At 45.4% G+C, this 144,179-nt stretch overlaps 1 protein-coding gene across 2 annotated transcripts; it reads right to left on the minus strand.

The window, feature by feature from the left end:
- Positions 1-7,437: 7,437 nt before the first annotated feature.
- smarca2 (SWI/SNF related, matrix associated, actin dependent regulator of chromatin, subfamily a, member 2) lies at positions 7,438-93,671 on the minus strand. Of its 2 annotated transcripts, XM_056291303.1 has the most exons (35): positions 93,576-93,671; positions 91,973-92,061; positions 91,431-91,694; positions 90,336-90,465; positions 89,762-90,205; positions 89,239-89,340; positions 83,698-83,950; positions 78,543-78,669; positions 75,649-75,822; positions 73,277-73,450; positions 71,837-72,007; positions 71,077-71,127; positions 70,459-70,589; positions 70,138-70,195; positions 69,717-69,817; positions 68,589-68,736; positions 62,222-62,385; positions 57,962-58,028; positions 57,731-57,841; positions 56,465-56,707; positions 48,167-48,280; positions 47,109-47,213; positions 45,607-45,693; positions 43,638-43,684; positions 40,389-40,555; positions 36,828-36,991; positions 35,941-36,168; positions 35,370-35,447; positions 33,634-33,852; positions 29,290-29,513; positions 19,361-19,466; positions 17,817-17,918; positions 17,353-17,476; positions 14,256-14,392; positions 7,438-10,155 (listed from the first exon to the last, which is right to left on the minus strand). In XM_056291303.1, the coding sequence occupies exons 3-35, from the start codon at positions 91,662-91,664 to the stop codon at positions 10,120-10,122; spliced, it is 4,821 nt and encodes a 1,606-aa protein (XP_056147278.1). In that variant the 5' UTR covers positions 91,665-91,694; positions 91,973-92,061; positions 93,576-93,671; the 3' UTR covers positions 7,438-10,119. The 2 variants fall into 2 exon arrangements, with proteins under 2 accessions (XP_056147278.1, XP_056147358.1); XM_056291383.1 differs by lacking the exon at positions 91,973-92,061 and having other exon boundaries at positions 93,576-93,663.
- Positions 93,672-144,179: the final 50,508 nt, after the last annotated feature.

Genomic DNA, 144,179 nt, shown 5'->3' on the forward strand with positions numbered 1-144,179 from the left:
AGTATCCGGAATCACTGGCTCGCCATCAGATCAATCACAAGTGGCAGAATATGCACACACAAAAAAAAATCTGCACAAGCAGTGCAAAAATCTAACATTAGTACTGTACAGTATCTTGTTATCATGAGCAACATTCATTCTGTAATCACCGTCAATGCAAATGCAATTTTGTATGAGTTTCAGTGAAAATGCAGTTTTTACATTCTGTGCAACGTAATACCAACTCAACAAAACTTACACCGTCAGTAATCTGGAGCCCTTAACATCCTCATCCTCCTCGACCTGAGTGCAGCCTTCGATACTGTGAGCCACAACATCCTGCTCACCAGATTGAAAGATGTTGGTACTGAAGGCACCGTACTCAGCTAGCTCCAGTCCTACCTCTCCAACAGGTCACACTTCATCTCACTTCACAACCACTCCTCTGTTCCATCCACAGTCACACAAGGTGTTCCCCAAGGTTCTGTACTCGGCCCACTCCTTTTCATCACATCCTCCCTCTTGGAGGGATTCTCCGCCAATTCAACTTGGACTTCCACTGTTATGCTGATGACACCCAGATATACCTCAGCATCAAATCCCCTCACAATCCACCCCTCTCTCACATCGACTCCTGTCTGTCTGCAATTAAAGTCTGGATGCAGCAAAACCTTATCAAACTCAACAGTGACAAAACTGAACTCCTCTTCATTGGCTCCAAGTCCACTCTCAGCCAAATCAACAACCTTGCACTCACCATCAATGGCACTACTGTCACCCCTTCCTCCCAGGCACGCAACCTTGGTGTGATCCTTGATTCCACCCTCTCCCTTGAGCCACATATCCGCCAAATGGTCAAACCCTGCTTCTACCACCTTCGTTCGCAACACTACAAAAATAAGATCCTCTCTCACACGCCCTGCTGCTGAGATACCGATCCATGCCTTCATCTCGTCCCGCCTTGATTACTGCAACTCAGTCCTCTATGACATCAGTGCTAGCTCTATCAAGAGACTCGAACTGGTCCAGAACGCATCTGCCCGACTTTTAACTTTCACCAAATCCTGGCACATCACCCCAGCCCTAAATGACCTCCACTGGCTACCCATCTCCCACCGGATCAATTACAAACTCCTGGTTCTTACTTATAAAGCCCTTCACAAACTGGCTCCCCCATACCTCACCAATCTCCTCTCCCCCTACCAACCCTCTCGGTCCCTCAGATCCACCTCAGCCTCCCTTCTCTCTACCCCCAGGTCCAACCTCCATGGCTTTGGTGACCGAGCCTTCTCCAGAGCAGCTCCCAGGTTCTGGAACTCACTTCCCCAAATCATTAGAGACTCGGAATCCCTCCCACTCTTCCAATCCCGTCTCAAGACACACCTTTTCTCAATTGCCTTCTTTTGCCCCCCCCCCCATCCACTCATTCACCCCTGGTCTGGGGACCGAGCGCTCGACCTGCCCCCTCCCTCAACTCCCTCCCCCAGCGCATCGGACACTGCTGCGGGCTGCCCACATTTAGGTCATTGGTCGGGACTCACCTCTTCAGACTTCATCTGAGATTTATGATGTTTGTTTTTCTTTCCCTTTTGTATCTGTCCAAGTGGGAGAGTCCTGCTGGCATCGCGTGTGGCTGCCGCGTCTCCCTCTCGTAGCCCCCCTTCCCATCCACCCCTGTATGTCTGTGTTATGTTTATCTGTCGTCTTGTTTCACCCCGTTTATTGTAAAGCGACTTTGAGTATTAAAAAAGCACTATATAAGATTGATCTATTATTATTATTAATGTAACCGGTTATTTTCTTGCCCGGTACGGGATTCGATACGGCTGTACTGCACCACAAGGCGACGTCACTAACCGCTCGGCTAAAGGGTCAGACCCGTTAGCTAGGGGCTAACGTGTGTTATTAGTAGCTTACATCACTTAAAAGAAGTTTATGAACATCTTTCCAGTGGTTTTAAGCCTCGAAACGTTAGCCCGTTAGTCACCTCGCAGCGGGACAATATAACGTGGAACATGCTAGAAAACGCCTCCATTTCATGTCACTCATGAGAGCGAGAGAGCGCCCACTTAGGTAAAGAAAATGGCGTTCTAGCGTGCAAAGGGAGATTAACGCCGATATCACGTTCATCTCAGACGGGCTTTTAAATGACAAAGGTCATAACAGAAATAACAGCAACAAATAATAATAATCACAAAAATACTCACAGCGCAAGCTCATTACACTGGCTTATCTCACAACTGTATACTGGACCAGAACGTGGCTAATATAGCCGGCTAGCTAGCATTTTCCCTCCAGCCGCACTCACCGGAGAACCGCTCGAACTTTGTCCGGAAGCGGAAGGAAAAAAAATAAAAGGCTTCCGGCGGTTATCACTCGCTAATAACAACAACCAAAAGCAACTCTTTTAATTGTAAGGTGGTCGTTTTCCGTCCGTGTAAAACTCCTCCCTCGTAGCAGCATCTCACAACTGTCACTGAAAACGGGAGACTGCAGCGATCTACCCAGCCACGATAGCGTGACTCAGCTAAAACTCCAGCGCCATCTAGCGGACTGGAGAATTACAACACGTTTGGCTCTACATTTTAGACGTTCCATCCATCCATCTTATCCAAGCCGCTTATCCCAGCCGGGGCCGCGGGGATGCTGGAGCCTATCCCAGCAGCCACTGGGCGGCGGCAGGCGGGGAGACACCCTGGACAGGCCGCCAGGCCATCACACGGGGCTCTTATTTCAGCAGCTCAGATATATTCTGTATTTCAAAATTCAATACCTCTCCCACATCTTCAATCTCCTCACTAGATTTGAGGGTTTTGGTTGGTGTTCAGTATTATTTATGTTGCTAGTCAGCCCACAGTAAATATGTTGTGTTACCGTTCTGATAAATTGGGAAGACATTTTGAATGAAATAGTTTTGACTCAATTTGTCCGCTGAGTTATCAAAATATAATGTGATATAAACATTAGACTACCCAGGTGATACACAGCAAGTTGTATTTTCAGCTATTTCACATTTTCAGTAAGTTGAGAGGTATGTAGAGCAGTGTTTCTCAACCGGGGGTCCGCGGACCCCTAGTGGTCCGTGGTGTAATTGCAAGGGGTCCGTGAAAATAAAATATCTTTAAAAAAAATCCTATGACATTTATAGAAATAGGATTATTTTACTCAAATGTGACTGAGACCTTTATCTACCTAAACTATAAAGGGTAACAGGACTTTTTTCTCTAATTACATCTGTTTCACAAGTGTAATTTATTGTATTTTAATAAGAGATCTCGCTCCCGTTTGTATTGTTAAAAGTTACTGCATAAAAATTCAGTTGTTACATATATCTGAAAGTTACTGAATACATATTCTGTTTTGTTACATATATCTGAAAGTTACTGAATACATATTCTGTTTTGTTACATATATCTGAAAGTTACTGCATAAGAATTCTGTGTTGTTACATATATCTGAAAGTTACTGAATACATATTCTGTTTTGTTACATATATCTGAAAGTTACTGAATACATATTCTGTGTTGTTACATATATCTGAAAGTTACTGAATACATATTCTGTTTTGTTACATATATCTGAAAGTTACTGAATACATATTCTGTGTTGTTACATATATCTGAAACTTACTGAATACATATTCTGTTTTGTTACATATATCTGAAAGTTACTGAATACATATTCTGTTTTGTTACATATATCTGAAAGTTACTGAATACATATTCTGTTTTGTTACATATATCTGAAAGTTACTGAATACATATTCTGTGTTGTTACATATATCTGAAAGTTACTGAATACATATTCTGTTTTGTTACACATATCTGAAAGTTACTGAATACATATTCTGTTTTGTTACATATATCTGAAAGTTACTGAATACATATTCTGTTTTGTTAACTATATCTAAGTTACAACTGAAAGCTCTTATTTTTGCCCCAAAGAGTGAATAAATGCTATAATTTAAAATGCAGTTTCTACTGTTTCTATCAAATTGCAACCCCCTCCCCCAAGATCAGGTGGAGGGGTCCTCAGGTAGATCAAAAATACGCAGGGGGTCCAGGACCCCAAAAAGGTTGAGAACCACTGATGTAGAGTACTGCCATGTACCGCGATATGTTCCGTATCGCATTGTATCGTGATACAGTTGTATCGTGACCATCACGTTACATCTAAAACACGTTACATCTACACATGTTAGATGAGGTCTTGTGGCCTGTGGATGAGAAAAGGGTGATTTGATTCTCAGGCCGTTAAAAGTTTTAATCTTCCTGACAGGTCAGGGGTCAGACGAAACATGTTTGTGTAACCTGGACGTATAATTACTCCATAGACAGCCTGGTCTCAGTCTAATCACATCAACTCCCCAAGAGCATATGAGGAGTGTCTTGTTCAAACAGATCTCCTCTTGGAAACAGGAAGTTGTTTTTCTAACTCCCTGCTCTCTGGTCAGCCTGTTAGTGTTTTGCAAGAAGCCCTGCAGGTAACACAGTGGAGATAGATTAACAATGTTGCTACAATCTCGTTGTTCACCGTGTTGACATATTGAGAATTTATGGACCAGCGTGACAGCATCAGCATAGAAAAATTGTCTGAAACTGAAGCTATTAAACAGGAAGTCAAGTTACACGACGTTGCGCCCTTCCATGCAACACCATTGATACAATAGGTTTCATATTCTAGCTCTATGGTGGAACGTTCGCACAGTGACGTTGGTGAACACTTGGTTACGGTCGGCCATACTGCCATCGGATCCCTTGGTGTGGCTCGGAGCTGGTTGATAGGTGTGTGCTGGGGCAGGGCCTGTGGCGGGACTGGCTGGAAACAAGCACATCAGTGAGGTGGTTTTTCTTTGTAAGCCTTCATTTAAACAGCTTTAAGATTCTTTTAAGACATTTTGTGTTACCTTTTTTTTGTTAAAATAAATTGTTAAAGCCAATTAAAATATAAAAACTTTAAAAAAAGAAGAAGGATGTACCCTGGTTGAAGGATTGTTTAGCAGGCTGGGGGTCCCGGAGTCCATCCAGTTACCAGGGGACACATGTTGAATAAAGGGTTTTCTCCACCATGTGTGAGTGACGGGTGAGTGGAGCGGTTTAACCGCACCCTAGCTGAACAGTTGTCTATCCTAACATCCACCCGTCAGCTTCCCTGGGATATGCACTTCCCCTTGCCCTCATGGCGTGCCGCTCTGCGTTCCAAGTCTCCATTTCATGCACACCGGCCCTCCTCATGTTGGGCAGGTAAATGAGGACCCCTGTGGCGCTGGCCTTTGGACGGGCCCTGGATGTACAGGTGTGTAGGTCTGAGCTACGCCAGGCAGCTTCAGGACCGTTTGGACACCGCACATGCATACGCCAGGAGGCAACACTTTGCAGTTGGGGAGCTAGTTTAGGTCTACACCCCGACCCGGAAGAGGGGCAGGTGTGCTCAACTGGGCAGCCACTGGGTGGGGCCTTGCTTGGTCTTGGAGCAGCTAGGAGATTGTCTATCCGGGCACAGTTGCCTCTACAGGGCTGCAAAGTGGCGCTAAACCATGACCGGCTGGCGCCATACAGGAGCTCTGCAGTGACTCGGGTGATTGGAGGGGAGTGGGGGAACACCGTGTTGCCTGCCGTGACATCTGGGTGGTGGTGGGGGTGAAGCAGCCAGTCGCGATGACACAATAAGTGGGACCCAATCTGCTGCCCGTGTCCAGTTCACCTCCTCGGGGGGCGGGCAACCCTGACAAGAGCCAGGGGAGGACTGACCAGGGGTCAGAACACCTACAGGGCAACCAAGGAGGGGGCAGAGAACGCCTCTGAGGTTTCCAGACTTTGTCCTCAGGGTCCAGGACTTTAGTAAGGGGGTAGTGTAGCGTGGTCAGGTTCACTCGGGGGTGTAAGTGTTAGTTGAGGGAGATGTTTTGCAGCTCCGCGGGGGTGGTCCACTGTTACCGGGTCACGGGCTAGTGGGTCGAGTCTATGGAGAGAGAGACGGCCTGTGAGTCGGGTTTCATGGTGGTGTGTACGGCGTGGCCGTGGCCGACAACAGCCATGAAAAAAGCAACGCTCAGTTGTGTTGTAAGTGTTGAAGTGTGTTTCTTTGACAGCGGGGAGCGCTACAAGGTTGGGGGATACCTGCAGTCAGCTGAGACTGACGGGCACTTGAACGAGTGATGAAACGTGTCGAGATGACCTGACTCACCTGTGCTTTGCTTACCTGGATTATCGAGCATGCATACAGACACATCGTGAATGCTACCGTCTGTACTGCCACCACCATCACCATCATCACCACCATCATCACCATCATCATCATCATCATGAAGGGGCACCTCATGAAGGAAACCTGGCAAACGGAAGCAACTAAAAGGCTTTTCCTTAAATCATGCCATCGAATGGACGGACAAAATGGCGCACAACACTTGGGTACTCACAGCTACAGCTTTTGTTTGCTGTACGCTTTGCTTGCTTGCTCACACACACACACACACACACACACACACACACACACACACACACACAAAGCATTTTCCAAGGAGAAAACGGCGATCGAACGGCGTCTGGCTTTCGAGGTGATTTCCATGAGGTCTGGTCTGTCAGGACTGCTGCTGCATTATCTCCCACAAGCCAAGCACAAGAATATTCTTCAAAGAATAACCTTCAGAACATTCACTCATTCATCTCATCTTCAGCCGCTTCTCCGGGGTCGGGTCACGGTGGCAGCAAGCCAAGTAGGGCACTAAGGAGGTCCCTCCTCTCCCCAGCAACGCCCTCCAGCTCCTCCTGGGGGATCCCAAGGTGTTCCCAGGCCAGACTGGACATGTAGTCCCTCCAGCGAGTTCTGGGTCTACCCCGGGTCTCCTCCCAGTTGGATGTGCCCGGTAAACCTCCAAAGGAAGGCGCCCAGGAGGCATCCTGATCAGATGCCCGAACCACCTCAACTGGCTCCTTTCGACGTGAAGGAGCAGCGGCTCTCCTCCGAGCTCCCTCCGGATGTCCGAGCTCCTCACCCTATCTCTAAGGCTGAGCCCAGACACCCTACGGAGGAAACTCATTTCAGCTGCTTGTATCCACTATCTCACCCTTTTGGTCACTACCCAAAGCTCATGACCATAGGTGAGGGTTGGAAGGAAGACTGACTGGTAAATTGAGAGCTTTGTCTTCCGGCTCAGCTCCCTCTTCACCACAACGGTCCGGTACAACGTCCACATTACTGCTGATGCTGCACCAATCCACCTGTCAGTCTCCCGCTCCATCCTACCCTCACTCGTGAACAAGACCCCGAGATACTTGAACTCCTTCACACTTGAGGCAACAACTGATCCCCAACCCCCAAGCTTCTGAATATTGTGTTGTAAAATACAGAGGTGCAGCGGAGAGCCTCACTGCAAAACAGAGAGAGAGAGAGAGAGAGAGAGAGAGAGAGCGAGAGAGAGAGAGCGAGAGAAAAAAAAGGCAAAGTCTAGTTGTGTGCTCAAATTTGGTGAGATTTTATTTGCCCTGGGCTTCGAGATACAACCACAAAGACATTGTGCAAAGAAAGCAAAGGTTAAGTCACACTTATGGAGAGTTGGCTTGCAAAGACCACACATACCAGACATCTGCATGTGAGAACACGGTATGCTCGCAGACGAGGACATGCTACAAGAAACCCCCCAAAAACAACAAAACAGAAAGCCATGCACCCCAATGAAGAAGAGAAGCTAAAAACTATTCAAAATGTAAAAATAACATAGAAACATTTAAATCCATATGAATAAATCAATGTACTGCATGTTACAGTCTCGTTTCATTTGAAAGGTGTTCAGAACAATAACACTGTTTTCTTTGTACTCCTTGTTGTCTGTTGCTTTATGGCAATCACACCGGCGATGCTCGTAATGGTTGAAATGGTTTGTGTACTTGCTTTACAGGGTCCAGCTGAGAGTTGTCGTCTTTCCCCTCCTTTTTCTCCCCAACTGTATCCGGCCAATTACCCCCACTCTTCCGAGCCGTCCCGGTCTCTGCTCCACCCCCTCTGCTGATCCGGGGAGGGCTGCAGACTACCACATGCCTCCTCCCATACATGTGGAGTCACCAGCCGCTTCTTTTCACCTGACAGTGAGGAGTTTCACCTGGGGGATGTAGCACGTGGGAGGATCACGCTATTCCCCACAGCTCCCCCTCCCCCCTGAACAAGCGCCCCCCCACCGACCAGAGGAGGCGCTAGTGCAGCGACCAGGACACATACCCACATCCGGCTTCCCACCCGCAGACACGGCCAATTGTGTCTGTAGGGACGCCCGACCAAGCCGGAGGTAACACGGGGATTTGAACCGGCGATCCCCATGTTGGTAGGCAACGGAATAGACCGCCACCCTACCCGGACGCCCCATCGGGAGTTGTTGTCTTGAACGTCTGTTTGCTACAACTGCAATGCATGGCGCGCTACCCTGGCAATGCCTTTCACGGGTCAAAACACGATAAAGGAAAAACAAATGAAGCTACATTTACTGCCTGCTCCGTGTCAGGTACATGGCGGGGATGCTCCAATAATACAAGCTGTGTCGTTTTCCCCACGGATGCCCGGGGCTGAATTCATATCATACCCAATAATGAGCCTCAGAAGACCAAACAGGACATCAATCTGAAAAAAAATTTTTTTCCTCTTTCTTTTCTTTCTTTCATTCTTTTTTTTTTTTTTTTTTGCATTAGGAGATGGGAGCAAGTGCTGAATAAGAGCTCCGTTCGGACACACAACATCCTGAAAAGCACGACAAGACATGATGAAATAAAACACAAGCTAGCTGGTGTGCCGTGTGGAAGAGAAAAGCTTAAAACATTGAACAAATGCAGTTTTGAGAAAAAAAGAAAAAACGAAAAGAGGCCTTTCGCCATTAGGGGGCCATACCAAAATAATGTATGCTTCACTGGGCACTGAAAGAGATTTTCTCATTGGCTTTACCCCCCCCCCCCCAAAAAAAGGTTCAGTGATTGGCATCAGTTGGGGTTTTAATATCTGTGTTAAAGGGTTCCAACCGTAATGTTGCCCCGTTTGGGAAGACAGCGAGGTCTTTGGTGCGGTTAGAAGGACTGGGATGGATTGTAAAAGATTGGCAATGCATAGCAGAAAGTTTTCCCATCATCCTTTAGCTGTGTCAGGCCAGCTTGTGTCTGGGCTGCCAAAAATGTGTCCGGGTGACGTCATCACAATGCAGCTCGCATTGCGTCACCCTGTTTTTGGGTTGCTAGCTACCTAGCTACCTAGCTAACCTGTCAGCGATGTCAAAAAACATATAATAGTATAAATACTGGATGTTTCATTTTAATGGAAAATAGATTTATAGAACATCTTTATTGAAAATCTCGCCCACGCTACATAACGTCAGCTAGCTAGTTTGCTAGCTAGTTAACAAGGTGATCAACCAGTAGATGAACTTTCGCTTAAAAGTGTCCTGTTTTGTGCTTTTCGAAAAACATATCCTAGTAGAAACAACCGCAAGTGGAATATAAAAGGTGACCCTGCACATGTACCGTACGGTGTAGCTGAAAGAGCGCACTACTGACCCCGCTTTTGCCTGCCGGGTTACCACTCCATCTACGAACTACAGCGAGAGAGGAGTGTCGGGAACGCCAGCTGTCATGATGTCACCCGGACAGGTTCTGGCCTGACAGCGCCATCCTCCCCAAACTGAATGTAAACTCCGTGTGTAAGTCAGCGGTCCAGTTGCACGGCACATTATTTTGGGACGACCTGCAGGGTTATAACATTTGTTACCAAGTCCACATTTCAATTTCAGAGTTTTACACTTATTTTTTTCTTCTTTTCTTTTTTTTTTTTGAACAAAGTTGCAAGCAAGCCATTACAAACAAAGCCTTAGCTGGTATATTAACTTTTTTTTTCTTTTTTTTTTTTTGGGGACAAAATTTTAAATCTTTTTTTGAGGCACCAAGTTAAAAAATATATTGTAAAATAGATTTTTCCAAACTGGCATATATGCAGATTGATTATTGGTTATTATTGCTGTAGCGTATCCTCTCGTACACTTTAGGCTGGTGGGGGAACACTATACAAGTTGCTGTGAGGACAGCAACACAAAGCAAAAAAAAAAAAAAGTAAATGAAAAGACAACAACAGTGACACATACAGATACAGATGATAATGTCTTTTAGGCCCTCATTCATCATCACTTTTGCTCCTCTCTGACTGATCCTGCAGAGAGAGACAGACAGACAGAGAGAGAGAGAGAGAAAAAGAGAATTACTTTAAGGAAAATGGAGGTAGAAAGAAGTACAGAGAAAGAGAATGGTTAAATAAATGGAGGTTGAAACACAGCTAGAGAGGATGAGAGAGAGAGAAAAAGACGAAAGGCGGGGGGAACAAAAATCTACCATGGGTGTGATGAGGGTTAGAGGCTGGCCAGGGAGCAGACAGGCAAAATATATCACACTCTGAAATAAGCAGGCGGTCCGCAGAGGGAAGGAAGTCCGGAGGTGAAGCCGGCGCCCTTTCTCTAAAAGCTCACCTCCTGCTGGAACTTTCTCTGGGCACCGAGTGCTGTCTGGCCAAACTAAAAAGCAAATGCCAATGCTATCCTCTGACGGCACAGAGCGGGGAGATAGCGGGGAGGGCTGCAGACTACCACATGCCTCCTCCATACATGTGGAGTCACCAGCCGCTTCTTTTCACCTGACAGTGAGGAGTTTCACCAGGGGGACGTAGCGCGTGGGAGGATCATGCTATTCCCCCCGGTTCCTCCTCCCCTCCAAACAAGCGTCCCGACCGACCAGAGGAGGCGCTAGTTCAGTGACCAGGACACATACCCACATCCGGCTTCCCACCCGCAGACACAGCCAATTATGTCTGTAGGGACACCCGACCAAGCCGGAGGTAACACCGGGATTCGAACCGACGATCCCTGTGTTGGTAGACAACGGAATAGACCGCCACGCTACTCGGACGCCAAAGGGGAAGATGACTTTAATGGAGCCTTTGATGAACCAGGAATGCAGGAAGGAGAACTTTCTCCTGAGGCGAAGGTGGAGGGATTTGAAGAGGGGGGGGGGGGGAGCAAGAGCATGAAGGAGAGACGAGAACAACGTCACACTGAGTGCCTCATATGCCCGTCAGCTAAGTCACAGCTGCAGTCTCAGGGGGCTTTAAAGACAAACTAGTTTGGAAAGCCTCTAATCTGACAGGGCAATCTATATATGAATCAGTGAGAGTGAGTGGTTACTTAGCTTATCGCTCCAGAGTAAATTAGACTGGGGGGGGGGCAGACAAGGCATCCAGTGAGATCATTCCATCGTAACAGGTTCCAATTTGAGGAGGGTGATGGGTATTAATTGCCTATCCCAGACTGCATAGCAAGTTAGCAACTAATTGGCTACATTGACTGTAGGCGCTCAGGACCTCACATCACAGGCGCTCAAGACAGCACAGCAATCAGTTCCTGATGAACAGCGTCACAACACATTCGTCTATCACGACTCCCTGGGCTTTGTTTCACACACACAGACGCTGATGGGGTTTCAAAGAGGGGCAGGTTTTGTGACGGATTTTATTTAAAAAAAAAAAAAAAAAAAGCGTCCGGGTGGTGTAGCGGTCTATTTTGTTGCCTACCAACACGGCGATCACTGGTTCGAATCCCAGTGTTACCTCTGATTTGGTGGGGCGTCCCTACAGACACAATTGGCCGTGTCTGCGGGTGGGAAGCCGGATGTGGATATGCGTCCTGGTCGCTGCTCTAGCGCCTCCTCTGGTCGGTCGGGGCACCAGTACACTACGTCCCCCTGGTGAAACTCCTCACTGTCAGGTGAAAAGAAGCGGCTGGAGACTCCGCATATATTGGAGGAGACATGTGGTAGTCTGCAGCCCTTCATGGATCAGCAGAGGGGGTGGAGCAGCGACCGGGACGGCTCAGAAGAGTGGGGTAATTGACCAGGTACAATTGGGGAGAAAAAGGGGGAAATTAAAAACAAAAAACAGAACAGACACACACACATCTAGGGACAATTTAGTACGGCACAGTCACCTGACCTACATGTGTTTGGACTGTGGGGAGAAACAGGAGCCCCTGGAGGAAACCCACAAAGACACGGGGAGAACATGCAAACTCCACACAGAGGACGACCCCCAAGGTTGGACTACCCCGGGGCTCGAACCCAGGACCTTCTTGCTGTGAGACAACTGTACAAACCACTGTGCCACCCATATAACAGTATCAAACAACCGTATTAAAAACACAATGTGAGCTGACACAAGGGCTGAAGCTGTTTAAGTGTAAATGTGCTATACAGCTGTTGTGAAGCTCTAATTCAGGACTTATGAGTTGGGAGTCTGTGTATTATGTCCCAGCAGCACTCCTCTAAAGAGGTAGTAAACTGTTTTTCTTGGTTTTTTTGTTTTTCATTTTTTGAGCTGAGAACATGTTGGTGTGGGTCCGGGATGGTAGAACCAATTGTCCCCACGATAACGTCAACAAAGAACCAGACATCACACGGTCCCTGATTTCTCTTACGTCCGGGGGAAACATACACTATGATGGACCCCCTCTGAATTGCCTACGTCATATGGGGACATCATAGACGGTGAGATCCACGTGACGTAGGTGAGATTCATGTGACGTAGGCGACACATGTGGCATCAAGCGAGTAAGACCAATAAAACATGAGATGAGGTAAGAGGAAACACATCGGCGTTGGCCAACTGAACTTCTGGGAAAAGAAGCTCTGGATTCATACCTTGACTGAAGTACTCCTACTTGCTTGTCTTTCGGACAGGAAAGATGGGGAGTGAGAGGGGGGATGACATGCAACCAAGTTCACCAGCTGGATTTGAACCGGTGATGTTGCAACCGTTTGGTATGTGCTGTAACCATTTGGCTACGGAGACGCCCCCAGAAAAGTGAAGCTAAGAGCTCAGAATCTCCACCTGATGTTTCCCTGTTGCCAGACTATGAAAGCCGTCTCCAAAAGACTGGCTGGCCACTTGTTTCAGCATCGCAGGTACCACTTAATGTGAAGTTGGAATCATCTCATCTCATCTCATCTCATCTCATCTTCAGCTGCTTCTCTGGGGTCGGGTCGCGGTGGCAGCAAGCTAAGTAGGGCACTCCAGACGTCCCTCTCCCCAGCAACGCCCTCCAGCTCCTCCTGGGGGATCCCAAGACGTTCCCAGGCCAGATTGGACATATAGTCCCTCCAGCGAGTTCTGGGTCTACCCCGGGGTCTCCTCCCAGTTGAAAGTGCCCAGAAAACCTCCAAAGGAAGGCACCCAGGAGGCAACCTAATCAGATGCCTGAACACCTCAACTGGCTCCTTTCGACACGAAAGAGTAGCGGCTCTACTCCGAGCTCCCTCCGGATGTCCGAGCTCCTCACCCTATCTCTAAGGCTGAGCCCAGACACCCTACGGAGGAAACTCAAGTTGAAATTATTTCATTTAAATTGACATAACGGGTGGTCCTGGTCCTAGAAAATGTTGTAAAACATCCATTAAACACAAAGCTGTGACGGCAAAAATGTTGATGTAAATATTAATACACTAAGGGCATCCAGGCAGCGTGGCAGTCTATTCGGTTCTCTACCAACACGGGATCGCCGGAATGAATCCCAGTGTTATCTCCGGCTTGGTTCGGCATCCCTACAGACACAATTGGCCGTGTCTGCGGGTGGGAAGCCGGATGTGGGTATGTGTCCTGGTCACTGCATAGTGCCTTCTCTGGTCGGTCGGGGCACCTGTTCGGGGGGGCCTGGGGGGAATAGCGTGATCCTCCCACGCCCAACGTCCCCTTGATGAAACTCAGTCAGGTGAAAAGAAGTGGCTGGTGACTCCACATGTATGGGAGGAGACATGTGGTAGTCTGCAGCCCTCCCCGGATCAGCAGAGGGGGTGGAGCAGGGGGGGGGTAATTGGCCAAGTACAATTGGGGAGAAAAGGGGGGTGACCCCCCCTCCAAAAAAATATACACTAACTGAAAAAGACCACACATAACGGGGTTGGAACTAGTTTGCTTAATTTTACAGGTGAACGGGTGATTTCTATGGATGGAAATTTGGCTGGGGCAGCTGGAGCTTTGATTACAGGAACAACAGAAACTATTTATGATTCAAACCTTTGTTTTTTCCCCTACAGATTAATTTCCCTATGTTTTTGATTGGAAATGAAATTCACCTTAACAAGAACTTCTCTTTAGAATCTGGACAGCGAATTTTGCTCCAAGGTGATGAGCTTACACTCCTGGATCGTAAATCACTGTGACATTCATGTCTTCTGAAACATGTCCTGAGAGAAAGACTTGAAATGACCTACATTCTCCTCCTGCTCCTCCTCGTCGCTGTCGTCGTCGCTGACCACCGGCTTCGCCTTCCCACGGCCCTGCCTCCTCTTGCCTTTGTCGTGGCCACGCTCCTCTTTGTTCAGCTTGATCTTAACCCGCACCGACTTAGCTGTGGGGAACAAAAAGGGAGTTAAACCAGCAATCAGCACCGAGTCCTCATCCTTGTGCGGGTGATGGGGGAAATATAAACTGTGTGGTGAATGATTTAGTGGTTTGTCGATTTGAAAATTTGACAAAAGGGAAACGTGTTGAGTGGCAAAATGTCGCAAAAGTAGACAAAGCAGCCAGCTCTAACACCTAACCTACACTGGACGCATCATTTAAGACACAATGATGGGGCGTCCGGGTAGCGTTAGCAGTCTATTCCATTGCCTACCAACACAGGGATTGCCGGGTTCGAAGCCCCGTGTTACCTCTGACTTGGTCGGGCGTCCCTACAGACACAATTGGCCGTGTCTGCGGGAGGGAAGCCAGATGTGGGTGTGTGTCCTGGTCGCTGCACTAGCGCCTCCTCTGGTCAGTTAGGGGTGCCTGTTCAGGGGGGAGGGAGAACTGGGGGGAATAGCGTGATCCTCCCACAAGCTACGTCCCCCTGGTGAAACTCCTCACTGTCAGGTGAAAAGAAGCGGCTGGTGACTCCACGTGTATGGGAGGAGGCATGTGGTAGTCTGCAGCCCTCCCCGGGTCAGCAGAGGGGGTGGAGCAGTGACTGGGACAGCTTGGAGAGCAGGGTGATTGGCCAAGTACAATTGGGGACAAAAAGGGGGAAAAAAAATAAGGAAAAAAAGGTTTTCACACACAGTCTCAATTTTCAAAATGCTTCCAAAGAATTTATGAACAGAAGGCTGACACATGTAAGTTCATTTATTATTTTACAGACTGGCACTGTAATAGGAGCGCCTGGTGGTGCAGACAGGGCTGTAGGTCTGGGGTGGCCAATCTTATCCAGAAAGGGCTGGTGTGGGTGCAGGCTTTTGATCCAACAACGCAGGTACACACCTGATTCTGTTGAGCAACCAGCAGGGGCGGCTGGCCAGTAGAGGGCGCTGGGGCGCCGCCCCCTTCAAATATCAACAGATGAAAATCTACTTAAACATGCTGAATATAATGTAGTTGTATTCTACAACTACATTATATTATACATAACTATGAACTAAGTATTTTTCAGTCTGTGAGTGTCTGTCAGCAGCATTAAATATTGTATCAAATGGTATTTGGTTGGTTCCTGTCTGAATACATGTACTTCCTGTCTGAATACATGTACTTCCTGTCTGAATACATATACTTCCTGTCTGAATACATATACTTCCTGGGTGAGGGGCGCCGGCCAAACCATACCTTACGTAAGCCCTCAGACTTGTGGCCAGCAGGTGACCTGAGGCTGCTGTCTGATTGGTTTCTTCAGGTTTTCCAGGGGGCACAGTTCTGTGCGCCCCAGACATTCCCACTTTTACTGGCAGTGAATTAGTATTGTTTTAATGTTTTTTGGTCTAATGTGATTGGACAATTATCGTGGCTGTCAATCATGTTCACACCCACCACCACGCCTCGTCTTGACTGTCAATCATCCACCGTCTACAAAGCCTGATAAAATCTATAGGCTACATGGTCCTTCTTAATAACTCGGTGACTATGTGGACATTAATGCAGCTGTCAGGTGTGCTGCACCAAGCTAAATTGCCCCGCCCCCCCCCCCCCCCACACACATTTTTAGCACCAGCCGCCACTGCCAACTAGTAGTGTTTGTTTAGTAGAATCAGGTGTGAAACTGCTTGGTTATGGTTTACCGCCCAACCCCAGTCAAGACTCATTCATCCTCTTTTCAGAAATGAAAGGAAAGCCAGTGCAGAGTAAAGCACATGTATGAACACTGAGACACTGTTTCAGTGGACTTTATAAAGCAACACGCCACGAGTGTCATCAGTCAACCCCAATGACCTTTCATTTCATCTGTTCCTCTACAGAACGAACCCGGCAACGTGAACCACTAGCGCAGCGCAGGTCAGGAGCCCAGTCCTAACAGCTAACCACTGTCATCTGACAGCTGATGTAGTTTAGATGCAAGTAACATTACAGTGACATCATCTGACAGAGTGAAAGGCATTCAGCAACTGCCATTATGTGCCATTACTTTGCCAGGGCAGCTGCAGCTTCCCACCGTGTTCAACATGTACGGGTCAGCGTTTGCACTGACAGTACACATTTTCACGTTAACTTTTTCTAAATACTCTGTGAAATTATCTGAAATTGCGTACACAAAGGTTTTGTGTGCCAATGATAAAACTTAGGACACCCACATATGAAGCTGAAATCACATCTTTGGAGCTTTGAAGAAGAAGTCCTGTTCAGTTCCCTTTATTTTAGTATCAAATACTGATTACAAAGTGGTCAACCCAAAACTCTTTTTCAAAACGGTTTCCAGCTGCAATCTGAAGACTGGAGGATTGTTTTTTGTGGAGGTGTAGCTGACAGAAAATGTACTTTCAAATGGGCCTCGGGCGTCCGCGTAGCGTAGCAGTCTATTCTGTTGCCTACCGACACAGGGATTGCTGGTTCGAACCCCGCGTTACCTCCAGCTTGGTCGGGTGTCTACAGACACAATTTGCTGTGCCTTCAGGTGGGAAGCCGGATGTGGGTATGTGTCCTGGTTGCTGCACTAGCGCCTCCTCTGGTCAGTCAGGGTGCCAGTTCAGGGGGGAGGGGGAGCTGGGGGGAATAGCGTGATCCTCCCACGCGCTACGTCCCCCTGGTGAAACTTCTCACTGTCAGGTGAAAAGAAGCGGCTGGTGACTCCACATGTATGGGAGGAGGCATGTGGTAGTCTGCAGCCCTCCCTGGATCAGCAGAGGGGGTGGAGCAGAGACCGGGACGGCTCAGAAGAGTGGGGTAATTGGCCAAGTACAACGGGAGAAAAAAAAAAAAAAGGGGGGGGGGGAAATCAAAAAAAAAAATTGGCTTCAGTGGGATGATGGCCAAGTGAATTTCAAATACTAGTACCGCTGAATGGGCTGCAGTAGGACTTTGAATGAGATGACAAGGGTGTGTGCGTGTGTGTGAGATGTCAATTACACTCAGCCTCCGACTCTTCATCATCATCATCATCATCACTGTCTTCCTCACTCTCCTCCTCCTTGGCAATCTTCTGCCGGGCACTCTTAAACACAGACTGAAGCACAATGGAGTCCTCGTATATCTGGAAAGGAGACGAGCAGGCTGAGAGAGACACACCACGACACAACAGCCCGAGTCTGACGCACAATACAGCACGCAAACCAGACAGGAGAGCACTTCACAGAGAGAGGAGGATTCAAACAGGATGGAGATGCAGTAAATAGAAATATGTCAAATAGAGGAGGGAGGAGGAGAAAAGTGTCCGGTATGAAGGGGAGAGAAGTGGAAAAGAGCAGGAAGACGGGAGTTTAGAAGAAAATGAAGGTAAAATAAAGCACTGTACTAAAAAGACCTGGAAAACAAAAGCAAAACAGGAAAGAGAGAAAAGTTTACAGAGTCCCGGAGGGGGGTGGGGATCTGACCTGGGAGCCCTCCAAGTTAAAGGTCTGGGCATTGTGACAGAGCAGCATCACATCTTTCTCCAGGTCTCCCACGCTTCTGTACTTATGGTTCCTGACACGTTCCTGTCAGCACAAAACACACCAGCAGCACCAGGCTCAGTCTCATTCTCCTCATAGTCTAACCAACCCCACAGCCTCAAACTGGTATCAAGTTCAGCACCGCAAACAGACTTGTTTCCCTCTGCCATGTCAACATGCTGGTCAGTGTATCCTCAAATTAAGATCTGAGGTCACTTCCACAACGCTCTCACCGTCTAATCTCCAGAAACAACCCATGTGCTCCTGAAACCTTCTGACGTAGTTTTTCTGTCACTGGATAAAAACACAAAAGCTTTTATGGTGCATTAAGACCGTCAGCTGTCATCCCATAATCTACTGTGCACCAGAACTGTCAACGCAGCACATATTATTAATGTGCCACTGTAGAAGAATCAAACGTCTTCTTTCCATCACAGTCTTTACTGCCATCCTGTGCCGAGGGCTGTCACCACCATGACACTTTAGCTGACGATTCATTGTCATACAAATAATTGCAATTAACGATTTGTCTTTTTTTGTGGCTCCCCCCTTTTCCCCCAATTGTACTTGGCAAATTACCCTATTTTCCAAGCCGACCCGGTCGCTGCTCCACCCCCTCTGCCAATCCGGGGAGGGCTGCAGACTACCACATGCCTCCTCCCATACATGTGGAGTCACCAGCCGCTTCTTTTCACCTGACAGTGAGGAGTTTCACCGGGGGGACGTAGCGTGTGGGAGGATCACGCTATTCCCCCCAGTTTCCCCTCCCCCCTGAAAAGGCGCCCCTACCGACCAGAGGAGGCACTAGTGCAGCGACCAGGACACATACCCACATCCGGCTTTCCACCCACAGACACGGCCAATTGTGTCTGTAGGGACACTCTACCAAGCCGGAGGTAACACAGGGATTCGAACTGGCGATCCCCGTGTTGGTAGGCAATGGAATAGACCACCACGCCACCCACACACCCTTAATTGTCTTTTTCTGATCATTGTATGCCAGTATTATAGTATAAGCCTAATCATAGTTTAATAATACACATACACCTTATGAAGAAGAAGAAGAAGAGCCACTTATTGGCACTGAACACTGAACTGAACTGAACATGAATAAATACAAATGTTATTTCTGCTCGCCAAAATGCAGTCGTCGAATATTATAGAATAAGCGTCTCAAGATGAACAGTTTGTTGGTGCTAATTCATCACTCATGTGCCAGAGGCAACACGGTGACGTCATTAAAAGAGCGCCAGTCAAGCAACAAACGGTGGGAAATGAGGTGGAGGTAGTGATGGAAAGATGACACTTCTGTTAGTTTATCCAGCTGGTTTTATACACATGAATGGAAACGATTCTAACGATTATGCAAAATGATCAATGGTCAAATAATCGCAATCAGGCGATAATGTAATAACTGTGACAGCCCCACCTGTGCCCCTGACCAACTTATAACCACATCTGCCACTGGGTCACTGCTGCCAACACACCTTGATCTTCTTGAAGTCCACCGGCTTCCTGATAAGCTCATAATACTCTGGGAGCTCCTTCCTCGATGGCAGCTGGACAAAGACCTCGCTGAGTTGTCTTCCAGACCTGTTGACATCACACACCTTCATCAACATCAAAACTGCTGATATACTGCCAACAACGAAAAGACAAATATCACAGACTGCTGCCACACACTTCAGTTTGGAGACGCACTGTAGGGTGCTCAGGGGATAAAAAGGAAGACTTAAGCTTTCACCTTATGAATATGATGAGTAACAATAATATGGGTTATAATGTGAACTCTCGAGTCTTGTCTGGTTATTTGAATTCCTTAGATATTTTAACCATAAAATATCAACATTTTCAGTTAAGCATACAATTATTTGTGTCTTGCTGGGAAATGACTGGTGACGCTGAATTGGGAGTAAAACTTTCTTGGTCTTGTTCTCATGAATCTGACTTGTATTGCTGTGAAATAATTTGTTTACCTGATCAGTCAGATTGCAGCAATTTAAACCCCCCCCCTTTCTCCCCAATTGTACCCAGCTAATTAATTACCCCACTTTTCCGAGCCGTCCCGGTTGATGCGCCACCCCCTCTGCTGATCCGGGGTTGGCTGCAGACTACCACATGCCTCCTCCAATACATGTGGAGTCACCAGCCGCTTCTTTTCACTTGACAGTGAGGAGTTTCACCGGGGGACGTAGCACCTGGGAGGATCACGCTGTTCCACCCAGTTCCCTCTCCCCTCCGAACAGGCGCCCCCACTGACCAGAGGAGGAGCTAGTGCAGCGACCAGGACACATACCCACATCTGGCTTCCCAATAGCCGACACAGCCAATTGTGTCTGTAGGGACGCCCGACCAAGCCAGAGGTAACACGGGGATTCAAACTGGTGATCCCCATGTTGGTAGGCAACGGAATAGACCACTACGCTACCCAGATGCTCGCAGCAATTTAAACTTAATCAATTTGAGAAATGATAGAGCTAAGAGATTGAGCGGCATAAAAAATAACAAAAACATGTCAGATGACCTTCAAATCTACATACAACATATGAAAAAGCCATGCTGCCGTTTTGTATGCTGTAGAAATATGCAACAGCTAGGTCATTAATTACTTAATTAAGTTCCCTTTATTAATCCCCTTGGTGAAAGCCAGTTACTGCAAATTAACCCATCCTAGCTGTGATCTGTGTAGCTAGGAGCAGTGGGCTGCCGCCTCCATGCTGCACCCGGGGACCGACTCCAGTTCTTTTGCCATTGCCTTGCTCAGGGGCACAGACAGGAGTATAAACCCTAACATGCATGTTTCTATTGATGGTGGGGGAAACCAGAGCACCCGGAGAAAACCCAGCGCAGACATGGGAAGAACATTTAAACTCCACACAGAGGAGGTTGGACTACCACGGGGTTTGAACCCAGGACCTTCTGCTGTGAGGTGACAGCGCTAACCACTGGACCACTGTGCCTCCCAGTATATGATCTTGATATTGTGATATTGATCTTGATATTGATACTGCAGGCATTGGGTTGGTGTTGTCTACAATTTCCTTCAAGCAACTGATGCCCGTCATGTGGAGTTATCCATTTCTCAGATCACTCAGTGTGGACAAGTCCAATTAAACATCGCTTCACTGGCTAAGCTAAGCGTCAAAGCACTTTCAAACGGTAAAACGCTTTGAGTGGCTGTTGCAGCTTGATTGACCAATTGATTGAATTTAGCTTCTGATGCCTAAACAGGACCTGTTGTCAGACTTTCAATTCCACTTTGAATTGCAGGGGTTGCCGTGAAGGCATTAAGTGTTCAGGTGAAAAATTTCATTAATTAAGAAGCCAAAGTCCTCATAAACCGATCAATCTTCAAAGTCAAACGACTTTACGTTAATGAGAGTCTGGCACATTTCAATCTTGTCATGTTCCTCTACGTGAGCCACCACAACCAAGGCACATAACACAACAAAACACTGAAAATGGTTTGAAAATGAAATGGACAGTTATGTTTAATGTGATTAAGCTGCAGCTTTCCTTTGGTGCATTTGCTGTATTTTGGCCTCTTGACAGGTGGTAGGTTTTGATGTCAGGTTAACAGTATTATACACCAAGTAGGAAAAAAAAACAAAAAAAAAAACAGCATACACTTAATTTAAGGGTTCATGTTCAGGGGCAGGTGAAAATTTTCACACAGGTAAACAAAGGAAACAATTAAATGAAGAAAATCTAACACCAAAAATTCATGCCTGTACTAAAAGAACACCGGAGGGTATGCTCCAATTATCAGGGCATCACACCGCTCAGCCTCCCTGGGAAAGTCTACTCTAGGGTGCTGGAAAGGAGGCTCCAACCGACTGTCGAACCTCGAATCCAGGAGGAACAATGTGGATTCCGTCCTGGCCGTGGAACAACGGAACAACTCCTTACCCTTGAGGAAGCACTGAGGGAGGCATGGGAGTTTGACCAGCCAGTGGAGGACAGGAGCCAGTTAAGGTGGTTCGGGCATCTGATTAGGATGTCTCCTGGGTGCATTCCTGTGGAGGTTTTCCAGGCACGTCTAACTGGGAGGAGACCCCGGGGTAGACCCAGAACTCACTGGAGGGACTACATGTCCAATCTGGCCTGGGAACGCCTTGAAATCCCCCAGGAGCTGGAGGGCATTTTTAGAGAAAGGCATGTCTGGAGTGCCCTACTTAGCTTGCTGCCACCACAATCCGACCCCAGAGAAACAGGTGATGATGAGATGAGTCTAAATGAGAACTAGAAAATGTGAAAAGGAGTGGTGCTACAATGGGCTAAATCCTGAAATAGTAAAGCTACAGTGCGTTATATCCACTCCATACTGTTATAACATTGGATGTTTAAAGAACAATTATGGATAAATACGGTTATCTGTTTAAATTTAAGGGCATTTTACACTGATATGAAGTCCACCATACCATAGGGCAAATTAGCATTGCTAAGTAAAAGTTCTTGAGACTGTCAGCGAGTTGGACTGGGATTAATTTTACACTGATTGCAATAATGCAGGAATTTTAACTATTAGCGCCATTGGATCAGGAGGCTTTGAGTGTAATTTTGTTTGGTAAGAAAAGGTGGATGAGTCAGCTTGCTCTAGGCTTATTTTAGGATTTTCTAGTCTGTTAGATAAAGAATATGATTGACAGAATGCCTCTCTCTCTCTCTCTCTCTCTATATATATATATCCAAAATTCACTGGAAAGCCGGTGGTTTCATAAGTGCTCAACAGGGTAAGGAGCAGAGATCGCGTTTTTTTTCCGAAACCATCAACGGTTTCCCAGACCGTAAACCGTTTGTTTAACCACATTAGCAGCTGATGAGTGCGCAAAGCACGAAACAGGCCTGTACTGCAATGTATTAAAACGTCTTTTTCCTGTATCTCTGTTGATATTCTGCTCCTCATTAGTTGAACACTTATTATAATGCCATTGACGGTTTCAGGGGAAAAATGCTATATATTTGTATATATTTATTTGCATCAGCAGCATTCATATTCCTTTCTGCCCTTCTGATTGTCATTGCTTTGTGATAGTGTTTCCATCTTTTTTCTACTATTACTACTTTCGGCTGCTCCCGTTAGGGGGCGCCACAGCGGATCATCCATTTCCATCTCTTCCTGTCCTCTGCATCTTCCTCTGTCACACCAGCCACCTGCATGTCCTCCCTCACCACATCCATAAACCTCCTCTTTGGCCTTCCTCTTCTCCTCTTCCCTGGCAGCTCCATATTCAGCATCCTTCTCCCAGTATACCCAGCATCTCTCCTCCACACATGTCCAAACCATCTCAATCTTGCCTCTTGCTTTGTCTCCAAACCATCCAACCTGAGCGGTCCCTCTAATATAATCGTTCCTTATCCTGTCCTTTGTCGCGCCCAATGAAAATCTTAGCATCTTCAACTCTGCCACCTCCAGCTCCACCTCCTTCTTTTCATCAGTGCCACTGTCTCCAAACCATACAACATAGCTGGTCTCACTACCATCTTGTAAACCTTCCCTTTAACTCTTGCTGGTACCCTTCTGTCACAAATCACTCCTGACACTTCACCATCCACTCCACCCTGCCTACACTCTCTTCTTCACCTCTCTTCTGCACTCCCCGTTACTTTGGACAGTTGACCCCAAGTATTCAAACTCATATGCCTTTGTCACCTCCACTCCTTGCATCCTCGCCATTCCACTGTCTTCCCTCTCATTCACGCATAGGTATTCCGTCTTGCTCCTACTGACTTTCATTCCTCTTCTCTCCAGTGCATACCTCCACCTCTCCAGGCTCTCCTCCACCTGCACCCTACTCTCACTACAGATAGCAATGTCATCTGCAAACATCATAGTCCACAGAGACTCCTGCCTGATCTCGTCCATCACCATTGCGAACAAGAAAGGGCTCAGAGCCGATCCTTGATGTAATCCCACCTCCACCTTGAACCCATCTGTCATTCCTACCACACACCTCACCACTGTCACACTTCCCTCACACATATCCTGCACCACTCCTACATACTTCTGTGCAACTTCCGACTTCCTCATACAATACCACACCTCCTCTCTCGGCACCCTGTCGTATGCTTTCTCTAAAGCCACAAAGACACAATGTAACTCCTTCTGGCCTTCTCTATACTTCTCCATCAACATTCTCAAAGCAAACATCACATCTGTGGTGCTCTTTCGTGGCATGAAACCATACTGCTGCTGCTGATCATCACCTCTCCTCTTAACCTAGCTTCTATTACTCTTTCCCAAATCTTCATGTTGTGGCTGTAATCAACACGTTATAATCAACCACCCAAATTAAAGTTCAGTTTGTGACAGTATGTTTTCACGAATGTACTGTTCATTGACTTCTCAAAGTCTGCAGGTCATAAAGATTACCAGACAGCACACATAATGTCAACCTTCCTCTGCAGTGTTTTTGTAACTTAGTTCATCCTTGGTGGGATTCATCTTTGATTTAGCACTAAACGTTATTCCCTCAGAGGCAGTATGCGGTGCATGGCTAGAAAAGTGAGAATGTATTAACAAGGATCTGATCTATCAAATTAACCTTCGAAACATTTGTTTGTTGCACAGCTGATCGACTGGGTTAACTACTGCCCGTTTCTCCCAGCTAATTTCCCTAATATCAAGGAAAATAGGAAAAGGGAAAATTGGCAGAAACAGGCATTAAGACTTAATTTCTAAATCCTGGAAACAAAAAAGCATGATCACTTGGCTAAAGAATCTTATGGCCACCACCCCGTGGCAATGTAACTGCTCCATTACAGAAAACACCTCATCTAAGGTTGTCATTTTGCTCCAGACTTTCCTCGTGCCAAGAACTCGTATGTTTATTTGCTTCATTTTCAGCTGGTAAGAGCCAAGCTGCACCTCTTTCTGCTGTGTGTTGAGATACGCTGCATCAACTTCAGTCTTCCTTTTGCACATATGGAATTATCTGTTAGGCCAGATGGCGATAAACTCTAGGGGCTCCTTGCTATTTCTTCCTCCCCCGCAAAGACAATGTATGACTCTGAGCCACTTCCTAACAAGCTGAGGCAATAGCTGCTAAGAGGTTAGAGAGGTCGAATTGTGACTGAATTGTCTGTTTGAATTTTTGTGAGAAAGGCGAAAGACGTTTATCCTCACTGCTGTGTTCCATCTACTGTCACTACTTCACATCTGCCTACAAAAACATTGTCAAGGAGATAACAAACAGAATGAGAGTGTGTTTATAATGAAATATTGGATTTTTCTTAACCTGTAGTGTGTACTGTATGACGTCTGAGATTGCCGCTGGAGAGCTGTTCAGCTTGATTCCAAGGCTATTCGATATCAAATGACTTGGATATCGAGCAATCACACCAGTGCAATCAAAGAAGGTTGAACCAGTTCATCTGGATATACTGTTTATTGACAGATACATTTCATCACTCAACTAAGTGACATCTTCAGTCTACTGACTGCAAGTATCCCCACACTTATAAACAATACAATACAATGGCATAACAACCGAAACCATCAGTTTCATATGCAAATATGGGTGTGACAATTAAGTAGAGTTTCAATGGCCATGTGTACTATTCACAGAGGATTGGGGAATAGTTGCAATCACAGCATTTTAAGATGGTGACAGATGTACTCTTAACCTCCCCTCGGTTCAGGGACGGTTGTTCCCTCTTCACATAGATGGCCTCTTTGACTCGCCGTTCAAACCAGCGTTCCTCCCTATCAGGGATGTGCACATCCTCATCCTTGAAGAGTGGGCACTGGCCTATAGATGGTGTAGACTGTGAAGTCCTGGCCTGACGTGTTAGCGCTTCTGTGTTGTACCATCCTCTTGGCCAGTGTCTGTTTAGCTTCCCTGATGTATAAATCACAGCAATCCTCACAACTCTAAAAATCGAAACTCTAGTTAATGGTCACACCCATATTTGCATATGAAACTGGTTGTTGGTTTCGGTCGTTATACCACTGTATTGTACTGTAGTGTTTATAAGGGGTGGGGATACCTGCAGTCAGTTTAGACTGAAGCTGTCACGTCGGGCCCAGACACACCAAACCGACTAGCGGCGACAAAGGCTGACTGTTGCATCGCCTCACGTCGCCTGCCGTCTGAGCCCAAAAGTAGCACTTGAACACACCACCGCAAAGACTACAGCTGACGGCCAACTAGCATGTATGCTCTGCACTGATTCGCTAAGCTGAACAGCCAATCAGAGTAATCTCTCTCACTGACGGGCTCCGCCGATTCAACATGCTGAATCAGCTGAAAAGCTGCCGACAGGGGTCCGACTAGTGCTGATGGTGCAGGACACACCGCAAAAACTAGGGTCACAGACACTCACCAACGGCCCGACATTGGCCGACAGCCAACCGTCGGCCTGGTGTGTCAGGGCCCCTAGATGAGTGATGAAACGTACCTGTCAATAAACGTTGTGTCCGGATGAACTGATTCAAGCTTCTTTGATTTTCTTACCTGGATTACTGAGCATGCATCAAGACACACCAGTGCAATGTCTCTCCGAGCTCTGAGTGTGCCACACGCTTGGAAACACCTCCTAAACCATGCCCAAACCACAAAGGTTAATTGTATGAAGAGAATGTTTTTTCCCCCCAACACCTTTGTTGTAGTTTGTTGTGACGCTGCTCTGGAAGTTGCTATGGCAACACTGCCACGAATGGTGTCTTCTGTGAAAGACGGTGGGTTGAATGGAAATGTGATCATAAAGTGTTATGGAAAAAAACGGAGCGTCCTCTAACAGCCTAAGTGGACTAAACAGTAAAACAACTCAAGTTTTCAAAAACAATCAGGTGTACGTGATAAATCTGAAACTAAAGTGATCTCATTTCCCAGCTTTTGATTGGGAGACGTACCTATACAATTTTCTCTTTATTCTGTTTAGGAACCCAATGGACACAGGCCATTAACTGGCTTCACAAAGTAGATTAAGTTTTATCCGGGTCATGGGAGCGCTCCCTCAGATAGGAATTTTCCACGCATTCTGATTTGACTCTGCGTATTCCTCTCCTCGTTGTGGAGCAGAGCTACTACTTCCCAGGAGCCTCGAGGAGACTTGGAGTGGAAAAACTAAAGTCCATATGAGCTTGGTTAGGAAAACAAGCGCCAGGGCTATGATTGAGATGCTCTGGGACGAGCAGCCATCAATGAGGAGAGGAAAGAATGTGACTTCTGGAAGGGCAGGTAGTGGATTCCTGGAAGAGCTCCACTTTAACAGGCAGCCTGAGCATATCTGAACACTGGGAAGGCAAACGCACATATTCTGCCATGTTCAGCCTTTCAATGATGGCAGGCACGTTTAAGCTCTTGCACAAGGGGGAGAAAGACCTGCATGTTATGACACACAAATACATTCTCTGGGGTGGGGAGTAAGGGTGGAGAGGGATGTTTATCATAATAAAATGTCCTAAAAGACGGCTTCACTTCCTTTTTAATCACCATTTTCCTTCTGGGTCTCACGTCAGCAAACCAGAGAGAGAAAAGAATTCCACTTTCCACTGGGTAGTCCAGGCACGGACCTCAGTTCATTTGGCAGGACATGAATGCATGACAACAGACGAGGACAATCTATTGAAAAATGTCTGAGGCAATAGGTTGCCACTACTCAATACATGACTTTTTTTTCTTTTCTTTTTTTTGTCGTAATCTTTTTTTCCAAACCCTTTCAGACTCCCCACTTGACTTGACTTTGGCCTGAGGAAATAGGTTATGGAACAGGACCAAGACTTACTTCACTAACTGAGAGTATGAAACACTATTTCATGAAAATCCATAACTTTCTTTCCCTATTTTGGTTAATTTTGAAGCATGCATAACATTTCATGCACACAAATCTTCCTTTTACATTTTTCGTAATCCTTCAAAACATTTCTGAACACAGGGAGAATTTAAAGACCGTGTGGCTATATGTTGTGAGAAACCGTTTCTGATTACAGAAATGAATTATGTAAAACTAACAAACAACTCCTTCCTCCCGTTTCAGGAAAGATTCTGAGTACTTTGTTAAGCACAGCAAAATAAATGACTCAGCTTAAGAAAAGTCTTACAAGGGGCATCGGGTAGCATGCCGGTCTGTTCTGTTGCCTACCGACATGGGGATCGCCAGTTCAAATCCCCATGTTACCTCCGGCTTGGTCGGGCGTCCCTACAGACACAATTGGCCGTGTCTGCGAGTGGGAGGCCAGATGTGGGTGTGTGTCCTGGTCGCTACACTAGCACCTCCTCTGGTTGGTCGGGGCACCTGTTTGGGGGGCAACTGGGGGGAATAGCGTGATCCTCCCACGCGCTACGTCCCCCTGGTGAAACTCCTCACTGTCAGGTGAAAAGAAGCGGCTGGTGACTCCACATGTATGGGAGCAGGCATGTGGTAGTCTGCAGCCCTCCCTAGATCAGCAGAGGGGGTGGAGCAGAGACCGGGACGGTTGGGAAGAGTGGGGTAATTGGCCAGATACAATTGGGGAGAAAAAGGGGGAAAAATCCAAAAAAATTAAAGTAAAGACCTACAGTCAAGTGAAGACAAAGTGTTGCTGGTGGGTAGAATTAATGGCATTAATTCTAAACTTCTAGTGTGGCCAAATGGTGAAATGGTGACCTGCTTTAGAATAACTCCCACATGCTTTAAAGAACTGTAAGGACACTTGAATTCACAGATATGTGATCGCACAAATAAAGATTATTTTCTGCATAGTGTGAATCACTGGTTTACCAGGAACTCAGTTGTCCCTCCAAGTTGATAACAGATTCCGGAGAACTGCACGAGGCCCTTCCAATAGAAATCAATATAAAATTCTTCCTGTGTGAGTTACACTGTGTGTTTATCCCTCCATCCATTATCCAAACCGCTTGTCCTGCTCTCACGGGTGCGAGGATGCTGGAGCCTATCCCAGCAGTCATTGGGAGGAAGGTGGGGAGACACCCTGGACAGGCCGCCAGTCCATCACAGGGCCCCCACACTCACTCACACATACACACACACACACTCACTCACACACTCACACACACACACACACACATACACACACACACACACACACACACACACACACACACACACACACACACACACACACACACACACACACACACACACACACCCCCCTTGGGGCAATTTAGCAATGCTGATTCACCTGACCTACATGTCTTTGGAATGTGGGAGGAAACCAGAGCACCAGGAGGAAACCCATGCAGACATGGGGCAAACTTGCACACTCCACACAGAGGACGACCCAGGGCGACCACTAAGGTTGGACTACCCTGGGGCTCGAATCCAAGACCTTCTTGCTGTGAGGGAACCGTGCTAACCACTGCGCCACCGTGTCGCCCACTGTATGTTTAAATAGCACAAAATCATTCAGACTCACCACAGCTATGATATATTTCAACGAAACCATAGTCTCCGGAGAGGTACACCAACTTACCCATCTTTATAGTTGATGACTGTGTCCACAATCGTGTTCATCTGCTTGGTGAGCTTGGGAGGGTTGGGGGAAAGCTTCTCAGCCGGTGGCCGTCCACGTCTCTTCTTGGCCTTTTGTCCGTCATCCTCTCTGCTGGAGGAGCCCTTACCCTGACGCCTCTTGCGTTTGCGCTTCTTCAGACGGATCTCCTCCTCCATCTCCTCCAGATTACCATCCTCAATGGCCTGAAGGAAGACAGGACAGGAGCAGAAAAAGGGTTCACCTGGCAAGTATAACAATTTGTTCATATGCTCAGAGGATCTTAAGGATCATCCAAGAAAACCAAACAGGCAAGGGAGGTAATAGTTTGTTTGGATGAGTGTACCCAATATCATGCACTCCAGATAAAGGCAACGCCATACCATCAAAGGTTCTGAATCACCGCAATCACGAGAGGTTCTTGATCATATAGTCATAACTGCAAAAAAAAAAATTAAGCGGGTAGCTCCAGTAGTATGCAAGATTAGCTGCAGACAGATGCACGTGCGAGTGCACACACACACACACCAGGGGCTCGCAGTACTGGTTAATCGCGTGATGCTAGATCTTGTGAGCACTCTGGAGGCAGCTCCAGTTGGTTCTTTTATTTGTCCTCACATCGTTAATAACTGAATGTGTGTTTGCTTTATTGATGTATTTCACTGTGCATATTTTCTTTCCCAACTGTTGTTGTGATGAAATACACATGCAACAATTGTGAGCTGTGGACAGATTTCTCAAGGATGGCTCAAACATCATGTCTGACATAGACTAGGCTACTACAATTACGTGGCTAAACAAATTAATGCTTTTAAAAGTAGATGCAAGCAAATATGACTAATTTCATTTTCGAGTCGGCCAGGCTTACTAATGATGACCAGATTTCACTGAATTTACCAAAGAATTTTTTTTTTAAAAACAGCCATTATATCTAAGCACAGTAATAACACTTAGTTGAAAAAAAAAACACTTTGTTGACTGAACTTTCTACCTTGGGCTACTGTTGGTAACAATAGCGTTAAAATGTCATCGGTATCATCCATACATCACTATTGCATAAGTTCAGACTAAGTGTTGTATGGCAGCACAAATTCACATGTGCAGCGGCCTCATCCAGTACAGTCGATGCAGTGTCTTTGTCCATGTCTGCGTCTAAAATTTTGTCTTCATTTGTTGGCTGGGACAGCTGGTGCTGGATCAGCTGCAAGAGCTTGGTCTGCTGCACTGTGGACCCAGGGACCGCAGCCTTGCCCGGAGCTCCCAAGGAGGAAACACTGAGGGCAGTCTGACAGGACACGGAAGCGGGGCAGGCTAAGCTAACTGCTAGCCCATGCAGAGCAGCAGTTCCGGTAACACCGAGGGCAGCCTGATGACGGCCTCACCTGGCGTTGACTGTGGTGTTTTTGATGTCGTCGTGTGGAGTGTGGGGAGGTGTGTCAAGGGTGTCTGGCTGGTACAGCTGGCGCTGGATTGGCTGGGAGGGCTTGGTCTGCTTCGTCCGGTTGCCACAGGTACCACGGCCCCTGCCTGGAGCTGCACCCAAGGAGGAAACATGGGGGGCGGTCTGACGGGACATGTAATCGGGGCAGGCTAGGCTAACTGCTAGCCCATGCAGACCGGCGGACAGTCATCCTGGCGTTTGGTCCCTTGGACAGTGATTTTGTTTTTTTTTTGGTTTGGATATGTGTGTTAGTTTGAATATGTGTGTTCCTGTGGTTCTTGAATGTGTTTTTGTCGGTATGCTGTACTGCTGTGGGCTGGGGGAAATGCCATTTTGTTCCACTTCGTGTGCGCAAGTACATGAGGTGAAACGCCAAATAAAGTGTTCCTGAAGTGTTATCTTCATAGCATAAATTTTACGCTTTGCTCTATGTGCTGAGACCAACCCCATCATAGTTGCATAGTCTTTTAATTGATGTAAGACAGACACCCCCCTCACCCACGTGCACACACACACACACACACACACACACACACACACACACACACACACACACACACACACACACACACACACTACTGGAGAACTTGAGTTTTTCAGGAGAGGGGTACTCGAGTTGTGAAATTATGCACTCGTGAAACCGCCAACACACATGCACGACTAAACACATAATCCCCTCCAGGCTAGCCCACCTGGTGGCCATAACAATGCAAAGCATGAGTAAATGAATTACTGTGGTAGAAATACTCGCACAGCTGCAGCAAGGCAAGTAAGGACATTCCTCAACTCAAAACTGATTGCCTAACTTATCGTTTCATCTAATTAATTTCCTGAACTCAGTCACAGTCTCTATTGGGAAAGCAAGCCTGAGCTAAATTCTCTAATCTGAATTTTGAGATCTGGCGGTTTGCTGTGTTCCTTTCTCCCAGCACCAGACGAAAAACACTGGGGGGGATGGTCAACATGCAGGAGGCGATCGATTCATTAACAGCAATAAATATTTGGTCCTCAGTGGACAGGTTTCAGTGCAAACCATGCTCGACACTATGCAGGATGTGTATGATGCTGAAGTGCAGGACTCCACTACACTGGTTCATAAACTGATATTCTACGGCACTCACAAGGACGCCAGCAAGCGAAGGTGGCAACAGTCGGTGATACCGGTGTAAAATGGTGTAAAAAGATGAACGCAACATGGGTTCTAAAAGCTGTACCACTGTAACAAGCCTACACCGGTGTATAGCGAGCCTTTCAGCGGGCAGGGAGAGAACCCTATGAACATCACGTCCCACTGGGTGGTGTGATTTGATCTCAAAATAACATGTAACGCCCCTGAAAACTTGATTTCAAATACTTAGAGTGAGGAGCTGATTAAAGAGCCCATATCATGTTCTTTTTTTCCCCCCCTCTTTTTCCTCCCAAAATGTACCCGTCCTATTACCCCACTGTTACGAGCTGACCTGGCTGCTGCTCCACCCCCTCTGCTGATCCGGGGAGGGCTGCAGACTACCACATGCCTCCTCCGTTACATGTGGAGCCACCAGCCGCTTCTTTTCACCCAACAGTGAGGAGTTTCACCAGGGGGAATAGCGCGTGGGAGGATCACGCTATTCCCCCCAGTTCCTCCTCCCCCCCGAACAGGCGTCCTGACCGAACAGAGGAGGTGCTAGTGCAGCAACCAGGACACATACCCACATCCGGCTTCCCACCCACAGACATGGCCAATTGTGTCTGTAGGAATGGCCGGCCAAGCCAGAGGTAACACAGGGATTCAAACTGGCGATCCCCATGTTGGTAGGCAACAGAATAGACTGGTACGCTACCCGGACGCCCTCATATTATGCTATTTGTGTTTCTCCCTTCCCTTTAGTGTGTTACATAGCTGGCAGGTGCATGTAAAATGTCTGCAGAGTTACAAAGCCCAAACTCCGTGCCAAAGGGAGTCATTCTCTCTTACGGAAAACACCGCTCCTGACCTGCCTGAAACGCCGCCTTTGTAATCCAGCTTTTTCTCTCATTAATTATCTACGTCATTATGGAACATAATTTCATAATGCCTGCCTACCATCTAGTTTGGCCCGTGCTAAAACAAAGCTAGGTAGACCGGAGGCGGGAAGCCTCAAACAAAACTTGGTAGAGCAGAAGCCGGTGTCATGCAAAGGTATGTATCCCGATAGGAAATGTACCCCTGGCCGTTCTGAGGGTCGTACCTTCAAAAATGGGGGTTGTTTCAACCCTGGTACCATTTGGTTCAGCAGAAAAGCTGAACAATTTTGATGTATAACATGTGTATTGTCGGTTTAAACATGTGGGAACGAAGACACCCATAGAGTGCTTGTAGAGCAAGCTATTTCTGTGGGGATCTGCTAGCAAATGACTATTTCTGTGTTCAATTCCACAATTTGAACAAACATACGTGTGTTATGCATGCGTATGTTTGTAAACCAAAACAGCCGGTTTCAGGCTGAGGGAGCATGCGGTGCTGCACACAGCCTGTACAGCTGCAACTGGCTGCTGTTTGACTATAAAAACATTCAAATGTTTGTAAATAGACCACGAAAATGAATAAATTACTGGGAAATAGCATAATATGAGCTCTTTAAGAGGAAAAGGTTAACAGGGGCTTTAAAACAGTGCTTGAACTTTTGATGATAGGTTATTAAATGGCTCCAAAGTGCCAGGCCTAGTTATGTTTTTGGACCTGCATAAAGAACATAGCATGTCAGAGCAGCTTAGTTACTCCGTGTGTCCTTTTGCAGCAACTAATTAAGCGTGACTTTACTGGAGCTGTGAGTCTGACTTAAACGCTCCTTTAACCCATCAGGTCGCTTGGTATAAAACTACCTTTTGCTTCATAAGGACTAAAGAATACAGACGGACTTTACCCTGAGCCACTGCTTCTCAGTCAGAGTGTCGCTGTAATCCACATCACGGCGGCAGCGTGAGCCACGACCAAACATCTTCTCCTCTTCCTCCTCGTAGGTGAGACGCTCCACCTCTGCGTCATCCTTGATGATCCAAGACGGCAGCTCATCTTCCTCCATGAGACGTGGCTTCCGCTTCGGGTTCCTAGCGTCCTCACGGCGGCGGTCCATGTCCATACGCTAGAGACAAGAGGCAGTAGAGGAAACAGGTCATGCCGTTGGTGGCTATGTGGCTCTGAAACAGCAATACCTGAAGATGAGTTCTCCGCTGTTATTTGGAGTATAACTTTCATACAGCATCTATCTTGTGGATATTATAGATTTTATGTATATCCATCCATCTATTCATTATCTGAACCGCTTATTCTACATGTCTTTTGACTGTGGGAGGAAACTGGAGCACCCGGAGGAAACCCATGCAGACACGGGGAGAACATGCAAACTCCACACAGGGGACGACCTGGGACGACCCCCAAGGTTGGACTACCTTGGGGGTCGAACCCAGGAACTTCTTGCTGTAAGGCAACCGCGCTAACCACTGCACCATCGTGCCGCCTTCTAGATTTTATATAACAGCTACAAATGCGTGCCGGCTGAAAGGTTTTTCTTAGGATAGATGACCTTAATAGAATTAAACAAAGAAAACAAGGCAGATGTCTGCCAGGATTCCTGGTTACCAGAAAGTAACCAGAACTTAAAGTTCATCAGGCTGTTTTGTTTTTATAACAACCTTGATTAGCCTGTATTGCTTTTCATTTAAAGCGGAAAATGCCCTATTAAATGTATGCCCTATCATGCACGTAAGGCAAGGACAAATAAAAACAGTTTAAGTCTATTCTGGGGAAAAGGACAGCTAATTAAATTATTTGCAGGCCCTATAAAGACCTTCTGTTAGTTTACGCCACATCTTCAGCTGCTTATCCCAGTATGTATTTTGTCAAGAAATACATCCGTCTGTACAAGTCTCTCCCTGCTTTAAGTAGTTGAGTGTACTGACCGACTGTCTGCACTTCACCTTCTATTTGCTTATAGCAGAACTATTTTTTATGTAGTTTGCTGTAGGCTCAAGGTATGATCTGTGGTATACTAGTACCTACTCCTATATGATACAATTGACAGAAGGACTTCTCATGCTAAGCATTTATCAGTTTTTTCCCACTTTTTCTCCCCAATTGTACCCGGCCAGTTACCCCACTCTTCTGAGCCGTCCCGGTCTCTGCTCCACCCCCTCTGCTGATCCGGGGAGGGCTGCAGACTACCACATGCCTCCTCCCATACATGTGGAGTCACCAGCCGCTTCTTTTCACCTGACAGTGAGGAGTTTCAACAGGGGGACGTAGCGTGTGGGAGGATCACGCTATTCCCTCCAGCTCCCCCTCCCCCCTGAACTGGCGCCCTGACTGACCAGAGGAGGCGCTAGTGCAGCAACCAGGACATATACCCACATCTGGCGTCCCACCTGAAGGCACAGCAAATTGTGTCTGTAGGGACACCTGACCAAGCCGGAGGTAACACGGGGATTTGAACTGGCAACCCCCGTGTTGGTAGGCAACGGAATAGACCGCCACACCACTCGGATGCCCTATATTCTTTTTATTTATGTGTTAGACGAGCAACTTCAACAGTTTCAATCACTGGGATGTGAAATTAATTGACATTCCTGTCCTTATCAAAAAACAAAAACACAATCCTCTCACCATGAAGAGTTCAAATTCATCCTCAATACGAGCAATCATCTGGTTCAGGGTTTCATCATCAGGCACCTCATCTTCCTCCTAGACACACACATTGGGGGTAATAAAAAGATCAAAATCAAAAGACGGTGTTCTGTTCCACCCTATTAATATTCACAACACCACACTGAATGCTGTACCGCACTGAGCATTATCCTCTACATCTGAGTCGTCACACTGAATCCCAACAACTGCAGCTCAGTACAGCTCTGCTAGGTTGGCACAGAGATTTTATCATACACCAATTACATCACATTACAAGCACTCTAACGGTGTGACCAGAGGTTAGTTATTCCACTGGTCCTATCTACAGAATGTCGAAAGTAATTTACGAAGTCAAAATCTAAAATTAATTAAAACTGACAAGAGAAGCCTACTCATCGATTCACACACACATACACAAACACGAATCACACTGATAAGGATAACATCACTGTCTATTGATTTTACCTGGAAAAAGCTGCATATTTTACTAACAAAACTGAGATTAATAATCAATCAAAAATAAAAGCTATCATTCATACTGGAGCCCCACCTCGTTCTGCTCCTCGTGCTCCAGGATGGCCTGGAGGAAGGCTCGGCGCTCGTGGCTGGAGGACTTCTGGTCAAACATGCCCGCCTGGATGACCTTCTGGTCCACGTTGAGTTTGTACTTGGCCGCAGCCAGGATCTTCTCCTCCACACTGTTGACAGTGCAGAGACGGAGCACGCGCACCTCGTTCTGCTGGCCTATGCGATGGGCGCGGTCTTGGGCCTGCAGGTCCTGATATCAGCCAGCGAATGATTAGCAAGGGGGAAAAAATGAGAGAGAATTAGCTCTTATACCTCAAAATAACACTGTGCGCATTACACAAAATACCACTTAGACTGAGTGCAGACAGAAGTTCAGACAAGAAGACTGTCATCCTCGGTTAAAAAAACAAAAACAAACAAACGAGGAAAACTAGCTGGCGTTCCACCGCAGTGATGCATTATTGGATACCTACAGGGGTTTCACACTGTCCTGTTCCATTTCATAGTGTGGTCTTACAACCTGACTGAGGCTCTGTTTGTGTTGCAATATGTTATTGCTTTAGGATGTGTTGAGGCTGTATTGATTAGCATGTTAAAGTTTTTCACATGCTTGGTCTGAGAGCTCAGCGCCTGTCCTGGTGGAGGTTCTACACGTTATTTGTCAAACTTCTATCTTGAAGGCTCTATCAACTGGCTTGGTGGCTGGATAGCTCAGTGTGGTTTATGAAGTCTGATTAATTCAGCTCAGGTATATCGTATGTCCATCATGATGGACTTAGTGGGGGTGCCATTATGTGACCCCAAGACACATTTAATCTCTCGGTGGGAGTTTCTAACATGGAAATGAACCTGCTGCTGCTCTTGAGGAGAATCCCAGGGTTTAAGACACTTGCAGACCGACTGACCAACCTGGTGAGGGTTCCAGTCACTGTCAAAGATGATAACAGTGTCAGCAGCCTGCAGGTTGAGGCCCAGGCCGCCGGCTCTGGTGCTCAGCAGGAAGATGAAATACTGAGAGCCCTTCTCATTGAACTTCTTCAACAGTGCTGCCCGGTCCTCAGACTTGGTGGTCCCTAAAACAGCGAGAGAGATCATTTGAACTGTTCTTGAACATGAATCAATCGCTAAGGTGACCAATTTAACCCTCTGAGGTATGCCTGGCATTGTTTTGTTGTACTACATTTCCAAAAATAGTAATCCAGACATTGGCTCCGACTCCAGAATGAGGAGATATTGAAGGGGGGGCTCTTATTAGAGAAATATATGTCCTAATAAAGACAGATGCCTAATTATGGCAGTTATCCTTAATAACTATGTAGGTAAAAATGGGTTTCCAACAGCAGCGCAACTACCCATTTGTTGTTGGGATATGCAACATCAACGTTTCCCCCCCAGTCGAATTTCAGTATTGTCAGAACAGGCCGGGGTAAGTTATGTACATAATGCAAACAAAACTACACGCAACAGCCAATAAGATTATTCATAACGATATAAATAGAGCTTCTGTTGAATAGTGGTTAAATATTCATCGCACTCGACATACCACTTATATCATTCTCATTAATCTCACTGGCTGTTGCATGTAGTTATGACTACACCTGAAATGCTTAGTGTAACTGTTTAGTTGCACAAACATTATGCAACTTGCAACTCATAAATGCAACCAAGTTGTGTGAAAAGTTTTCATGTGTAACGTCGGCCTGAGACCACAGGGTGTCACAAAGCTTTGCACTTTAGAATCTTTTACGACAACATTTTAACTCTCATCACTGACAGTCACTGGACCGCAGCCGTAACAGATAAGTAGCCTGTCTTGTCTGTATGATCAGTGTAGACCTGGCTGTAACTTCCAAAATATTACTAAAACACAGCACGTACCTATTTTACATGACAAAACAAAGACAACTGACAACAAAGACACATTTTCGTGTGTTCACAGAAAGTTGAATCGGTTCATCTGGACACAATATACCGACAGAAATGTTTCATCACCATCTAATGCCCCTTTTCCACTGCATGGTACTGGCTCAACTCGACTACTCTGTTCGACTCTACTTGCTTTACTTTTTGGGATGTGGTTTTCCACTGCAGAGAGTACCCCCTCATGGTGAAGCCCCGCTGGTCATTTGTGGGCATGTTGACTAGTTTTTCCTCCCTCGTCTACCAGCGCCCCACATGAGTGTTTTATTTTCAAAAAAATCAACAAGACCAACTCTAAATGCGTGCTTCACATGAACAATATTAGTGTAACTAAGAGATTCACTGACAACAAATAATGTTTTACATGGATGGATTATCAGCTATAATACAAGCTTCATAAGACTCACTTTGGCATTTCCTGGTTATAAACAGAGCTGTTCAATTTCTCTCTGACCAGTCAGTGGTCAGATTTTATTTATATTTAAATAAATATAAATACATTTTATTTATATTTTTGTTTATATTTATTTTTATTTACATTTAAATATTTTTATTTATAAGATTTTATTTAAATAAATATAAATATACATATTTATATTTTATTTATTTATTTATAGTGGTATTTTCATGTCACCTTTTAGTCTCGGCTAAACTCGCTTGGAACCTCGATGGCGGTGGTACCAAAAAAAAAAAGTACTTGGTACTATCCCTAACATTTGCCCAATAGAAAACTAAAAAAAAAGCGAGCAGAGTTGAGTTGGGTCAAGCTGGTATGATGCAGTGGAAAAGGGGCATAAGATGAGTGATGAAACGTTTCTTTCAATAAACGTTGTGTCCAGATAAACTGATTCAACCTTCTGTGATCTTCTTACCTGGATTACTGAGCATGCATAAAGCCATTTTCATAGCTTGTATATGTATATTTTTTACCACTGCCCCCCCCTTTGCACTGCATATGTTGCATCTCCCCTCTTTCTGCGCCTCCGGCGGTCAAGCATCGTATGCAGGTGAATAGCTGAGACTGTTTTGGTTCATTGTGTTTCTCAAGATGTTGTGTGGGCAGTGGCTCTGCAGCAGTAGTGTGTGTACGACGCTTAGTGGTTGTTTTTGCTGAAGTGTGGATAGCGATGGCTATCAGAGACCTCACCGCTGATATATTTTCATTCTTTTGACAAACCTAGACTTAAACTGAATATAAGAAGTCTGACTATTTTAAGAGGCCAAGAACATTCGGTGAGGTTCCTTCTGGGAATTTTAAGAATGCCATGGTTTCAGATAGAGACTCCCACACTAATTTACTTTCCAGCCCCTAACCTCGAATCAGAAGACCACTATGTTATCTGGGTAAGCCATAATTTTAATTCTTAACTGCTGAAGAGATCCAGTTTGTGAAGGGCTGAGTTGGCAGTCTCAAGGCAACAGTATCAGCTGTTTTAGATTGCTGCCTGATTAATGATGTAAAGATTATTGTAAAGCAGGTCCTCTCGATGCCAGGGGCTTGTAATGCTGTGGAAATTGGTTCTTTCTATTTCCTGGACACAGAAAACTGAATATATCTGACTGAATTCTGTGATTCTGAGTCTTGTACTCTTTACTATATGGCTGGGGGTTTGAAGTTAATCTTGTGCAACACAAGTAAGTTCCTAATTGTTAATAGCTGTGGAAGCTAAATGTCTAATATGCAGGGTAGCACACATGTTAAGGGTCTTATTATAATTAGACCCATAATTATGGCTGGCATCTGAGACGATAGATTTATCAACCCTTTATTTCAACATCTGAACAATGTTCCTTCCTCGAAGCTCTTATTTTCACCTTGGAATCTCATAGAAAAGAAAAGAAAAAACAAAACAAAAACGGGGACATAAGGGAGCATTTTGATGCCTGCCCTTTACACAAGCCGGTAAGGAGCAGAAAATTCAACATTGTAATAGCTGCCTGCAGCCGCTAAACATTATCTTTATTGAGCGCCCAATCTACTGATTTGGGGCCATTTTTAATCTCTGACACCGCACACAGGGCTCAGATATGCTGAGTAGTTAATATTTCCCAGATTTGGAGACAAATCCTGTCATTACAACCACAGATTCTCCTTTTTTAAGAGACTTGGTTCATTTAGCCTTTAATCTTTAAGGATAATCACTAGGAAGCATGGTGGCCAAGTGGTTAGAACCATTGTCTCAAAGCAAGAAGGTCCTGGGTTCGAACCCCAGGCCGTCCCAGGTACTTTCTGTGTGGAGTTTGCATGTTCTCCCCGTGTCTGTGTTGCATGTTCTCCCCGTGTCCTCTGGGTGCTCCGGTTTCCTCCCACCATCAAAGATATGTGTGTTAGGGTTAATACGCCTGTCTGTGCCCCTGACCGAGGCATGGTTAAAAGAACTGGAGTTGGCCCCCAGGTGCTGCATAGTGGCCACCCACTGCTGCTAGCAACACGGCTAGGACGGTTAATTGCAGAGGATGAATTTGCCTAAGGGGATTAATAAAAGAACATATCTTACTTGCCAAATCTAATTTAGATTCATTCAAAATGTGCTGAACATGTGTACCCACCATCCAGACGCAGATAGAGAAAGTTGCGGTAGGCAAAGTAGTCTTCCATGATGGTCATCAGAGAGGTCATCTGGCAGAAAAGGAGGACTCTGTGGTTGGTGGCTAGTAGCTTGGGCAGGATGCGATCTAGCAGCTCAAATTTCCCAGAGGCCCGATAGAGCTCATGCCTGTTGGGAGGTGATGAAATGTAACATGAATCATATGTAAGATCAATACTGATGATGATTTCAGTTGCCCTTGTGACTCTTATTACAACACAAGAACAGACAAGACATACAGACAACAAGGCAACATGTTGGTCAAGCTGACACACCTTTAACTTTAAAATAAAATGTTTTGCAAGTTTTTAAAAGACAGACAAGAAAATGATAAATCATAAATTGCAAATAAAATGATTTGCAATTTTTCAAAGGAAAGACAAGGGGGCGTCCGAGTGGCGTGGCAGTCTATTCCGTTGCCTACCAACACAGGGATCGCCGGTTCGAATCCCCGTGTTACCTCCGGCTTGGTCGGGCGTCCCTACAGACACAATTGGCCGTGTCTGTGGATGGGAACCCGGATGTAGGTAGGTGTCCTGGTCACTGTACTAGCGCCTCCTCTGGTTGGTCAGGGCGCCTATTCAGGGGGGGGACTGGGGGGAATGGCGTGAGCCTCCCATGCACTACGTCCCCCCATGCGCTACGTCCCCCTGGTGAAACTCCTCACAGTCAGGTGAAAAGAAGTGGCTGGTGACTCCACATGTATGGGAGGAGGCATGTGGTAGTCTGCAGCCCTCCCCGGATCAGCAGAGGGGGTGGAGCAGAGACCAGGATGGCTCAGAAGAGTGGGGTAATTGGCCAAGTACAATTGGGGAGAAAAAGGGGGAAAATTCCAAAAGAAGGTGTGATTTACTAAAGCATCAGCATACTGGAGAACATGTGTGTTGCACTGAGGCAAATATGCACATAAGGTTTACCGTAAAATTTGCACTAAGCACTCATGTGCGTACACGTGTGCAATGTTGGGTTTATTGCAAAAAATACAAGAAATGCAAAATGAATCAGGAAACCAAATAGAGGAGTAAAAACAGCAAAAACACAAGGCCAAAACAGGGCAAATAAAAACTATGTATTTACTGTGTAAACAAGTTAGTGAGGTTTTGTGCAGCATAACAGCTACAGCTTCGTTGTGCGATGAATGGACAGTTGCAGTATGTGTTCAACAACCATGTACGTGTTTGCTGAGTTAGAGAATGAGACATTTTGCAAATAAGTATAAAATATACTTCCCTATTTGAATAATAAGCATTGGTGTGACATGAGGGTCCGCAAATTCAGTCAACACGCTGCTGAGATTTTGGAGGTGTGTACTTCGGTGTCTGTGGTTTTTGCATACCAGGGTTGTCCAAAAACCCTTATCTACACCACTTTTTTTTTTATTTTGTTTTTCAAAATAGTACTCTATGGAAAGCTGACTTGCCAATAAGAGGCTGTTGTCAGACTACCCCGGCGGAACCAGTAAGCTAACCCCAATGTTTTCTAAGTTTTCTGCTATATTTTTAAGGTGTTCTTCACGAGCTGAAGAGTGACAGAACTGAGGGATGCTACTGGGGACGATGCTCTATAGCCTAGGGGGTGGGACCAGGCCACCATGTGTCACCATACATCATTTGCCTTTCAGGCGTGAATAGAAGTGTCTTTACCCAGACTCAAGGGGGCGTTATATCCCATACAATGTGTTGTACCGAGTGAATCGACTGAAAGGGAACACCCCAGTTACAAGTGTCATTTTAACGTGATTTCAAAGACCTGATCATCCAGACAGGATTTAGTGAGATCACATTACCGCACACCCACATCTGGGATTCATTCATTCATCATCAGCCACTTCTCCGGGGTTGAGTCGCAGTGGCAGCAACCCAAGTAGGGCACTCCAGACGTCCCTCTCCCCAGCAACGCCCTCCAGCTCCTCCTGGGGATCCCAAGGTGTTCCCAGGCCAGATTGGACATGTAGTCCCTCCAGCGAGTTCTGGGTCTACCCCGGGGTCTCCTCCCAGTTAGCTGTGCCTGGTAAACCTCCAAAGGAAGACGTCCAGGAGGCATCCTAATCAGATGCCTGAACCATCTCAACTGGCTCCTTTTGATGTGAAGCAGCAGCGGCTCTACTCCGAGCTCCCTCCGGATGTCCGAGCTCCTCACCCTATCTCTATGGCTGAGCCCAGACACCCTACGGAGGAAACTCATTTCAGCCGTTTGTATCCGTGATCTCACCCTTTTGGTCACTACCCAAAGCTCATGACCATAGGTGAGGGTTGGAACAAAGACTGACTGGTAAAATGAGAACTTTGCCTTCCGGCTCAGCTCCCTCTTCACCACAATGGTCCAGTACAACATCTGCATTACTGCTGACGCTGCAGTAATGCAGATGTTGTCGCTCCATCTTACCCTCACTCGTGAACAAGACCCCGAGATACTTGAACTCCTTCACTTGAGGCAACAACTCATCCCCAACCCGGAGGGAGCAATCCACCATTTTCCGGTAGAGAACCACAATCTCAAATTTGGAGGTGCTGACTCTCATCCCGGCCATTTCACACTCAGCTGCAAACCGCCCCAGTGCGCACTGGAGGTCACGTTCTGATGAAGCCAACAAAACTTCATCATCTGCGAAGAGCAGTGATGCAATTCTGAGGTTCCCAAAATGGACAATCTCCTCACCTTGGCTGCGCCTTGAGATCCTGTCCATGAATATCACAAACAGAATCGGAGACAAGGGACAACCTTGGCGGAGTCCGACACCCACCGAAAACGTGTTTGACTTTGTGCCGAGAATGCGGACAGAGCTCTCACTTTGGTTATACCACAAGGACCGGATGGCATGAAGATCCAAAATCACATCACGGAAACATGCAATTCAGCTACCTGTGTACGCCAAGCATTTTGCTAGGCCGAAAAACTACAGAAAACTGTGAAACCCACCCACTGTATCTGGGCATTTACACATCTGGTTCACAAGGCCTGTATATTTTATCTCTGCTATGACTCATCTGTTTTAATTCCCTCTGAAACATGTCGTGTTATACAAGTGTATGAAACTTTTCTGAAGTTTGACAGAATGATTGAAGATTTTGTAACTGAGTTTTGGGCATCCAGACTTGCCATTTGCATCGCAATTTGTTCAGAATGGACACTATAAAATATTACACAGTGACTAATAAAAATACTACAATACACTTGAACACTGACTTCTAACACTTGTAGTTTTACTTACCCATTAATGATGCCATTTGGATAGCCCAAGTGCTCAGCAAAAGATTCCTACAAAAGGGAAAAGATTGGCTGTTGGCCTTTAGGCAGTTGAGGACAAAGCATATGAAGTGCTTTTTAAACTATCAGTGAAAAACTAAGTTCCTAAGGCCAAGCAGTAGGTGGCTTTTACAGAATACGATTTTGCAGTAGAAAATTCGGTGTCCTTCAGAAAATATAAAAACCTTGAGATGACCAACAAAAAATTTGCATCCATCAGTCGGCCATTTGTAGTTCTACCAGTCGACAGCTCATTTATGAGTTTTACATGACATTATGGATGGGAATTGGAAAATGACTCATCCTGCACGGTTTGTTCACACTGTGTAATAACATAATTGCTTTTCAGACCTCAGTTTCATTTTGGATTTTTTCCATCTATTAGTGGCAGGGTAACATGAGTGTCATCCAGACCACTACACTTTCTAGTTGTTATTCTTTATACAAAGCACCACAGCATATGAAATGGAAGTGGGTCTAAAGCTGCATGGAATATGTTGTCATTTGTGTTTCAGGACTGAAAAACAATATTTTCCATAACTTTCGAGACTTCTTAGAACAAAGTCCAAAATAATTTTCCATACTTTTACAAACTTTCAACACCTTGGTATGAGCTGGGCTACTGCACCCTTTGCTTTACTGAATTACACTATTGGTTTTCAGATATTAAGTGCCAAAAACCTTCAAAATAAAAGAGATTTGCAGTGAAAGTTGTACTTTCCATGACTCCTCCATCACTCCTGGCCACCCTTGAGTGATCGATCTACTTTTATACTAGTTAATGGTTATTCTACAGGCGGGTTTCCATTGCAGTTTTGCACAAAACAGAACCCTTTTTTTTATATCTCTTGATTTTGCCCCCTTTTTCTCCCCTATCCGGCCAACTCTTCCGAGCCGTTTCGGTCGCTGCTCCACCCCCTCTGCTGATCCAAGGAGGGCTGCAGACTAGCACATCTCCTCCGATATACGTGGAGTCACCAGCCGCTTCTTTTCACCTGACAGTGAGGAGTTTCACCAGGGGGACATAGTGCGTGGGAGGATCATGCTACTCCCCCCAGTTCCCCCTCCCCCCCCGAACAGGCGCCCCGACCGACCAGAGGAGGCGCAAGTGCAGCGACCAGGACACATACCCACATCCGGCTTCCCACTCGCAGACATGGCCAATTCTGTCTGTAGGAACGCCCGAGCAAGCCGGAGGTAACACAGGGATTCGAACTGCTGATCCCCATGTTGGTAGGCAACGGAATAGACTGCCACACCACCCGGACACCATAAAAGTGTAGGTTTAAGACAATGATTGAAAATTATGTATTCTAGTGTCACAGAAAGGTGAATCAGTTCATCTGGACACAACGTTGGAGAGAAACTTTTCATCACTCATCTAATACCCCTTTCACATTGGTCAAAAAACCCGCAAAAAACCCGCTAATGTCCGCCTTTGGTCAATGTAAAAAGGCGGATGTTAGCAGGTTTTTTTGGCCAGTATAAGTGACCACTTTAGTCTCCAAGGAGTCTCAATAAACATTGTGTCCGGATGAACTGATGCAACTTCTGTGATTTCCGATTAATGAGCATGCATAAAGACATGTACTCTGGTGGGTACCCAGCTCTATAATAAAGAAAGAAACACTATGTAGATCACACCAATGACCCTGATTTAAGGCAGCGTTTCCCAAGCCATTCCTCAAGGAACACCTATCCTGCAGATTTTCATTGTACCCTGCATAGGTAGCCCTGCTTGTACTTACTCAACCAATCATCTCACAGCACTTAATTATGCAAGGTGTGCAACATCTGACATAATTCATTGCTGATTAGTTGAATAACTACAAACAGGTACCTATTCAGGGTTGCAAAGAAAATCTGCAGGATGGTGTTCCTTGAGGACTGGGTTGGGAAACACTGATTTAAGGTCCGGGCCAAGCAGTGCTCACCTCAATGTGCTGGAACATATATGGGTGGTTGCAGATCTTCTTCAACTGCATTATGGTGTTCATCAGGGTCTTAGCCCCTCCTTTGCCCTGGAAGAAACCATTAGGAGACAAAATAAGAATAAGAAAGTTAAAATATCCAATCACAAATAAAAACACACCCTGAACTCTGAAATCATAATAGTATTTCTTTTTGCTTAATATAAAGTTCCACATTTTAAAATGAATTTCAAAGACGTTAGTAGAAAATAATTTATGTGGCGCTATGACAGCATTGGAAAGCTACCAGCGGCTTGCTCAATTTCCTCTGCAAGTCTCACAAAGTAATCAAAAGTGTTCTAACTAATTTCAGGCTTGATGGTGGACAAATCAAAATAGAACAAGTTGGGGTTCCCACTCTTTTTAGGAAATCACTTTGCAGGACTTTTCAAGGACATTTTCCATGACGTTCACTTGGATATACACAACAGCTGTTGCTGACAGAAGAAGGTGATATTATCTAGTATTAACCATCACTGGAAGCCTCAACAGTCTCTAAATGGACTGTATGACTTTTAGCTACTCACTTAGTGTCTCACTCAAACGTCAAACACTGATGTTACATCCCAGCAGCTAAATATATGCCATCTCAGCTGACACAAATACAATTTCATAAAATAGCCTTACAATTTCCAAGCCCCCATTAATAGTTCCAGGACTTTTCATCAATTTGATCATTTTCCTGTTACGCTCCTTGACTGGAAAACTATTTCATTTAATCCAAACAATTTTCTTTCTTTTTTTTTTGTGCCCCCTCCCCCCCAATTGTACCCGGCCAATTACCCCACTCTTCCAAGCTATCTCGGTTGCTGCTCCACCCCCTCTGCTGATCCGGGGAGGGCTGCAGACTACCACATGCCTCCTCCGATACATGCTAGCTGTTTCTTTTCACCTGACAGTGAGGAGTTTCACCACGGTGACGTAGCATGTGGGAGGATCACGCCATTCCCCCCAGTTCCCCCCCGAACAGTTTCCCCGACCGACCAGAGGAGGTGCTAGTGCAGCGACCAGGACACACACCCACATCCGGCTTCCTGCCCACAGACACGGCCAATTGTGCCTGTAGGGATGCCCGACCAAGCCGGAGGCAACACGGGGATTGGGTCTGGTGATCCCCGTGTTGGTAGGCCACGGAATAAACTGATACACTACCCGGACGCCCGTCCAAACCATTTTCAGGCTTTCTAGATTTTCAGAAGTTGTGGGAACCCTGAACAGAAATGAGTGCTTCCCGAAAACATTTTTCTAGTACAAGGACATAAAATGCTCCAAATGAAATAACTGCATAACATTACAGTATGGGTGGCCCCAGTGGGAATCGAACGTCCAACTTTCAGGAGTATCAAGTGCCATGCCAGTCAAGGTATATTTCACAACACCAGGCGCTCCACCAAATAAGCTATAGGACCACGGACTATAAATAAGGGTGTGAAAGCAGGTGATTGAGGGGAGCTTGGCATCTTTACCTTCTTATCCTTTTCAGAGCCATCTGTGAGGAGGATGCCTTTCTGCATGTGGCGGTACAGAACTTTCTGGATAGCTGACATGTCACATTTTATGACATACTCCACCTGTGCAAATGATAAAGGCAAACACAAATAAACCCACAAAGAAACTGACTGAAGCTATTTCACCGGTTATGCTGAGTGAGCTGTTTTGACATAAAATATGACAAAAAAATAAAAAGGAATAAGAACAGAAAGTGCCATCAAACATTTAGAATCATGGCCCCTAATCTCAGGAATATTTCTGAGAATAGAAATGACCTCTGTACCTTTTTCTAACACTTGATGGAGCACCTCTTTTTCTTAAACTCAATATTTGACTGTTAAAGGCCCAATCTGTGACTTGTTTGACCATGTAAGTCATAACCTGTGGATTCATTCCTAATTTTCCGTATGGACAGATCAGCCGAGTCTGGTAAATCCAAAGGTGGTGGAAAACTATTTCATTTAATCCAAACCAGAGCACCCGGAGGAAACCCACGCAGACATGGGGAGAAAATGCAAACTCCACACAGAGGATGACCCGGGACGACCCCCAAGGTTGGACTACCCCGGGGCTCAAACCCAGGACCTTCTTGCTGTGAGGCGACCGCACCAACCACTGCACCACCGTGCCGCCTGCTTAATAAGTCCTCAAACAAAACAAAAAAAGATGACAAAGTGATGTTAACAACCAAAGATTTTTTTTTTGTTTTCTAGCATTGTAAGTCCTCCCCTGGTTTTCATTTCCAACAGTGTGACTGTGACTATTTCACTTTATCACCAATATCAGATTCTTAATGAACATTAATTTTTAACATATCTACACTCCCATTTGTTATACCAAGATAAGAAGCTCCCAGGCAATATTATGTTAGCTATGTGACCTCTTAACAAAACTACCACGTAGCTTCACTGATGCTGTGTTAGACAACACAAAGCCAATCAACTGAAAAGATGAGAATGTGCACTGCATGAAATTCTGAAAGGTTTGTGATGCTTAACCATTTATCAAAGTCCACCGCTTGGGTTCAACTCACCTTCTCTGGCAGCTGAGACTCCACTTCTTTCTTCAGTCGGCGTAGTAAGAATGGACGGAGCACCTTATGCAAACGGCGAATGATCAGAATGGTCTCCTCCTCGTTGAGGTCCACCTTGACAAACCAAAGAGATTATCTGACACCACATCGCAAAGCACATTGTAGATCTTTGTAATATATTCCATAAACTATGGATAAAATGTACTCGAGTAGGATTTTTCCAAGAATATGTCTTTATGCATGCTCAATAATCCAGCTAAGGGGGGAGGGGGGGGCTAAGAGTAAATCTGTCACTATCTTACAATGCTGTGATGCAACCATTCCCAAATCCTCTGTGAATAGTACACATGGCCACCAAAACTCTAATTAATAGTCACAGTAATTTGCATATGAAACTAATCACTTGTTTGGGTCGTTACGCCACTGTACTGTTTATAAGGGTGGGATACCTGCAGTCGGTTGTACTGTATTCTTTATAAGGGTGGGGAAGCCTGCAGTCAGGTGAGACTGAAGAGGTCACTTAGATGAGTGATGAAATGCTTCTCTCTCAATAAACGTGTTCAGATGAACTGATTCACCTTTCTGTGATTTTTCAGGAATAATTATGCAGTCCATAAGGTTTTAAATCAGCAGCCAAATGAAGCCTAATTTATGGTTCCACACTGAGATGAGCATGGGGCAGCGGTAAAGCTACAAGAAAAGAAAGAATGCCACTTTGAATTTGTTCTCTGCATTTAACCCATCCTATTGTTTTTTTTTTTTTTAAGATTATTTTTTGGCATTTTCTGCCTTTATTTGATAGCAATAGTAGAGAGACAGGAAAGGCAGGGGAGAGAGAGAGGGGATGACATGCAGCATAGGGCGTGGGCCAGATTCAAACCCCAGCTGCTGTGGTAAGAACTCAACCTTACGTGGTACGCACTCTACCAGGTGAGCCACCGGGGTGCCTCTAACTCATCCTATTGTATAGGAGCAGTGGGCGGCTGCAGCGCCTGGGGACCAACTCCAGTTCTTCTTTCCACTGCCTTGCTCAGGGGCACAGGCAGGAGTATTAACTCTAACAAGCATGTCTTTTTGATGCTAAAAAAATCTACCTAATAAAAACATGCTGCTTGTCAGTCTGTGGATGCGCAGCCTCCTAGGTGGACCCTTGCATGAATGCGACCAAGTCTAATATGAACTTGGACGTTCCAAAAAGAAAATGTTTACGATGCAACCATATTGGTTGCTATCTAGCTCTGCCTTCACCAATGTTCCAGAAAACCACAGTCAGGTCAGCCAGCGCTGGCTTCAAACATGAGAGATAGGGGCGTCCGGGTATCGTAGCGGTCTATTCCGTTGCCTACCAACACGGGGATCAGTTGTTCGAATCCCCATGTTGCCTCCGGCTTGGTCGAGCATCCCCACAGACACAATTGGCCGTGTCTGCAGATGGGAAGCCGGATGTGGGTATGTGTCCTAGTCGCTGCACTAGCGCCTCCTCTGGTTAGTCGGGCTGCCTGTTCAGGGGGGAGGGGGAACTGTGGGGAATAGTGTGATCCTCCCACATGCTACATCCCCCTGGTTAAACGCCTCACTGTCAGGTGAAAAGAAGGGGCTGGTGACTCCAAATGTATGGGAGGAGTCATGTGGTAGTCTGCAGCCCTCCCCGGATCGGCAGAGGGGGTGGAGCAGCGACCGGGACGGCTCAGAAGAGTGTGGTAAGTGGCCAAGTGCAATTGGGGCAAGTGTGAAGTGCAAGTGCAAACCCCCCCCCCCAAACAAAAACAAAAATGAGAAAGACAGAGAGAGAGAGACCGTAAAGCAGCTACAGGTGTGAAGCAAGAGACCGTGAAGGAGCTACAGGTGGAAAACCAAAACCTACATTCCCAAGTAGCACAACTAGAGAAGGAGGCGCTACTGAAAGAGAGGAACCTCATGAAACAGCTGGAGGATCTTAGAACAGAGCTCCAAGAGAACACCAGGGCCAGGGCTTCAGTCTCCCAAAACAATGCCACTAAGACCCATACAGACCATCACACCTCCCCTGACACTAGAACAACCAACAAACATGATACAGAGACCACTCACACAGACACACAGACACCCCTCACACAAAGCACACAAACTCCCCCACCCAACCAATCTCCTCCCACCAAGACAAACAAGCAGCGCCCACACATAGCCCTGCTCATGGACTCAAACCAGAAGTTCATGGACCCTCAGAAACTGTTCCCCGGATATCACGTGACAGCAAAACGATGCAGCACTACTGGCCATGCACTACAGCTCCTGAACAAGGAATCTCTTGGGAGTCCGCAGCGCATCATCATCCACACCGGGACCAATGACCTGCACTCTCTGCACAGTGACACGGCTGTGGCGGTGCGTAGAGTGGCAGAGAGAGCAAGTGGACAATTCCCAGAGGCACAGATCGTCGTGTCAACACTGCTGCCACGGCTGACACCCCACCCCATATAATCCACGGAATCAACACAGACATCAGCAGAGGCTGTGCTGCTCTTCCCAATGTCCACCTGGCTCACCATTCAGGCATCAGCCTCCAGACCTCTACGACGGACTGCACCTTCACAAGGAGAGGGTGCGGATTTTTGCGAGCACCCTAAAAGATGTTGCTTTGGGCCGCAACCCAACCACACTCACCTATCCTCCGTCAGAAGGAGACTACAGACCAGAAACCCCCCCCCCCACACACACACACACACACATCCCCAGAAACCCCCCTTTTCCCCCAAGAGCACACAGCAATACCTGGACCCCTTTCCCCCCAAACCCATACTCCATACTCACCTTTGGGCCGAAAGCCCTACACACCCCCACGCCTACGTGCTGCTTCCCCCAGGTCCAAGAAACCTGTGCACCCAACCCCTCCAAAAGCAGGCAGAAACACCTGACAGAGCCAGTCCCCCACAGCACAGGCCACAAAGCTATGCTGCTGTAGTAGCCCAGCCCCCCCCCCCCCCACACACACACACCCACTGCCCCAGCTAAGACTGAGCTGGGAGAGATAAAGGAGATGCTCCACACCCTGTGCTCCAGAGTGCTGCATACACACACACACACACACACACACACACACACACACACACACACACACACACACACACACACACACACACACACACACACACACACACACACACAGAATAGACTGCCAGTCCAAGCCACATAATTCCCACACTATTTTGTGCACTACAGACAAGGGCAGGGCAATTTATCGATATTATGTGGATATCATGATGTGGGTCTGGATGTCATCTGGGATTCTGGATGGCTGCAGTACACCGGAGTCATATAACTTTCTGAGCTTGAGCTGCCTTACTGTTCTCGCTGCTCTGTTGTTTGCCTTTAACCCTTTAAGCCCTGGGGTCTCTTTTTAGCAGCATCTAGGGCGACCTCCAAGTCTCATCAGGTCTTGATGGGGTAACCACTGACACGGGGGAATCCTGAGTGTTGATTTGGCTCTGGGTGTGTATAATAATGCCCACAATATCGATAGTGAGGTATTTTAGTAAGAGTTATCTATGTCTTCTTCCACTGTAACATAATAATTCTTTGTCTCACAAAAGAAACTCACTGTATGTTTCCATTTCATGCGTTCTTTTTCTATCTCTTGTTGGAACATCCAGGGTCTCTTCTCATCTTCCTTTGGGATGAAGAGTAGAGACCCTGACTTCTTAAAAAACATCAACAATGTTGACATAGTCATGTTAACTGAAACCTGGTGTCGTGAAGACATAATCACCCACTGTCCCTCAGGATACAATGAAATAATTATTCCATCAACTAAACTCAACTCAGTACATCGTGGACGAGATTCCGGAGGTATTTTGATTTGGTACAGAGGATATTTAGCCACCCACATTTCAAAAATTAAAATTGGAACATCCCACTGCTGACTAAAACTCAGCAATAAAATTGGCATATCAAACAAAGATATCTATCTCTGTGCTCTATATTCTCCCCCAATTGAATCCCCATATTATGATGAGGATTTCCTGAGTAATCTCCATGAAGAGGTAAGCCTTTTCCAGGCCCAGGGAAATGTGCTGCTGTGCGGAGATTTTAACGCAAGAACAGGTTCAATGAGTGATACCATTGAACCTCAGGGTAACAGACATGTGTTTGGTCAACATTCCCTGTACCTCTCACCAAGCCTCATCAAAAGGAGCTCCCTCGACTGTACTGTGAACAAGGCTGGTAAGGGGCTAGTGCACCTCTGTCGCACCTCTGGCCTGTACACGCTTAATGGTAGGATCAGAGGAGACTCTTTGGGAAGGTTCACATGTTGTTCAGGTCTTGGAGCTAGTGTAGTTGACTATGCAATAACTGACATGGACCCCACCTCCTTCAACACATTCACTGTCAGACAACAAACTCCTCTTTCTGACCATAACCAAATTATGATTTTCTTCAAAACTATTAACCTGACTCAAATGCCTATAGAGGAGCCCAGCAAGCTGTTCAAAATTAATAAGACCTACAGATGGGCTCCAGACAGTTCAGAAAAATGTATCAATATCCTAAATTAATCCAAATTAGTTAATATGATTACTAACTTCATTAACAAACCGTTTGAAACTAATAAGGAGAGTACCAACCAAGCTGTCAATGAAATCAATTGTATCTTTCAGACGGCAGCAAACATGGCCCTACCAAGGACCTACAATTAAAAAAAATAAACAACTTAAAAATGAAAAATGGTTTGACAACGATTGTAAAAATATGAGAAAGGAACTGCGTAAACTGTCAAACCTGAAACACTACCAACCTCAAGATATGGATAAAAGAAAGAAATATAGCGGAAAATTAAAACAATATAAACACACATTAAGAATGAAAAAACAAAGCCATGTAGATAGAACCCTACAGGAAATAGAAAAGTCCCTGAATCAAAACCAATTCAGGGAAATGTGGAATAATTTGAGCTCTACAAAACCACAAGACCTGCCTATCCAAAATGGAGAAATTTGGAAAAATCATTACGAACATATCTATTCGGAAATCCAACAAGAACACTCAAATTTCAATTCCAATTTGATGAAACAGAAATTACGGTTGCTCGAATGCACTATAAAAGACAACCAAAACCCGCTGGATTTTCCAATAACACAAGAAGAACTGGCACAGAATTCAAATCCTTAAAACCCAATAAAGTTTGTGGCCCTGACAGCATCAGAAGTGAGATGCTTAAAAACAGCACAGCTGAGCTGCAAAGGGCAGTACTCCAATTATTCAACATCCTTCTAAGTTCGGGATATTTTCCTGACACCTGGAGCAAAGGGCTTAGAACTCCTATTCATAAAAATGGAGACAAATTGGATCCTAATAATTTCAGAGGCATTTGTGTGAACAGTAAACTGGGGAAGATGTTTAATAGCATTTTGAACAATCGAATTATAACCCTCCTTAACGAACACAATGTCCTGAGCAAAGGTCAAACTGGCTTCCTCCCAAATCACCGGACTACGGACCATATTTACACCCTACACACCCTCATAAATGAAAATGTGAATCAAACCAAAAATGGAAAAATATTTGCTTGTTTTATTGACTTCAAAAAAGCTTTCGACTATATTTGGCATGAAGGACTATACTATAAACTTTTACAAAGTGGTGTAGGGGGTAAAGTGTATGACATAATAAAGTCAATGTATTCGGACAACAAATGTGCAGTTAAGATTGGAGACAAACACACTGAGTTCTTCACTCAGAATAGAGGGGTGAGACAGGGCTGTGGACTTAGCCCGACACGGTTTAATATATATATATATATATATATATATATATATATATATATATATTAATGAACTGGCGGTGCAGCTGGAACTGCCTGCAGCTCCAGGTCTCCCCCTGTATGACATGGAAGTAAACTTTTTGCTTTATGCAGATGATCTAGTTTTGTTGTCACCAACCGCAGGTGGGCTACAACAACTACTAGACCTGCTTGAGAACTATTGCCAGCACTGGGCCCCATCAATAAATCCAAAAAAGACAAAAAGTAATGATCTTCCAGAAGAAGCCCAGATGTCAGGAAAATAGATACCAGTTGACTCTGGGTAGCATCACCTTAGAGCATACGATGCAGTATACTTAACTGGGTCTAATTATTACAGCATCAGGGAGTTTCAGTACAGCAGTGAATAACCTAAAACAAAAAGCTCGCAGAGCTCTATATGCAATTAAAAATAAATTCTTTAACATTGATAATCCAATCTCCATCTGGTGCAAACTGTTTGATAGTGTAATTCTGCCCATTGCGCTATATGGAAGTGAGGTATGGGGTCCACTCAGTTTTTCCAGCTACACTGACAAGCATCCAGCAGAAACCCTACATGCTGAATTCTGTAGAATGATTCTGAAAATACAAAGGAAAACACCAAACAACGCATGTAGGGCAGAATTAGGCCGGTTTCCATTATTGATAAATGTACAAAAATGATCTCTAAATTTCTGGATGCACTTAAATACAAGCCCAACAAATACATTGCACTTTAAAGCTCTAAAAACCCAAGAACTGAACCCCGAAAAGAGTCCCCTGAAGCAGCTGGCTCTGAGACTCACTAACCCTTTAACAAATACTAAGACCAACCAACCTCAGGCCAGCACAGCATTCCAAACCAACATGAAGATAAATCAGACTATAAAACAAACAAACATGAGAATAAATCAGCTATAAAATAAACCAACATGAGGATAAATCAGGCTATAAAACAAACATGAGGGTAAATCAGGCTATAAAACAAAGCAAGAACAATTATTTGAAACATTGGAACGCTGAAATCAAAACTCAAAACAAGCTAGAAGTCTGTCGGGCCCTAAAAACAAACTATGATTTGGAAGAATACCTCTTAACTGTCAGAGACAGGAAGCAGTGATAGATCCTCACCAAACACAGGCTCAGTGACCACAGTCTAGCCATTGAAAAGGGGAGACATAAAAAGACGTGGTTGCCAAAAGAGCAATGAACATGTGGTCAATGCATGACAGATGAGGTGGAGACAGAGGTGCACTCTCTCCTTAAATGCGAAACATTTGAAAAACTGCGACGGGCTTTTGTCAAGGAGCTGGAACATGTGATTCCAGAGTACCAGGAAATGGACGACGCAGGTAAGCTGCGGGTGGTCCTGCGAGGGGGGCCAGCAGCAAGCATTGCAGCAAGATTTATATTTTCCTGCCACAACCTGAGAGACAGTGGGTGACGGTACCTATTGCTATTGTTTGATATCATAATCATTGTTGTTGTGGCTGTCATTATAATCACAGTTGTGTTGTTGTTTTACATGCTTTGGCAATATGTACACAGCTGTATGCCATGCCAATAAAGCACATATTGAATTGAAATACTGAATTGAATTGAGAGAGAGAGAGAGAGAGAGAGAGAGAGAGAGAGAGAGAGAGAGAGAGAGAGAGAGAGAGAGAGAGAGAGAGAGAGAGAGAGAGAGAGAGAGAGAAAACAAATGTTTTTCAAAGGTTTTGAATCACTGCAACCATGATTTGTTCTTGATCATACAGTCATAACTGTGGACAAAAAATATTAGGCTGATGGGTCCAGCAGAATGCGACATTAGCTGCGGACAGACATGCAAACACACACACACACACACACACACACACACACACACACACACACACACACACGCATGCGACCAAACGCATAACCCTCCAGGCTACCGCCTGGCAGAGATAATTCATCACCTTTACGTTTGCTCATATTCACTGGTAACAACAGCAGTGAGGAGACGGGTTTCATTACAAAAACCTCCGCTGGATAAGCAACAAGAGCTAATTTGGTTGTCATTACTAAGAAGGGGAAAATTAGGTTGGGAGAGGAGATGGTCTGTAGACCACTGAACCTGTTGAGCCAGGAGGACGGGGAATTCAATGTTTGTCTGCCAAATGCAAGCGATGGCTCAACTGCCAGGTGCTGGCACCTGAGACACACTGCATGCAAGTGGCCCAAGCAAAACCTCTTGCAGTGTCTGTGTACCCTGCAAAGCCTCAATGTGCATTTACATTTTTGAGGAGGCGACTGTAGGCTACAGTGTATTCCTCGGCTTAGTTACGGACACTTTGCTGTATCCTACAGCTGAGCCCCACTGTCACCTTTGACGCAGAGCAGTAAAGCAGCCATAATTCCATCAGAGCCTTCTCTCCCGTTCCATCCCCCTCAGCTTTCCAACAAAGGAAATTAAACTAATAGAAAGGTGAACTGCTCGATCATATTTTAAAATAAAGTCCAAATCCTAATGAAAAGAAAACATCAGTTTACAGCGTACAGCTATTTAAGGCTCCTACCCTCTCTCCTGTCATGGCAAACGGGGCGTTGAACCACTGCTCAAAGGTACTGCAGCTCTTGAAGATGGTGGGGAGCAGGAAGTTGAGCAGGGCCCACAGCTCGGGCAGTTTGTTCTGCAGTGGCGTGCCGGTGAGCAGCAGGCGGCGGGGAGCCACGTAATGAGTGTTCAGCACCTGGGTCAGCTTGCAGTGGTGGTTCTTCATACGGTGGCCCTCGTCCACAATCATGTACTTCCAGCGAATCTGTACGGGGATGAGGAGTTATCATTTATCAGCAATGGTCAGTATCTCAGCAGGCTTCAGATGTTGCAGTTGCCATGGTGCTATGTTAAAAAACTTAAGCGGTGCCATTTGATGATGCAACTCTTTCAGCTAAACAACAGACCTAGGTCAAAGTGTACATCATGAGTATTCTTCACCTTTATGTAAACCTCCAAGCACAACCAAGGTGGTGTTTATAAATGGGCTTCGATCACAGAAAAGTGTACTTTCAAATACTTCCCCTTAACGTATCTCAGCCTACTTGCAACCCTTTTTTTTGGGGGGGGGGGGTTCCCCCCTTTTTCTCACCAATTGTACCTGGCCAATTACCCCACCCTTCTGAGATGTCCCAGTCGCTGCTCCACCCCCTCTGCCGATCCAGGGAGGGCTGCAGACTACCACGTGTCTCCTTTGATACATGTGGTGCCACCGGCCACTTCTTTTATTCTGACGGTGGGGAGTTTCACCAGGGGGACGTAGCCCGTGGGAGGATCACGCTATTCCCCCCTGAACAGGTGCCCCGACCAACCAGAGGAGGCGCAGGTGCAGCAACCAGGACACATACCCACATCCAGCTTCCCTCCCATAGACACGGCCAATTGTGTCTGTAGGGATGCCCGACCATGCCGGAGGCAACACAGGGATTCAAACCAGAGATCCCTGTGTTGGTAGGCAACGGAATAGACCGCCACGCTACCCGGACGCCCCCTGCAACCTCTTCTGTACCCATCTAGTCAACAGCAAACCAGAAAAGCATTTGTGGATACTTATGTTGCAACTCACATGGCAGAATTTGTAAGTACTTACATTTGTGTGTAAATCTGTGTGTGTGTGTGTGTGTGAGAGAGAGAGAAATAGAGAGAGCAGAACTTTAAGTTTTCACCTTTGCCATTACGTGCTTGTCCTTGATGACATATTCATGAACGAGAGAGAGAAAGAGAGAGAGAGAGCGAGAGAGAGAGCGAGAGAGCGAGAGAGAGAGAGCAGAACTTTGAGCTCTTTCACCTTTGCCAGTATGTGCTTGTCCTTGATGATGTATTCATACGTGGTGAGCAAAACATTGAACTTCCCACTACGGAGCTGAGGTACCAGACCCCGGCGCAAGGACGGGGTGCCCTTTCAGAAGACAGAAGTCAACAAGACAGTCAAATAACACCTGAGGGAAAAGATCCTCCCGGAATCAGAATTAAGCTTGAGAGAAATAAAGAAAACAGAAAAAAGAAAGCTCTGTCTCACCTTGTAAGCTATTTTGACCACAGAAGGTGACCACTTGTCAAGCTCGTAAACCCAGTTGGACAAGGTCCTGGAGACAAATCAATACATAACTCTTCATTGTGCATAGGAAGACAAAGTGCTCTCAGTCCACAAACAAATACACTCTTCAGGCTGAGAATTCAAGTGACCAACCTTGTGGACTTTCAACTTGAGAAACAGTATGAGGCAAATGTCTCTCATGATGTTTAGATATCATTTAATGGATAAACATCGGTCCAAAAAAAAAATCTCCTCTTGTGTAGTAGCACAATAGTTTTGAAAGGAGCATACAGAATCCTGCAAATATTACAGCGGGGAAGGGGATTTGCACATAAACAGCTTTGCTCCCTGGGTGGATCAATCTCTCTCATTATCCAACACAAAACTATGAGATAAAAGGGCAAGTTTAGGACTTATCGCCACATGAGGGCATTGTGCATGCTATCATACTATATTGGAAAGAATCTCTATCTGTCTGTATGTATATCTGTCCTCCAATTTTCTCGACAACTGTTCAGCGATGGACTTCATACTTGGCAGGTGTATTGCTGAGGATGCAAAGTATCAAGCGTGAAGTCATTCGGATGAATGGCTCTGAGTGGTTAGCCAAATGTGACATGATGATGCCATGGAATGACATCATGTGATGACATCACCATGTGACTATGACACCAGTGACCTCTGTCTCCATCCAGGGGGTCAGTGTGGACACCGTGGAATACCATAAGTACATGGGGGTGTATATCGACATTAAACTGGGCTGGGCTAAGAACACTGATGCCCTCTACAAGAAGGGACAGAGCCGTCTCTACTTCTTGAGGAGGCTGAGGTCCTTCAACATCTGCCAGACAATGCTCAGGATGTGGTGTGAGTCTGTGGTGGCCAGTGCTCTCCTGTTTGCTGCTGTGTGTTGGGGCAGCAGGTTGGGGGTAGCAGATGCAAACAGGCTCAATAAACTGATCCGCAAGGCCGGTGACGACGTGAGGGTGAAACTGGATTCTCTGGCGGTGGTTTCTGAGGGGAGGACGCTGTTGAAGTTATGTGCCATCATGGACAATGTCTCCCACCCACCCCATGACGTGCTGGTCGGGCACAGGAGTACTTTCAGTGATGGACTCATTCTGCCGAAATGCACCAGAGCACCACAGGAGGTCATTCCTGCCTGTGGCCATCAGACTTCACACCTCCTCCCTCAGAGGGTCAGACACTCGCAGTTAATGCTCACTGGACTGCCCTTCCACTTGTGTTACCTTTGAAAAACATTCGTTCTCACTATTGCTGCTCCCTCTCTTCACTCACTCTCTAGCTCGCTCGTCCAACGCTGCTTTCTGTCACTCCCCGATCTGAGTCAGGCGTATGTGTGCACGACTCACATCTGCAGTTGACTTAGATCGTGCAGAGATAGTGTCGAAACCAAAACATTACGTATTCGGGTACGAGTGTTGAAAGTAAACGAGAAGTTGATTGTATTTTGCAAGCCAGCAAATCATTCAGTTTTTTTGTTTTTTTCCCTTTTTCTCCCCAATTGTACCCGGCCAATTACCCCACTCTTCTGAGCCTTCCCATCACTGCTCCACCCCCTCTGTCAATCCGGGGAGGGCTGCAGACTACCATATATGTACCTCCTCTGATACATGTGGAGTCACCAGCCACTTTTCACCTGACAGTGAGGAGTTTCACCAGGGGGACGCGTGGGAGGATCACGCTATTCCTCCCAGTTCCCCCTCCCCCCACGAACAGGCGCCCCGACCAACTAGAGGAGGCGCTAGTGCAGCGACCAGAACACATACCCACATCTGGCTTCCCACCCCCAGACACGGCCAATTGTAGGGACAGCCGACCAAGCCGGAGGTAACACGGGGATTCGAACCGGAGAGCCCTGTGTTGGTAGGCAACGGACAGACCGCCACACCACCCAGACGTCTTCAAATCATTCACTGTTGATCTCAGCACAGGAGAACTGGAGGAACACCGGATGAACCAAAAATAATTCACCTTATTCCCCTCACTGCCACCTGGAAGTGCCATAGTCTCCAGTGGTAAAACTATAAGCGGGGCGTGCGGGTAGCGTAGCGGTCTATTCCACTGCCTACCAACATGGGGTTCGCCAGGTTGAATCCCCGTGTTACCTCCGGATTGGTCGGGCGTTCCTACAGACACAATTGGCCGTGTCTGTGGGTGGGGAGCCAGATGTGGGTATGTGTCCTGGTCGCTGCACTAGCGCCTCCTCTGGTTGGTCGGGGCGCCTGTTCGGGGGGGAGGGGGAACTGGGGGGAATGGTGTGATCCTCCCACATGCTACGTCACCCTGGTGAAACTCCTCACTGTCAGGTTAAAAGAAGCAGCTGCCGACTCCACATGTATGGGAGGAGACATGTGGTAGTCTGCAGCCCTCCCCGGATCAGCAGAGGAGGTGGAGCAGAGACCGGAACGGCTCAGAAGAGTGGGGTATTGCCCAGATACAATTGGGGAGAAAAAGGGAGAAAGAAAAAAAAATCACAAAAAAAAAATCTGCTATAAAAACACATTTTCAGGAGAAGGATTAATCACAGTCACCACTGGACATCATCTCAGTAGCTACAGGAACACATTTCCCATGGCTGAGCTGTGTTTTCTTACCGGTGTTTTATTAATGAGTCAATCAGCAGAGCAGCCATTCACCTGCGTTCACCTTATGTCATGAAAACCATGACGATTAAACACACCTGAAGTCTTTTAATAAGGGCTTTGAAGTTATGATAGTTTGATCTGTCATTTCATGTCAGACTTGGTCGCTTTCATGCGAGGCTCTGCCTAGGAGGCTGCACATCCACAGACTGACAGGCAAAACGTTTTTATTAGATAAGATTTTTTTAGCTTGAGTGCTGTTTATTAACATTTTTTCCCCCATATTACCCGTTCAATTGATTAGGGTGCTGCGCAAGTCTTGTAATGGCAGGAAAAACACTGATTTTCCTGTCCGCGTGTGTGTGTGTATTTCCCTTCTCCCGGTAGGCGAAAAAAGCGGTGGTTTGTCACCAAGTTTGGACACCAGAGAAGGGGAGATACGTACGCCTGGCAAAGATCTGCACTCTACTGACTGCACTCCTTTAGTTGTTTTTTCTTTTTGCTGTTGTGAAAATGCAACTAAATAACACAATTGCAAAGGAGTAAAACCTGAAAACAAATTCCTGGAACACACTTGTAAATGTTTTCCGATTTGTTAGTGTTTTTCTGATTTGCATTTTAGTTGCCTTAATCAGGCATTTGTTTGCCACCATACACCACACTGGCTGAGCATTTCAAGATTAAGACTTGGAATATCATGTTTCGGGGGTTTTTTTTGTCCCCCTTTTTCTCCCCAATTGTATCTGGCCAATTACCCCACTTTTCCAAGCCGTACCGGTCTCTGATCCACCCCCTCTGCTGATCCAGGGAGGGCTGCAGACTACCACATGCCTCCTCCCAATACATGTTGACTCAACAGCCGCTTCTTTTCACCTGATAGTGAGGAGTTTCACCAGGGGGACGTAGCACGTGGGAGGATCACGCTGTTCCCCCCAGTTCTCCCTCCCCCCCGAACAGGTGCCCCGACTGACCAGAGGAGGCACTAGTGCAGCGACCAGGACACATACCCACATCCTGCTCCCCACCCGTAGACACGGCCAATTGTGTCTGTAGGGACGTCCGACCGAGCCAGAGGTAACATGGGGATTCAAACCGGCGATCCCCATGTTGGTAGGCAATGGACTAGATCGCTGCGCTACCCAGATGCACCCATTATGTTTTTTGTTTTTTTTTTAATGAATGAGTATAGTAGGGTCTTTTTGACCTGCCTGGTATATTTGGGGGTTGGGATGGAGTTGGATCCCGGGGCATTAGTCCAATTACTTGGATGTGATTTGACATCAAACAAGTGCTGCCTGGTCTACCTGGGAGAAGTGGATTCAATGCACTCACTCATGGGCACACAGGTTGAAAAATAGGGAATTGAACATTTCACAAGGGTGATTGGCTGGGATTTTGCTGAGAATCCTGTTTTCTGAAAGGGGTAGTAATAAAATAGGTTGGAAGTCTGTATCGTTGTTTGCTCATCTTTGGGATTTTAAACTTAATAATAATGATAATAATAATAATAATAATGACTAAATAGAGGTGGACAGATTTCAATGTTTAATTAAATGAGTATATGCTTTCAGGTTAGTGCTCTCAGGACTTCTTTTGGGGGGTTCTCATAAAATGGCAATGAGTGCAAGCTACTCACGAGAGGGGAACAATAATGAGGTAAGGACCGTTGAGCCTCTTGTACTCCATCAGGTAGGTGATGAGGGCAATGGTCTGGATGGTTTTACCCAGGCCCATTTCATCAGCGAGGATGCCATTTAGGTTGTTGTTATACAGGGACACCATCCACTCCAGTCCCTGGATCTACAACACGGAGAAATAAAAGTTGGCACTCTTGCTTAACAAGACCTCTGCAGTTTAGTTCTTCTTGACCCTTTCATGGTCGGGTTTCCTTCTCAGACAGACAGTCTGCTCTATGGGAAGGGCAGTGATGATTCAAATACGGGACAATGACATTTCTGTGGTGTCTGAGAAAGAAAAGAGCTGTACAGTAAAGGTAAAAACTAAGAATAAGATGCTTACTTCAGTTCGCAGGAAAGACAGTCAAATATTCAAGATTATTAAAATCCCTAATCTGGCCATACAATGTTTTTACCCGTTACTCTACATGTCACAAAATGACATTCGCTAAGTGGCAATATGTTAAGCTGCACTCTTTTCAGGTTTTATCTTAAACGTACACAAAGTTAAAAAAAAAAAAGCCTCAAAAAAAGAGCTGCGAAAACTGGTGCTAAGAACTACATCTTCTTCTTTTGGCTTGTTTACTATTTCTCAGGGGTCGCCACAGCAGATTTTTGCCCTCTATAACTTTCTGTCTGACACTTCCCTCCCCTGCAGTCCAACCCTCCTCATGCCCCCCCCCCCTATCTGGTCTCTCCTTGGTCTTTCTCTTTTTCTTCTGCCAGGTATTTCCATGTCCAGTACTTTCTTTCTCATATAGTATATGTCTCCTCTCTGCACATGGCCAAACCATCTCAATCTTGTCTCTCTGTTTCTCATCCATTCATCTGATCTTGAACATAGCTCTCACTTCCTCATTTCTCTTCCAGTGTTTTCTAGTCACTCTCAAGGACCAACGCAGCATGTTCATCTCTGCTACCTGTCATGTAGATTTTAGCCTCTCTGCTGTTGTCACTGCCTCCATACCGTAGAGCACGGCAGGCCTTGGCTATTGATTTGTATACCTTGCCCTTTACACTCAATGTCATTATTTTGCCAGAAAGTACTCCAGCTACCTTCCTCCATGAATTCCACCCAGACTGTGTCCTTTTCTTGACTTCGGACTCACCACCGCCTTCTGTCTGTATTGTCAATCCTAAGAACTTGAATTTGTTAACTTCTGGGACATCTTCTCCTCCTAAGGTCAATCCTGGACTTTCTACTTGCTTATTTATACACAGCTACTCTGTGTTTTTTCTGCTGATCGTTGGACCTCTGATCCTAAGGACTACATGTAACTTTTTTTTTGCGAAGTCCCCAAAGTGACAATCTACACTTTGGCCTCATTCTATTTCCCCCCCCCTTTTCTCCCCAGTTGTATCCAGCCAATTAACCCCACTCTTCTGAGACGTCCCGGTCGCTGCTCCACCCCCTCTACCGATCCGAGGAGGGCTGCGGACTACCACGTCTCCTCCAATACATGTGGAGTCACCAGCCGCTTCTTTTCACCTGACAGTGAGGAGTTTCACCAGGGGGACATAGCGCGTGGGAGGATCACGCTATTCCCCCCCAGCCCCCCCCCGAACAGGTGCCCTGACCAACCAGATGAGGAGCTAGTGCAGCAACCAGGACATACCCACATCCGGGTCCCACCCGCAGACAAGGCCAATTGTGTCAGTAGGGACGCCCGACCAAACCGGAGGTAACACAGGGATTTGAACCGAATATCCCTGTGTTGGTAGGCAACAGAATAGACCACTATGCTACCAGGAGCTCCACTTTGGCCTCATTCTTAGTGTAACAGTTCTATAGGTTGTTTGCATATGACGTCACGAACTACAGATGGAGGGCAGGAAGTGATTTTCTACACAGGCAGCACTATCACAAACTTTCGAAATGCCTATGTTTGGCATCATTAACTGAGAAACCACAAGGAGTTTTTATTGAGTACCAAAAGTTGTTGTTCATGAGGGGGGAAAAAAATGCAAGAAATTGACCGAAAACGGCAGAAAAAATGGCTTGCGAACCGTCGTTTGCGGTCGGGAGGAGCGGAGTCGGATAACGCGTGTGTGTGCAGTGACCACTTCGTTAAAAAAATCACTCTTCATATCATAAGGATCATGTCCAACATATCTTACTTTCTGTTTATACCTTTCTCTCATAATATCGTCTAAACTAGCACAGTTCGGGCTAAACTAGCTCCATCTCGTCCATTTTGCTTTTCACTTCCTGCCCTCCATCTAAATCTCGTGCGTCATCAGAATCACGTGACTGCAAACAAGCTATTCACAAGTGATGTGATGCGATGTAAGTAAGAGTGTGATACGAATGAAACAAACAAGCAGTAGCCATCCAAAATCTAATAGAGCTGACTGTGTGTACTGCCTTCAGCCATACATCTAAGGCAGTGGTTCTCAACCTTTTCGAGTCGTGACTCACGACTCCCCAGAATAATCAGGTTGGTGTTCGCAACCTCCCCACCCCCACCCAATAGCACTGGGATATTTAACTCACAACACCCTGATGCAAACACATTGATCACTCATAAAGAGAGAAGCTGGTGGTGGGCAGAATTAATGAGCTGAATATTTCCCGATGTAAACATACGACTGGTGGAGATTTATTGACAACAATCAAGGTGTGCTGCACACATTGCGGTTGGCATTGACTGGTGCTTGATCCAATTACTGCACAGCTGAAATCTCTCCCCACGTCCCACAGCTCCTGTAAATACATCTCATTTAAAGCCCAGTGCACCACAACTCAGTGGAGCGCTGGCAGAAGAAACTGTTTTTGAGAGAAATAAATGAGTTAGCAACATTCAACGGCCTGCTCCCAGTTTCTTATCGTCACTTTCTGCCCATTTTATTTGCTGCTCCGTGAAATAACAACAATAATAAGAAAATCACCATGTCAGTTTTTGCAAAACAATGTGTTTATATCCAATAACGACTGCTGTCAGAATCTGGACAGCTGTATTCTTGCAGGCAGCTTCCAAAGCCTGGCTGAGATGAGCTAGTGAACACCCTGTCTGGCCTGCTTATCAACAGCCTTCATTTCCTCTGCCACACATGACTAAGGCCACACGTTAACACCCGTTTATAAACTCAGAGCATAACAGAGAAAGTTTAAACATTACAAAAAACATCCATACTTTTTAAATCCTTATGATTGGTTTAAATTTTAATAGCAACTATAAATAACGCTAAAAAGAAAAGGTTATTAAAGCTTCAGAGAAGGTTGAATCAGTTCATCTGGACACAACATTTATTGAGGGAAATGTTTCATCCCTCATCTAATGCCCCTTTTCCACTGCATGGTACTGGCTCATCTCGACTCTACTCGCTTTACTTTTTGGGATTTTGTTTTCCGCTGCAGATAGTATCCCCTCATGGCGAAGCCCCGCTGGTCATGTGTGGGCGTGTTGACCAGTTTTTTTTTTTAAAGATTTTATTTACATTTAAACAAATATAACTAAATACGCAAACATTTATGTTTACTTATATTTAGATTCTATTTTTACTATTTATTTATTTATAGTGGTATTTTCATGTCACCTTTTAGTATCGGCTCAGCTCACTTGGAACCTCGACGGAGGTGGTACCAAGAAAGTACCTGATACCAGGTACTATCCTTAACTTTTGCCCAATGGAAAACCAGAAAGAGTACAGTTGAGTCGAGCCAGTACCAAGTAGTGGAAAAGGGGCATTAACTGACCTCTTATGGCCAGAATCAAGGGTCTAGTAGTCCAAAATGACCAAGAGAAGCTCATCCATGCTTTCATTTCCAGTAGAATTGTTTACTGTAACAGTCTCTTAACTGGTCTTCCCAAATAGACCATTAAACAGCTGCAGCTTATTCAGAATGCTGCTGCTAGAGTTTTAACCAGAACCAGGAGAACAGAGCACATTAGTCCAGTCCTGAACTCTGTATACTGGCTTCCAGTTAGTAACAAAATAGATTTTAACCATGACCAAGAGAACAGAGCACATTACTCCTGTGCTGAAATCTTCACACTGGCTTCCAGTTAGTTATAGAACAGAGTTAAAGTACTGCTACTTGTCTACACATCACTGAATGGTGTAGGCCCAGAATACATCACTGACATGCTCGAAGAGCATAAACCGGGTAGGGCTCTAAGATCCATGGACTCAGGTCAGTTAGTTCAGCCCAGAGTCCAAACCAAACATGGTGAAGCAGCATTTAGCTGTTATGCTGCATGCAACTGGAACAAACTACCAGATCTTAGATGTGCCCCAAATATAGATATTTTAAAATCTAGGTTAAAAATTTTTATTTTTTCTTGTGCCTAGGACTGAGCGTTAAAACTTGCACCTCATTTCAACTGCACTTTAATTCTGGAAGTAGATCTCTAGTCACTTCTGGCGGGGAAGTGACTGTGATTTTATTCTGTTCTTTTTTTCCCCTTTTTTTTGTACTTTGTATTGTCTTTTTATAGTACACATCCTTTAATTACTCTTTTTAATTACTAATTCAAAGTACATTTTATGTACTTTGTACTCGTTTAATGATATTTTATATATGGTTATTCCTATTTGTTTCTATTTACCCTCTTTTAATTATATTTCATATGGTTGTTCCTTTTCTGTTTTTATTTGTGTAGAGCACACTGAATTGCCCTGTGTACGAAATGTGCTTTAAGAATAAACTTGCTTGCTCTTCAGTCTCAACTGACTGCAGGTATCCCCACCCTTATAAACAATACAGTGGTATAACGACCCAAACCAACGACCGGTTTCATATGCAAATTACTATGAATCAGAATCAGAATACTTTATTTAGTATCCCTGAGGGGAAATTGAGTAGAACACTAGAAATTGAGTAGAACAATAGAACACATGACCACTGGTCATGTGTACTATTCACAAGAGGGTTGGGGAATGGTTGCAATCATAGCACTGTAAGATGCTGACAGATGTACTCTTAGACCCCCCCAGTTCAGGGATGGCCTCTTTGACTCCACGTTCAAACCAGCCTTCCTCCCCATCAAGGATGTGCACATCCTCATCCCTGAAAGAGTGGCCAGTGGCCTGTAGATGGTGTAGACTGTGGAGTCCTGGCCTGGCATGTTAGCTTTCCTGTGTGGTGTCATCCTCTTGACCAGCGTCTGTTTGGTTTCCCCAATGTACAAGTCACAGCAATCCTCCTGGCACTTAACAGCGTACACTATATCGCTCTGTTTGTGCTGGGGGACCTGATCCTTGGGGTCGACCAATTTCTGGCGGAGCGTGTTTTGTTTTGGGGTTTGAAAGCAACTGAGACACGGTGTTTGGAAAAAACAATGCTGTGATTGCAACCATTCCCAAATACTCTGTGAATGGTACACATGGCCACTGTAACTCTAGTTAATGGTCACGGTAATTTGCATCTGAAACTGGTTGTTGTTTTCGGTCATTATGCCACTGTATTGTTTATAAGGGTGGGATACCTGCAGTCACTGTATTGTTTATAAGGGTGGGGACACCTGCAGTCACTGTATTGTTTATAAGGGTGGGGATACCTGCAGTCACTTTATTGTTTATAAGGGTGGGGACACCTGCAGTCACTGTATTGTTTATAAGGGTGGGGACACCTGCTGTCAGTGTATTGTTTATAAGGGTGGAGATACCTGCAGTCAGTGTATTGTTTATAAGGGTGGGGACACCTGCAGTCACTGTATTGTTTATATGGGTGGGGACACCTGCAGTCACTGTACTGTTTATAAGGGTGGGGACACCTGCAGTCACTGCATTGTTTATAAGGGTGGGGACACCTGCAGTCAGTTGAGACAGAAGAGGTCACATAGATGATGATGAAACGTTTCTCAGTAAATGTTGTGTCCATATGAACTGATTCACCTTTCTGTGATTTCCTGACCTGGATTATTAAGTATGCATAAAGGTGTTATTAAAGATTTATGTTGTTTTAAACCACAATAGTTGGTTTATACCTTGTCTGTTTCTCACATGGCTTGTGGGTCTGTACATTCACTGAATGTTGTGGTGGAATGTAACATGCCATGCATATTAGGATGCTTCATTTATTTATTTAGTTATTCTTTTAACTTATGTGAATTTGTGCCCTTCGCCTGGTGCTCATGTGAGTCTGTATGCAAGGCCAGACGAGGGTGACAGTGTGCATCTCTTGCTCATGTACTGATCTGTCTGTTGTCTCTGACATACTGATGACTGCCGCTTGTCTGCGAGTTTGTGTATGGTCTGGGTAGATTGTAAAACTCAACTGCCCTTCCGGGATAAATGAAGTTGTCTGAATCTGAATCTTATAAAATATATTTTGAGAAGTATATTTGTGTGTGTGTGTGTGTGTGTGTGTGTGTGTGTGTGTACCTGGTAGTGTTTCAGTGTTCCATTGATGAGAAGCGAGGACTGCTTCTCCACTCTCTCGATGACAGCATGGGCCACTCCATAATAAGACTGTGAGCTGGTTTCCCCTGTAGGGACGCTGTACTCATCATCCACATCCTGCTTGGCCGACCTGGAGCACCGAGCATCAATGTCAAAACCAAGTTTAACTGTTCAGCCAAGTATATTCTCACACACAATGTCATCTGACTTGTTGGGATACTAGGGGTGTAACGGTACACATATGCATACCCAAAACGTTCGCTATCGGTTTTTCAGTTCGGTATGCATGTGTGCCAGACGAATGCGTTGTTTTAACCACTGCGTATGGAACTTTTTTTTTTTGTGTGCGTGGCTTTTTTCCACTCTTTTTCTCCCCAATTGTATCTGGCCAATTATCCTATTTTCCAAGCCGTCCCGGTCTCTGCTCCACTCCCTCTGCCGATCCGGGGAGGGCTGCAGACTACCACATGCCTCCTCCAATACATGTGGAGTTGCCAGCCGCTTCTTTTCACCTGACATTGAGGAGTTTCACCAGAGGGATGTAGCACGTGGGATGATCACGCTATTCCCCCCAGTTCCCCCTTCCCCCTGAACAGGCGCCCCGACTGACCAGAGGAGGCGCTAGTACAACGACCAGAACACATACCCACATCCGGCTTCCCACCCACAGACACAGCCAATTGTGATGCCCAACCAAGCCGGAGGTAACACGAGGATTCGAACCGGAGATCCTCGTGTTGGTAGGCAACGGAATGGACCGCCACGCCACCCGGATGCTCCTCTCTTTGGGATTGATTTTAATGATTCCTTTCATGGTTATGCTGAATGTACACATTCTCTTTTGCCTTTCTTTTTTTTTTTTTAACATCCCTGTTTTCATTCCCACTTTTTAAAGCATGAACATTAACATGGAGAGTGAGAGGACCTTAATTAGATTCCTTTTCATTACTCTCTATTTCATGACTCTTTCTCTTTTCTCACTAACTGCAACAGCCGTCAGACTTATATGTAACAGTGCACAGTTGTCAGTACGCTGAATGAAAAAAGCAAACCAACAACAATATTCAGTCTCAAGTGAAAAGCACTGGGATAGATGGAGATGAGACATACTCGATTATATGCTTGACGGCGGTCACAGCCACCTCTTCTCCATTGGCATCAATTATCTTCTTTTCCTCTGTCTCGGCCTTGGTAACCACCTCCTCGTCTTCCTGAAAGCACAGGTTTATAACACCTGGTGACTGTGAGCACGCTAAGCAGCATTCAGATCACAAAAGGCGCCCTTACTGAGATAATTACACATTTCAAAAGATGACAACACTAGCTACACAGGCAACTACAGCCCCCTGGTGGATTTTGGCATGCATGTGGGCTTGCTGTTGGAGTAAAGCTGACAGTCAGTGATGTGCACTGAATACCGAGCCAGCAAATCTGACATTTACTTCATTTGGAGAATAGCGGTGGGGGTGGCAGGGGCCAGGATTCACTGCTCTACAAACTACAGAACCTCTTTAATGAGAAGGCCACTGACCTCTTCCTCAAAATCTGAGCCGCTCTCTTCGCTGTCTGACCGCGGAGCAACTTCGTATCTGCATTTTAAAGGAAAGGGTATCAGTGAGGACCTAAAAAAACTACATTTTCAATTTCTAAAATGAATTCTGTCATATTTCTCCATAAAAAAGAAAAGTGTTTTGCCTCATAATGAAAAAAAGAAAGTGCAACCAATTTCCTCCATTACTCAGCCTGACATTAACAAACCACATAAAAAGGAACCTTAAGTAAATGTAATACTGCATCTGGTTTCACAAAAGCATCTAGAACATAGCTGACTACTGATATGGGACTAGCATACCCAGGATTCATTTCCAGCCAGGCTTCCAGCTGACTGGATTTGGGAGCATCTGTTCCCTGCAACACTTTCCCGGTTTCCGTCTCAATCACCTTGACAGGAAGCTCGCTCATTTGGCTGCTCTCATCCATGGGCTGAAAGACAGGACACCTTATGAGGAGATGCATGTCAATATATTCATTCATTCACTCATCTTCAGCCACTTCTCCAGGGTAGGGTCGTGGTGGCAGCAATATATATAAAAAGAAAAACAAATGCAAGTTTAACACAATGGATATGGGTTTTGCTGTACTAGCGCCCCCTCTGGTCGGTCAGGGTGCCTGTTCAGGGGGGAGGAGGCACTGGGGGGAATAGCATGATCTTCCCACGTGCTACGTCCCCCTGGTGAAACTCCTCACCGTCAGGGGAAAAGAAGCGGCTGGTGACTCCACATGTATCGGAGGAGGCATGTAGTAGTCTGCAGCCCTCCCCGGATCAGCAGAGGGGGTGGAGCAGAGACCGGGATGGCTCGGAAGAGTGGAATAATTGGCAGGATACAATTGGGGAGAAAAAGGGGTACAAAAAAGTGTGTGCATGTGTACATGTGTGTTCTTAATTTTAGCTGTGTTGTCAGTGACTTACCTCTCCATCAGGTCCTATTGCACTGGTGCCTTCACCTTCCCCGTCCACCTTCTAGAAGTAAAACATGCAGAGTAATCCAGCTTCTTAGCTGACTTCACAGATAATGGTGACAGTATAATTGTATTACACAGCACTTGAAAATGTGCTCTTAGTTGTTACTTTAAAATCATCCATAGTTGTTGCAGTGGGATAACATCTGGACGTGAAAAATCAGACAAAAACAGGGACTGATGGCAGGAAGGTGCTCCATGGGAATCTTCAGATAAGCCATTTCTTAACTTTTCCTGCACCGATAACCAGGTTTGGACTGATTCTTTGTCAGGATATGCATCTGGTGTCCACTTGTGCAAAACTACCAGCACCTTCCACGATGGTGTAGTATCTTATAGGTTTGCCTTTATTTTCCAACATATTTTTTATTAATCCCTGGCATTGCTCACATTTGTTTCAGAAGGCTACAATAGGTCTAACTGCTTAAATTACTGTAAAACCAGAGGTGAATTCAAACAGGTGAACTATGCCGTAATTTTCATTTTCTTACAGACTGGTGGACCCCGAATTTTAAAAAAGACCAAAAAAGTAGCGACCAACTTTCTAGGTACCTAAACCCCAGTACACCCAGTACCCTCCAACAATCCTTTGCCACTGCTTGCAAGCCACCATTAAAACACCAAGAGCACCTATGCATCTACAGAGAGAAGAGTTAAGCCAACACAAGACAACCTGTGATGATGCCAATGCTGGCCATCTGAACACTCACCTTCCTCTTCTTCTTCTTCCGCTTCTTCTCCTTGGCGGCCTGGGCGGCTTTGTGCTCATACACCAGATTGGTGAGGTTGGCCACGTACTCGTCTGTCTGCTGCAGCAAGTAGGCCAGCCGCTTGTCCTTCTTCTGGTCAATCAGCTTGCGGTAGCCTTCCTCATCCTCAGCCTGAGTGATGGACAATGGGGGGGAACCAAAGGGGCAAAGAGGTAAAAGATGTTAAAGCAATGCAGATTTTTATTTTTCCTTAACCACAAGATAATTCATAAAGGCCAATCGGGATGTAAAATGAAAAACACAACACTTTTTCAGCCTTTCAAAATGTTCCATTATTAACTGTTTTTAAGAACCCCGGACGAATGATCTTTTGATAGAAGGTAGAAAGTCTGCTTTTAAATGATCATAAATCTGGACAACGGTATTCAAAATGTGATATACAGGATCTTCTCTGCCTCTCATTTGTAGGCATTTAATTTGGGCTGTCACTGATGATCAAGCTCTGCTGGAGTAACGGAAATTTAAGTGATTAAACGGGGCTCTTTCTTTAATTTGCTTTTAATTAAATAATTGTGACACTGGGAAAAGCAACTTGCTTCCTATTTTAAGCAGTGCATTTCATCATCAATTTAACAGGTGGAGCGCCCTGGTAGCGTAGCGGTCTATTCTGTTGCCTACCAACATGGGGACACGAGGATCGCCAGTTCGAATCCCCGTGTTACCTCCAGCTTGGTCGGGCGTCCCTACAGACACAATTGGCCGTGTCTGCAGGTGGGAAGTCGGATGTGGGTATGTGTCCTGGTCACTGCACTAGCACCTCCTCTGGTCGGTCAGGGCGCCTGTTTGGGGGGGGGACTGGGGGGAATAGCGTGATCCTCCCACGTGCTACGTCCCCCTGGTGAAACTCCTCACTGTCAGGTGAAAAGAAGCGGCGGGTGACTCCACATGTATGGGAGGAGGCATGTGGTAGTCTGCAGCCCTAACCGGATCAGCAGAGGGGGTGGAGCAGAGACCGGGATGGCTCGGAAGAGTGGAATAATTGGTCGGATATAATCGGGGAGAAATCCCTCCCCCCCAAAAAAACAAACAAACAACTTTATCAGTGTTTGCTCCAAATCATTCTGCAATAATTCATCCAAGCTGATACTCAAGCCGCTTTGAGCTGTGGCTTTATTACAAAACGCCACGGCTCTGTGTGTTTTTAAACCCCCACTCAGCTTATCACATTACAAAGTTTTGTGCTGACAGTTTGATTTTATACCGTATCAGTTGTAAAGGAATCCATTGAGCATGAAAAAGGACTTTGCTCTCATGAGGATTTGTATTTATTTTTTCTTCTACTTTTTGGAAACTGATGGAAAAAAATAGTTTTAATATACCCTTCCAAAAGTCACAATGCCACACATATGTTGATATTGACTTGCAAACAATGGACCATACCATAAGCCTCCTCATCCTCTCCTTCTCGATCCTCTCAGTCTCCTTCTTCTGCTCCCGTTCCGTGTTGGTGTGCCAGGTAGCGATGGCTTTGGTGAGCTTCTGGATTTTGCCTGAAATGGACCTGTGGTATTCCTTGAAGTCTTTAGCATGCTGCAGGATACTGTTCAGGTACTCCTGAAACCCAAGAGACATGTTTTGAGGAAAGACATAAAAAAACAATCCACATCATTTCCATTTACTGACTAATCTGACAATATGAGCTTATGTTTTCACAGCGTTTGAAGTGCTTTCAAGTAATTGTACCGTATCTGGAACTGCAAAAGCCTGACACTGTTCTATGTTGTAGAACACAAACACTGGAAATAAACAGAATCTTTTTTTTTTAATCCAGGGTAAAACAACTGTGATTTTACAAAGTGTTGCAGCCAAAAATCTTGGTGTTACATTTGATCCCAGCTTTCCTTGATAAGCACATTAAAGAAATCAGAGACTGCCTTTTTTCACTTACGTAGCATAGCTCAAATTCGGTCTTTCCTGTCCACGGCTGACGCAGAGACTCTAATACATGCATGAGTTTCATCCAGACTTGATTACTGTCATGTTGTGTTTTCAGGTCTGCCACATTCTAGTCCTAAAAGCCTTGGCTTCCCAGCCATGTTAGCTCAGACTTCAAGGTGCTTCTGCTGATTTATAAAATCCTAAATGGGCTTGCCCCATTTCACCTGTCTGATCTCCTTAAAACTTACATTCCATCTCGAGGTCTTCGCTCTCAAAATACAGGGCTCCTGTGTGTATCCAAAGTTAAAAAGAAGTCAGCTGGTGACAGGGCCTTTTCCTATCGGGCTCCGTTCTTGTGGAATAACCTGCCTGCTGCCTTCAGATAATCAGTCTGTTGAGTCCTTTAAATCCAAACTTAAAACATCTTTTTGCCTTAGCTTACAATTAGTTGCCTTAACATTAAGTACTTCATGAGCAGTACTGCATGGCGGGTCAGTTTCTGTCTCAATGAACTTACCAAGCACTCTTCTGAGATGATACGAGATTATAGAGTATAGATTATTGAGTACAGATTATTGATTATTGCAACTGTTCTCTTCTCTCTCTGAATGATGTCTTTTCCAGTCTCATCTCCCGTGTATGTGAATAGTGTGATGTGAGTCTCCCCTGTGTGCACGTGTAGTCTGTCCTCCTGCCAGGTCTCCATGGTGATGGTGGCCACCACCTGTATGTTGCTTGGTATCCTCCTCATCACATTCTTTATCATCCTTTATATACCTTATAAATCCATATAACTTTATCATGTTTCAGTTTTAATAATCAATCTTCTATAGCGCTTTTCTAGTACTCAAAGTCGCTTTACAATAAATGGAGTGAAACAGGATGACAGATGAACATAACACAGACAGTTTTGTATCCTTCTCTCTCGCTGATGTGTGACGAATGTCTTTTCTTGTTTCTTCTCCCGTGTGTGTGAATGGTGTGATGTGAGTCTCCCCTGTGTGCATGTGTAGTCTGTCCTGCCAGGTCTCCATGGTGATGGTGGTTGCATGGCTCAGGTCCTGGGCTGTTCCGGTGGCATCTGGACACTGCTTGGCATCCTCCTCATCACATTCTTCAAATATCTTATAATTTCATTATAATTGTGTTGTCCTCAATTTTGTATTGTGCAAATTGTGTAAACACAACATCCATTGCACGCTGTCCGTCTTGGGAGAGAGATCCCTCCTCTGTTGCTCTCCCTGAGGTTTCCTCCCGTTTTTTTTTCCTCCCTGTTAAAAGGTTTTTTTTAGGGAGTTGTTCCTTATCCGATGTGAGGGTCTTAGGACAGGATGTTGTGTTGCTGTAAAGCCTCCTGAGGCAAATTTGTAATTTGTGTCACTGGGTTATGCAAATAAAACTGACTTGACTTCATTCCAGGGCAGCTTGATCTAAGATGGTTCCCTGGACGATTGCCAGTGTAAAACACCCCCCCCCCCCAAATGGTTTTGTTTGCGAACTTTTAATAGATCTTTGCTATTTATTTGTTTCTCTTGCATACTACTCTATTTTACACATAGCTCTTTAATACTGTTCTTTACTTAACAAGGACTTCAACAAGTGCGACTGGGCTACCTGCAGGAGAACATGCCAATGTTCTGTTTAACAATGTGTGTTGCTTTTATTGACTACTTACATGTTTTTAAATGATTTGTATAATTTGTAGTTTGCTGTTCAATGTGATGTGTGTGAACCACCTCTCCAACCTGGCATATCACACAGTCTGTGCAAACTTTCTTGACTAGTTAGCAACTCATGCAAATTCTGATTCTGTCAGCTTCAGCAGCCCTGACACCACCTTTGAGAAGTACCCTTCTGACAGCAGCGGAAATCACCTGGTGTTTCTGCCTTCGCTTCCTCTCCTGCTCGATCTTCTGCTGCTTCTCCAGTTTCTCGGTCATGCGCGCTTCCCTCAGTGTCTGCCGCTTACTGCGCTTGTACGCCTTTGAGTTCAGCGCCGTCTCCAGGGTGGTGTCACGCCTCATGCATGCCACCACATCCTGCCTCAGCTGGAAATGACACAGGGGCTCAAGGTCAAGTTCAATTTCTGGGTAATAAGTGTGCATATGGGGGGGATTCAGGGCAGGATAACAGGACATGCACAAATATCTACAAAGTCACAATAAACCTGAAATATAATACTGAATATTCATCATCAAATAACCAAGTCAGGGAAAAAAAACAAAAAACAAACAAACATGATTGTGACTTCCAGCACACCATACCCACTGTGGACAACATCCCAGTGTGCTCCACGGTTTACAGTCTCCCCGTTGGAAAGGGAACTCATGAAGGAGCATGTGGGAAAAAAAATGCTAAAAGATGATGTCAGTGAACCTTCTCGTTGTCCTGACAGACAAGTCTGATAGTTCGCCAAGATTTTGTGTGGATTTTAGGGGTTTGAATGCCACCCCCCCCCCCCCAAGATGCATATCCCATGCCGTCCCATCCCGTGACTTTGACGCTCCTCTATCTCCTCCCAGTGGCAGTTGGCTTACTAGAGGGGAAACATGGCTGCCAGAAGCCTAAAGCCACATGTGACCATTGAGATGACCTTGGAGATGCTTTATTTTAAGGGATGGGAACATATGATTTTAGACATAACGTGCAACACCTTCTTCAGCCTTTTTTGGCAGACCTTTTCAATTAGAGTTGAGATATATATTAGATATTTTTGAAATATTCGATATATCTTTAATGGGCCAGACAACACAATGCTTTACTACAATACTAATTCAACACTATTCATTTCTGCTTTTTAAGACTGGTAGATTAGCCAATGGTCATCATTTTAAATTGCAGCTTAAAACCATGCAAAGTCATAAGCGAGACAGAGGTGAGTGCAACACTACAATCAAAAACTTGGTCTCACTGAACAAACTGCACTCGGTGTTTTGCCAGCAGCAACACCATCATGTATCTGCCAAATGACGGGAGCTAAGCAGGTATGGCCTTGGCCAGTACTTGGATGGGAGACCTCCTGGGAAAACGAGTTGCTGTTGGAAATGGTGTTGGTGAACCAATAGGGGACAGTCTTCCCTCTGGTCCTAATAATAATAATAATAATTTTAAAAAAATCCCAAGGCCCCAGTGCAGTGATGGGGGCACTGTGCTGTAGGAGATGCCGTCCTTCGGATGAGACGTTAAACTGAGGGCCTGACTCACTGTGGTCATTAACACACTTAGCGCAAAGACTAGGGGGTCCCTCCTGTATCCTGGCAAAATTCCCAACCTGGCTCTGTCCATCTGGCCACCTAATCATCCATCCCCCTGTGGAATTCACTCAATGACTCCTCCCTCCCCACCTCAGGCTGATGTGTTGCGAGCGTTCCAGCACAAAACGCACAGTGTGCATCACATTATCCATATTATATAACGCCAAGTTAATCAGGAGCAGCACATTTCCAGTTGACTTTAGAGATCATCACTTAATTAACGTTGTTTTAAGTCTTTCAACTAACAAAGAAAATTATAAATCGTTCTGGCATTTTAATGTGAAATGACTACAGAATAGTTCTTTTTGAAAAAAATTTTTTTTGAATTCTTTTGGGTAATTTGGAGAGGGGGAAAAAAAAGCAAAGTTTGACTCTTTAAGTCAATTAACACATTAAAAGGAGTTGCCAAAGTAATTTGCACTCCTACACCTGTTTGTATGTGAAGCCTACTTAAACTACATTTAAAATAAATTGCTTTGGAGTAAGTTTAAATTTAGTGCATTTTTGTAGATTTTTTGCTCTTTTAATAAGAAGTACTGTGTGGTTTACTACAGCCTCATGTAAACTTAAACATAAGAAGAAGAAGAATTAATAATAATAATTAATAATATTATTCAAGAAAAAAAGAGCTCTGGTATCGGTCGGTATCAGCAGATACCCAAATTCAGGTATTGGAACTGAAGAAAAAAAAGCGGATCGCTGCATCTCAAAAATTTGACCAAATTTGACCCACCTTGTTGGTATATAAGATATACTATATCAAATTAAATACATCTTATACTTTTCAGTTCAGGTTATATTGTCACAACAATACAAAGTTTGCCTTATTATATCAAGAAGACAGATACTGCTCAATTCACAACAGCTCATGATTTGTAGAAAAGGTTTTTCTCAAACCCTGTGAATGGTGACGCATCCTAAACACTTATCCAAATTCGGGTCGCGGGATGCTGGAGCCTATCCCAGCAATCACTGGGTGGCAGGGGGGGGGACATACCCTGGACAGGTTGGCAGTCCGTCACAGGGCCGACACATTCATACCTAGGGACAATTTAGCATGGCTGATTCACTTGACCTACATGTCTTTGGACTGTGGGAGGAAACCGGAGCACCCGGAGGAAACCCACGCAGACACGGGGAGAACATGCAAACTCCACACAGGACGACCTGGGACAACCCCCAAGGTTGCACTACCCCGGGGTTTGAACCCAGGACCTTCTTGCTGTAAGGCGACCGCGCAAACCACTGCCCCACCGTGCCACCCTATTTTCTACAAACTACTTTCCCCTCGATATATTCCCATCCTGTCTTGGCAACAGTGCTGGAATGGGGGTGGGAGGGGGTCACACAACTCTCGCAATAATTGCTCTATAAATTCTGTCAGGAATTCCTCTAGATGGTACAACTAAGGATCATTATGGTAACTACTTTGAGCTATGCATGAGGCATGACTACTGAGGATCCCAATAAGGCATAATGAGGAGGGTGACACAGTAAGTGGTTTTTCTGTGTACCTGTCGCTGAAAGTTGAGCAAACGCAGTGCCTTGAGCTCCACGGTAGCTTTGGTTCTCAGGTCAGGGGGCAGAGAACCTGGAAGACTTTCTAGTTCCTGGATTCGGTGGGCGATCCGAGCCTGCAACCTGTGGAACCAAACATAGGTGAGCAATAACTGAAGATGTACTACATCTTTCCACCTACAACATCAACACTGGACCATAATGCCAAATCCAGCATTCTGACCAACACGTGCTCCTCAGTGACTTTTTGCAAATGAAAACAATTGCCCTGTAAGCCCCACAAAATAAAATCCCAATTTCAAATTCATTCATATGAAATTAATCAATAGACTTTTGTAGAACACCATACTCTGTAGTTTAATGTGCTGATGCAGTATGGCAGACACTTTAAAAACACGCATAATTCCTGAAAACAGGACCTATGACAGCTCCGTGGCACAGTGATGAAAAAAGATTTATGACTTTTGAAAGCTTTTAATAAATAAGGTAATACTTCATTCATCCATACGAGAAAATCCTTCCTTTGCTTGCCTCCCTCGCCAAGGACTGATTGCAGGGTCAGCTCGAGAGCAGTGCCCCCTGATGTAGCAGGAAATAACGGTCTCCTTCAAAGACACTTCAGAGCTTCCTTGTACCTCAGCTTGAAGCCGGGTCCTCTGGTTGAAGGACAGTTTCCCTAATTCCTATACCACCCCGCTGCCCAATTCTACATTTGTGTCAGTGGATATTTGACAACTTTAATGGACCCTAATAATGAATGTCGGGAAATTTATTTTGCCTCCAGAAAATGTTTCTTGAAATGAGCCTTTCTTTATACACTGCCCCCTTAGTATTAGAGAAGAAAGCTGCTTTATTTTGTCATAATACAGGTTACAGTGAAATTCCTCTTCTGCAGGTAACTGTTTTGATCTTACCAGGGAAATGCTTCTATGTACATGTGCCACAGACTGCACTTTGAGTCTGAGAGTAAATTGAGGCAGTTGAAAACCATGAAGACTGCCTCAGTGAATGTATTGGATTTCTTTTTTTGATACCTCTTATTAATCCACCGAAGAGGAAATTCTCTTTTGTCTTCTAGTGGGGAGTCAGGGGATCCAGCGAACGCAGCAGCCGTGATTTGATGGTAGGTAAGAGTTAAATATCTTGCACCCCACCCCCCCTTTTTGTCCCCAATTGTATCCGGCCAATTACCCCACTCTTCCAAGCCATCCTGGTCTCTGCTCCACCCCCTCTGCCGATCCCGGGGAGGGCTGCAGACTACCACATGCCTCCTCTGATACATGTGGAGTCACCAGCTGCTTCTTTTCACCTGACAGTGAGGAGTTTCACCAGGGGGACATAGCGCGTGGGAGGATCACGCTATTCCCCCCCAGTTCCCCCTCCCCCCCGAACAGGTGCCCTGACCGACCAGAGGAGGTGCTAGTGCAGCAACCAGGACACATACCCACATCCGGCTTCCCACCCGCAGACACAGCCAACTGTATCTGTAGAGACACCTGACCAAGCCGCAGGTAACACGGGGATTTGAAGCGCTCAAGCGCACTTTGATGGGCCCGGTTACTTGCGGATTGATCCAGGCCCCAACAGACAGAGGGATGTCACTAATCGCTAAGCACATCCTGTCACCCCAAATAAAAGAGATTGTTTTCCCCTCACTGTCTGCCTAAAAACCCCAAAATTGCCTCACACTGAAACTGAAAAAAAAACTGTGAAACTTTACTGAATGCATTTACAGTAAATGGAAGTCAGGGATGGAGGAGTAAGAGAACCTTACTTTGAGATTTTGAGATACTTTTACTGATCTCCATAGGGAAATTACTTTCTGCATTTAATCCATCCTAGCTGTGTAGCTAGGAGCAGTGGGCAGCCGCCATGCAGCATTCGGGGACCAACTCCAGTTGGTCTTGCCATGCCTCGGTCAGGGGCACAGACAGGAGTATTAACCCTAACATGCATGTCTTTTTGATGGTGGGGGAAACCAGGTGCTCTGGTTTCCCCCACCAAGAAAACACCACACACAGGACGACCTGGGATCGCCCCCAAGGTTGGACAACCCCAGGGTTTGAACCCAGGACCTTCTTACTGTGAGGCGACAGTGCTAACCACTGCACCACCGAGCCGCCCATGTAATGTAAAAATCTGGAGAGATCAAGTGATTAGTTGAATTGTTTGCTTTCAGACTGCTGCAGCTTTGAACACAGGAGACTAAGATAGAAATCCAGGTCTTTAAGTGTCAGCGCTACTGAATTCCAAGGCAAGGGTGGTGAATGTTTCACAGATGTTCACATTATGCTGAATCTAATAGGACATTATATTTCAACATATCCAGCAGGCTTTCATACCCACAGATTAGACCAAATAAATTAATAAATACACTTCTCCAGTAAAGTGGAGTTCACTTTAATTCAATGAACTGCAGCGGTGCTAAAAAAAAACTGGCTTGTGAGAAGCGCTGCCATGTCATTTACAACCAATGGTGTAAACATGACTGTGAATGTTCTCATTCATCCAGGTCATGGTTATCCAAAGGAGTCGATCAAGTGCAACTGGACTTGGTATATATCCGTGAAGATGTTTTGCCTCTCATCCAAGAGGCTTCCTCAGTTTGTGCCTTTCTGACTAGAACAAGCTAGTCTGACTGGCTGGTGATGAGACTCAGAATTTATCCTCTTTGGAGTCGTTGTCAGAGCTGTAGATGTCAACGACTCCAAAGAGGATAAATTCTGAGTCTCATCACCAGCCAGTCAGACTAGCTTGGTCTAGTCAGAAAGGCACGAACTGAGGAAGCCTCTTGGATGAGAGGCGAAACGTCTTCACGGATATATACCAAGTCCAGTTGCACTTGATTCAACTCCTTTGGACAATGGTGTAAAGAAATTCAGTGAGTAGGCTGGACCAAAAACCAAGATTTCAGTTTTCTTGACAGACTCAGAGACTAAGTGGCATTGAATGATCAGTTATCAACATCATGTCTCAAACCAAAGCTCAATTTCCTCAGCTCTAATATGCTTTTTCAGTTCAATCCCATTTTTCGCCGTCTTCCATCAGTTTTTTATTATGTCTACTAAAAATAATCATTAGTAAAGAAATAAATAGGTATTAGGATGGTTAGAGGGCATAAAACTTGTGAGTGAAAATTAAGATAACTGTACATTTCATGGTTTCTGGTGTTAGTCCAACATGTTGTCAGGGTAGATAGAAATAGCAGCAAATACACTGGTCAAAAAAATAAAGGGAACACATAAGCAATGCAATGTAGCTCCAAGTCAATCACACTTTTGAGATATCAACCTGTCCAGTTAGGAAGCAACACTGATTTGTGAATCAATTTCACCTGTTGGTAAATTGTCTAATTTCCACCAGGTGGAAATTAGACAATTTGCAAGACAACCCCTATAAAAGGAATGGATTTGCAGGTGGTGGCCACAGACCATTTGCCTGCCCTCATCTTTTCTGGCCGATCTTTGGTTAGTTTTTCATTGTGCTAGTGCCCTCACCACTAGAGGTGGCATGAGGCGGTATCTGCAACCTACAGAAGTTGCTCAGGTAGTGCAGCTCATCCAGGATGGCACATCAATGCGTGCTGTGGCAAGAAGATTTGATGTGTCTCCCAGCACAGTGTCCAGAGCATGGAGGAGGTACCAGGAGACAGGCCAGTACACCAGGAGACGTGGAGGGGGCCGCAGGAGGACAACAACCCCGCAGCAGGACCGCTATCTGGTCCTTTGTGCAAGGAGGAACAGGAGGAGCACTGCCGGAGCCCTACAAAACGACCTTCAACAGGCCACTAATGTGCAGGTTTCTGCTCAAACAGTGAGAAACAGAATGCCTGAGGATGGTATGAGGGCCCGACGTCCACAATTGGGGCCTGTGCTCTCAGCCCAACACCGTGCAGCCCGATTGACCTTTGCCAGAGAACATCTTGGTTGGCAGATTCGCCATTGGCGCCCTGTGCTCTTCACAGATGAGAGCAGGTTCACACTGAACACATGTGACAGACGTGAGAGAGTCTGGAGACGCTGTGGAGAACGTTCTGCTGCCTGCAACATCCTCCAGCATGACCGGTTTGGCGGTGGGTCAGTGATGGTCTGGGGAGGCATATCCTTGGAGGGCCGCACAGACCTCTACGTGCTAGCCAGAGGTACCATGACTGCCATTAGGTACCGGGATGAGATCCTCAGACCCCTTGTCAGACCATATGCTGGTGCAGTGGGCCCTGGGTTCCTGCTCATGCATGACAATGCTCGTCCTCATGTGGCCAGAGTGTGTCAGCGGTTCCTGTATGTCGAGGGCATTGATGCTATGGACCGGCCTGCACGTTCCCCAGACCTGAATCCAATCGAGCACCTCTGGGACATCATGTCTCGTACCATCCGCCAACGCGATGTCGCACCACAGACTGTCCAGGAGTTGACCGATGCCCTGATCCAGGTCTGGGAGGAGATCCCTCAGGAGACCATCCGTCGTCTCATCAGGAGCATGCCCAGACGTTGTAGGGAGTGGATACAGGCACGTGGAGGCCACACACACTACTGAGCCTCATTTTGAATCGTCTTGAAGAATTTCCACAGAAGTTGGATCAGCCTATGTTCTCATTTTCCACTTTGATTTTGAGTATGATTCTGAATCCAGACCTTAATGGGCTAATGATTTTGATTTCCATTGATCATTCTTAGGTTATTTTGCTCTAAACACATTCCTCTGTCTAATAAATAAAGATTTTCAGCTGAAATATTTCATTCATCGAGGTCTATATTGTGTTTTTAGGTGTTCCCTTTATTTTTTTGAGCAGTGTATGTTAGTTCAGCTACCGTGGAGAATTTCTCAACAACAGAGAAGTAGTCCTTTACCACGGCAGTTAATTTGTCAGAGCTTGCAGGTGCATACATATCATCCAGTAATTTCATTAGGAGCTGAAAATGAAAATACTTGCTTTGTGGGCCTCTGGCCAATTTAAATATTCAATTCAGACAGAGTCTAAATTGACTTTTCTTGTTTTTCCAAAAGACTGACACAGGGAAAATAGCTGAACAAGAGTTGTTGGAAAATATTTCCATATACAGTTGAGGGGGTGAGGCAGAGTGGATAATGGCACTCTGCCTCAATTAATTTAATGCAGAACTTTATTGCAGAGTGCATTAGACTACTTACCTGTACTCCCTCTCCTGCAGGATCCCAACTGGGTCCAATCCCTGGGGCTTCTGGATCGGTGTGACTCGGTTCTGCTTCTGTTGCAGCTGAAGCATGGGGGAAGCCTGCTGCCCTGGGGGCTGCGGGGTCACTGAGCTGCTTGGCATAGGACCAGGTGGCAAAGCAGGAGCCTGGGGTGGTGCAGGGGACGGGCGCCCACTGGTAGCTGGGGCCAGGTGCTTCTGAGGGTTACTTGAATTTTCTCCACTGTGCCCTGGGAAACCAGAGTCAAACTCATTATTAGAGTAGTGGGTTGATGGATGTGGGTGGTACGAAAGTAAGGCCGAGTTCACCAAACTAGAAACGCCAAGCAGTTGTGTGACGGAGTAGCTCAATCACTAACTACAGGCAGCACGCACGCACACACGCACACACGCACACACACACACACGCACACACACACACACACACACACACACCGCTCCCTTCCATTCTTGCTAAGTAGTTAATGAACCTCACTATTGGCGTCTGGGTAGGGTAGCAGTCTATTCCGTTGCCTACCAACATGGGGATCACTGGTTTAAATCCACATGTTACCTCCGGCTTGGTCGGGCGCCCCTACAGACACAATTGGCCGTGTCTATGGGTGGGAAGCTGGATGTGGGTGTGTGTTTTGGTCGCTGCACTAGCGCCCCCTCTGGTCAGTCGGAGCACCTGTTCGGGGGGGAGGGGGAACTGGGGGAATAGCATGATCCTCCCATGCGCCATGTCCCCCCGGTGAAACTCCTCACTGTCAGGTGAAAAGAAGCGGCTGGTGACTCCACATGTATAGGAGGAGGCATGTGGTAGTCTGCAGCCCTCCCCGGATCAGCAGAGGGGTTGGAGCAGAGACTGTGACGGCTCGGAAGAGTGGGGTAATTGGCCAAGTACAGTTGGGGAGAAAGGGGGGGGGTGCTAAATAAATAAACCTCACTATTATCCCACTTTCCTTCTCCGTTTCAGTGGCGCAACCATGGGTACACTCCTGGCAGTTCTATTTTTATTTATGCATACTTTCAAACAGACGTTTTATTCTCTTACCATTTATTACGGTGCGTTGCAAATTCACCCCGCCGTCTCCCATCAATGAGCTTGGCTGGCGAAACTGGGGCGTAACATTTTCCTCCATTAAAAAGTATGTCTCACGCACTTTCATGGTCACATGAACTGCATAATCATATTTCTTGTTTGTAATATTAAATTTTACTGCAAATAACTTGTTTTGGATGAAGGCAAATGTTTATGAAAATACATAATCCTCGTTTAAAATACATTTGGATTTAAGAGGCTGTAAATGCTTTATTTGATAGGAAAATGTGTTAATTGCATTTTCTTGTGTAATTGTTAAGCCTCGTGGGAGGGGCTACTGGTTTAAAAGGACTGCCTTGGGCCTGGGTGGTGTCAGTCTTGGATTGGTTACAGAGAAGGTAACGCCTACTTAACTGTCAGATTGCTCTTTGGATTGTACTTTTTTGAAAGATATTTTGACTTATTGAGGAAATCCCTTTTGTAATATTTCATAATCTTGTATACAGCATTTTGTTTTTCATCTTTATGTATTAATTCATTCATCTTCAGCCGCTTCTCTGGGGTCGGGTCGCGGTGGCAACAAGCTAAGTGGGGCACTCCAGACATCCCTCTCCCCAGCAACGCCTTCCAGCTTCTCCTGGGGGATCCCAAGGCGTTCCCAGGCCAGATTGGACATGTCGTCCCTCCAGCGAGTTCTGGGTCTACCCCGAGGTCTCCTCCCAGTTGGATGTGCCTGGAAAACCTCCAAAGGAAGGCGCCCAGGAGGCATCCTAATCAGAGGCCCGAACCACCTCAACTGGCTCCTTTCAATGCAAAGGAGTAGCGGCTCTACTCCGAGCTCCCTCCGGATGTCCGAGCTCCTCACCCTATCTCTAAGGCTGAGCCCAGACACCCTACAGAGTAAACTTATTTCAGCTGCTTGTACCCGCGATCTCACCCTTTCGGTCACTACCCAAAGCTCATGACCATAGGTGAGGGTTGGAACGAAGACTGACTGGCAAATTGAGAGCTTTGCCTGAGAGCTCAGCTCCCTCTTCACCACAACGGTCCGGTACAACGTCCGCAGTACTGCTGATGCTGCACCAACCCATCTGTCAATCTCCCGTTCCATCCTCTCCTCACTCGTGAACAAGACCCTGAGATACTTGACCTCCTTCACTTGAGGCAAAAACTCATCCCCAACCTGGAGGGAGCAATCCACCATTTTCCAGTAGAGAACCATGGCCTCAGACTTGGAGGTGCTGACTCTCATCCCAGCCATTTCACACTCAGCTGCAAACCACACCAGTGCATACATCTTTGTGCACTTTTTTGCAAATATTCTCACTGTCTGCACTTTGGGAGGCCAGCAAAATAAATCACACCATCATCATATTTTCTGACTATGCCTGTTTTTCCAAATTTTTAGGAGTTTGAAATAGAACTCTGTTACAAATTGTCATATGACAACCACTTAAACAATCACTATAGATAGCTCAGCCATCTATACATTAACATACACCGACCAGCCAAAACATTAAAACCACCGACAGGTGAAATGAATAACACTGGTTTTCTTGTTACAATGGCACCTGTCAAGGGGTGGGATATATTAGACATCAAGTACACAGTCAGCTCTTGAAGTTGATGTGTTGGAAGCAGGAAAAACGGGAAAGCGTAAGGATCCGAGCGACTTTGACAAGGGCCAATTGTGATACTAGACGACTGGGTCAGAGCATCTCCAAAACGACAGATCTTGTTGGGTGTTCCTGGTATGCAGAGGTCGGTACCTACCAAAAGTGGTCCAAGGAAGGACAACCAGTGAACCTGTGTCAGGGTCATGGGCGCCTAAAGATCACTGATACGCATGGGGAGCGAAGGCTGGCCCGTCTGGTCTGATCCCACAGAAGAGCTACTGTAGCTCAAATTGCTGAAAAAGTTAATGCTGGCTATGATAGACAGGTGTCACAACACACAGTGCATCACAGCTTGCTGTGTATGGGTCTGCACAGCCACAGACTGATCACAGTGCCCATGATGACCCCTGTCCACCATTGAAAGCATCTATAATGGGCACTTGAACATCAGAACGACCATGGAGCAATGGAAGAAGGTGGCCTGGTCTGATGAATCACATTTTCTCTTACATCATGTGGACGACCAGGTACGGGTGCATCGTTTACCTGGGGAAGAGAAGGCACCAGGATGCACTGTGGGAAGAAGGCAAGTCAGCAGAGGCTGTGTGATGCTCTGGGCAAAGTTCTGCTGGGAAACCTTGGGTCCTGGCATTCATGTGAATGTTACTCTGATAAGTACCACCTACCTAAACATCGTTGCAGACCAGGTACCCCCCTTGATGGCAATGGTGTTCCCTGATGGCAGTGGCCTCAGGTGGTTTTAATGTTTTGGCTGATCGGTGCATCTTTACTATGTATCAAAATTATCATTATTTACCCTATACACCCAACTGAAAAATGTGTCAGTGAAGCAGAGTTGGTTTATACTCAACATTGCACAACAAGCTGCACTGGATCAAAGTGCAGGGAGAAGGCAGAACATCTGTCCAGTCACGACTGGAGAACTATTGTCTACCTGTTACCTACCCACTACTGAAAGAACATTCTGAGGTTTCTGGGTGGTAAATGGTAACATCAACACCAGCACAATATACACTACTGTTCATCTCAACCACTGTAGAAAAAAACTTGGTAAAGCTATAGCAGCACACATTTTTCTACCACTGACAACCGTATACTCCCCACCAATGTATGTGTCCATATCCCAATAAGTTTTTTTTTTTAAATTCCCCTAGGTCCTACAACTTTGTTCCCGTTCACAGTCTCCTGCTCTCAGCCAATGCAGAGGCTGCAGGATTTGTCACTTGGAGATTATCATAGAGTCTTGGCTCTCTGATACCTGTAGCTTCTGGAGACAATTGTTGTTTAAAAATCTAGACAGAACTGCGCAGGTTAATGTGTGCAAACGCTTTGGGTTGGAGCTTGTTGTAAAGAGTAGAATGGTAAATAGAACACACCAAGCCAGGCTTGTTATATTACATCAAGCTCCCGTCATCTACTCTTTTCCTTGCAGTGTCAAAGCATTTGTTTTTTAATGAATTTCCAAAGAGAATCCAATCTGGGATTATGTACTACTACTTTCGGCTGCTCCCGTTAGGGGTCGCCACAGCGGATCATCCGTTTCCATTTCTTCCTGTCTTCTGCGTCTTCCTCTGTCACACCAGCCACCTGCATGTCTTCCCTCACTACATCCATAAACCTCCTCTTTGGCCTTCTTCTTCTCCTCTTCCCTGGCAGCTCCATATTCAGCATCCTTCTCCCAATATACTCAGCATCTCTCCTCCACACATGTCCAAGCCATCTCAATCTTGCCTCTCTTGCTTTGTCTCCAAACCGTCCAACCTGAGCGGTCCCTCTAATATAATCGTTCCTAATCCTGTCCTTCTTCGTCACTCCCAGTGAAAATCTTATCATCTTCATCTCTGCCACCTCCAGCTCCGCCTCCTGTCTTTTCGTCAGTGTCACTGTCTCCAAACCATATAACATAGCTGGTCTCACAACCATCTTGTAAACTTTCCCTTTAACTCTTGCTGGTACCCTTCTGTCGCAAATCACTCCTGACACTCTTCTCCACCCACTCCAACCTGCCTGCACTCTCTTCTTCACCTCTCTTCTGCTCTCCCCGTTACTTTGGACAGCTGACCCCAAGTATTTAAACTCAAATGCCTTTGTCACCTCCACTCCTTGCATCCTGACCATTCCACTGTCCTCTCTCTCATTCACGCATAGGTATTCTGTCTTGCTCCTACTGACTTTCATTCCTCTTCTCTCCAGTGCATACCTCCACCTCTCCAGGCTCTCCTCAACCTGCACCCTACTCTCGCTACAGATCACAATGTCATCCGCAAACATCATCGTCCATGGAGACTCCTGCCTGATCTTGTCCGTCAACCTGTCCATCACCATTGCAAACAAGAAAGGGCTCAGAGCCGATCCTTGATGTAATCCGACCTCCACCTTGAACCCATCTGTCATTCCAACCGCACACCTCACCATTGTCACACTTCCCTCATACGTATCATGCACCACTCCCACATACTTCTCTGCAACTCCTGACTTCCTCATACAATACCACACCTCCTCTCTCGGCCAATCTGGGATTATGTATTGAATAATAATAAAAAAAAGACACACGGTGGACTCCGTTTTTCTGCAAACGTTGATTTCTTTATCCTGCCTCTGCCCAGAGTTTGAAGTGCCTGCTGTGTACTCTGATGCTCTTTCAAGTGCTGGGGTACGCATCCAATACTTGGAAAAGACCCAACAGTACTCAAAACTTTTTAGTCTGGTGCTCCTCTTTCCACAAAAATACCTTTGTGTGCCCCCCCCCCCATCTCCCACACAACCTATCATCCTTCCCGAAGACCTGAAAACTGTGTGTAGAATGAAAGTTCACTCAACACTATTCACTATTCTTAATTTCTTAAAAGTTACTGACCCTCAGGCCAAGGCTTTGGTCCTGTGTTCTGGCTGTGTCCTTGCATGGTCGGAGTAGGACAAGGGCTCGACTGGGGACCGCCCATAGGTGCCATTGGCATACCTGTTGGTACAACAAGTTCTACTATTATCAGTTCTTCTTTTTAACTCCATACAGCAGCAGTTTCATTTCTGTCTCATTTTCAAACTAAGCGAACAGTTCTCCCCTTTACACTGTATATGGAGGTGGGGCTCTCAGGATACCTGATACATTAGAGAACTGCTCTGAATCCAGGGGGCATTAAATTCAAAGAGTCCACCTTTACCATCTGGGCTAAAAGCTAAGCCCTCAACATTGACAGGGAGAAAATCTTTTCAAATAATAAATATTCACTTGTCCCCTGAAATGTTAAGCTTTATAAAAGTTTAGTTTTTTAAATGTGCATTTAAAATGCATTTATAATACATGTATACTGCATTATAATGCATTTATAATGCTTTCATAGGGTTGGGGTTAATTATGTGATGGTGATGCATCCTCCTACCTGGAGGCCTGTTATATGGGTTTGCACCAGCTGTTTGTTGTTGTTGTTGCTGTTGTTGTTGCTGTTGTTGCTGTTGTTGTTGCTGCTGCTGTTGTTGTTGTTGTTGTTGCTGTTGTTGTTGTTGCTGTTGCATGGTGGGAAGACTCCTCTTACCCTGGACGGCCAGCTGGAGGTTTTCGGGCAGGGGCTGCCCACGACCTAGGATCTTATAGGCCAAGATCTGGGCTCGGAGCTGCTGCAGCTGGACAGGACTGAAGGCAGACGGCCCCCGATTTTGCGGCCCCATGCTGGGCATGGCTCCCTGGGGATCCATGGGCATCATGGGGCCTGGCTGATTGGGGGCCATCTGAGGTGGAGTAGGTCCACCTCCACCTCCACCTCCAGACATGGGGCTAGAGGCATGCTCATGGGCACCCATGGGGGATGGGTGGGGAGACATGTAACCTGCAGCAGACAGGAGGGAATTGTTTAACTGAAACATACCTCACATTACTACAAACTGTAAAATGTTCAAAGGACTAAGAATTAAATTTGCATCTAGTTGAACTGAAGGACTGAGATAACCAAGGTTTACCTTGGCTGTGCTGGTCCATAGGGCTCTGTGAAGGCCCCATGCCACTGTGGAGAGACCTCATCCCTACGCCCTTCATGTGGCCAAAATGCATTGCATCAGCCATGGCCTTGTCATTCATCCCCTCCATGGACTGAAAATGGACAAAACATTCAAATAAGATATAAATAATAATAATAAGACCACCAAATGCTTCAAATTAAGTAATTTCTCCTGTACTTTACTCAGCAATGTTGGCACTCCATTACCACTCTAACTGTAAAAACAATTAATTAAAAACAAGACCTGACTTGAATGCAACACCAAACTAAACACCACTAAGACGAAAAGAATACGCTTTTTTTTTGTTTTTTTTTGTTAAAGACTTGAAGATTAGCTTTTTTTCAAATAGCCATTGTTATGAGGCTGGGAAAATTACAGACATAGATTGGTACATTGTCTTCCAACCACAACAAGAAGGATATCAGATATCAGAATTATGATGAAGACTGCCAGTCCATCAAAACTTCAGTTATATAAAGTTTTATCATGCCACTATCATTTCTGGCACTGGTACCATTGCTATTTTCTGTTGGTGGATAAAGGAGGGACTTTATAAGCAGCAGTTCACAGCCCTGACACATAGTAAAGAGTACTGTTGACAGCTGGATTAACTGTCACTGTGCTGTGTTGATTGAATTAGAGCATTTTTTCTTGGTAATGAAGGAAATGAAATAGGTCTTATTAGACACTCAACATCAGCATGACAGTGAATGCAGCCAGTGTTGGTCCAATCAAAACCAAGAACGTTGGAAAAGATGTCACACGTTACATAGCTGGCTCTCTTTGATTGAACAGTAACTAAAATAGGAAACAACTAGATCATACCAGTTTTTAAGTCTTTGCGCGCCGTTAAATGTAAAGTAACATTTGAATTGCCTTGGCATTGTAGTTGCCCTCTCCATTATTGATGGCATATTTTCCATCGTGATCTCAAACTACAGTTCTAACTGAACTTACAGGTGATGATTTTTCGATAGCATCAAACAAACAGTATTCCTGACATTGTCCTTACATATAGTTCTGACAGGAACATTTATGGTAGAAGGTATGCCATACCTTGTGCATAGGATACATGCTGTCCTGAGCATAATCCCCCGGCCCTTGGCTCTGCATACCATGAGATGCACTTGGGGTACCAGGCCCAGGGCTTGGGCCCATCATACTGTGAACAGAGCCTGGTGAAGGGTCAGGGCCAGGGCTAGGGCCCAAGATGGGCCCTGGAGATAGCCCTGCCCCAGGGGAAGGACCAGGATGGGACATACCACCTGACGGGTCCGTAGGGGTGGACATCTACTGGATTACTGGGAGGATGTTTTAACACTGCAGGGAGGAAGAGAGAATAATTTTAGTGTACCAAAACATGATACATAATCATATATGTATCTATGAAGTTGGGACTATGACTTAAACAGAGAATACAAATTGATAATTTTTAAACTCTGAAAGCATTGTGGAAACTTTGTGAATCAGTTTGGCAAAGATCATATCATGTACATGCATTAAAATCTGAACTCATCTTTAGCGTTTCATGGCTCTAGACACGGAAAGTCACATTTTCACCAAGGAAATCCGATAACAATGCATAGTTTCCGACTTACGATGAAATTGGACTCAATGCTGCAAGGCATCTTTCATCAAGTTTTAGACATCAGAAAACTTTGTGAGGCTTTTCTAGCACCCTTGCTCCCTAGGGAATGGTAAAGCAAAAATATCTTATTTTATCAGCTACTGCAACAGTGTTAACGGTTTGGGAGCAAGTGACACAAAGGGAATAGTAAACAGGATACAGCAGCCATGAGATGTTGCAGACCTTGCAGAATACGCAGCCTACAAATATTTCAAATGCAATCAAATGGTTGGGGTTTTTTTTGCGACTGAATATTATGATCAAAAGACTGGATTACGATTAGCTCCAGGGAAACTATAAATGCCTATCTCACTTCATTGCCTGTCATCATTATCTACGATCCCTATAATGGACACCATATGTAAAGGATGGCAGACTGCCAACTTTCCTTTTACTAAAGACAAACGCATTGCTAACCCTTCCTAGGCTACAACTCCGTGGCTTAAAGGACATAATCGGGGCTGATCAAACGTCACTGTTTTGTATTCTTCTATTTCTGTCATTTGTCGGGTCTGCAGCATACGGCATATCAGCGCAGTCCAGTCCTACATAGCAACTTCCAACTTATGATAGCGGACAAAAAGCGCTTTGTAAACACAGCTACGGAGACAGAAGTCCTTCCAGACCTCTGAGACACTTCTGACTGTCTGACATGCAGTATGTTGCTGAGCCACCACAAGCACACCAGTTGATCCTACTTCGCGTCCCCCTTGCTGTTCACAGGGCAACGTGGAAGGCCTCAAGCGACCGCAGCACCTCGCCTGCTTCGCATCTCTACCTACACTGCGTACGATCTCCAGGTTAGGAAGACATGACAGCCACATTTACATAACTATGCTGACAGGCCACGTGATACTACAGCAGGGCTGCCGCGGGACAGGCGACTAATTAAACGCTTTCTGAATTCCGGCAGAATCAGGGGGGGGGGGGCGGTGTCAACAAACGGCAAGTTTGGAGACCCGAGAGAGATGAGAGAGAGAGATGAGCCGCATGACAACACCAACGCTCCTCCATTAGCTAACCGCGCTGAAGGACGAGGCAGTCGCGTTTTCTCACGCCTGTCTCGCGTCCAGCGACCTTGTCGCCATGCCCACAAATAAAGAACAACTACGGGTTTTAGGATCCGGCTCTGATTGGATCATGGCTTCCTCAACATCGAGGACCATCGTCTATGCAAGCGGAAATGCACAAATAAGTTTAGACATTTCGGTCGAGAAGCCGACGCGGCCACGGCGACCCTCTTTAAACCACAACGCCAGCTCTGAACGCTGTATTTGGGTCCCCCGCAGCTCTGCGAAGGCACAGGCGGACCGTTAACGTTCGCGGACCCGACCGGCGGCTAGCTAGCGTTAGCCCCGCTACATCCGCGGACTCGGCAAAAGGCTAGCTAGCGTTAGCTTAGCTTAGCTTAGCTTGGCGGAACACCAAGCTAGCCAGCGCTGTGGTTTGGTCGGCGCTGGTTCCCCAGTTGGACTCGACAGCTGAGCGCTTGTCCGGCGTCGCAAGTTTCGCCAGCTCTCCGTCGCGGCTGAAACCGCGTTTCCCCGAAACGCAACACTGTAAACTCAGTTTACCTTTCGGTCCAACTGAAATCGCACGAAGTTATTTTGGAAATGGTGAAATGTGTCGCCAAAATATCGCCGCTGCTGCTTTTACGAGTTCCCGCCCCCTCTCCGTGACGTATTTGTCAGCTATTTATTTATTGATCAGCGGCGCCGCGGCTGATTGGCCAATATCACAGGAAATGCCACCCAGGCTGTAAAACGATTGGCTGGTTGAAACGTCGATCTTCGGGAGAGGGCCGGAGGCTGGCGGAAACGGTGTCGGAGTTGGGGAGGAGGGGGGCGGGAGCGAAATTGAAAATGAGGATACGAGAGCAGGTTCGAGAAGAAGACGAGAGGGACGAGGAATACGTCGAACTAGTCGAGCGACTCTCGTCAGTCTTTGGAGGACGGAGGAGACGCGTATCCTGACGAGACGATAGCCGCGACAAGGGAAGACGGGATTTTCAAAGCACCCGCATGCGGTCGGAGAGTTTGTAGGGGGGGAAGACTTGGGGGATGCGCGACAGGTGGGGGTGGTTACCACTGGCTGCGTCTCAAGGCGTCAGAGACGGAGCCCTCAGGATGGGTGCATGTAAAGACTGCTGCTGTGTGACTTGCTTCCCACTCGGCTCTCAAGCAGGGACGAGCTGAGTGATAAGTGGCGTGTGCCATTGTCAGCAGAGGCCGAGTCATTTCGGGAGGTTGCAGGTGCACGTGTGGCAAGAAGAACGACTAGATTCTGAGACAGGGAGGACAGTAACGGACTCTGTGCATGACTGTAGTCCAACAGAATAGACTCTGTGCATGACTAGTCCAACAGAATAGACTCTGTGCATGACTGTAGTCCAACAGAATAGACTCTGTGCGTGACTGTAGTCCAACAGAATAGACTCTGTGCATGACTGTAGTCCAACAGAATAGACTCTGTGCATGACTGTAGTCCAACAGAATAGACTCTGTGCGTGACTGTAGTCCAACAGAATAGACTCTGTGCATGACTAGTCCAACAGAATAGACTCTGTGCGTGACTGTAGTCCAACAGAATAGACTCTGTGCGTGACTGTAGTCCAACAGAATAGACTCTGTGCATGACTGTAGCCCAACAGAATAGACTGTGCATGACTGTAGTCCAACAGAATAGACTGTGCATGACTGTAGTCCAACAGGATAGACTCTGTGCATGACTGTAGTCCAACAGGATAGACTCTGTGCGTGACTGTAGTCCAACAGAATAGACTCTGCATGACTGTAGTCCAACAGAATAGACTCTGTGCATGACTGTAGCCGTACAGGATAGACTCTGTGCATGACTGTAGTCCAACAGAATAGACTCTGTGCATGACTGTAGTCCAACAGAATAGACTCTGTGCATGACTGTAGTCCAACAGAATAGACTGTGCATGACTGTAGTCCAACAGAATAGACTCTGTGCATGACTGTAGTCCATCAGAATAGACTCTGTGCATGACTGTAGCCCAACAGAATAGACTCTGTGCATGACTGTAGTCCAACAGAATAGACTCCGTGCATGACTGTAGTCCAACAGAATAGACTCTGTGCATGACTGTAGCCCAACAGAATAGACTCTGTGCATGACTGTAGCCCAACAGAATAGACTCTGTGCATGACTGTAGTCCAACAGAATAGACTCTGTGCATGACTGTAGCCCTGTTCTGTGCATGACTGTAGTCCAACAGAATAGACTCTGTGCGTGACTGTAGCCCGACAGAATAGACTGTGCGTGACTGTAGCCCAACAGAATAGACTCTGTGCGTGACTGTAGCCCAACAGAATAGACTCTGTGCGTGACTGTAGTCCAACAGAATAGACTCTGTTGCATGACTGTAGTCCAACAGAATAGACTGTGCGTGACTGTAGTCCAACAGAATAGACTCCGTGCATGACTGTAGTCCAACAGAATAGACTCTTTGCATGACTGTAGCCCATCAGAATAGACTCTGTGCGTGACTGTAGTCCAACAGAATAGACTCTGTGCGTGACTGTAGTCCAACAGAATAGACTGTGCATGACTGTAGTCCAACAGAATAGACTCTGTGCATGACTGTAGTCCAACAGAATAGACTCTGTGCGTGACTGTAGTCCAACAGAATAGACTCTGTTGCATGACTGTAGTCCAACAGAATAGACTCTGTTGCATGACTGTAGTCCAACAGAATAGACTCTGTGCATGACTGTAGTCCAACAGAATAGACACTGTTGCATGACTGTAGCCCAACAGAATAGACTCTGTGCATGACTGCAGTCCAACAGAATAGACTCTGTTGCATGACTGTAGCCCAACAGAATACACTCTGTGCATGACTGTAGTCCAACAGAATAGACTCTGTGCATGACTGTAGTCCAACAGAATAGAGTGTGCATGACTGTAGTCCAACAGAATAGACTCTGTTGCATGACTGTAGCCCAACAGAATAGACTCTGTGCATGACTGTAGTCCAACAGAATAGACTCTGTGCGTGACTGTAGTCCAACAGAATAGAGTGTGCGTGACTGTAGTCCAACAGAATAGACTCTGTGCGTGACTGTAGCCCAACAGAATAGACTCTGTGCGTGACTGTAGTCCAACAGAATAGACTCTGTGCATGACTGTAGTCCAACAGAATAGACTGTGCATGACTGTAGTCCAACAGAATAGACTGTGCATGACTGTAGCCCAACAGAATAGACTCTGTGCATGACTGTAGTCCAACAGAATAGACTCTGTGCGTGACTGTAGTCCAACAGAATAGACTCTGTGCGTGACTGTAGTCCAACAGAATAGACTCTGTGCATGACTCTAGCCCCACAGAATAGACTGTGCATGACTGTAGCCGTACAGGATAGACTCTGTGCATGACTCTAGCCCCACAGAATAGACTGTGCATGACTGTAGCCGTACAGGATAGACTCTGTGCATGACTGTAGCCCAACAGAATAGACTCTGTGCATGACTGTAGCCCAACAGAATAGACTCTGTGCGTGACTGTAGTCCAACAGAATAGACTCTGTGCGTGACTGTAGTCCATCAGAATAGACTCTGTGCGTGACTGTAGCCCAACAGAATAGACTCTGTGCATGACTGTAGCCCAACAGAATAGACTCTGTGCGTGACTGTAGTCCAACAGAATAGACTCTGTGCGTGACTGTAGTCCAACAGAATAGACTGTGCGTGACTGTAGTCCAACAGAATAGACTCTGTGCGTGACTGTAGTCCATCAGAATAGACTCTGTGCATGACTGTAGCCCAACAGAATAGACTCTGTGCATGACTGTAGCCCAACAGAATAGACTCTGTGCGTGACTGTAGTCCAACAGAATAGACTCTGTGCGTGACTGTAGTCCAACAGAATAGACTGTGCGTGACTGTAGTCCAACAGAATAGACTCTGTGCGTGACTGTAGCCCAACAGAATAGACTCTGTGCATGACTGTAGCCCAACAGAATAGACTGTGCATGACTGTAGTCCAACAGAATAGACTCTGTGCATGACTGTAGTCCAACAGAATAGACTCTGTGCGTGACTGTAGCCCAACAGAATAGACTGTGCGTGACTGTAGTCCAACAGAATAGACTCTGTGCGTGACTGTAGCCCAACAGAATAGACTCTGTGCGTGACTGTAGCCCAACAGAATAGACTCTGTGCATGACTGTAGCCCAACAGAATAGACTGTGCATGACTGTAGTCCAACAGAATAGACTCTGTGCATGACTGTAGTCCAACAGGCATCGCGAAAAACAGGCCAGTAGCACGTGCACGCCCACAAACAGGAAACCGGTATGACCACTGCATTGGAAACCAGAAGTCAGTGGACTGCAGTTATGCACAGAGCCCTGTGTGTTTGATTTTTGAAGGGGGAATAGCCGGAAAGAGTGTACCACGAGTATGTGTGTTACAGGGTGGGGCCATACAAGAGAGCTCCTCTCAGATTTTTTTTGTTGCCAAGAAGATGGACATACTGCTGCAGTATGTAGGGGAGTCAGGAGATGTGGGAAGGACAACTGCAACGTGGAGGAGTGCAAAGTTGAGGAAGTGCAAGCCCAGTGCTTGCACTGCAAAGGAAGTCACGATACGGGGTCAGCACAATGTCCAAAAAGAATTAAGGGAAAGAAAGTGAATTAGATGAGCACAGAAAGGAGATCGTCATATGCCGAAGCTGCCATAAGGATGGAGAGAAATGAAGGCTGTGGGCATTCATTGCCATGGTCATAAGTTGCACTGCTGAAATAAAGGGGAAAGAATCAGGATGGTCTTGAATGTTTTTGCCCTATCTGGAGAAGATCTAGATGTTACACTGCGGGGAACGATTTGCACCGACTCAGACTGGGTGTGGGTTACAGAATGGACAATGTGAATGGGATCCCTTTGCGTGCACCACTGCGAAGTTCTTGCATTTCAGTAGGTGGCGGTACTGCAACATATATGGATGCCAACCGCCAATAAAACCTCAGAAGAAGTAAAACTTCATTCCCTCTTCACTTTTTTTTGGTGTATTTGTCTTCTTCTTTTTTTTAAATTGAGAAATATTTTCCAACATTTCAATTTGACAAAAAAATAGAGCAGAAAGAATACCAAGATAATTAGCTTCATGCCAGAAGTGTACAGACGGAATAAAACAAAACAAAAACCAACCACATATGGACCCACGCAAGAGGTTTACTTAATCAGGCATAATCCTGAAGAGTTTGCATACATTGATAGTTTTTGTTCATTTCTTATTAAAAGTTTTTAAATGTAGTAGAGTTTGAAGATATGTGCTTAGATCTGTTTGTTTAGATGTTGTGTAAGACGGTAACTTCTTCAAAATGTTCATTTTGTGAATATAGAATTTGGCTAAAATAACGAGCGAGTTAATGACATATTGTTCATTGCTGGAGAAATTGGGATTGTTGAAAATCAATAGAGATCATGTTTTTTGAGTGAAATGTCTTCATCAAAATATGTTTTTAAGATCTAACTGGAAATCGGCTGAAAAACTGTCACGTGTACACGCTGAATAAAAACATGTTCTAGAGTTTCCACCATACAACTACAAAAGAGCATTTGTCTTCTATATTAGGAATAACTTTAGAAATAATGGAATTGACAGGGTAATATGTACGTATGATGCGTTTGTCTGTAACTTTGTGGAAAGGAGCAGGTCCCATGATTTAATCTAAAAGGTCAACGTTTCATATGAACTGTGGCCCGAGCCCACAGAAGACCCACTGAAGACATGTGATATGCAATGAAAGGAAAAGAACTGTCATCTTGATAATTACCCGGTCTTGAAGAGACATTTTTATCTGCTTTGAAACTGCCTGCGACTGGAAAGCCTGAGCACCGGTCCAACAGGTGGGCCTTTTGGTGTACCTGGCGTCACCGAGTTGGTGGTGCTCCTACAACGTCACAATGCTCCAAGACCACCATTGCAACTGACCAGTCAAGAGGGATTCTTCAGTTTGAGGCACTTTTGAAATTTTGAAAAAATAAAAATCTTTTTTTCAAGCTCTGTTAAGTGATCTGGAACAAATATCCTAGCGTAGCTTTGATTGTCCTACAAAACAAGTTTGATGTTATGATGCTTTTTTCAAAGTTGTAACAGCAAAATGTGATGTAATGACACGTGATGGTGATGATAACTTTCACTTTTTGGAGAAAAAGTTGGCTGAGTCTTAGACTGGCTAAGCTAACTTGTTAGCTAGCATACAATGTACAATGAATATACGTGAATAAAGAGAAGTTTCTTATTTCTGAACTAAAATATTCAACTAGTAACTTGTGTGGTAATGACTTGTAATAACCATCCTGTCAGATCAGGACATATAAACCTCCACATTACTACATGTGTAATAACCATCCTGTCAGATCAGGACATATAAACCTCCACATTACTACATGTGTAATAACCATCCTGTCAGATCAGGACACATAAACCTTCACATGACATACATGTGTAATAACCATCCGGTCAGATCAGGACATATAAACCTTCACATGACTTACATGTGTAATAACCATCCTGTCAGATCAGAACATATAAACCTCCACATTACTACATGTGTAATAACCATCCTGTCAGATCAGGAAATATAAACCTCCACATGACTTACATGTGTAATAACCATCCTGTCAGATCAGGACATATTAACCTTCACATGACTTACATGTGTAATAACCATCCTGTCAGATCAGGACATATAAACCTTCACATTACTACATGAGTAATAACCATCCTGTCAGATCAGGACATATAAACCTTCACATTACTTACATGACAGTCATTTAGCCGATGCTTTTATCCAAAGCGACCTACAACCAGTGCATCATTTAACACAGGAAATCAGGAGAACTACTAGTCATCAGAGGTCATAAGTGCGTCTAAACAAGCATCTAAGAGCAAAACCAGTGCTAAAGTAAAAGCGCAAGAAAGAGGTTTTCTTTTTTAAATGAGTGAATACAATAAGTGCTAAGAGCAAGTAACAGGGTACCAGTAGTTCTTGAAGAGGTGAGTTTTCAACCTGCGCTGAAAGATGGGCAGCGACTCTGCTGTCCTGACATCAGTGGGGAATTCAGTCCACCACTGTGGGGCCAGGACAGAACAGAACCAGGACCGGGTCGATCGGCAGCAGGGGCCTCTGAGCGACGGGTCAACCAGGCGTCCCGAGGCAGCAGAGCGAAGTGGTCGGGCGGGGGTGTAGGGCTTGACCATGGCCTGGAGATAGGAAGGAGCTGTTCCTTTCACTGCCCTGTAGGCTAGCACCAGAGTCTTAAACTCGATGCGAGCAGCTACTGGGAGCCAGTGTAGGGACAGCAGAAGGGGAGTTGTGTGGGAGAACTTAGGGTGGTTGAACACCAGACAAGCTGCAGCTTTCTGAACAAGCTCCACGGGTCTGATGGCCGACGCCGGGGCGCCAGCAAGGAGGGAGTTGCCGTAGTCCAGCCGGGAGATGACCAGAGCCTGGATGAGCACCTGTGCCATCTCGTCGGTGAGGAATGGGTGAATCCTCCTGATGTTATAGAGGAGAAATCTGCAGGAGCGAGCAACCGATGCAATGTTTGCAGCAAACAACAGTTGGTCGTCCAGGATCACACCCAGATTCCTCACAGTCCGGGTCGGCGTCACCACGGTGTTGTCAATGGTGACTGCCAGGTCTCGGTGCGGGCAACCTTTCCCCGGGAGGAACATCAGCTCTGTCCTGTCCAGATTGGGCTTCAGGTGGTGTGGCGCCATCCACTCCGAGATGTCAGTAAAGCACGCAGCAATGTGTGTCTCTACTTGTGTGTCAGAGGGAGGGAAGGACAAGATCAACTGGGTGTCATCGGCATAACAATGGTAAGAGAAGTCATGCAAGCGAATAACAGAACCCAGGGATGTCGTGTACAGGGAGAACAGGAGAGGACCCAGAACGGAACCCTGTGGAATGCCTATAGTCAGTCTGCGAGGCTCCGACACAGATCCCCTCCATGTCACCTGGTAGGAGCGACCCGTCAGGTAGGATGCAAACATTGAGAGTGCAGAGCCTGTGACACCCAGCTCCTCGAGGGTAGAGAGCAGGATCTGGTGGTTCATTTCATTACTTACATTTGTAATAACCATCCTGTCAGATCAGGACATATAAATCATCACATGACTCACATTTGTGACATGAAAGAGTCACGCTTCTGCCGTGACTGCTCGCGCGACTCTGGCACTTCTCGTTTCCATGGCAACCACGTTGTTGTTGTTTGATAAAACGTTGTTGATCTAAAATGTTGGGTGTGATGTGATGACACATGTATGAGGGACAGCCATATTTAACAATAAAAACGTGCAAATTGCACGTACATAAACCATATGGATTTGAAATATATCTTTATAAATTATTATGAGAAAATGCAAAGTAAAGCTTTAATGATTTCAACCAGTTTTTATTACTTTATTATAGAGGGAAGTTAAAAAGTCTGGGTTGGGGACAAACATACTGAAGAAGTTTAAAATGTCATCGTTGAGACACAAATCTAAAGCAACCTAACTCTAACAAATACAATAATTGTTTTTTTCTTGAAAATCCACCCTGGGGACAGAAAACTCCCTTACTTGAAGAATCACCCATCATCGGTACTCTATTTTAGAGGGTAAAGAAAGCTCGTTGGTTTGCCCTTTGTTGAAACTGTTTGGCTCAAGCAGCGGTTTGGAATGCAACACCTTGGAATCAGTGAGACTGGAAATATATGTAAACCAGTCCAAAACCTGGAGCCCGTTTATAATGACTCTTCATGTTGCCCGTGTTATAGTTGAATGTTAAGTGCTGGACATTATAAAATAATTTCTAACTCGGTGGGGAAAGCATTTAGATAACTGTGACATAAAGAAAGGCACGATCTGATATCACCGTCCTGGTATTTGTTCCTACGACATCATAATTCATGTTGCGTCATAATTCATGCTGCATCATAATTCATGTTGCGTCATAATTCATGCTGCATCATAATTCATGCTGCATCAAAATTCATGTTGCATCATAATTCATCTTGCATCATAATTCATGCTGCATCATAATTCATCTTGCATCATAATTAATGTTGTTCCAGGACCATCATTGCAACGGAGCACTTAAGGGAGTTTTGTCCCCAGGGTGGATTTTCAAGAATTTTTTTTTTGAAAAAACAATTATCGCATTTGTTAGAGTCAGTTTATGTTAGCTATAGCTAACAAAGATTTGTGTCTCAATGATGACATTTTAATATTTTTTCAGTATGTTGAAAATTCAAATGTGGCAGAATTTCACTGTTTTGGGCTTGTCCCCACCCCAGACTTTTTAACTTCCCTCAATAATAAAGTCATAAAATGGTTGAATTCATTAAAGCTTTACTTTGCATTTTCTCATAATAATCTATAAAGATATATTTCAAATTCACATGGTTTATATATGTGCAGTTTGCACATTTTTATAGTTAAATATGGCTGCCCCTCATACAGCTGTCATTACATCACACCCAACATTTTAGAGCAACAACGTTTTATCAAACAACAACAACGTGGTTGCCATGGAAATGAGAAGTGCCAGAGGCGCGTGAGCAGTCATGGCAGAAGCGTGACTTTTTCATGTCACAAATGTAATGTGAAGGTTTATATGTCTTGATATGACAGGATGGTTATTACACATGTAAGTCATGTGAAAGTTTATATGTCCTGATATGACAGGATGGTTATTACAAGTCATTACCAAACACGTTACTAGTTGGGTATTTTAGGTCAGAAATAACTTTATTTATTCACTTTATTCACGTATATTCATTGCACAAGTTAGCTCAGCCAGTCTAAGTCTTAGCCAACTTTTTCTCCAAAAAGTGAAAGTTGTCATTACCATCACGTGTCATTACGTCACATTTTGAAAAAAGCATCCTAACATCAAACTTGTTTTGTAGGACGATCAAAGCTACGCCAAGCTGTTTGTTCCACACCACTTAATAGAGCTTCTGAAAAACAAAAAAACAGATTCTAAAGAATTTTAATTTTTTATTTTTTCAAATATGTCAAAAGCCAAAATGTGCCCCAAATTGGAGAGTCACCCTTTTATAAACTCTACCATGAGATATTCTTTGGTGACTTAAACACCTTGCAAGTCAGGTGTGCGCTGCACTTCAAACGTTGACCACTAGATGGCAGCAGCAGCCAACGCTTGCTGGGCAGACGGCAGCGCGGGGCAGCGCAGTAGTCGCACCTGTGCTGAGCTCTAGAAACATGCGCGCTTGTTTCAGGCGACTGAGCACTGGAGTCAGTTGCCACAGCTCTAAGTTCATGAGTCCCGTACTGACGAGGTGGGTGCTCGACAGCAAGACATGCAAATCATACACAGGCTCAGTAAAGCTGCGTGGCACGCTGCTGATATCACACACAACCCCTGCTTTGCTCTCAGCCCGGAGGACAAGCCTGCTGCCCCTGACCCTTTGCCAGTGGGGTTTATTTTTATTTTTATTTCATTTGTGGAAACCGCAAAGGATATAATAACGTGTCTGCTTTTGCATTTATCATGAAACAAGAAGAAGCACTCGTTATACGTACAACCCATGGCATTTGTGTTGGACCTCCCTCTAGAGCAGTGTTTCTCAACCGGGGGTCCGCGGACCCCTAGTGGTCCGTGGTGTAATTGCAAGGGGTCCGTGAAAAATAAAATATCTTTAAAAAAAAAGATCCTATGACATTTATAGAAATAGGATTATTTTACTCAAATGTGACTGAGACCTTTATCTACCTAAACTATAAAGGGTAACAGGACTTTTTTCTCAGATTACATCTGTTTCACAAGTGTAATTTATTGTATTTTAATAAGAGATCTCGCTCCCGTTTGCATTGTTAAAAGTTACTGCATAAGAATTCTGTTGTTACATATATCTGAAAGTTACTGAATACATATTCTGTTTTGTTACATATATCTGAAAGTTACTGAATACATATTCTGTTTTGTTACATATATCTGAAAGTTACTGAATACATATTCTGTTTTGTTACATATATCTGAAAGTTACTGAATAAGAATTCTGTTTTGTTACATATATCTGAAAGTTACTGAATACATATTCTGTTTCGTTACATATATCTGAAAGTTACTGAATACATATTCTGTTTTGTTACATATATCTGAAAGTTACTGAATACATATTCTGTTTTGTTACATATATCTGAAAGTTACTGAATACATATTCTGTGTTGTTACATATATCTGAAAGTTACTGAATAAGAATTCTGTTTTGTTACATATATCTGAAAGTTACTGAATACATATTCTGTGTTGTTACATATATCTGAAAGTTACTGAATACATATTCTGTGTTGTTCCATATATCTGAAAGTTACTGCATACGAATTCTGTTTTGTTACATATATCTGAAAGTTACTGAATACATATTTTGCTTTGTTACATATATCTGAAAGTTACTGAATACATATTCTGTTTTGTTACATATATCTGAAAGTTACTGAATACATAGTCTGTGTTGTTACATATATCTGAAAGTTACTGAATACATATTCTGTTTTGTTACATATATCTGAAAGTTACTGAATACATATTCTGTGTTGTTACATATATCTGAAAGTTACTGAATACATATTCTGTTTTGTTACATATATCTGAAAGTTACTGAATACATATTGTGTTGTTACATATATCTGAAAGTTACTGAATACATATTCTGTTTTGTTACATACACTACCGTTCAAAAGTTTGGGATCACCCAAACAATTTTGTGTTTTCCATGAAAAGTCACACTTATTCACCACCATATGTTGTGAAATGAATAGAAAATAGAGTCAAGACATTGACAAGGTTAGAAATAATGATTTGTATTTGAAATAAGATTTTTTTTACATCAAACTTTGCTTTCGTCAAAGAATCCTCCATTTGCAGCAATTACAGCATTGCAGACCTTTGGCATTCTAGCTGTTAATTTGTTGAGGTAATCTGGAGAAATTGCACCCCACGCTTCCAGAAGCAGCTCCCACAAGTTGGATTGGTTGGATGGGCACTTCTTTGAGCAGATTGAGTTTCTGGAGCATCACATTTGTGGGGTCAATTAAACGCTCAAAATGGCCAGAAAAAGAGAACTTTCATCTGAAACTCGACAGTCTATTCTTGTTCTTAGAAATGAAGCCTATTCCATGTGAGAAATTGCTAAGAAATTGAAGATTTCCTACACCGGTGTGTACTACTCCCTTCAGAGGACAGCACAAACAGGCTCTAACCAGAGTAGAAAAAGAAGTGGGAGGCCGCGTTGCACAACTGAGCAAGAAGATAAGTACATTAGAGTCTCTAGTTTGAGAAACAGACGCCTCACAGGTCCCCAACTGGCATCTTCATTAAATAGTACCTGTTAGAGCCTGTTTGTGCTGTCCTCTGAAGGGAGTAGTACACACCGGTGTAGGAAATCTTCAATTTCTTAGCAATTTCTCGCATGGAATAGCCTTCATTTCTAAGAACAAGAATAGACTGTCGAGTTTCAGATGAAAGTTCTCTTTTTCTGGCCATTTTGAGCGTTTAATTGACCCCACAAATGTGATGCTCCAGAAACTCAATCTGCTCAAAGAAGTGCCCATCCAACCAATCCAACTTGTGGGAGCTGCTTCTGGAAGCGTGGGGTGCCATTTCTCCAGATTACCTCAACAAATTAACAGCTAGAATGCCAAAGGTCTGCAATGCTGTAATTGCTGCAAATGGAGGATTCTTTGACGAAAGCAAAGTTTGATGTAAAAAAAATCTTATTTCAAATACAAATAATTATTTCTAACCTTTTCAATGTCTTGACTCTATTTTCTATTCATTTCACAACATATGGTGGTGAATAAGTGTGACTTTTCATGGAAAACACAAAATTGTTTGGGTGATCCCAAACTTTTGAACGGTAGTGTATATCTGAAAGTTATTGCATAAGAATTCTGTTTTGTTAACTATATCTAAGTTACAACTGAAAGCTCTTATTTTTGCCCCAAAGAGTGAATAAATGCTATAATGCAATTTAAAATGCAGTTTCTACTGTTTCTATCAAATTGCAACCCCCCTCCCCCAAGATCAGGTGGAGGGGTCCTCAGGGTAGATCAAAAATACGCAGGGGGTCCAGGACCCCAAAAAGGTTGAGAACCACTGGGCTAGAAGACACTTCAGTTTAAATATCTTGTATTTGAACAGTGAATTTGTTTGTGCTGTTCACTTGTACAAACAAAACAAAGCAAAACAAAACAAAACAAAACAAAATAAAACAAAACACGGCACACTGAGAAATCAACCATTTGAATACTGGGGTAAATCCGGTGCTGACCTTGGCGGAAAAATCACTGTCAATTATTTTGCATGACAAGTTAATGCCTACCCATGTAGTTTCTTTTAGAACAGTGACTTTCTTTGTGTTTTGAACATATTCAAATCAAATATCAGTATTGCATTTACCTTTAATGCCAATACTGTGTTAACACGTGAGCTATCCGTCTGTCTGAAAATCCGTCTGTGACATGTAAATGGCTGGGAGTGTGGTCTGTCAGTAGACGGGGTGTGATGTTCATGACAGGTTGTGTGTGTGACTACTTGAAATGTGGCCGGCCGGCCTCTGCTGTGTTTCACCCTTCTGACGTGAGATGCCACTTGGCTGACCTCGTCGGCCAGCCACGGCCTGATGCCGCGAGAGCTTGCCGGATCATTTGAATACCTCACAGGCAGATAAACAAAGCATACGTTCAGACCTTGATCTGGACTTCCTCCTCTGACACAACTCCGCCTCTCTCGTACCTCCGGCATAGGGTGTGCACCGAGGATCCCGGATGGAACTGTACCCACATAACCAAGGCGGATGAACTGCGTGGCCAAAGCCACAGAAGCACCCCCATTTGGAAGGAGTCTGAATGGAGAGTTAAGACGAGAGATTTCAGGGCCCCTCTTGTCACATCAAAATCTGGTGGCACCTCGGATCGGTGCTGGAGGGGCTGTGGCCTGGTAGGAGACCACACACGCATATGTTGGGACTGTCCAAAGCTGTGGGAACACTGGCAAAATACACCAAATGAAATGAGGAAGTGTTTAGATATAGAACTGCCCCTACAACCATCTTGCTAATTATCAGGAACATCACCGGAAGATGCAGAAGGCAAAAATCAGACATCACTATTGAGGGTCCTTCTTCTAGCTGCTAAGAAGATGAGCACAGTGTCCTGGCTGAGGACACAGCCCCCCCCCCCCCTCCACACACACACACACTAACACAACGGGGGGAACAGGATAAGGATGTTCATTACATGGATTACAATTAAAAGCAGATATATAGTTGACTAAGTGGTCCCCAGTTATTTCATATTTTCTCAGTTGATCTGAAATGAAAGATGGTGACAAACTTCTTCTGGATCTCCTTTCTCCTCATTTAAACGTGAACACCGTGTGTCTTTTCTTTTCTTTTCTTATGTAGTGTATATTTATCTGTTATCTGTGCTCATGGACAAATGTCTCTGCTCAGTCCTGGTTCCTTTTTCTTCCTTTTTTGAGAATGGGGACTCTATATGGACCCTGAGAGGAAGCAGAAATCCGTGGACTGCTTCGTAAGACACGTGTGTGTGTTGTGTACTTGAACATGTGACTGTACCGTATAACTGCACCTGATAAATGTACATTTTAAAAGAAAAGTAAAAGAAGAGCCAGAAAAGCCACAAATGCACACAGCCTGGAAAGGCCTCGCCAGCCGTGAAACGCCAGGGTGGCTGTGCTCCGCTCACCGTGGACCCGTCCACGTCCCGCGGGTCGAGGGGCGGGTGGACTCGCTCGTCGTGGTTTTGTTCAAGGTGCAGGGAGTCTGAAGCGACTGGGTTTAACTGGGGCACACTGGTTAGCGGATGAAAGAAGAGGCCGTGAACGACCCTGAATTCTCCGCCCCCCCCCCCCTCTTTTGACTCAAGAGTTCACAATCTCCCTGAAAAACCTCTTAGTGATGACAGTAATGATGATAATTAATAATACTGATGAGGATGATGAGGATGAGGATGATGATGAGGATGAGAGTAGCAGGGGATTGAGCCCAACCGTGTATGTGTCTGGAACTTTTTTTAAAATCCGAAATATAAGTAATACCTTCACAAACTCTAAGGTTGCAGCCATATGGGGAAAGTGTGGAATAACGCCTGTACACTTGGCACGAGCAAAGAAGTCCGTAGACTCGAGATACTGCGACACACGGACTATTTACCTCGTGTGGGGGATCAGTTTACACTCACACACACATGATATCTTGATTGTGCTGCAAATGTGTGTCTGTTTGTATTTTGACTATTTGTGTATACTTCATTTTTCTAAAATATTGTACCACTGGAGAGTTGCACTTAATTTCATTGTACAGCTGTGCAATGACAAATAAAGGCATCCATCAATTAGTTAATTAGTTGATTAATTAATTAATTCGTTCATTCGTTCATTCGTTCATTCATTCATTCATTCGTTCACAAAGACCATTCAATTTATATTTGCAATTTCAGTTTCTGCCCCCCCCCACACACACACACACACACATACAAGCCTGACAAACTGATGCTGCACAGTGTGTACACATACACACACAAGCCTGACATACTGATGCTGCACAGTGTACACACACAGACACACACAAGCCTGACATACTGATGCTGCACAGTGTACACACACAGACACACACAAGCCTGACATACTGATGCTGCACGGTGTACACACACAGACACACACAAGCCTGACATACTGATGCTGCACAGTGTACACACACAGACACACACAAGCCTGACATACTGATGCTGCACAGTGTACACAGCCAGACACACACAAGCCTGACATACTGATGCTGCACAGTGTACACACACAGACACACACAAGCCTGACATACTGATGCTGCACAGTGTACACACACAGACACACACAAGCCTGACATACTGATGCTGCACAGTGTACACACACAGACACACACAAGCCTGACATACTGATGCTGCACAGTGTACACACACAGACACACACAAGCCTGACATACTGATGCTGCACAGTGTACACAGCCAGACACACACAAGCCTGACATACTGATGCTGCGCAGTGAACACACACAGACACACACAAGCCTGACATACTGATGCTGCGCAGTGAACACACACAGACACACACAAGCCTGACATACTGATGCTGCGCAGTGAACACACACAGACACACACAAGCCTGACATACTGATGCTGCACAGTGTACACAGACAGACACACACAAGCCTGACATACTGATGCTGCACAGTGTACACACACAGACACACACAAGCCTGACATACTGATGCTGCACAGTGTACACACACAGACACACACAAGCCTGACATACTGATGCTGCACAGTGTACACACACAGACACACACAAGCCTGACATACTGATGCTGCACAGTGTACACAGGCAGACACACACAAGCCTGACATACTGATGCTGCACGGTGTACACACACAGACACACACAAGCCTGACATACTGATGCTGCACAGTGTACACACACACAGACACACACAAGTCTGACATACTGATGCTGCACAGTGTACACACACAGACACACACAAGCCTGATATACTGATGCTGCACAGTGTACACACACAGACACACACAAGCCTGACATACTGATGCTGCACAGTGTACACACACAGACAGACACACACAAGCCTGACATACTGATGCTGCACAGTGTACACACACAGACACACACAAGCCTGACATACTGATGCTGCACAGTGTACACACACAGACACACACAAGCCTGACATACTGATGCTGCACAGTGTACACACACAGACACACACAAGCCTGACATACTGATGCTGCACAGTGTACACACACAGACACACACAAGCCTGACATACTGATGCTGCACAGTGTACACACACAGACACACACAAGCCTGACATACTGATGCTGCACAGTGTACACACACACAGACACACACAAGCCTGACATACTGATGCTGCACAGTGTACACAGCCAGACACACACAAGCCTGACATACTGATGCTGCACAGTGTACACACACAGACACACACAAGCCTGACATACTGATGCTGCACAGTGTACACACACACAGACACACACAAGCCTGACATACTGATGCTGCACAGTGTACACACACAGACACACACAAGCCTGACATACTGATGCTGCACAGTGTACACACACAGACACACACAAGCCTGACCTACTGATGCTGCACAGTGTACACACACAGACACATAGACACACACAAGCCTGACATACTGATGCTGCACAGTGTACACACACAGACACACACAAGTCTGACATACTGATGCTGCACAGTGTACACAGCCAGACACACACAAGCCTGACATACTGATGCTGCACAGTGTACACAGCCAGACACACACAAGCCTGACATACTGATGCTGCACAGTGTACACACACAGACACACACAAGCCTGACATACTGATGCTGCACAGTGTACACACACAGACACACACAAGTCTGACATACTGATGCTGCACAGTGTACACACACAGACACACACAAGTCTGACATACTGATGCTGCACAGTGTACACAGACAAACACACACAAGCCTGACATACTGATGCTGCACAGTGTACACAGACAGACACACACAAGCCTGACATACTGATGCTGCACAGTGTACAAACACACAGACACACACAAGTCTGACATACTGATGCTGCACAGTGTACACACACAGACACACACAAGTCTGACATACTGATGCTGCACAGTGTACACACACAGACACACACAAGTCTGACATACTGATGCTGCACAGTGTACACAGACAGACACACACAAGCCTGACATACTGATGCTGCACAGTGTACACACACAGACACACACAAGCCTGACGTACTGATGCTGCACAGTGTACACACACAGACACACACAAGCCTGACATACTGATGCTGCACAGTGTACACACACAGACACACACAAGCCTGACATACTGATGCTGCACAGTGTACACACACAGACACACACAAGCCTGACCTACTGATGCTGCACAGTGTACACACACAGACACATAGACACACACAAGCCTGACATACTGATGCTGCACAGTGTACACACACAGACACACACAAGTCTGACATACTGATGCTGCACAGTGTACACAGCCAGACACACACAAGCCTGACATACTGATGCTGCACAGTGTACACAGCCAGACACACACAAGCCTGACATACTGATGCTGCACAGTGTACACACACAGACACACACAAGCCTGACATACTGATGCTGCACAGTGTACACACACAGACACACACAAGTCTGACATACTGATGCTGCACAGTGTACACACACAGACACACACAAGTCTGACATACTGATGCTGCACAGTGTACACAGACAAACACACACAAGCCTGACATACTGATGCTGCACAGTGTACACAGACAGACACACACAAGCCTGACATACTGATGCTGCACAGTGTACAAACACACAGACACACACAAGTCTGACATACTGATGCTGCACAGTGTACACACACAGACACACACAAGTCTGACATACTGATGCTGCACAGTGTACACACACAGACACACACAAGTCTGACATACTGATGCTGCACAGTGTACACAGACAGACACACACAAGCCTGACATACTGATGCTGCACAGTGTACACACACAGACACACACAAGCCTGACGTACTGATGCTGCACAGTGTACACACACAGACACACACAAGCCTGACATACTGATGCTGCACAGTGTACACACAGAGACACACACAAGCCTGACGTACTGATGCTGCACAGTGTACACACAGAGACACACACAAGCCTGACGTACTGATGCTGCACAGTGTACACAGCCAGACACACACAAGCCTGACATACTGATGCTGCACAGTGTACACACACAGACACACACAAGCCTGACATACTGATGCTGCACAGTGTACACAGCCAGACACACACAAGCCTGACATACTGATGCTGCACAGTGTACACACACAGACACACACAAGCCTGACATACTGATGCTGCACAGTGTACACACACAGACACACACAAGCCTGACATACTGATGCTGCACAGTGTACACACACAGACACACACAAGCCTGACATACTGATGCTGCACAGTGTACACACACAGACACACACAAGCCTGACATACTGATGCTGCACAGTGTACACAGACAGACACACACAAGCCTGACATACGGATGCTGCACAGTGTACACACACAGACACACACAAGCCTGACATACTGATGCTGCACAGTGTACACAGACAGACACACACAAGCCTGACATACGGATGCTGCACAGTGTACACACACAGACACACACAAGCCTGACATACTGATGCTGCACAGTGTACACACACAGACACACACAAGCCTGACATACTGATGCTGCACAGTGTACACACACAGACACACACAAGCCTGACATACTGATGCTGCACAGTGTACACAGGCAGACACACACAAGCCTGACATACTGATGCTGCACAGTGTACACACACAGACACAAACAAGCCTGACATACTGATGCTGCACAGTGTACACAGGCAGACACACACAAGCCTGACATACTGATGCTGCACAGTGTACACAGGCAGACACACACAAGCCTGACATACTGATGCTGCACAGTGTACACAGCCAGACACACACAAGCCTGACATACTGATGCTGCACAGTGTACACACACAGACACACACAAGCCTGACATACTGATGCTGCACAGTGTACACACACAGACACACACAAGTCTGACATACTGATGCTGCACAGTGTACACACACAGACACACACAAGTCTGACATACTGATGCTGCACAGTGTACACAGACAAACACACACAAGCCTGACATACTGATGCTGCACAGTGTACACAGACAGACACACACAAGCCTGACATACTGATGCTGCACAGTGTACAAACACACAGACACACACAAGTCTGACATACTGATGCTGCACAGTGTACACACACAGACACACACAAGTCTGACATACTGATGCTGCACAGTGTACACACACAGACACACACAAGTCTGACATACTGATGCTGCACAGTGTACACAGACAGACACACACAAGCCTGACATACTGATGCTGCACAGTGTACACACACAGACACACACAAGCCTGACGTACTGATGCTGCACAGTGTACACACACAGACACACACAAGCCTGACATACTGATGCTGCACAGTGTACACACAGAGACACACACAAGCCTGACGTACTGATGCTGCACAGTGTACACACAGAGACACACACAAGCCTGACGTACTGATGCTGCACAGTGTACACAGCCAGACACACACAAGCCTGACATACTGATGCTGCACAGTGTACACACACAGACACACACAAGCCTGACATACTGATGCTGCACAGTGTACACAGCCAGACACACACAAGCCTGACATACTGATGCTGCACAGTGTACACACACAGACACACACAAGCCTGACATACTGATGCTGCACAGTGTACACACACAGACACACACAAGCCTGACATACTGATGCTGCACAGTGTACACACACAGACACACACAAGCCTGACATACTGATGCTGCACAGTGTACACACACAGACACACACAAGCCTGACATACTGATGCTGCACAGTGTACACAGACAGACACACACAAGCCTGACATACGGATGCTGCACAGTGTACACACACAGACACACACAAGCCTGACATACTGATGCTGCACAGTGTACACACACAGACACACACAAGCCTGACATACTGATGCTGCACAGTGTACACAGACAGACACACACAAGCCTGACATACTGATGCTGCACAGTGTACACAGACAGACACACACAAGCCTGACATACGGATGCTGCACAGTGTACACACACAGACACACACAAGCCTGACATACTGATGCTGCACAGTGTACACACACAGACACACACAAGCCTGACATACTGATGCTGCACAGTGTACACAGACAGACACACACAAGCCTGACATACGGATGCTGCACAGTGTACACACACAGACACACACAAGCCTGACATACTGATGCTGCACAGTGTACACACACAGACACACACAAGCCTGACATACTGATGCTGCACAGTGTACACACACAGACACACACAAGCCTGACATACTGATGCTGCACAGTGTACACACACAGACACACACAAGTCTGACATACTGATGCTGCACAGTGTACACACACAGACACACACAAGCCTGACATACTGATGCTGCACAGTGTACACACACAGACACACACAAGCCTGACATACTGATGCTGCACAGTGTACACACACACAGACACACACAGTAAGTGTGTGTTTCTGACATTGTCCACACAGTCTAATCACGGCGTGTGCAAACAGAAGGCGTCCAGAGATTAGCTGCAGCACGGGGCCCGCTGTTGACTTTTCTAGACGGTCCGTCATTTGAATAAGCAGCGCTCGCCCCCGCACCTCGTTGACTCATGGTGTGTAGAGGCACTGCGACTGAGGAGCTGCTGGGGCAACATTTGAATGAAATATGATTAAATACCCCAACCGCCGGGCTAATCCTGCATTTGCATGGGTTTATTTCATGTACCAGTGTAGTAACTGATGTCATCTCCAAACTATTTTGGACGTTGTTGGTTGGAGGAGTGGTACGATAATACAAATAAACCGTTCCTCTTACTTTAGTTTCTTCTTCTTCTTCTTCAAATTATTGTCATTATTACACACTTTTATTATGAATATGAATTTTCTTGATGTTGCTCCTGCTGTTGTTTTGACTCATAGTTGTAGTAGAAGTAGTTATATTCAGGTTTAGTTGTAGTAGAAGTGGTGATATTCAGGTTTAGTTGTAGTAGTAGAAGTAGTTATATTCAGGTTTAGTTGTAGTAGTAGAAGTAGTTATATTCAGGTTTAGTTGTAGTAGAAGTATTCAGGTTTAGTTGTAGCAGAAGTGGTGATATTCAGGTTTAGTTGTAGTAGAAGTAGTTATATTCAGGTTTAGTAGTAGTAGAAGTATTCAGGTTTAGTTGTAGTAGAAGTGGTGATATTCAGGTTTAGTTGTAGTAGAAGTAGTTATATTCAGGTTTAGTTGTAGTAGAAGTGGTGATATTCAGGTTTAGTTGTAGTAGAAGTTGTGATATTCAAGTTTAGTAGTAGTAGAAGTGTTCAGGTTTAGTTGTAGCAGAAGTGGTGATATTCAGGTTTAGTAGTAGTAGTAGTTATATTCAGGTTTAGTAGTAGTAGAGGATTCAGGTTTAGTTGTAGTAGAAGTTATGATATTCAGGTTTAGTTGTAGTAGTAGTAGTTATATTCAGGTTTAGTTGTAGTAGAGGATTCAGGTTTAGTTGTAGTAGAAGTTATGATATTCAGGTTTAGTTGTAGTAGAAGTAGTTATATTCAGGTTTGGTTGTAGCAGAAGTGGTGATATTCAGGTTTAGTTGTAGTAGTAGTAGTTATATTAAGGTTTGGTTGTAGCAGAAGTGGTGATATTCAGGTTTAGTTGTAGTAGTAGTAGTTATATTCAGGTTTAGTTGTAGTAGTAGTAGTTATATTCAGGTTTAGTTGTAGTAGTAGTAGTTATATTCAGGTTTAGTTGTAGTAGAAGTGGTGATATTCAGGTTTAGTTGTAGTAGTAGTAGTTATATTAAGGTTTAGTTGTAGTAGTAGTAGTTATATTCAGGTTTAGTTGTAGTAGAAGTGGTGATATTCAGGTTTAGTTGTAGTAGTAGTAGTTATATTCAGGTTTAGTTGTAGTAGTAGTAGTTATATTCAGGTTTAGTTGTAGTAGAAGTGGTGATATTCAGGTTTAGTTGTAGTAGTAGTAGAAGTATTCAGGTTTAGTTGTAGTAGTAGTAGTTATATTCAGGTTTAGTTGTAGTAGTAGTAGTTATATTCAGGTTTAGTTGTAGTAGTAGTAGTTATATTCAGGTTTAGTTGTAGTAGAAGTGGTGATATTCAGGTTTAGTTGTAGTAGTAGTAGAAGTATTCAGGTTTAGTTGTAGTAGTAGTAGTTATATTCAGGTTTAGTTGTAGTAGTAGTAGTTATATTCAGGTTTAGTTGTAGTAGTAGTAGTTATATTCAGGTTTAGTTGTAGTAGTAGTAGTAGTTATATTCAGGTTTAGTTGTAGTAGTAGTAGTTATATTCAGGTTTAGTTGTAGTAGAAGTAGTTATATTCAGGTTTAGTTGTAGTAGTAGTAGTTATATTCAGGTTTAGTTGTAGTAGAAGTAGTTATATTCAGGTTTAGTTGTAGTAGAAGTAGTGATATTCAGGTTTAGTGGTAGTAGTAGTAGTTATATTCAGGTTTAGTTGTAGTAGTAGTAGTTATATTCAGGTTTAGTTGTAGTAGAAGTAGTTATATTCAGGTTTAGTTGTAGTAGTAGTAGTTATATTCAGGTTTAGTTGTAGTAGAAGTAGTTATATTCAGGTTTAGTTGTAGTAGTAGTAGTAGTTATATTCAGGTTTAGTTGTAGTAGTAGTAGTTATATTCAGGTTTAGTTGTAGTAGAAGTAGTTATATTCAGGTTTAGTTGTAGTAGTAGTAGTTATATTCAGGTTTAGTTGTAGTAGAAGTAGTTATATTCAGGTTTAGTTGTAGTAGAAGTAGTGATATTCAGGTTTAGTGGTAGTAGTAGTAGTTATATTCAGGTTTAGTTGTAGTAGTAGTAGTTATATTCAGGTTTAGTTGTAGTAGAAGTAGTTATATTCAGGTTTAGTTGTAGTAGTAGTAGTTATATTCAGGTTTAGTTGTAGTAGAAGTAGTTATATTCAGGTTTAGTTGTAGTAGTAGTGGTGATATTCAGGTTTAGGTGTAGTAGAAGTGGTGATATTCAGGTTTAGTTGTAGTAGAAGTGGTGATATTCAGGTTTAGTTGTAGTAGTAGTGTCAGAAGTACTGTGTGGGTTGTGGTTGGTGTACAGTAGCTGATCGTTACTCCTAAAAGAAGTACAACATAGAGGTCAAGACTAAAACAGCCCAGCTGAGTGTCTGCATAAGGAGAACTCGTGGTCCTCCGAGTCGTCCGGGTTGGCCCTTCATCTGCCGGTGTCGTCTCCGTGAAGGGATTTTCTAAACTTCGGCCGCCCCACCCCACCCCACCCCCCCGACCCTATGACCAATGTTTGTTATTTTTCTCTTCAAGTGCTTCTCGTGAAAAGATTGAGGGGGGAAAAAAGTACGGACAAGATTTACGGGCAGGTGCACCATGCCCACCATCACTCCACCCTCGGTCTCTACCTGTCGGGCTCTTCAATTTGCGAGGGCTGCTGTGGAGTGGTCCCGGGGGACCTCCGGGGGCCTGGACAAGCAGAGCAACAGCACTGAATCTTTTTCCAAGATGGTGACGAGGTCATGTAGGAGGATAAGAGGAGAGGAAACGCTGTCAGATACACTCCCTTTGTAGTTGCCTTTGTTGCAGGTGTTCTGCCAATCATTGTTAAAGCACACCACTCAATATAACGGCCTGCTGTCTGACATCTGGTGGCCCCAGACCGGACCGAGTGATGGTTGTGGTTAATCCCACCATGTCTCTGGACAGCGAAATGCACAATATCAGCACAGATGCACAATATGAACAGACTGGTGTGTGCAGGTCTCACTGTTGTGATGGGCCAAGAATGGAAGAAGAAACATCAGCGATCAACAAACACAGTTTTTTCTGATTGTGGTCAGCAAATAGTATGAAAACAGTGATTAAAGACGCACAAATACACATGCACACAGGGACCAAAGACAAAATATACTTTCGAAACACGCGTGATAGCTGCACCGCTGCAAATTGAGACACTTCCCTATCATCACCAACCCGTGGAGGGTGGATGAAACAGAGGACGATGGGCGGCTTGGCTTCGTGCGGCCAAGTTTGTTTCCAGCCCTTTCTGAATTGTAGCAGAAAGCGAGGCCGGAGGTGCTAAGCCGCCATGTGTTTTGGGCTTGTCACAGTGAATCTCTGAGGCTTTTGGACGGCTGATGTCAGAGGTGAATACCTGCCCACCATCGGCGTATGGTGAGCATGTGTGAGCTGTTAAGGTCACTCTGTCTTGAAAGCACATCCACAGATCCCCAGACTACACAGGGAACGGCAGGCGGGAGGGGCGTGTGAGGGGAATTGGTCCATTCGCAGGTGAAAAAAGAGGAAATCTGCTGAACTTCTTTTCCCCTTTTGTTGCACCGTCTACACGTGTGAGCCGGCCCACCGGAAGAAAAAAGAAATGCAGTGGGACCCCCAGCTTGATGCTCCGTGGTATGTACCATAAGCTATGGCATAAGACGGTTTGACCGACAACGCTCATCAGACTCCCGGTGTCGGCCAAGTTTATCTAACACTGTCTGCACACATGGCCCCAAACGGACCGAAGGGGCACAGGGACCGAGCTTTGCTATTAAGGTCAGACGCTCCCATTGCCAGTCAAATGCAGGCCGTCATTTTGACGGTTTTGAATTTTCAACGTTTAATAACTTTGTGAAAAAAAAGATACAGACCTGCCGCACCTTGAATACCCCTGAAATTACATATATTTGCATTTAAATGAGTTTTCAACAATTGCACACAAAAAAGTTATAAGATCTAGCTAAAACGACGGCTCGTTCGCGCGTCATCGTGCGCGTCATGTGACTATTTATGACGCGTGTTGATCGCGTCATTTCCTTCGTGAAGTTCGTTGCTCCGCCCTAGAAACACACTAGCGCCCTCCAGTGGAGAGAAATGGTCCAGACTTGATGTGTGATGATGTCCAACATGTCTGGTTACAGACGCACCGTGACCACCGCCGAGGCGCTGCAGGGTTTACAGGCGTTGGACAGCGGCCATTTTAAATTGTGTGAAAAACAGTGTTAAAGTTGTTAAAATGTTAATTTTGGCGTCAGTTAGTTTCTTAACAGACATACTAACATATGTAATGCATTAATATCTCAACTGGGTATTTATCTTGACAGAATGTAGAGGTTAAAAACCGTGGCGGTCAAAATGACCGCCCGTGGTCGTTCTAGTAGTTTTTGAGTTCCGCCCGTTGTTTGGGACTGTTGCAATAGTTATATTCTGTATTTATCTATTTATTTGTTACACGTCACGTTTTATAGCCTTGTTGCGTTTGTTAGCTTAGCAACATGTGCTCTCCGTTTTGTTTTTCAGGTGTAGTGGATTCTGGGGGGACCCACACCATGTAGCGGACTCTGGGGGGACACCATGTAGCGGACTCTGGGACTCTGTAGCGGACTCTACACAGGTGAGGGTTCCACTTCCTCGATCTTCCTATTCAAGTTCAACAAGCGAAGTTTAAATTGTTTAAAATAGTGTAAAGTACTAATAAGACCCGTTAGCCCCTAGCTAGCTAGCGGGTCTGACCCTTTAGCCGAGCGGTTAGCGATGTCGCCTTGTGGTGCAGTACACCTGTATCGAATCCCGCACCGGGCAACAATATAACCGGTTACACAAGCATTTCAGTTGTTAAAATGTCAACTTTAGTTTCATAACAATACAGTTTTGAAATAATAACTCAGCTACCACGAAGCTGCGTTTTGGACTCTTTAGTGAAACATTTGTATAAGGACAACGGTACACCTGCTAGCCTGCTAGCCATGGCGTACATACTAACGCTCCTCTCTTACTCTCCTACTTCCGGGCTGGACGCTTAACTTAGAGCGCCCCCCTAGAGCGCCGCCTTGTGACCAGAATAAACATTACAACTAACACCAGAAACATTACTAAACACGTTACAAAGCATGGACATTACAATAACAGACATACTAACGTATGCAATGCATTAATATCTCAACTGGGTATGTATCTTGACAGAGCGTAGAGTTTAAAACTGCCCGTGGTCGTTTTAGGTAGAGGTCCCGGTCGTTCTAGTTTAAGTTGGCTAAGCACTGCCGCATAGACTTGCTTTTTTAAGACGTAGACATATGAGGTCAAAATCTACAGTTGATGGCTCCTCTGCGGTTCATTTGTTTTTGCAGTCTCGTGTCTGTTGTTCCAAGAGCCGTTAGTTTAACATGTCCGGAGGATGTTCGGGTCAGAAAAGCTGCAGAATGGCTTCTTGTCCATGACGCTGTGCTGTCCGCATGTACATACTGAACATGTGTCATCTGTGCACCACCAAACCAACCCAGTTCACTGTCACAGCCCTCTTTATCCACGGCTCTGTCCCTCTCCGCCTGTGCACTTTGTGTCTCTTCTGATTCTCTCAGATGGCTTTAAAGGGTATTTCTGTATTTTCTTTTTGTACAACCTCGGTTGTATTTTGTAGGTTTTGCCGTTGTGCGTATTGGTTATGGTATTGTTTCACTCATCAGCTTCATTTTGGAGATGTTGGTCATGAAACCATCGCTAGACTCAACTGTACAACGAAGGCGTGATACTTGTACCGTTTTTCAATTTGAGACTCCATACTTGCAGACTCCTCAAGTGACATCCAAATTTTTGACCAAATTCCACCCAGACCGCATCCGGATGTGGGCCACTTCAGGCAGTGATGCAGCACTGATGGCCTACTTCTGGCCCTGACAAAATGGATGTGAGCCTGAAGTGGCCCACATGTTTAACAGCAAATATGGCCCAGATACGCCAAATCACATGTGGGCCTTTTCTGGCAAAGATGCGGTGCTCTGGGCAACATGTGATCTGGATGTGACCCTGAAGTGACCCCGTGTGGTAAATGGTGAGTACGGCCCGAATATGACAAAACAAATATGGGCCACCTTTGGCTAATATGTGGCACATGCGACATTGCTATGGCTTGGTTCTGGCCCAGATCTGGCAAACAGGAGCGGACCGCCCAAGTGCCATCATTCCATGTGGTATGTGGGCCGGATGAAGTGTCGGGTGTGGGACGGGTCTGGGCCACAGCAGTTTTGCTATCTGATTTAAAGGGTATTTCTGTATATATATTTTTTTTACAAACTTGTTTGTATTTTGTAGATTTTGCCATTGTGCGTATCGCTTATGGTATCGTTTCACTCATCAGCTTCATTTTGGAGACGTTGGCCATGAAACCATCGCTAGACTCAACTGTACAATGGCGACATGATACTTGCACAGTTTTTCAATTTGAGACTCCAAACCTGCAGACCCCGCAAGTGACATCCAAACTTTTGACCAAATCTTATCTACTGTGTGAGTCCAGCATGTGTAACGCACACCTACACAACATATTCTCTTGGTACACATCCTTTGATCCTTGATCCGTTGATGCTGGTCACGTGGCTCGGGTCCTGGGCTGTTCCGGCGAGGTCTGCACACTGCTTGGCATCCTGCTCAGCATATTCTTCATATATTTTATAACTCCATTATAATTGTGTTATCCTCTTCCAGTGTTGTATTGTGTAAATTGTGTAAACACAACATCCATTGCACGTTGTGCGTGTTGAGAGAGAGATCCTCCTCTGTTGCTCTCCCTGAGGTTTCTTCCTATTTCTTCTCCCTGTTACCGGGTTTTTTAGGGAGTTGTTCCTTATCCGATGAGAGGGACAGGATGTTGTGTTTCCGTAAAGCCCACTGAGGCACATTTGTAATTTGTGATAATGGGCTATACAAATAAAATTGACTTGACTCGACTCGACTTTTACCTTCGTGGTTTCGATGATTCTTTCCCACATCAGATAGCGACCGGGAGTCACATACACGCTGGCTGAGTGTGCAGTTGTGCATCATCCCTGTCAGCGTCTGCAACAATAGAGACGTGTGTTTTGTCAACCCTGTGCAGTCGGACAGTTCTCGGGGCTTTGCCGTCGACTTTGGTGTTGACAGATGTGTTTCTGTCAAAAGGGGAAAGGCATCGCCCTGAGATAACTTCACCCCCCTCCTTTTGACTCGAGACTCAGCACTTACTTTGGGAGCACAATGCCGAGTTAAGTGTTAAGGCCTTGAATTTAGGCCTGTGGTATTTCACCTGGCATTGCAGACGAAGGTTCACTGACAGCAATGGCAGCCGCCCTCCGCGGCAATTAATATATGATTCCTCTGCAGACAAAGAGCATGTCAGGGTGCCTCACCTCTCTCCTCTCGGCCCTTTCACGGCACAAATCCCCCAGCCATTCTGCAGGCATTCAGCAGACGTTTTTTCTCCTCTCTTGAGCAGATGTGTATGTAACTTTTTCACCCTGACTTGGGAACCTGTGACGACTTGTCGCCCACAAACCAGTGGGCTCGTCATATTTGTCAGGCCCTCGTTTTGTTATGGCGTGATGAGCCAGCCAGAACATCCACACGGTTACTGCAGGAGTATCAGTGTTCACTTACTGCAGTGATCCGCTCCTTTCTGTTTACAGTGTGTGTATGTTGGCAGTCGTTGCAGCTGCACAGTATGTGCTGCACTGCAGCGTGTGGGACGGGCAGGGCCAGTCTGGACCGGCCTGCACAGTCATGGAGAACGTGTCTGCCCACTGCACCTTATAATCAGTCACTGAGCAGTACTGTACAGCAATATATCTGCAGTAAAAGATCTGCACAGTAATTACTACCTAGTGTGTGTGTGTGTGTGTGTGTGTGTGTGTGGTGTTAACTGGAATTGAACTGCTTGAACGTAAGCCTGTCGGAAGACCAATTTTATAATAATTCCATTATAATTCTGTTTGTCCTCTTTCAATGTTGTATTGTGTAAATTGTGTACACAGTAAAATCCCGAGAGTTAATTTAACTCTGAGACTATACAAAAGGATCCGTTTGTGTAGTCTTGGAGTTAAATTAACGCTCAGTTTTTTACTGTGTAAACACAACATCATGCATGTTGACCGTCTTGGGAGAGAGATCCTCCTCTCTTGCTCTCCCTGAGGTTTCTTCCTGGTTTTTCTCCCTGTTAAAGGGGTTTTCAGGGAGTTGTTCCTTATCCGATACGAGGGTCTAAGGACAGGATGTTGTGTTGCTGTAAAGCCCCCTGAGGTAAATTTGTAATTTGTGATATTGGGCTCTACAAATAACATTGACTTGACTGGACCAGTGCTGTGTTTTGTCAGCCTCATCCTGTATTGGTGAACAAGAGGTTATAAATTCAGTAACCAGAAACCATCTTTCAGCCCCGTGCAGCTCAGCTGCTGTGGGCTTGGAGTGAAGGAAATTGTTCAAAATTGCAAGAGACGAGAAAAAATGTCTGCAGTAGTCCGTTCACGCGCTGCTAGATTTGGAACTAAGGTACCATGGAAATTGGGCTGGGAAATTATACGAGTAATATACTATTTGGGTTTGATTTTTGCTTTTTTTTGTTTTAGCAAAAAAGAGTTGAATATGCTACACTACAGGACTGATCCTTGACCTTGCAGGAGTCTGATAATCTGGATTGTCAACTATATGCGAATCTTATGTCATGGATTTGGGGCGGCACGGTGGCGCAGTGGTTAGCGCGGTCGCCTCACAGCAAGAAGGTCCTGGGTTCGAGCCCCGGGGTAGTCCAACCTTGGGGGTCGTCCCGGGTCGTCCTCTGTGTGCAGTTTGCATGTTCTCCCTGTGTTTGTGTGGGTTTCCTCCAGGTGCTCCGGTTTCCTCCCACAGTCCAAACACATGTAGGTCAGGTGACTCAAAGACATGTAGGTCAGGTGAATCGGCCGTACTAAATTGTCCCTAGGTGGGAATGTGTGTGTGTGTGTGTGTGTGTGTGTGTGTGTGTGTGTGGTGTGGTGTGGTGTGGTGTGGAGGGGGGGCTGTGATGGCCTGGCGGCCTTCCAGGGTGTCTCCCTGCCTGCCGCCCAGTGACTGCTGGGATAGGCTCCAGCGTTCCCGCGACCCTGAGTAAATTCCTGGACGGTTTCTGACTGGCATGGAGCTAGTGGGTGGGTGAGTGATTCGTACAGGCCAAGACCTTCAGCTCTGGGCAGGGTCGGTCTAAGGGTCTGACCTGTTAGCCAAGGGCTAGTGAGTCTAGTCATCCGTGATCGTTACAATACTTTCCGTTTTAGGTGGCACCCCCCCCCCACACTTAAAACATCTTAGAACCTCTGCATATAGTCACTAGTTTGTGTGCATCCTGGCCTGTGTTCGAGAACGATATTAAAGTCCTCCATTTCATTCTCATATGGAGACGTAGTGAACATGCAGGGGTCGTTTCTTCATTTGGTTAAATAGGACTCCAAAAGCAGACACTGTGAGATGCCACTGGATGCATATTCATTTTTGGGTTTATTCTGAAGGGAACGACTATCTTTAATCTACTTTTCAAGGGTCCAGGTTTTGTTTTGGTTTTTTTTTTGGCAGCGTGCAATATTGAGACTTCCGGTGTGAGAAGATGGCGGCCTCAACCTGTGCCGATTATGCAGCGTCTTTGTCCGCGTCTGCGTCAAAGTTTGTGTCGTGTGAAGTTTTTATGTTGATCGTCGATTTCGCTTGGCTGGGAGAGCTGGCGCTGGATCGGCTGAGAGTCTTGGTCTGCTGCGTCCTGTGGGCCCGAACAGGAAACACCGAGGGCGGTCTGACAGGACGTGGAAGCGGGGCAGGCTAAGCTAACTGCTAGCCCACAGCCCTGCCTGAGAGGAAAGGGTGTCTGGCTGGAGAGCTGGTGTTGGATCGGCTGGAGGAGCCTGGTCTGCTTCATCCGATAGGCCCAGGGACCACGGCCCTGCCTGGATCTGCGCCTGAGGGGAAAACACCGAGGCCGGTCTGACGGGACGCGGAGGCGGGGCAGGCTAAGCTATACATGACGCTAGGCTAAGCTACCGGCAGTTCTGACAGTCATCCTGGCTGGCGTTCGTTCTCTGGACGGTGTAGTTTTTGGACTGTGTTGCACTGGGTGGACTGTTGTACTGGGTGGACTGTGTTGTACTGGGTGGACTGTGTTGCACTGGGTGGACTGTTGTACTGGGTGGACTGTGTTGTACTGGGTGGACTGTGTTGTACTGGGTGGATTGTGTTGTGCTGGGTGGACTGTGTTGTACTGGGTGGACTGTGTTGTACTGGGTGGACTGTGTTGCGCTGGGTGGACTGTGTTGCACTGGGTGGACTGTGTTGTACTGGGTGGACTGTGTTGTACTGGGTGGACTGTGTTGTACTGGGTGGACTGTGTTGTGCTGGGTGGACTGTGTTGCACTGGGTGGACTGTGTTGTACTGGGTGGACTGTGTTGTGCTGGGTGGACTGTGTTGTACTGGGTGGACTGTGTTGTACTGGGTGGACTGTGTTGTACTGGGAGAACTGTGTTGTACTGGGTGGACTGTGTTGTGCTGGGTGGACTGTGTTGTGCTGGGTGGACTGTGTTGTGCTGGGTGGACTGTGTTGTACTGGGTGGACTGTGTTGTACTGGGTGGACTGTGTTGCACTGGGTGGACTGTTGCACTGGGTGGACTGTGTTGTACTGGGAGAACTGTGTTGTACTGGGTGGACTGTGTTGCGCTGGGTGGACTGTGTTGCGCTGGGTGGACTGTGTTGCACTGGGTGGACTGTGTTGCGCTGGGTGGACTGTGTTGCGCTGGGTGGACTGTGTTGCACTGGGTGGACTGTGTTGTGCTGGGTGGACTGTGTTGTGCAGGGTGGACTGTGTTGTACTGGGTGGACTGTGTTGTACTGGGTGGACTGTGTTGTACTGGGTGGACTGTGTTGTACTGGGTGGACTGTGTTGTACTGGGTGGACTGTGTTGCACTGGGTGGACTGTGTTGTACTGGGTGGACTGTGTTGTACTGGGTGGACTGTGTTGCACTGGGAGAACTGTGTTGTACTGGGTGGACTGTGTTGTACTGGGTGGACTGTGTTGTACTGGGTGGACTGTGTTGCACTGGGAGAACTGTGTTGTACTGGGTGGACTGTGTTGTACTGGGTGGACTGTGTTGCACTGGGAGAACTGTGTTGTACTGGGTGGACTGTGTTGCACTGGGTGGACTGTGTTGTACTGGGTGGACTGTGTTGTACTAGGTGGACTGTTGTACTGGGTGGACTGTGTTGTACTGGGTGGACTGTGTTGTACTAGGTGGACTGTTGTACTGGGTGGACTGTGTTGTACTGGGTGAGCTGTGTTGTACTGGGTGGACTGTTGTACTGGGTGGACTGTGTTGTACTGGGTGGACTGTGTTGTACTGGGTGGACTGTTGTACTGGGTGGACTGTGTTGTACTGGGTGGACTGTGTTGTACTGGGTGGACTGTGTTGCACTGGGTGGACTGTGTTGTACTGGGTGGACTGTGTTGTACTGGGTGGACTGTGTTGTGCTGGGTGGACTGTATTGTACTGGGTGGACTGTGTTGCACTGGGTGGACTGTGTTGTACTGGGTGGACTGTGTTGTACTGGGTGGACTGTGTTGCACTGGGAGAACTGTGTTGTACTGGGTGGACTGTGTTGTACTGGGTGGACTGTGTTGCACTGGGTGGACTGTGTTGTACTGGGTGGACTGTGTTGTACTGGGTGGACTGTGTTGTACTGGGTGGACTGTGTTGCACTGGGAGAACTGTGTTGTACTGGGTGGACTCTGTTGTACTGGGTGGACTGTGTTGTACTGGGTGGACTGTGTTGCACTGGGTGGACTGTGTTGTACTGGGTGGACTGTGTTGCACTGGGAGAACTGTGTTGTACTGGGTGGACTGTGTTGTACTGGGTGGACTGTGTTGCACTGGGTGGACTGTGTTGTACTGGGTGGACTGTGTTGTACTGGGTGGACTGTGTTGCACTGGGAGAACTGTGTTGTACTGGGTGGACTGTGTTGTACTGGGTGGACTGTGTTGCACTGGGTGGACTGTGTTGCACTGGGTGGACTGTGTTGTACTGGGTGGACTGTGTTGCACTGGGTGGACTGTGTTGTACTGGGTGGACTGTGTTGTACTGGGTGGACTGTGTTGTACTGGGTGGACTGTGTTGTACTGGGTGGACTGTGTTGCACTGGGTGGACTGTGTTGTACTGGGTGGACTGTGTTGTACTGGGTGGACTGTGTTGTACTGGGTGGACTGTGTTGTGCTGGGTGGACTGTGTTGTACTGGGTGGACTGTGTTGTACTGGGTGGACTGTGTTGCACTGGGAGAACTGTGTTGTACTGGGTGGACTGTGTTGTACTGGGTGGACTGTGTTGCACTGGGTGGACTGTGTTGTACTGGGTGGACTGTGTTGTACTGGGTGGACTGTGTTGCACTGGGAGAACTGTGTTGTACTGGGTGGACTGTGTTGCACTGGGTGGACTGTGTTGTACTGGGTGGACTGTGTTGTACTAGGTGGACTGTTGTACTGGGTGGACTGTGTTGTACTGGGTGAGCTGTGTTGTACTGGGTGGACTGTTGTACTGGGTGGACTGTGTTGTACTGGGTGGACTGTGTTGTACTGGGTGGACTGTTGTACTGGGTGGACTGTGTTGTACTGGGTGGACTGTGTTGTACTGGGTGGACTGTGTTGCACTGGGTGGACTGTGTTGTACTGGGTGGACTGTGTTGTACTGGGTGGACTGTGTTGTGCTGGGTGGACTGTGTTGTACTGGGTGGACTGTGTTGTACTGGGTGGACTGTGTTGTACTGGGTGGACTGTGTTGCGCTGGGTGGACTGTGTTGTACTGGGTGGACTGTGTTGTACTGGGTGGACTGTGTTGCACTGGGTGGACTGTGTTGTACTGGGTGGACTGTGTTGTACTGGGTGGACTGTGTTGTACTGGGTGGACTGTGTTGTGCTGGGTGGACTGTGTTGTCGGCTGTGTTTTTCTTTTTTTGCTCCGTTCTCTCTGTTTTGTATGTTTTCGGCGGTTTTGTTTTTGGAGGTTTTGGGATATGTGTTTTTGTGTTGCACTGCTGGGGGCTGGGGGAAACGGAGTTTCGTTTCTTTTGTGTACTACGTTCAGGGGCGCAACGAGAGGGGGGGGTGCCGAGGGTGCAATGCACACAGGCGCTGCATCAGCAGGGGCGCCAAAAGTACAGTGTACAGTAAACAATGTCTTGGTTTAGGCCTATTTGTTTTTAAAAGTTTCATATTGATAAATATTATTACTTAGATGAGAATTTTGGAGTAGAATATATAGTTGCATGTTATATTTTTAATTACAATATTATTTTTTTGCGTACAGTCTTTTCTGTGTGCATTGCACCCCTCTGCACCCCCCCCCCCCGTTGCGCCCCTGAACGTAGTACATAAGATGAAATGACAAATAAATTGTTCCTGATTCCTAAAAACCGAGTTGGGTAATTTGCCCCTGTTCATTAGACATGGATGGGTGTAATCGTCCATAGAGGTTGTCACTTTGTGATTCTGCAGGAAACGTTTACGTGGTCGCAGCTTCAAAAAAAAAGGATCACCGACCAAACATGCGCAGTTTGTGATGCAGAGACGTGTAGGTCCCACAACTCTTGTCTGTCCACAGTGAGTCCGTCGGCGAGGTGCTGCGGGCGCCATGGTTTGCTCTCGGCTGTTACTCGGCTATAAAAAGAGTCACACAACACACAAAATGGCCATCTTTCCTCTCGGATGGGCTGCTGACATGAGTCAATTTGTTTCTATTTTTACTCTGACTCGCATAGCACATCTCGGAGGGGGAGGGGGAGGGGGGAGGGAGGGAGGGAGGGGGGGTATCTCTGAAAATCCTTTTCAAAGCCATGCGTGCCTGAAATTGTCACAGTGATGCATTTTCCAGAGGTTAAGCAATACAGCTGGGATCGGTTTGTTCAGGCAAATTGCTCCACAAGTCCATCAATGAAATATAGACAGGCCTGGCGCGGGGCCAGCGCCTAGCAGGCCCGGCACAGTCGTCAGGAGGCTTTCACTCCGCACTCAGGAGCGGGGAGAAGGGGAATAATGATGTGACCAGTCCAAACCTGTTGCAGGGAGACGCTGAGATGTGCCTGCACGCCGCCGACGGGACACAGTATGCAGACGACGTCCGCAAATTACCGGAGACTGTCCTCCACAAGCAGCTTATTACCACCTATAGTTACCTTTGTTGTTGTTTTTTAATTCCCCAACTGTATCTGGCCAACTACCCCACTCTTCCTGCTCCACCCCCCCTGGCGATCCGGGGAGGGCTGCAGACTACCACATGCCTCCTCCCATACATGTGGAGTCACCAGCCGCTTCTTTTCCCCTGACAGTGAGGAGTTTCACCAGGGGGATGTAGCGCGTGGGAGGATCACACTATTCCCCCCTGTTCCCCCTCCCCCCTGAACAGGCGCCCCGACCGACCAGAGGAGGCGGTAGTGCAGCGACCAGGACACATACCCACATACCCGGCTTCCCACCAGCAGACACGGCTAATTGTGTCCGTAGGGACGCCCGACCAAGCCGGAGGTAACACGGGGATTCGAACCGGCGATCCCCGTGTTGGTAGGCGACAGAATAGACCGCCACGCCACCCGGACGCCTCATGAAAGCAAAGCGTAATGTCACCTAGCGGTTATAACGTCCACGCTAACTGCCCTTCTGACTTGTGGCTAACGTTAAGTTAGTTCTTATAACGTTGCTCATAGGTGAACATACTGCCAGTAGCAACCTTACTTACTACGAAACAACACACAAACAAACACACTGCCTACACAATCCATGGGTCTCGGTTTGGTTTAAAAACCCACAATGCACAGAAGCGAAATGTATCTGTGGCATATCTCTTGCCACCGGTAGGGGCGCTGATTTAGGAAAGGCTCCTGTGGGTCGTTTTAGAGAACAAACGACCCATGCCCAGATAATAAAACTGCTGTGGCCCGGACCCGTCCCACACCCGACACTTTCATCCGGCCCACGTACCGCGTGGAATGATGGCGCCTCGGCGGTCCGCCCCTGTCTGCCAGGTCTGGGCCAGAACCAAGCCATAGCAATGCCGCATGTGCCACATATTTACAGGTGGCCCATATTTGTCTTGTGATATTTGGGCCATATTCACCATTACCACACGGGCCACTTCAGGCTCCCATCCAGACCACGTGTTGCCCAGAGCACCGCAGCTTTGCCAAACAAGGCCCACATCTGGGCCATATTTGCTGTGATACATGTGGGCCACTTCAGGCCCACATCCATTTTGTCAGGGCCAGAAGAAGGCCGCCAGTGCTGCATCACTGCCTGAAGTGGCCCACATCCGGATGCTGTCTGGGTGTGGTTGTGTGGGTTGGAGGACCTGTTGGATAAACGACATGGCTGTGACGCTTCGATTTCACCCGAACTTAACAAATCATCAGGTGGCGACGCACACCTGGCAGCAAAATGAGCCACGGCGTCCAAACGCCTGATCAAATGCTTTGCTAGTGACAACACTCCTGCTGTATGTGGATGACATGTCGCTGCCTCTTCCCCTCGAGCACGGTGGTGCAGCACGGCGGTCTGCAGGGTTGTGTATCCCTAACACAACAGTTACAGTCAAGTGACACACGAGCAGACTTTAATAATGCCAATATGCATCAACACAGACACACACACACAAGAAGCCCACGTTGATGCATGAAGGAACATGTGCACACACACATGCACACACACATGCACACACATACACACATGCACACACACACATGCACACACAAGCAGGCTTTAATAATGCCAATATGCATCAACACAGACACACACACAAGAAGCCCACGTTGATGCATGAAGGAACATGTGCACACACACATGCACACACACATGCACACACATACACACGCACACACATACACACACATACACATGCACACACACATGCACATGCACACACACACATGCACACACAAGCAGGCTTTAATAATGTCAATATGCAATAACAGTGTAGACACACACAAGATAAGCACGCATGAAGGAACATGAACACAAGAATGCATGCACATGTATACACACACACACACACACACATACACACACACACACACACAGATCTATTAAAGCACAAGTTCAAGATCCCTACACTAAAGCGTTCTTTGGTTTAGTTGAGCCATCCATATCAAATCATGGTGATCTGTCAACCAAGGTGATGCTATCAATCTGCTCTTTTAACTCTTTTACTCTTTATTTTAACTGTACTCTTCTTCTGCACTTTTATTTTAAGTGCGCTCTTCTTCTGCACTTTTATTTTAAGTGCGCTCTTCTTCTGCACTGTTATTCTGTGATCACGTTTAAAGAATCTGAATCGTGTTACCATAAAGGGCCAATGTTAGTCACTTTAAGCAGCCTGGTGGCAATCCAACCCTGGGCCCTTCACTGCTGTTTGCAGCTGAACACACACACACACACACACACACACACACACACACACACACACACACACCAATAACACTAGAACGACCAAGACGGTCATTATGACCGTTTTGGATTTTTTAAAGATAAAAAAAAAGATATAGAATATAGAGGGTAAAAACCGTGGCGGTCAAAATGACGGTCGTTTGTTGTTGTTGTTTTTTGTTTGTTTTTTTTACATGTCACGTTTTGTAGCCTTGCTGCGTTTGTTAGCTTAGCAACACGTGTTTTGCGTTTTGTTTTTCAGGTGTTTACTACTACAGTGTTAAAATGTGGATTTTGGTGTCAGTTGGTTTCATATCAGACACACTAACATATGTAATGCATGAATATCTCAACTGGGTATTTACCTTGACACAATATAGAGTTTAAAACTAACTACTTAGTCCAGAGCAGTGTTTCCCAACCCAGTCCTCAGGGACCCCCTATCCTGCAGATTGTCTTTGCAACCCTGAATAGGTGCCTGTTTGTAGTTATTCAACCAATCAGCAATGCATTTTGTCAGATGTTGCACACACCTTGCATAATGAAGTGCTGCGAGATGATTGGTCGAGTCAGTGCAAGCAGGGCTACTACCTATGCAGGGTTACAGTGAACATCTGCAGGATAGGGGGTCCTTGAGGACTGGGTTGGGAACACTGTACTAGACTAAGTAGTTAGTTTTAAACTACTAAAGTACTAGAACCCGCCACGGTTCTAGTAGTTTCAAGTTGCGGTGGTTGTTTGGGACTGTTTCTGTATTTATTTTCAGTTCTTTCTTTACATTTCAAGTTTCATAGGCCTTGTTACGTTAGGCAGATTAGCAGTGTGCATTTTCTGTTTTGTTTTCCAGGTAATATTTTCACCTTTTTCTATTTTGCTATTCCAGCTCGACCATGTCTCTCTGAAGTTCAGGTTGTGTAAAAATAGTATTGTTAAGATGTTGATTTTGGTGTCGGTTATCTCTAAAAATGTAACATCTGACGTGTGCTTTCGGGAAGCTGAACGGAGTATAGCCTGCTCGTGGGTGACACAAACAGCCTGTGTAATGTCACAGCGGCTGAAAGGAACGACTCTGTACTTTGCTGTAGAGAAGATAAGCTACATCACAAGGAGTAAGCTTGAGACGTTTGGGGGCATTTGGGGGCATCTTCCACAACTTCCCGGAGAATCACAATATTCAAGTAGATGGATGGAATGTTGAACTGGATTGATCTGGTTGCCATTTAGGGATATACTACTCCCCCCCCCCTTTTTTCCCCTTTTAACAAAAATAATTATTTGAATTTATTCATTATTGTTTGTTCATCATCATCTGTGATGCATTTCTGCACACACACACACACACACTCACACACTCACACTCACACACACACATACACACACACACACACACACACACACACACACACACACACACACACACATATATAACTTGTTCTGTTTTCTAAAGCAGAATAATTCAGTAAAGAAATGTTTAAATGTTTTCTTCTTTGGTGTCACTTAGTTTCTTAACACACATGCTAACATATGCAATGCATGAATATCTCAACTGGGTATTTACCTTGACACAATATAGAGTTTAAAACCCGTGGCGGTCATTTTGACCGCCCGTGGTCGTTTTAGGGAGGCGTTTGATGATCCGTGTGCGACACTGCGGTAAAGATGGAGGACCAGCGCTTCTCCGGAAGCTGCCCCCCACAGCTTCCGGGAAAAGGAAGTCGTTGTTTGCGCTGAGCTGGCGGTTCTCGACACCTCCGCGACTCGGTCGTGTTCCTTGGGGAACAAGCCGCCACAAGCCGCCGCGCAGCACGCAGCTCTTCTTCTTCTTCTTCCCTCACGACCTCAGCTGCCACTGACCCGCGACGACGCCATGTTTTCCCTTTCATATCTGCCCTGCTGAAAGACGCTCACTTAGACACACAACGCATGCTGCACACACACACGCACGCACACACACACACACACTATACACACACTATACACACACTATACACACACACACTATACACACACTATACACACACACACTATACACATACTATACACACTATACACACACTATACACACACACACACACTATACACACACTATACACACACACACACACTATACACACACTACACACACACACACTATACACACACTATACACACGTGCACATACCATTCACACAAATACACAAACTACACACACACACACACACTATACACACACATACACACACTATACACAAGTGCACATACCATTCACACAAATACACAAACTATACACACTCGGACACACACACAAACTATACACACACACACAAACTATACACACACACACACACACTATACACACGTGCACATACCATTCACACAAATACACAAACTACACACACTCAGAAACACATGTACCAGTCACACACACACACACACACACACACACACACAATACACACACGCACACACCATTCACACAAATACACAAACTATACACACTCGGACACACACACAAACTATACACACACGCACACGTGCACATACCATTCACACAAATACACAAACTATACACACTCACAGAAACACACGTACCATTCACACAAATACACAAACTATACACACTCAGACACACGCAAACTATATACACACATGCACATACCATTCACATAAATACACAAACTATATACACTCACAGACACACACATACCATTCACACAAATACACAAACTAGACACACTCACAGAAACACACACACCGTTCACACAAATACACAAACTATACACACTCAGACACACGCAAACTATATACACTCACAGACACACACATACCATTCACACAAATACACAAACTATACCCACTCAGACACACACACACACAGACACTCAAACATGCACACACAAAAATCCCTAGAAAAGAGTAAAAGTGGTTGGGGGGAGGGAGGAGGAGAGGGGGGTTCTTGCCTCACCTCGCAATCGTATGTTGTGTCCAGCTGCTGTCAGATGTGGTTGATCTTGACAACACAAACTCACAAAGCTGGAAGACACCAGCGCATCCAAGGATCCTCTGCACCGCTGCACGACTGTGATCAGCATCGTGATGATTTATCACTGGAAACGCGCACACACGCACGCACACACACACGCACGCCCCCGTGGCCGTGGCCTGTGTTTGGCCTGGCTTGCTGTTGTGTGCGTGATAGTTTGGTGTGGGTTCGAGTGTGAGCTGTGATCGGGAGAACCTGCGCTAACAGGGGTGACGTTGGGTTGCTGCTCAGCTTCTAGAGCAGTGGTTCTCCACCTTTTTGGGGTCCTGGACCCCCTGCGTATTTTTGATCTACCCTGAGGACCCCTCCACCTGATCTTGGGGGAGGGGGGTTGCAATTTGATAGAAACAGTAGAAACTGCATTTTAAATTGCATTATAGCATTTATTCACTCTTTGGGGCAAAAATAAGAGCTTTCAGTTGTAACTTAGATATAGTTAACAAAACAGAATTCTTATGCAGTAACTTTCAGATATATGTAACAAAACAGAATATGTATTCAGTAACTTTCAGATATATGTAACAACACAGAATATGTATTCAGTAACTTTCAGATATATGTAACAACACAGAATATGTATTCAGTAACTTTCAGATATATGTAACAAAACAGAATATGTATTCAGTAACTTTCAGATATATGTAACAACACAGAATATGTATTCAGTAACTTTCAGATATATTTAACAAGACAGAATATGTATTCAGTAACTTTCAGATACATGTAACAACACAGAATATGTATTCAGTAACTTTCAGATATATGTAACAACACAGAATATGTATTCAGTAACTTTCAGATATATGTAACAAAACAGAATATGTATTCAGTAACTTTCAGATATATGTAACAAAACAGAATATGTATTCAGTAACTTTCAGATATATGTAACAAAACAGAATATGTATTCAGTAGCTTTCAGATATATGTAACACAGAATATGTATTCAGTAACTTTCAGATATATGTAACAACACAGAATATGTATTCAGTAACTTTCAGATATATGTAACAAAACAGAATATGTATTCAGTAACTTTCAGATATATGTAACAACACAGAATATGTATTCAATAACTTTCAGATATATGTAACAAAACAGAATATGTATTCAGTAACTTTCAGATATATGTAACAAAACAGAATATGTATTCAGTAACTTTCAGATATATGTAACAACACAGAATATGTATTCAGTAACTTTCAGATATATGTAACAACAGAATTCTTATGCAGTAACTTTTAACAATACAAACGGGAGCGAGATCTCTTATTAAAATACAATAAATGACACTTGTGAAACAGATGTAATTAGAGAAAAAAGTCCTGTTACCCTTTATAGTTTAGGTAGATAAAGGTCTCAGTCACATTTGAGTAAAATAATCCTATTTCTATAAATGTCATAGGATCTTTTTTTAAAGATATTTTATTTTCACGGACCCCTTGCAATTACACCACGGACCACTAGGGGTCCGCGGACCCCCGGTTGAGAAACACTGGTCTAGAGGGTCCTGGGTTCCACGCAGCGCGCTGCGCCTTAACGGGGAACAGGTGTAGCTCCTTAAGTTGTAAGAAAATAGCGAAAGCATAACAAGGCCCCCGGGGTTCCTAAGTGTGCCCTCATTTGCCACATGTACCCGCATATATCCGGGTTATAATCATTACCCGGCAGTTCGGCTGGAGTTCAGCGAGCCTGTGGAAGCCTGCCTCTGAATGGGATATTTGGGTTTTGGTTCTCCCCCGCCCTCCCCCCAAACCACACGAGAGAGGCTGACCGAACTGTTATGGTTTACTTGTTTCACAGCACTCAGTGGCCGACTATTTCCTTTCACCGTCCAGAGAAATCAAACGGTATCGAGTTGCAAATGACGGCTTTGTTTCTCGGCGGTTTCCCCCTGTGGTTCACGTCCGGCGCTGAAAATTCCCCCTAAATTGAAAACGATTTAACGTGGCGTGACGCCATTTGAGTTGCTTCCCCACGGTCCGCAAAACCAAAAAAAAAAACCGGAAGTGGGTCTAACGAGATTCCCGCCGGCGCCGTTGTCCCACTCTGCCCCCAAAATAGCGATTAAGGCTTCTTATCAAATATCACCCTGGATCTTTATAAGTGGTTCTTTGGCGTCGTATTGTCTTCCGCACACCTCACCTCGGACAGGAAACGTGATCCGGCCGCATTAAGGCGCACTTTTGGAGAGGGGGAAAAAAAGGTACAGTAAACGCGACAGTTGAGGGGTAACCATTAGACATTTTAAAACATACACAACGACCTTTGTACGCTTCTCTAATGCGAGATCGCGCATGCGCGTTGGAAACCTCCAAAGGCCCCAAAATGGCCGAATTCAAGACCCGCCGCGGCGCCGCCGTCCTGAGTTATATCCAGACTCTCGTAAAGAACAGCGCTGGGCTCAAAGGTACGAAGACGCGTACGCATAAAAAAACATACAGACTTTCAGATGGATGAACAAAATAAAACACTTAGTGGGAGAATCTGCGAACATCTGCAGTTATCTGCGTCCCTAACTCAACCAGCTCAGGTGGTCCTCCTCAACTCTCTGCAGGCCTGTGTTGTGCTTATGGGCTCTATGTCCACGTGCCTGTACTACTATTATCATTATTATTATTATTATCATTATTATTATTATTATTAGTCATCCATCCATTATCCAAACCGCTTATCCTGCTCTCAGGGTCGCGGGGGTGCTGGAGCCTATCCCCGCAGTCACTGGGCGGCAGGCAGGGAGACACCCTGGATAGGCCCCAGGCCATCACAGGGCCCCCCCCCACACACACACACACACACGACATTATTATATTATCAAATTGTAAAATCCACTTTTTTAATTGATCATAATATTGGTAATTGGTGATGAAATTCTATTGTGCCCAATCAATATAGATATAATTCTCAGCCGATTAGCATTGCTGTCTATTGATTGTATTTGAATTGGAGTTATGTTGTTATATCGTTTCCATAATTCATTATTAACTTCCGGGTTGGCCACGGAATTTCCCGTGAAGTGAGGCCGGACGAGCGTCACCGCGGCCGGGTAGACTTTTCAGGAACGGCCGGTCCCTCCCACTAGAGTTCATGAAAATTACATTAAAGCTTTTTATGATTGTGAACCAGGCGGGTGTACATAAAGATGATGTGAACTGAGAAGATACGTCATCATAATGGGCTTGTTGACCAAATTAAATTAATTGTCCATCTGCAAATAAAGCTAACTTTATTTGTATCATTACTATCTTTATTATTGTTGTTGTTATTGCTCTGATATTGCTTGTTGCTTGTCCTGTGTGTGTGTGTGTGTGTGTGTGTGTGTGTGTGTGTGTGTGTGTTCCCTCTGTGTGCTGCAGAGCATTGTGGGTCAGCTGTGTTGTGTGTAACCTTTATAAGTCAAGTTGGGTTGAGTTCAGCACCGTGTCAGTGTGACGTAGCCAGGAAGAGAGGCCGTGTATTTATAACACATGACAGGTGAGCTGGACTATAATGGGGGTAAACTGAACATCTATAAACCGAGCCAGTGATCTCGCCTCGGCCTATTTAGCCTGAAAGAAGACGCGTGAATTTGGGCCGCTAATGAATGATGCCTATTATGACCAATTCATTGAAATTGCGTTCATTATAAAGGGAATGGTCGTACGCAGTGTTCATACATGTCAGAGTTTTCCGGGTTTCTCCATGCGAGTCTTTTGCGGATGAATTTACACGTACACTTGGTCCCTGGTGCTGACGCATGCTTTAACCCCTTTACTGTAAATCCAGCATTCCTCACCTCACTTTTTATTTTCCAAAAGCACCCCATAGTGTTTAAGACTTTTGAGAAGTTACCTGATTTCTCCCATTTCTTGTCATTTAAAGGTATGGGTGATAATTCCACCTTAAAATGCTATGCTTCTCCAGCTAAACTTTTGTTCTTCCGGGGGACCTTTTTCTGGCTGAGGTCTTTATTGTTTTGTGTGTCTTCAGATGTGCTGAGTCTGACAGAAAAGCTCAAATCCATTTACACTTTCAGCTGCATTATTATCCTGCAACAGCAATTCAGCTTTAAAAGTAACAAGAATGAGAAGAAGAAGAAGAAGAAGAAGAAGAAGAAGAGCAGAAAAGGGAGAAGCAAGGCAACTATATGTTCACTTTCAAGTCTGTGCACGTTGATTTTCCAACCGTATTGAGAAGAATGGAAAGCTGTGGCTGCCTGGGAGGAGGGAAAATCATATTTTCCAAAAGCATTCTGTAGTGTTCAAGACTTTAGAGAAATTACTTGATTTCCCCATTTTTTTTTAATTTAAAGGTTTAATTAATTTAATTTAAAGGATGAATCCACCTTGAAATGCTATGCTTCTCCGGTTCACATTAATACTACAGTGAAGAAGTCATCGACATTTGAATTTCATCTGTAAAACTTTTTTTTTTCCGGGGACCTTTTTCTGGCTGAGGTCTTTATTGTTTTGTGTGTCTTCAAATGTGCTGAGTTTGACAGAAAAGCTCAAATCAGTTGACACTTTCAGCTGCATTATTATCCTGCAACAGCAATTCAACTTTAAGAATAACAACAAGAAGAAGAAGAAGAGCAGGAAAAGGAGAAGAAAGGCAACTATATGTTCACGTTCAAGTCTGTGCAAGTTGATTTTGAAACCGTATTGAGAAGAACGGAAAGCTGCGGCTGCCTGGAAGGAGGGGAAGTCACGTTATAGAAGCCTAAACGCTGGTATGGTGAGCTGCTGAACATTTTGACGGCATTGCAAAGTACATGCCATTTGTAGTAAACAGGCTAAGACATGTGGGAAATAAAAATAAAAACAAAACACCGGAGTGATCCTTTAAAAAGTTAAAGGGTGCACTACCCAGGATGGCCTTAAGAGTTTCCCCCTGCAGCAATTATACTCCCTTCAGGTTCTGGCTAATCCTGAGATATGAGCCTGTGACTAATGGCGGAATTTAGCAAGAAATCAGCTCCGGTTTCACTGGGCTTTATTGACTTCTAATGCATGATGCAGATACCTTAACCCTATGATGAATGAGCGTGGGGGGATACTGTCAGGTCGACCCCTCCCTCCTCCTCCTCCTCGTCTTTCACTATTGCTTTTGTGCAGGTGATAATGAAAAGTGTCAAAGAAGCATGTAACAGGCCATTTCCACCGGCTTGCCAAAGAGAATAAGCTGTCATGTCAACAGCGATATTGAATGGCCGTTTTTATGTCGTGTTGTTGTTTTGCGGGGCGAGGTATAAGCCTACCTTTGAGGGGTTCCCCTCTCTACATAGCCCGGCCTTTCATAAGCAGCCATATTGGGCCTTACGTTTGAGCGTGTGCCATTTCGCCGCGAGCACAAAAACTCGAAACCGCAAGCGGTAAAAAGCTTTGTGTGTTTTACTGCACAGAATACTGCCCGTCACACGTGTGCAGGGCTGTCGGTGTGTATCTAAAAAGGGGGAAATGTCCTCATTCAGCAGCAGCAGGTCTGACAGTGAGCCGCTGGCACAGAGCGACCTGCAATAGCAAAGGTCAAATGTCACCGCGGAAAGCTTACAGATGACACAATTCATGCACCCTCGAAAAGTATGATTTCACTTGTAGGGGGTTGGCATTTGTATTTCTGTGATTCCATCCTACACGATGAAAGAACAGGGAGAAGACATGGTTTTGTAACAAACAAAGAAAGGGAGCTTATTCCCATAAGCCTCCTGCACCACCATGGAGAAAAAAATGTTCAATTGGTTGCACAGTTCTCTGTGTTACTACTACTACTACTGTGTTATGTATATGACTATGTTATAATAATAATTTTTCTTTTTTGATGTCTACAGAATTGTATTTTTTACATCATCAGCCAGACCCAGTCCCGCCACAGCAGGCTAGACCACTGTAATCCGGTGTCCTGCTCCACTTGTAGGAGGCTGGCATTTATATTTCCGTGATGGCAACCTACACGATGAAAGAACAGGAAGAAGACACGGTTTTGTAACAAACTATGAAAGTGAGTTTATTTCCATCATTTCAGTGTGCTTTTTGACGTTAGCGGCTAAGCTAGTATTCAAAGTATGCTAGCTACTACCGTAGGCCTCCTGCACAACCGTGGAGAAAAAAGTGTTCCATTAGTTGCACCGTTCTCTGACTATGTTACTATACTACTACTACTATGTTATGTACTATATGACTAGGTTATTATACTACTGCTACTACTATGTTATGTATATGACTAGGTTATTATACTACTACTACTATGTTATGTACTATATGACTAGGTTATTATACTACTGCTACTACTATGTTATGTACTATATGACTAGGTTATTATACTACTACTACTATGTTATGTACTATATGACTAGGTTATTATACTACTGCTACTACTATGTTATGTATATGACTAGGTTATTATACTACTGCTACTACTATGTTATGTATATGACTAGGTTATTATACTACTACTATGTTATGTATATGACTAGGTTATTATACTACTACTACTATGTTATGTATATGACTAGGTTATTATACTACTACTACTATGTTATGTATATATGACTAGGTTATTATGATAATTTTTCTCTCTTGATTTCTGCAGAATTGTATTTTCTTTTTACATCATCAGCAAGACCCAGTCCTGCCACAGCAGGCTAGACCCTTGTAATCCGGTGTCCTGCTCCACTTATATTCCTGAAAAGCGTACGTACATTTATTTACATAATACACACGTAACATTAAACCACAACAGCCACCAGGGCCGACTGTTTGACGTCAAATAGGGATTTCTGATTAAAGAGAAGCTACCCTTTATAAAAAGCTGTTGTATAAATAGAAGTGAATACCTGTGCTCGCTCGATGTTATTTTACTAATAAACAAGCTAATTTATTCTTTCAACAGCAAAGGAAAAAGCATCGACAGAGGTAAAACTGAAGCCAGATTTGGATTTGACAAACTTAAACTAGAAAAGACACAATTTAAGTTATACATGTAGACTTGGTGAGTTGTGTTTACATGTGCACATATATATCTGATGATCCTCTGTCACATGAAACCAAACAAAATCACTAAATGTCCAGACGGTTTGCTTAGTCTTATCAGTCGAATGTGTCTCCGGGCTGTTTTCTCTGTCGTGATGCTTTCTTTAACATTTATAGATGTCACCGGAGTTCAGATAAGGAGAGCTCATCTTGGCAGTTGTGACCGAAGCTGTCTGACAACCACAAACATCCAGTAACAGTTTCCACAAGTCGCGTCGATTATCCCACAAGGTTAACGTCGACATCAGTCTTTTCCTTTAAAAAGTAACGGAAGCCAAGTCAAAGTGCTATATGCTGAAATACTGAGCATCTGGAAGGACATCTCATGGTACGTTTATTTTTTCCAAGTGTTTGTTTGATTGTAATGTTTGCAACGACAAGTGCTGACACATTTCATCATAATGCAAAGGATGGATGACAAACAGAGTATGGTAAATGGGCTGCATCTATAGAGCGCTTCTCCACCCAGACAGCATCCGGATGAGGGCCGCTTCAGGCAGTGATGCGGCACTGATGGCCTTCTTCTGGTCCTGACAGAATGGATGTGAGCCTGAAGTGGCCCACATGTATAATAGCAAATATGACCCAGATATGCCAAATCACATGTGGGCCTTTTCTGGCAAAGATGCGGTGCTCTGGGCAACATGTGATCTGGATGTGACCCTGAAGTGGCCCGTGTGGTAAATGGTGAATATGGCCCAAACATCACAAAACAAATATGGGCCCCCTTTGGCAAATATGTGGCACATGCGGCATTGCTATGGCTTGGTTCTGGCCCAGATCTGGCAAACAGGAGCAGACCACCCAACTGCCATCATTCCACGCGGTATGTGGGCCGGTGTCGGGTGTGGGACGGGTCTGGGCCACAGCAATTTTGCTATCTGGGCAGTCTACCCACCACTCAAAGTGCTTTGTAGTGTACACCTCACATTCACCCATTCACACACATTCATACACTGATGGTGGAGGCTGCCATGCAAGGTGCCAACCTGCTCATCAGGAGCAGTTAGGGGGTTCAGTGCCTTGCTCAAGGACACTTCGGCACGCTCTTCGGAGGAGCTGGGGATCAAACTAGCGACCTTCTGATGACAAGATGACCCGCTCTGCCTCCTGAGCCGTGCCACCATACGGCTCCCTGATTACAGAGAATATGTCAACGTGATTACTGAAACAGCTTAGTGTCTTAAAAATATCACCCGACTGCTCAGGACGAACTTAGATCAGAGTATAAAGTTAAATGTGCCCTTGCAAGAAATCCATGAATTGGTCGTCTGCAGGGATTTTGTGATGAAAGTGTGCGCTCAGTATCCGGGATTAAGTCCTCCTGATTTAAATCTGTCAGCAGCCCTCTATGCTCAGCACCGGTGAAGAATTGGAAGTACTTTTTAATGGCATTAGATCCCCCTTTATTGGTAATGTTAAGTACCAATATGAAGTCAAGAGCCCTGTAATGACCCCCTGGGGAAGGTACCACTTTGGTGGACGGGGGGGGGGGGAATCGTAAACTCCTGAGTGTGAGTGTTCTAGCAGCTGCATGGCTCTCAAGACAAATGCCTTTCTGATGTTTTTGTGAAACCTTGCTTTTTTTTGTTGTCTCTGTGAATATTTCATGCTGAAAGTCTTTGGGGGTTTCATTATTCATTTAAAAAAAAGCATTGTTATCTATTTCCTATTCTCTTGTTGATGCAATGCCTAAATTTCCCCCAAAATCACACAATTAACAAAATTAATATATTTTTTTTCTGATCTCAGGCAATGTTACACACTTTTGCTTTCATTTCAGGGTTAAATGTAGCGTTTTAGTCGCAGCCAGCAGTTGGATTTATGTTTTATTTTGTGTCAACATTTTGTAAATCTGCAGCTCATCGGAAGGATCTTGGAGATCGTTTGAATTTTGTTGCAGTGTTAACGTGCATCGTCGGTATCAGCTGAAGTTATCTTTGCGTCGTAACACATTTCCCTCATCCTCCGCCGTTGTGTTCAAGTGATGTTTGCGTGTCGGAGTAAGGACTGCGGTGTGTCCCTCGTGTCTCTATTCCCAGGGTTGGCTGGTCATTTATTTTGAAGACAGACTGTGGCGGTCTATCAGCACTCGTGTTGAAGTCGGCAATGGAGCATGGCCAAACAATATGAGCACAGGTGTCGGTGCAGCACATCTGAGATCTACCTTGTCGAGGTCTGGATCAAAACAAAGACCCTGACCGGGGGTGAATTTTCCCCCCTGTCTGCAAATCAACGAGTCGGTTTATCGTTCATGCTGAAATTAATAGGATGATGGCCTTCGGATAGTTTGTAAATCAGATAACGGCTGCGGTCGTCCATCAAAATGTTAACAGAAAGTGGTGTTCTTGTGTGCACATGAGATGAGGCATCCGCCGCTATCTCCTCTATCAGAGCCGGGTCTTTAAGCACACAGGTGGCTCTCGGTTGTCCTCACAGTCGGCCATTCTTCTTGTCACCTCAATCATATCTGCCTCGGTGGTGGTTTACGATTTTCTTCGGTCATACTTTGGCCTAAGCAAAACACCTGCATGCCCGTGGTGCAGAATACAGTTTATACAAAGAAGACTTAAATTCTGACTACTTTTGTTAGTTCGTCAGGTTCAGGGGCGCGGTGAGTTTATTTGTAGATGGAACACATCTAGCATGAAACCCAAAGAAGGAACGTCATCTTTAAACAATCCCCAGCACAAACATGCACCAAAAGAGTATACTTTTTTTTCCACGGGTTGACTTAAATTCCACTTTTTCTTTTCTGACAACGTTTTTGAACAAGGTAAAGGTGCCTTTTTCAGGTCACTTCCACCAAGCGTCCTCCAGGGTGGGACTCGCTCGCTGGAACTTTGATGGTGTGCCAGAGTCTCATGTTGGGTCAAGCAGCTGCGGTTTAGCCATTAATCCATACGAGACGAGGACAAATACAGATAATTGTGTTTCAAGGGTTGGAAACCGAAAAGCCGGCTGAGTGTGCCTGAAGCGGTACCGTAGTCCAGATCAGGGGCGAGAGAGAGAGAGAGAGAGAGAGAGAGAGAGAGAGAGAGAGAGAGAGAGGGGGAGAAAGGTGGTACACATTTTGGAAACACATGTTCAGCGAGGATGTG

Source organism: Lampris incognitus, chromosome 1, assembly GCF_029633865.1.
Source record: "Lampris incognitus isolate fLamInc1 chromosome 1, fLamInc1.hap2, whole genome shotgun sequence".
NCBI lineage: Eukaryota > Metazoa > Chordata > Actinopteri > Lampriformes > Lampridae > Lampris > Lampris incognitus.

Excerpts from the sequence above, each read along its gene's own strand:
- smarca2 (XM_056291303.1), bottom strand. The coding sequence starts at position 91,664 with ATGTCCACCCCTACGGACCCGTCAGGTGGTATGTCCCATCCTGGTCCT. Across the intron at positions 70,196-70,458 it reads TGGCTGGAAATGAATCCTGG|ATACGAAGTTGCTCCGCGGT; the intron begins GTATGCTAGTCC and ends TTTAAAATGCAG. Across the intron at positions 17,477-17,816 it reads TTAACTTGGAGGGCTCCCAG|ATATACGAGGACTCCATTGT; the intron begins GTCAGATCCCCA and ends TCTCCTTTCCAG.